At 36.8% G+C, this 115,484-nt stretch overlaps 7 protein-coding genes, 1 long non-coding RNA gene and 1 pseudogene across 13 annotated transcripts; 5 read left to right on the top strand and 4 right to left on the bottom strand.

Annotated features, from left to right (window-relative positions):
- Positions 1-16,613: 16,613 nt before the first annotated feature.
- Positions 16,614-18,761, bottom strand: LOC127873596 (uncharacterized). The gene is made up of 4 exons (XM_052417467.1): positions 18,613-18,761; positions 18,027-18,166; positions 17,375-17,635; positions 16,614-17,204 (listed from the first exon to the last, which is right to left on the bottom strand). The coding sequence occupies exons 1-4, from the start codon at positions 18,666-18,668 to the stop codon at positions 16,759-16,761; spliced, it is 903 nt and encodes a 300-aa protein (XP_052273427.1). The 5' UTR covers positions 18,669-18,761; the 3' UTR covers positions 16,614-16,758.
- A 1,679-nt stretch (positions 18,762-20,440) lies between these two features.
- Positions 20,441-29,158, top strand: LOC127875228 (acylphosphatase-1-like). Of its 2 annotated transcripts, none has more exons than XM_052420096.1 (4): positions 20,441-20,587; positions 22,169-22,185; positions 22,415-22,524; positions 28,728-29,158. In XM_052420096.1, exons 1-4 carry the CDS (start codon positions 20,530-20,532, stop codon positions 28,846-28,848), a joined length of 306 nt encoding a protein of 101 aa, XP_052276056.1. In that variant the 5' UTR covers positions 20,441-20,529; the 3' UTR covers positions 28,849-29,158. The 2 variants fall into 2 exon arrangements, with proteins under 2 accessions (XP_052276056.1, XP_052276057.1); XM_052420097.1 differs by having other exon boundaries at positions 20,496-20,587; positions 22,169-22,211.
- Positions 29,159-29,976: 818 nt separating this feature from the next.
- LOC127875227 (tyrosine-protein phosphatase non-receptor type 21-like) lies at positions 29,977-57,208 on the bottom strand. Of its 2 annotated transcripts, XM_052420095.1 has the most exons (21): positions 56,919-57,208; positions 55,976-56,083; positions 54,578-54,758; positions 52,536-52,729; positions 51,508-51,605; positions 50,075-50,145; positions 49,149-49,307; positions 47,825-47,913; positions 47,448-47,529; positions 47,046-47,128; positions 46,586-46,627; positions 46,035-46,089; positions 44,157-44,196; positions 42,028-42,206; positions 39,502-41,124; positions 38,605-38,823; positions 36,750-36,878; positions 35,759-35,833; positions 34,995-35,154; positions 33,806-33,957; positions 29,977-33,281 (listed from the first exon to the last, which is right to left on the bottom strand). In XM_052420095.1, exons 3-21 carry the CDS (start codon positions 54,749-54,751, stop codon positions 33,153-33,155), a joined length of 3,753 nt encoding a protein of 1,250 aa, XP_052276055.1. In that variant the 5' UTR covers positions 54,752-54,758; positions 55,976-56,083; positions 56,919-57,208; the 3' UTR covers positions 29,977-33,152. The 2 variants fall into 2 exon arrangements, with proteins under 2 accessions (XP_052276055.1, XP_052276054.1); XM_052420094.1 differs by lacking the exon at positions 55,976-56,083.
- Positions 45,040-45,403, bottom strand: LOC127875229 (uncharacterized). Its single transcript, XR_008047331.1, has 2 exons — positions 45,315-45,403; positions 45,040-45,168 (listed from the first exon to the last, which is right to left on the bottom strand). It is a non-coding gene; the product is annotated as an uncharacterized LOC127875229 (long non-coding RNA).
- A 198-nt stretch (positions 57,209-57,406) lies between the features above and the next one.
- On the top strand, positions 57,407-74,815 carry LOC127875226 (uncharacterized). 2 transcript variants are annotated; one of them, XM_052420092.1, is made up of 14 exons: positions 57,407-57,437; positions 59,897-60,140; positions 60,825-61,005; positions 61,558-61,675; positions 62,294-62,470; positions 63,019-63,209; positions 63,677-63,850; positions 64,435-64,685; positions 64,946-65,082; positions 68,221-68,412; positions 68,927-69,055; positions 69,916-70,436; positions 71,250-71,328; positions 73,261-74,815. In XM_052420092.1, exons 2-14 carry the CDS (start codon positions 59,993-59,995, stop codon positions 73,531-73,533), a joined length of 2,571 nt encoding a protein of 856 aa, XP_052276052.1. In that variant the 5' UTR covers positions 57,407-57,437; positions 59,897-59,992; the 3' UTR covers positions 73,534-74,815. The 2 variants fall into 2 exon arrangements, with proteins under 2 accessions (XP_052276052.1, XP_052276053.1); XM_052420093.1 differs by having other exon boundaries at positions 57,412-57,469.
- Positions 74,816-78,574: 3,759 nt separating this feature from the next.
- LOC127875225 (26S proteasome regulatory subunit 6B) lies at positions 78,575-91,372 on the top strand. The gene is made up of 9 exons (XM_052420090.1): positions 78,575-78,666; positions 82,737-82,835; positions 84,105-84,291; positions 84,927-85,073; positions 86,180-86,383; positions 87,556-87,723; positions 88,391-88,467; positions 90,069-90,293; positions 90,895-91,372. Exons 1-9 carry the CDS (start codon positions 78,634-78,636, stop codon positions 91,006-91,008), a joined length of 1,254 nt encoding a protein of 417 aa, XP_052276050.1. The 5' UTR covers positions 78,575-78,633; the 3' UTR covers positions 91,009-91,372.
- A 2,889-nt stretch (positions 91,373-94,261) lies between these two features.
- On the top strand, positions 94,262-97,214 carry LOC127875223 (palmitoyltransferase ZDHHC6-like). The gene is made up of 2 exons (XM_052420086.1): positions 94,262-94,488; positions 95,997-97,214. The coding sequence occupies exon 2, from the start codon at positions 95,997-95,999 to the stop codon at positions 97,101-97,103; it is 1,107 nt and encodes a 368-aa protein (XP_052276046.1). The 5' UTR covers positions 94,262-94,488; the 3' UTR covers positions 97,104-97,214.
- A 256-nt stretch (positions 97,215-97,470) lies between these two features.
- LOC127875224 (uncharacterized) lies at positions 97,471-102,592 on the bottom strand. Of its 3 annotated transcripts, none has more exons than XM_052420087.1 (7): positions 102,373-102,592; positions 101,747-101,844; positions 100,295-100,484; positions 99,732-99,885; positions 99,359-99,544; positions 98,622-98,819; positions 97,471-98,285 (listed from the first exon to the last, which is right to left on the bottom strand). In XM_052420087.1, exons 1-7 carry the CDS (start codon positions 102,391-102,393, stop codon positions 98,110-98,112), a joined length of 1,023 nt encoding a protein of 340 aa, XP_052276047.1. In that variant the 5' UTR covers positions 102,394-102,592; the 3' UTR covers positions 97,471-98,109. The 3 variants fall into 3 exon arrangements, with proteins under 3 accessions (XP_052276047.1, XP_052276049.1, XP_052276048.1); XM_052420089.1 differs by having other exon boundaries at positions 101,747-101,811; XM_052420088.1 differs by having other exon boundaries at positions 102,526-102,563.
- A 2,336-nt stretch (positions 102,593-104,928) lies between these two features.
- Positions 104,929-105,125, top strand: LOC127875502 (small nucleolar RNA snR44; annotated as a pseudogene).
- Positions 105,126-115,484: the final 10,359 nt, after the last annotated feature.

The raw sequence follows: 115,484 nt of genomic DNA, 5'->3' as shown, positions 1-115,484 counted from the left end.
AAATTTATGGTGCTCTAGTAGTCACTTTATTCTAATATATAATTCGTGTTTGGAATTGATGCTTTTGTAATTCAATTTATTTATTTTTAAACTGACTACGAATTATCCATAAAAAAGACGTGTTTTCAAAAATGTTTTTTATTCGAGTATTTTCGTTATATATGTCAATATTGCCGCGAACTGAAAGCTGGTTTATGCACATATTAATTTGCAAGTTTTCTAATCTAAGTTCGGATGTATCTGTAAATTGATTAAATTATGTATTTCATCTTACCGTGAATACGTGAATTGATATTGTATCAGCTGACAAGATCTCAACAAATGCGTACGTTGGTCGGATACGCCGCACCAAAAATACTTACATGAAATTTAAAAAGTATTGCGCGCGCATTTGTCTATTTAGCCCCGCATCAGACTATATTTTAATGACTTGTTTTCAATTCTATGAAGTCTTTAGTTGAAGACAAATACTTTTTTCGTATTTTAACAATCCCAAATAAAAATCAAGAAACAAATTAGACCATGTTATACTACTGACAATATAGAAAGCCTTAAATGCGTTTTTTTACAGATATGTAGAATACATTTAGACCAGGTATTGTTGTCACGTACGCTTTGCTTTGGCCTTTGATTATAGCGACACTAAAACACACACAAAATATTTCTCTCTCTCGCTCTCTCAAATTGTTCTGAGCCAAACTCCGTCGAACAAATGATAAATTTGTTGTTGCCCTCTGAAAACAAATAATAACATGTACCTGTAAGTGCAATGAATTGCATTATCATAATAGTAATATGAAAAAGCATCGATTAATTTAAACTTTTGATATGTACTAGTTCAAAAGCTGTAGATTGTTTCTATTGGTTTATAATAATACGTGGATACCCTGTGTAGGGTGGAATTATGCACACCCTGTATTAGTTTGAATCATGGAGGAACCCTGGTTTAAAATTGTTGATAATTAGTAAACAATTCTTCAAAATGTTAAGTTTTCTTTGGATAATTATCGAGATTTATGAAAACTCGAAATCGGATTCGATTTGTTGTTGCGTATTTGTAATGGGTATTCTTTTTATATTTTGAAATTATAATGTTGTCCTTTGCAAAATTATAAATAGATATTACAATATTGACCACAGGTAGACTTCTGTATTTCTTGTTGTAGTCGACATTAAATGATAAAGTCAATTTTAAAGACTTTTGCCACTATGTATGTATAATATAATATAATACCATACATATTTCAGTATGTATAATGATTGGAGGAAAATAACTTTTAAAAAACAGCAAATCCATGCGAAGTCAGTTGTGTGTACATCGAGCTTCATCATATAGTTTGAAAGTTAATGTCCAAGTCACAACATATTTATTTAAAAAAGAAAAGAAAAACGAGAACTTTGAAATCGGTAAATTAATACTGATTTGATTATCTGTTAAAATTTTAAATTCTGTATGAGCGAAATCTTGTGATGCCAGTGAAGGTGATCAGCATGTACATATATATATATAGTGCACATACTTTGTTCACACAAAGTATTTATAGTATATATTTCATTCGCTGATTATTTTTTTAGCGCATTAACATACTCGAATGCATTGCTAGCAAACAAACTCGTTAAAGCGACATAAGTGTAAATTTATTCCATTTTAACCAATTAAAGCCCCTTTAAAATGCATTGGATTTGTTTCGACGTTGTTTTGACTCGAGTTTCAACACGCTGGAAATGCGGATACTTCGATAACAGATGACACTTCGATAACAGAGAACAACAAAAGCCACGCGCGAGAGGTAATTTCCTCTTTTTTTGTCCTAAAGATTAGTTTTTGACTAAACGGCACATGGTCGAGTTAATAAATGATGTATCCCTTTGTATTGGGAAGAAAAAAAAACCGGTAAAATGGTAGATTGTTGTCCCAAAAATATATAATTCGGTCGGAAAACAGCATGTAGTGGGTGAACAATAAACATTTCAACAAAATAAAACTACTTAGAAATATTGCAAGAAATTGTTTGCTATTCCAGCATGTAAAGTAATCACTGTGCTTCAATTACTGAAAATTTGATATTATTCAATGAAATATTAACGAAGATAGAGCATGTTTTAATGGGTGGTATTCATGAAGTTGCGGATACTTTGATTCCCGATATAGGGCACTTCGGATAACAGAGACTTTCAACAAATTGGGCACTCTGATAACCGATTTTGATCTTCTATCTGAAGTGCATTTATGTGTATTATGGCTATTCTCATCAAACATTTTGAAGTGCAAATCAATGTTCATTGTCAAGCGCGACACATTGGGAATCTACGCATAACGTAATTACATACACATATGAAATATAACCAATGGCGTTATTCGTTTTCAAAAATTACATTACTATTTTGTTTATACAATTAATATTAAAATTGCAATTTTTAAATAAGATTCAAATGCTTATTTCTGAAGTAATATTTTTCTAGTGACGACCGAATAAAATGGTCTACATAATGAGCTTGTTTTTTAGTGGTAGCTTGATTTTCAGAGAGACGAAAATACTACGGATCATGTGGATCAACACGATAATTGTACTAATAGCAGGCCTCTCGAAAACAGGAGCGAAGGGGTCTTAAAGCGGTTAAACACCTTTGTTCTTCATTAAATTTTATGCCGTTGATGCTCATTAGAATCGCATCATCAAGACGATACTAATGCGTAGCCAAAAAAGGGAAGCACGTCCCTTTACGCAACGATAACGTTAGCTCGAAGTTCGATTAACCTGACCCTAAATCACTTTATTGGTTGAGTTAAGCGAATGTCGGACCTGCATCGCTGCTGATATTTATCTCTAAGTAGCAGTTTTAGCAGAGTGATGTTCCATGAAATGCTATCTAATATATAAGTAAATGGCCATAGTACCTTTATTGGTACATATTTTACATGTTTTATATCAACGCTACAAAGAGCGTTAGTTAAACTTGTTTAAGCTCGTGTACCGGCGGTTGGGTGACTCGAAAACTAGAAAAATATATGTAGAGACTGTACTAATCAGACATATCGACTTAGTTCCAAATTTATCTTTCACATTTATACAAAATCATAATCATATTTCAAAAGGATAGGAGCATGTTTGGGTAATTCGTTTTTAATTTACTTCAGTACATAAGTTTTTATGCATTGCCTGCTTACTATAACAGTATTCCACATCGAATTATGCATTTCTGATTCAATAAAAAGAGTGAATTCAATCTGGTAAAAAGTGTCGACTTATCGGGAATATAAGTGCTATGTTATCGAGATGATCGGTTAAAGAAGTGTCCATGAAAATTTGGCATCCGACTCTTTAAACATTGGAATTTTCTCAAGTACGTTAATTTAGTAAACTAAAATGTAACATGTTGTAACATTAATAGACATATTGATCTTTTATTTCGAAAAGTAAGCACGTTCTTTGGTTATTTCCAAGTATTTTTATTTTGTTGAAATATGTACTGATCATCAACTTTATGCTGATTATCGATGGATTTTTATCGTTTTTTTTATATATAATCCACCGTGTTTCTGCGAGTTTTTCTTTCTTGGAAATGCGAAGTGCTATACCACTTATCGATCAAACAATGTCCCGTGTCTGATAACCAAATGAACAGATCATAAATGCAAAAAAAACACTGAAGAACTCTTCACTCGCGCGTGGCTTTTGTTGTTCTCTGTTATCGAAGTGCCATCTGTTATCAAAGTATCCGCATACCCGGCGTGTTCATATAAATTTGTCTTTTTATATGGCGTACCATTTGGGTCGAAAGTCAATAAGACCTACTAGGTAAAAAGAGAAATGTACGTCGACGTACAATATGTACGTCGACGTACAAAAATTGTACTTCGACGTACAATTATGAAATACACTTCGACGTATATATTTGTACGTCGAAGTACAATTTGTACGTCAACGTACATTTTTGTACGTCGACGTACAACAGCCAATCAAAACACTCGTCTGTTGAACTGCTTTTCCTTCAGATTTTTTCATAATAAATGTTTAAAATCTATTTTTTAATTGAGGACAAAATGAATAAAAATATCAAAATTGCAAAAAAAAAAAGAATTAAAAATAAGTATCTACTTGACAGTATTTATTCTAAAATCGGTTTAAGTAATAAATAGTATACACTTTATTAGACAGCCGGCCGATGTCTGATCTATATGTCATAACTTGACGCTCAAAGGGATAGGGATCACCACAGCAGGTTGCTAATACACAGTGTACACTTCCGCTGTTTTATTGTGGTATCACGATTGTTTAGAAAGCATAGGCCAAATAATATGGAATCAAATTTTGAAATAAAAATCGTATAAAGAGTCTGGAAATAGCGCAGTGAATGTTTAACATGCGATCAAAGCAACAGATAGGGGTCTTCTGATTGGCTAACACTCAAGGGTCGGTAAAAATTGTACGTCGACGTACAATTTTGTACGTCGAAGTACAAAATAATGTACGTCGACGTACAAATTGTACGTCGACGTACATTTCTCTTTTTACCTAGAAGGTCTTGTTGACTTTTGACCCAAATGGTACGTCTTATTTTTAGGAAGGATGCTAATGTTTGCAGGTTTGCCTGTTTCATTGATGCTTTTTTTTTCATGTAAAGGCAGAGAATTAAATTGTATGTCGACATGCTTTAGTTTGAACAATGTTGTTTCTATTTGAAGGAAATTTATTTAGATCTTTTGAATAAAACTTTAAATAAAACATGTTTCTGTTGTCTGATACTGATAACATTTATCAGTTAATATGGCTATATGATTGACTTCATTTGTTCTTTTCGAGCAAATAGTTTCTTTTACAGTATTGTTGCATTTATTATGTGAACCAACAGCTATCTTGGGAAATTTTCTATGGTGTCAATCAGTGTTTGCGTTTCACCAAAATGCCACTGAGTTCCTGCGTCTCATTTCCTTCAAAAGTGTTGAGTCTCGCACAGTTTTGGTTGAGAATCATTATTGGGATCTAATTATAGATATCTATGGTCAATTTTTGTGTTTCAGTAATTTAAACAACTCCCTAGTCAATTAACATACTTGTAATCATCAAGTAAATGTCAGGAGTACTTCTGACAATAAAATACCACGCTTTCCTAATATTAAAGACGATTATTTTGTTAAACAAACTTAAATAAATTGACTATTTAAACTAGGGATGGCAAAATTATTCGAATAATCGAATATTCGATTGAATGGTCAGCATTCGAATAATAAAAATGATATTCGCATTTTTTTCCAAACGGTATTTCACCAATATTTAATGAACTGCGAACCGCTTACTAAAAAGCAACCGAAATCATTTGAGAGTAACATGTTTGACGTGACGTTCTTCGTGTCAAACTGATAACGCGGCCCGTATCAGTGTTGATTGCGCAATGCAATATACACGCTCTAAGAAAGGCCCCGACTGATGTTTGCCAATGGGGTGCCAATTAACGGTTTCAATTCACTGGCGAATAATAAGTTTTGTGATCACAGTATGTACAGCCATTAAAATGTGTGAATTACTCAAATCACGCAATGCAATATACTAACTATAAGGAAGGGCCCGAACTGTTGTTTGTCAATTAGGTACCAATTAAGGGCTTCAATTTACTTGCGAATAATAATTTAGTTTTTGTGATCACAGTTTGAACAGACATTTTAATATGTGAATTACTCAAAAGTAACAGATGATATAAATTAAACAATCATCAAGGAATCATATTTCAAATCTGAAAATGCCACCAGCCCATTCTTCAGTATGGAATACTTTACAAGGTATGTGGTTTACATATGCACGGTCTGCTACAAATCTGTGGAATCATAAAAAAAAATTCTATGACACGATGTTTTTCATTCTAGTTGTGCCCGATCACAGTATTGGTCATAGTATTAGTCGACAATTATTCGATAGCAACGTTAATAAACAGCCTCGTTTTTAGCAAACGGATATAACTTTCAAACCAATGGAAATTAATACATAACAAGGTAAAATCAATCCAGCCGTTTTATGCGAATATTCGAATAGTCGATTGAATGAATTTGCGAACATTCGAATACCGATATTGGTATTCGATGCCATCCCTAATTTAAACTACAGAATGACTTTAAGATATCATAGTGACATGATACATGAAATAACTGAGATACGTACAAGTCTATTTTACTTTTACCAGATGGAAAGTCTTTCTATTTGAAGTACAGTAATGTGTTTATTGAAATTGTATATGTGTCCCATGGACGCAACAGGCGATGTTTGTTTGCGTCCCTTACAAACATCATTGCGTAATTACACACGTTTTCGCCGCAAACAATTGAGTCTTTGCTTAAAGGATTGGACTTGCCATCATTTCTTAAAACGGTTAAATCCATCCACAACATTGATAGAAGAGTTCTTTTGCAAATATGAGGCTGTCAACATTTATAGATTTTATAGCCCTCTTTCCGTCACTATCGATGTGATGTAATTCCGCCAATTCCATTCAAGTTCACTTAATCCTTAGACTTTTCCCGGAAAAATACATAAATGGATTAACCAATACATTATGGAATGTTGTTGAGTTAGAGGAATATTTAAAAAAATCTCTATGTTAAGGTCACTATTATGATGTTAAGTGTTATATTAGTATTGGAAATTGTATGAACAAATCGCCATTAATCAGGGATAAACACAAGTGTAGAAATGTATACAACAACGATATTTAGTTAATGAGAATGCCAAGATCAATAGTATACATCTTTGGAATGTTTTATGCATTAAAAAATAAACATTTTAAATATAAAAAATGCAAACAAAGATTAAGAATGAAGACAGAAACATAATAAAGACATACATTAGCAACCCATAATCAATGCATCAGCACTGTTTATTTATCTGAATAGACGTACACTTGTATACTACTTTGCAACAAACTTAGCTCTTAAAAATTACTGGTACTAATCCAAAAATCAAAGCGCTGTAGGCACGGAAGGCCTGTGGCTAGATTTAGTGTGCTTGGGAAGAAGTAATGTCCGAATTTCTCCCTTTGTCCGAATTTATCAATCTCCACGCAGAGTTGTCGTTCCTTGCTCTCACATACAACTCTGCGAAAGGCTCAGCACACCATTTTGTCTATAAAATAGCTAAAACCGAACAAACGCATTCAATGTATATTTGATTGGATATTTAAGATCGCATGCATTAAATTAAGAAATATGACTTTTAAATCTACGATAAATCGTGCAAATACTTGCGAGTTTTAATGCAACTCTTTGGAACTATTTTATTGCCCATTTACGCAGATGGAATCATTCCACGCACGTTACATATGTAAATAATTGAACATAATGTTTATTGAGTGACGTTAGGAATTGCTTCGACGTGTGTATTTATGTTGGTTTCTTAACAACAACAAAACATATCAATTTTATAATAATGAATTAAGACTGATATAAGATATCATGGTATGAGATGGTTTTCTTTAATGCAGTAAATGCAATGTAACCGTCGTGCTAGAGATTGTTTAGTATACTGTAACCTCAAGGATTAACGCTTGGTATGATCATGACATGAATGAGACGCTTTCATAACAATAGTCCGTTCGGTGGCAGGGGATATATCAGTGAATGGGGGGTCCATGAAAATTACATATCTTTAGGGTAGGTGTTACCTATGGTCTTTAAAAATCAATTAGGTATTTATAAGATGTATTTCTTGTGTTAGGTTGTAGAAAGAATGTCTCAAAATTTTGGAAAAAAACATTACAACTAGCCACAGCTCCCTAGCAAGGAAATTTTGAATCTTCAAAAAGGAGGTTTTCACTTTTGTTGGAAGTCAATATTTCACGCTGCAGAAACAGAACAAAATTTTGAAGGTAAATTGTGAAAAATCTAAACGTATGGGAGACACTTTTCTAGGCAAATAAACAAAGCACAGGGATGAAATTAGTGAGTAATGTAGCCAAAACTAGGATTGCATTCTGTTTGAATGTTCTGTGCATGCCATGAAATGGGTCAAATTTCTCAATTTTTCATTAAAAATGAGGTGGTCGGGGGGAAAGATCAAGGGCCATAGTTTCACAAGTGAAGAAGCCAGCCTTGTCTTTGGTTGTATTTTCAATGTATATTGCCTATGCTATAACACTGACACAAAAAGGCTTTCTTGTGTCACTTTCTGCTTTGATGCAATGGATTTGACTGTTTGCGGCCTTTCGGAACTCGAAATTTGGTCAAAAATATATCCCCTGCCCCCTTAATCTGAGCCCAACACAGAGGTGAATGTAATGTAACCGTCGTGCAAGAGATTGCGAATTTATACGGTTTGACCCTAGCGGTTGAGTGCAGAAGCTCAGAGACTGTAAGAAAAGAATATATTTGTGTATATACTACAGTGTACATAGACGGTGGAGGACTACACGATACTGGTGGTGGGAACGATAACCTTTTGTTCAACTCTACAGATCTGGTAAAGGTTCGTCTACATAGGCGGTGAAGATATACAACAACAACAACATGGCCGCAAAAAGCTGTTATTGTTGGCGTCAAATAAATCACTTTCAATAGCCTAAATTAAGCTTTTTATAACATAGTTAACAGATCAGGAAAACACTCATACTTCCTTTGTAATGTGTATACAAAAGAAAATCCACTTAAGTAAAAATAGCGGCATCTAGTAGCAGCAATTACAGCAGCAACAGTAGCAGCAGCAGCAGCAGCATCAGCAGTAGCAGCAGTAGCAGCCGTAGCAGCAGCTGCAGCAGTAGTAGCAGTTGCAGCAGTAGCAGCAGTAGCAGTAGTAACAGTAATAGTAGTTGTTGTAGTAGTAATAGTAGCTGCAGTAGAAGCAGTAGCAGCAGCATCAGTAGCAGCAGAAGCAGCAGCAGCAGTAGCTGCAACAGCAGTAGCAGCAGTAGTAGCAGTAGCAGCAGTAGCAGAAGTAACAGCAGAAGCAGCAGTAGAAGGAACAGCAGCAGTAGCAGTAGTAGCAGAAGTAGCTGCAGTAGTAGAAGTAGTAGTAGTAGCAGTAGTAGTAGTAGCAGCAGTAGTAGTAGTAGTAGTAGTAGTAGTAGTAGTAGTAGTAGTAGTAGTTGTTGTAGTAGTATGAGTAGTAGTAGTAGTAGTAGTAGTAGTAGTAGTAGTAATGTAGTAGTAGTAGTAGCGGTAGTGGTAGTGAGACTGGTAGTAGTGGTAGTGAGACTGGTGGTAGTGGTAGTAGTAGTTGTAGTAGTAACAGAATCAGGAGTAGTAATAGTAGCAGTAAAGTAGCAGTACCAGCACCACCAGCAGTAGCAGTAGTAGTAGTTGTTGTAGTAGTAGAATTAGCTGCAGTAGAAGCAGCAGCAGCAGCAGTAGCGACAGTAGCAGCAGCAGCAGCAGTAGCAGTATTATTATTATTATTATTATTAGTAGTAGTAGTAGTAGTAGTAGAAGTAGTAGTAGTAGTAGTTGTAGTAGAAGTAGAAGTAGAAGTAGTAGTAGCAGCAGCAGCAGCAGCAGTAGCAGCAGTAGTAGTAGCAGTAACAGCAGTAGCAGGAGTAACAGCAGTAGCGGCAGTAGCAGTAGTAGCAGTAGTAGCAGAAGTAGCAGCAGTAGTAGTAGTAGTAGTAGCAGTAGTAGTAGTAGCAGTAGTAGTAGTAGTAGTTGTAGTAGTAGTAGTAGTAGTAGTAGTAGTAGTAGTAGTAGTAGTAGTAGTAGTAGTAGTAGTAGTAGTAGTAGAAGTAGTAGTAGTAGTAGTAGTAGCGGTAGTGTTAGTGATACTGGTAGTAGTGGTAGTGGGACTGGTGGTAGTGGTAGTAGTAGTTGTATTAGTAGCAGAATCAGGAGTAGTAATAGTAGCAGAAGCAGTGTAGTAGCAGTTGCAGCACCACTAACAGTAGCAGTAGTAGTAGTTGTTGTAGTAGTAGTAGTAGCTGCAGTAGAAGCAGTAGCAGCAGCAGCAGCAGTAGCGGTATCAGCAGAAGCGGCAGAAGCAGCAGCAGTAGCAGTATTAGTAGTTGTTGTAGTAGTAGTAGTAGGTGCAGTAGAAGCAGTAGCAGCAGCATCAGTAGCAGCAGCATCAGTAGCAGCAGCAGCAGTAGCAGTAGTAGTAGTTGTTGTAGTAGTAGTAGTAGTAGCTGCAGTAGAAGCAGTAGCAGCAGCATCAGTATCAGCAGCAGGAGTAACAGCAGCAGTAGCAGCAGCAGCAGCATTAGCAGCAGTAGAAGCAGTAGCAGGAGTAACAGTATTAACAGTATTAGTAGTTGTTGTAGTAGTAGTAGTAGTAGCTGCAGTAGAAGCAGTAGAAGCAGCATCAGTAGCAACAGTAGCAGCAGCAGTAGCAGCAGCAGCAACAGTAGCAGCAGCAGCAGTAGCAGCAGTAGCAGCAGTAGTAGCAGTAGCAGCTGTAGCAGGAGTAACAGCAGTAGCAGGAGAAGCAGTAGTAGCAGTAATAGCAGAAGTAGCAGCAGTAGTAGTAGTAGTAGCAGTACTAGTAGTAGCAGTAGTAGTAGTAGTAGTAGTAGTAGTAGTAGTAGAAGTAGTAGTAGTAGTAGTAGTAGTAGTAGTAGTAGTAGTAGTAGTAGTAGTAGTATCTTGCCAGTGGTATGGACCCTTTGGTATGGACCTTTAACCCCGCTCACTATCCAGCGTTTAAACTTCCGGGTTTACATTTAAATCGACTATTAATAGCTTATTAATATCTTAGTTAGAAAGTGATTTCAAGCGGTTCCGTAGTGTAGTGGTTACACGCTCGCTTCACATGTGAGAGGCCCAAGGTTCGAGCCCCAGTAGAATCAAATTATTTTATTTGTGTTCTATGTTGACTTTTTGCTTGATGTAGACATTTTAGTTTAAATAAATATGCTGTTATATTGTAACCATTTTTTGTTTTGTCCATGAAATATATGTGTGAGAGGGTGGGGGTGGGTGGGGGGGGGGGGGGGGTTCGTAAACACATTAAAACTTTTACAGTGTTTTCATATCAATGAGTACTCAACCCCTATCGTAAATGAGCAACGTAAGAATAAGTTCAGAATCATCTCCCCTTGAAGTTGAGAAAAATATGAAATTACGCTTACAAGATGAAGCAGATTTTTTAAAACCTACACAGTTCTGTTCCATTAATGAAAACTGCACACGGATACCAGTAAAAAAAGGAAACCAATGTAAATAAAATGAACTATAAAATATTTGGGGGTTACAACACAAAATCATAGATAATGGTTATTTTGGGATTATAACACAACATCATAGATAATGGTTATTTGGGGGTTATAACACAAAATCATAGATAATGGTTATACCAGTATCTTTTTCTATTTTGTTTAAAATAATCGGCCAATATATTAAGATTTTCAGTAGAAAAAAAATCGTTCCATGTAACTTCATTGAGTACCTTTTACACTGAAATTCCCGACGCCCTTTGGTGCTTTGCATCAATACTTATCTTGTGTTATATAGTGATGTTCTGTATTTACAAGGCGGGTTATTGAGATCTGCGAAGAACTTCTTTTAGTGCGCATGAATTAAGTGGTAAATCGGAGTTTTGGGAATTTGGTTTTTGGCAGCCAGCCAATTCGGATAGTCTCAGAAATTGGTATCATTACTATGGCCTTGGGGCTACGTCTCAGGCCAACAAGTGTTACTGCTACTAAATCTACCAACTAGACTGCTTATGCATTAACAATTACAAGTAATGTTAATGCTACGAAAAGTACTCATACTGCTAATACTACAGATACTTCTTTGACTACTGGAACTTTTACAACGAATACCTGCTCTACGACTTCTGGTATTGCTTCTACAGCTAATGATGCTGTTACAATTACTACTGATACTGCTACTACGACTAATGGCGTTGCAGCTGCGACTTCTGGTATTATTAATATGCCGACTAGTACTGCTACTACGACTAAAGGTTTACTACAAATGCCGAAACTGCTGCGACGGCTTCTGATACTGCCAATATGAGTATTGGTAATTATGTTACTAAATTTCTACTGCGACTACAGATATTGTTACTATGACTACTCGCACTGCTACTTCGAATACTGCTACCTCTTCTTGTGGTACTGTTGCAGCGACTACTAGATCTGCTATAACAAGCATCAAAACTGCTACTTTGATTACTGGTACAGTAAGTATCACAACTGGAACCGCTACTATGACAACTGGAACCGCTAATATCACTATTGGTACTACTACAACTACTACTTTGACTACTGGATCTGCTACTACGATCAATGAAACTGCTATAACGATTACTGGTACGGCAAGTAGGATAATTTATACTATACCCATTACTACTGATACTGCTACTACGACTTCTGATACAGATACTATAACTCATTTAACTGCTCCTGTGACTATTGTTAATGTTATTACGACGACTAATTTTGCTACTGTAACTCATGTTACTGTTACTATACCTACCGGTACTGTAACTATGACTACGTGTGCTGCTAATAAGAATACTGGTACTACCAATATAGCTACTAGTACTGCTTTTACGACTGCTGTTACTTCTATTACGAGAACTGGTTTGCTGTTACCACTTCTGGATCGATGCCACGACTAATTATACTGCTACTACGAGCAATTATTTGCTAATTTGGCAAAAGATACTGTTACAACAGCAACCGACACTGCTACAACAACAATTAATACTGCTTCACTTCAACAGGTACTTCTATTTTACGACTAGTACTGCTCCTCAGACTACAGGTACTCCTGATCCGAATTTTGGTACTACTATGACAACTAATACTGCTGCTACGAGTATTGACACTAAGACTACATGAACTGCTTCTTTGACTTCTGATAATGATAATCCTATCATTTGTTCGCTACTATGGCTATAAGTTCCGCCGAAGATGGTAGTCCCGAGTCCGCCTTAAAACGGACAAGGGTTGGGCGTAGGGACAGATACGCTACCCTTGGAGAATCCGCTAGCTGCAGAAACGCCAAAAAGCATAACAACATACATCGTGGAACTGGGAGAAGATGGGCCTTCAGCTAGAGGGGTATAACGCCGGGCGGTTAAAGCCAGAGTCATCTGTAAGCCGTCAGGCCGACGACCATCGTCTCCACCAGGACAATGTCCGAACCATGTACGATACCGGGAAGACAGCGTAAGTGGCCACGGAGATAAGAAGGTCAACCTAAACATCATATGAATTAGCGAATAAAGATGGACTAGTTCTGGGAACTTGGGACTGACTTCCGGCGAGTTCATGCTGTTCCCGGGGAATGAGCAGGGGATGCAGCAGACACCCATCATGACAGCTTCTTTCCACACAAAGGAGAAGAGGATCAACATTGACATAATCCAGTCCTATGTCGCGACGAATAACAGTGAAGAGAACAAGAAGGAAAACTTTTGCAACAGACTGCCAAACATCATACAAGACAGAGCAAAGAGGAACATCATCATTTTATCAGAGACGTCACACCAAGATCGGCAGTGAAAACCGAGGACATGAGGAGATCATGAGCCGACCTGTGCGCCCACAAGAAAGTTTCCACAGAAGGATACACAAGGCAACTTGGGTGCCATCATCCCTGTCAACTAACTGAGAACCAGATCGATCACATGTGCGTCATTCGTCGCTCTTTTCATGATGTACGCGTCAAGCAAGGAACAACTGTTGCAGCGGACTATCACCCCCCTCCTTGTCACCCAAACGAAACTGAAGATGAAGAATAGTTGGACATGGGAGGAGGTCAGCCAACATCAGCTTTAAGATCAATTTCTCTAACAAGTTCAAGGTCCTATTAAACTGTTTAAAGAAAAGACGATAGAGCAGAAGTGGCAGAAAGTAAAAGTAGCGGTGAACTTAACATGCCAAGAAGGAAGAAATAGGAGAAAATGAGGCTATTGTCAACGAAAGCAGAACAAGAGCAGGAAACGCAAGAAACATGATTAGTGTACACAGAAGTAAATAGGACCGTCAAGAGAAGTATAAGAGCAGACAAGTGGAAGTACCTAAAAACGCTAGCAACGGAAGCAGAAAAGGCAGCACACCAGATCAGAACTAAAAACCTGTACAATATAATCAAGAGAAAATGGGAGGAAAGTATGTAAAACCAGAGAAGTTAATAAGGGACAAGATCGGAGGAGTTAATTATAGGAGATGACAAAGGGCAGAAGATGTGGATAGAGCACTTCCAGGAGCTACTTAATAGGTCAGCTGATGCGAACCTACCGGACATACCGCCAGCTACAAGCGATCTGCCAATCAATTGCTGCGCACCCACGAAGGAAGAGATCCGCAACGCCGTGAAGCAATTGAAAAACGGAGAGTCTGATGTACCTGACAGCATAGCGACACAAGCGCTGAAGGCTGACGTCGAGACCAGTGTGGAGCTACTCTACCCGCTCTTCAGCAAGAATTGGGAAGAAGAAGCAATACCAACAGAGAGGAAAGAGGGTTAACCCATCAACTCCTCAAGAAAGGCGACATCGGTTTTTCATCCACCTACCGAGGGATAACGCTGTTGTCCATAACAGGAAAGGTGTTTAATCGGATCCTGCTGAACCGAATGAAAGACGCTGTAGACGCATCTCCGTGACCAACAAGCCTGCTCCCGAAAGGAGAGATCGGGAACGGATCAAATCGTAACCCTGCACATCATTCTGGAGCAATCCGTGGAGCGGAACTCACTCCTCTGCGTCAACTTCATCCACTATGAGAAGGCGTTAGACAGCGTTGACCGGAAGTCCCTCTTGAGACAACTAAGACACTACGGAGTGCCAGAAAAGATCACCAACATCATCAGTTAATCTTATGAAGGGATGATCAGCAGAATTAACGGCAGACAGCCCACATACGCTTTTGAAATAGAACTGGAGTGAGGCAAGGCTGCTGTCACCTTTCCTTTTCGTGCTGGCCATTGACTGGGTCCTGAAAATCTCGACGAACACAATCGAAACGTAATCCAGTGGACACTTTGGAAGCAGTTTGACGACCGCGACTTTCCAACGATGTGGCTCTTCTCTAACACACCCAACAACATATGCAGAAAAAGACCAACTTCGTTGTGGTCAACTCGGCTAGACAGGGCCTCGTCATCAACAGAGGGTAGAGCAACATGTTCAAGACCAACGCACCCAACGACACAGTCCAAGGCGAGGCGATGGATGAGGTGGAGAGCTACCCTATCTCAGCAGCATCCTGGACAACCATGGAGGAATATTCTAGTATGCAGATATCAGAACCCGAATGTGCAGCCTTTCATCAGCTGAAAAACATCTGGGGATACAGCGCGATAGGCATCAACACCAAGAGTAGGCTCTTAATTACAATCGTGAAGCTAATACTACTCTGTGGAACAGAGACCTGGAGAACCACCGTCACTTACATGGAGAAATTCAAGGTCTTCATCACCTACCGCCGCAGAAAGATCATTAAGATCCGCTGGCCAGGCAAGATCACCAACGAAGACTTATCGAGAAGAACAAACCAGCAGTCCGTTGAAGAGATGGGACGATGACTATGGCTTCTGGTACGGCTACTATGACTATTAGTATTGTTGTAATTACTTCAAGTCTTACTTATTATAATTATTATAATTATGATTATTATTATGATAATGATGATGATTATGAATATTATTACTATTATAACTACTACTTCTACTACTACTACTACTACTACTACTACTACTACTACTACTACTACTACTACTACTACTACTACTACTACTACTACTACTACTACTACTACTACTACTACTACTACTGCTGCTGCTGCTACTGCTACAACTACAAAATATTTATCAATACACTTGAAGACTTTTCTTACGCATCACTTTTCAAACTTGAATATCTCAGTAATGAGTTACGATTTTGATTTAAGATTGCACATGTGATCATTTGACTATATTCTGTGCAAGATAACGATAAAATCATTCATCCGTGACGATCGGGCGCTTCTGCAAGTGGGGTAGGTGTGGTTTCATATTTTTGCACGTTAAAATGGTAAAACGCGATTTGATTCTTATTTTATTTCAATTTCTTCATTTAAGGTGGTTTGATACACCAGGAAAACAAAAATAATAATTTAAAAATCAATATGTCTATATCATATAGACTTATATAATATGTACAATATGTCATATGTATATAAAATTTCAGGAGCGCAACTGCGCAATCGGCATGTTGCAGGCTACCTTCCCCACTTGCTGAAGCATCCGAACGTCACAGATGAATGATTTTATCGTTTGCTCGCACAAACTGTAGTCAAATGATCAATTTTCAAAATATTATCTCATAACTGAGATATTAAAGTTTGAAAAATGCTGCGAAAAATCACCAAGTGTAGTACAACGCTATTGTAATTCCAATTAAATTTCAATTTCATGATTCTCGGTGGGTTTTTACACCAGGAAAACATAACATTAATTAGAAAAATGATATGACTCGTATAATTTTCGTGAGCGCAATGTTGCAAACCGGTCGGTCATTAAGACGTGTAAGTAAATGCGCTTTACTTTCCACATTATCATTTTACCACGTACGATTCTGAGATTTTCACGATTTCAGTGTTTTTTTTTTTAATTTGTTGTGTTTGATATTTTAATGCTGATCAATTTCAATTAAATATACATGAAGTGTTGGATGTTGAATTAGTCCGAGTCCAAATTTCAACAAAATCCGTTCTAAAATAAGGGAGCTATATTGATTTAAATAGTGTATATAAAACGTAACAACTCGGTAAAAAAAATAACAATAAAATAATCGTAAAAGTACAAAAAAAAGCATGAATATAAACACACAAATAAAAACAGACAACGCCAAACGTCTAATAATAGTCTCTGAAGATCATTCGGATAGATTTCGTCCCATACTGAATCCACCTCTGGAAGCACCGAAACTGACAGCAGTTGGAGACGCACGTGTCGGTGACTTTAAGCAGACGATACTGCAGGAACTTATTGTATAGAGGCACGCTGACACGCTTTCTTCTGCGTCTTGGAATCTCCAAGACTTCCAGTGCCTTGTATGACGGCCTGCATGGGCAGCTGGAGTGACAGGGGTTCCCCTGATACTGGATGTCGATCTCCCTGTCAGTCTTGTCAGCACAAAAGCTATCGTTAAATTTTTCAGACTCGATGTCGCTGCTTCCGCACCTACTCGACGACCGACTCCGACGGCGCTTTTTTGGACTTTCTGCATCTGATACCGGGAAATCATGAATACGCTTTACCGGAAGCAACCTGCACAAGGCTTGAAGCTCCTTCGACTCAGCTGTAATCATTGTCAAATAAGGTTAGTATCGTATAGAAAAGATAACACAAATATTGAATTTCTGACTAGAATTTGGTTAATTTTAAAACATTCTGACAACTTATGAAATAAACACTACCGCTATATGACTGTTTCCGATATATTACGCAAATGAAGAGTTTAAACCATACCTTGTCGAGGTCGTTTATATTCTCTCCGTCCCGTGCGCTCAGACAAGCCAGCCTCCTTCCTCTTCCGCTTGTACACCCCGGTGTCGCCCTCGCCTAGCTCCAGTGACCGTGCACGTCGGGTGTTCGTCGGCTTAACGGCGACTGGTCGGCATTCATTGTCGGCGACAGGTGCCAGTACAGAAGCCAAAGTATCGCCGATAGAAACCGACGAGTATGCTGCCAGTGATAGGGTATTAACATTTGTGCTTGACTTCAAGGATTCTGAGGTAAAAAAATAGACGAGTAAGATTACAAAGCAGTACATTAATTAATATTAATATGTATTCAGGTATTTCAGAACACAACTTATTTTCAGTATGGATGAAATACCAAAGAGCTTTCTTGTGACGTAGAGGAACTCGAATTATTTGTGTCCACAAAATCAAGAAATGTGATAGTTAAGACATCAAAACCAGTGTTAAATATAGAATACGTCCATCTAATTAGACGGAAACCTAATTCCTACAGCTTTAATCTAAGCACATACCACAAGTTTTGTCCTTGTAGTATTCGTACACATGTAGCGGAAAAGTAAATAAAGATTAATACAAGAAATGTTTATTAAAACAAAAGAATTAAATTGAAGTAGTGGCAAACGCAAAAAATAAAGTACCTAAGAGCTCTACTTGCTGGATGCAAGTTCTTGCAAGAAGGCCAAGAGCAGAATCGAGGTCATTCTCAGAGGAAGAAACTGGCACAAGGTCAGAAGAAGTGACCTTTGAAAGTTCAGAAGTGATAGGAGCAGTACTGAAGCTGGATGAAGAAACAAGAAATTTAGGCAACAGAAAGACAGGAAATCGTGTTTTGTTAAAAAAAAAATACAAAAAAAACACGTTTTCGTCAACTGTGACCAATTACCAGCACAAACATTACCTGGGTAATAATTCAATCAAGTTGATGACATGAAGGACTGATGTTTAATTTCGTTGCCGTTTGGATTTGTTATGTCTACTTTCATTTAAAAGTAATTTATATATACACAAGCCGTGTCTAAATTAAAGTTGTTTTATAACATCAGTTAAGATTCAAACAATCCTATTTTATCTGTATTTTATTTATGTTTTTAAAATGCATAATCCGAACGTTTTACCCCACCCAGTTATGTTTACTATTTTCAAAATAGAAAATATACTTTTTAAGAAGAAATGATACTAATTTTTGCCTTAAAACGTTATGATAAATTTCACTGTAGCCAATACCATTGCTGGGACAACTCTTGGTACGCCGCGTCTATTAATATCTGCAAATCTTCCATTTTTCAATGAGCGCTGTAAAAGACGTCTTTCTCTATTGCCAAACAATGGCTGAATGTTGATGTTGTTAAGGACGTCACAACAATAACGACACAATCGCGACGTCGAGTTCCATCCGGTACGGTTAAAAATCTTACAACGTTTTTGACGTGAAGATCTCGCGAACATGATTGTGATAATGGTCGTTTTCTCGGCTTTTGTGCATAATAAACGTTTGCCGACGACTTGAATCGCATGGTATGGGATATATATATATATATATATCTAAACTTACACAAACGGAAACAGTTCTGTCAATTTACAATATTTCATATTTAATATCTGTTTGTGGTTATCAAGGAACAGATCTGTAAAAAAAGAAGGAAAACAAAAAGAAATTAATAGCCGATGCTTATAATGAAGTTATTCAACAGGTTGATGTATTGATTAACCGGTATATATACTACTGATCTATATTTCAAAAGGACCGTCACTGAATATAGAAAAAATCGCGAAACTATACGTCACTCGATATTGAAAAACGACAATTGGCCAGACCAACAAAATTTGATTTTGGTGAAATATTTATTGCAATAACGACAAAGTGACAATGAAATGTACAACTGTCGCGTATGGTTGGCAATTGTCAACCTCAAAGGCAGACACGTACATGCAACATTAAATAAACATGGTCTAATCGGATTCCGTAAGCTATTTTTTTTATAAGCGATGCATTTGTTTAAAAAAATGTCATCTGTAATATTAGCTCTCACAAAATCTATTTTCCGTCGGGCGTGTATGTGCTTAGCGAGACTTTATTTGAATATTACAAAAATCTTTTATTTCTTTATTGTCAAGATTGATATACTTTCTATACTGTCTCATAAATTAAAATTCTTTGTTAGAAGAATTAAACACACAATATATATTTTTCAATATTTTAATAAATATCCGAAAACTGAGGTCACAGCGGCGTAGACGTACGCGCATTTAAGCAGAAGTAGTTTATCGACCATGTATGAACATGTATACCTTTTAACGATAATTAATCAAAAAGTAACGATCGAGAATCCCGAACTCCAATTATAGTAAAAACATTAACGTATAAATTTTGTAATGTGTTCTATAAGGTAACATGTTTGTTTGTATGTGGTTGCATTCAGTTGTCTTTTTGATACACCATCAAACCAAAAACCGCACTTACCGGTAGGTCTCTACAATATTGATAAGATGGCGAGTATTGATTGAGCTGCACGTGCTAATATGGAGCCTATGCCCGGTGTCTGTATGGGCTACATTATTCTGTTCGCTAATGAGATCACGAAACGTTTAAAGTGAATTTATACATAGACTTTGTCCCTTGTTATAGGGGACAAGAAATCTCCTGACCAGACTGCGCGAATTCGGCTATAATATTACTCGTATGTTGTGAAATTATTTGTATCACGTTGCTAGGAACGTCTTGCAGCAATTCCAATGAGTTAAATGTCACGCCATGCTTTTCATATGGACATCGAAGGACATGATTCAATTGATACAACAGTAAAAGTTGATAAAGAGCTAGTTTGTATGTGAATATGTGCTGGAGTTTCTTTGATCTAATGTAAATCCATTAACCAGGAATATTCTTGCATATTCTTGCATGAGTGTTTATAGTTTTTTGTGTACCAATTATAGCCGAGGCATGTGCCTCATCGTGCTTAAACCTAAGCATGTCTATGACGCTGGGTCTACTTGGTATAATAAGGATAATGCAAAATTATGAGACATGGACCCTCATTGCAGGCGAACTGGACTAAACCAGATAAAACGAGTATTGAATTCACTTCGGTTGCTCCCCTTGGTATTGAATTCAACATTTCCTTATTTGCAAACAAGTCAAACATGGACTCCAGCAAAAAGCTTATTTCAGTTGAATTCGAGATATTTGGACTAGTGCAAGGTATGCATCAAAAATAAGGTTCTGCTTCAATTGAAATCCATGTAATTATGTATAAATGTTCTTTGTGGTCATGCAGTATTCGCGTACTGTAATGAATAGGTAAATTATTATAAATAATTCATTCATCCAACGCATTTAACATATGAGCCTTGTTCTGGGAATACTGGGCCTAACGCATGTGCACACAGGCTAATCAGGGACAACACTTTCCGCCTTAACTGGATTTTTGCTAAGAAGATACTTTCTTTAAACAGGAAATATCATAAAAGCGGAAAGTGTTTTGCCTGATTAGCCTGTGCGGACTGTAGTCCAAATAATTAGACGTAAGCTACCCCGCTTAAATGTAAATCAATGTAAATCGACCTCATATTTATAGGAGTAGTGCGGACTGCACAGGCTAATCTGGTACGACACTTTACACACATGCGTTTTGCCCAGTTTTCTTAGAATGAGGCTCATATAATCATCAAGGATGGGATCTGCTACAGGACCGGTTAGCGCAGTGGTGGTTACACGCGCTTCTCTCCATGGCAGTCCGTGTTAAATCTCCAGTCCCGGTGCATGTGCGTTTGGTGGACGGTTCGGTTTCCGCCAGGTACTCTGGCCCCTCAAAACAATGCGTCACCAAAGTGGTATTTCCATGTATTTGAAACTAAATGGCTGGACATTGCAGCTATACTAAAAAATGTGTGTAAAATTTCGTGAGTCTAGTAAGTTAACTAGGTTGGAGTTGTGGGACACATTCTGGGAATGCAGCCTTGGGCGCAGAAGGACCTCATAAACTTCTAAAGAAGCAGTCTTCTATAATTATAGGATGGGGTACTAAAAGACAAGCATGGAATCACATACAGGACAGATGGGTGGAACACTGATACATGTATATGATGAAAGAACTAGAGAAAAGATCACAGCAAACGAAATGCGGGTGCTATGGTACTCCAGAGACAAGAATAGTAAACCTTTCTTATTTCACATTATTGCTGCTTTTCCGCCTTCGAGACAAGAATAGTTCACCTTTCTGATGTCAAGTTACTGCTGTTCCTCCAACTTAAGACAAGAATAGTTCACCTTTCCACTATCAAGTTACATCTCATTTTCCAAACTCGAAAATAGTTTGGTACAAAGTAGTTGCAAGCAGTAGATCAAGAATAAGCTGTCACTAGCTTAATTCATTACCATTAAATATTTTGTTTAACATATTTCTTTGGGAACAACTAAATCTCTAACAAGTGTGTATTTCGACATTTATGAGGTCCTTCCTCACTTGAAGCTCCATAATGTGAGAACCCAGAATGTTTAGAGGCACTCCTGCCAAATTAACCTGCTAGGCTCATGAAAGTTGATACTTATTTTGTATTATAGCTGCAAACTATTTCCAGCTACATTGTATAAAAAAATTATATATTTACTGAAAGGCATTCAATTTTGATGTTTTCTTGTGCCGTTGGGGAAATTTGGAGTACCGAAGGAAACCCCACCTGTGCATTATGGTTACCCTTATCCGAAATCACATTTGGTGGAAGTGGGGTATTAACCATAATTTATTGTGTAATAATTTAAGTTTTTTTTTTCTTTTTTCAGATGTGTTCTTCCGAAAGGTATGCATAATAGTACTTATGAACAGGTAAACATCTAGTGAGACTTTGTATACATGTAGATGGTAAAACATTTTTCTGGTAAAATAATGTTAATGGGTCTCCTGAACATAATGTAGCTTTGGCCTTATAGTGCACAGAAGTGCTTAATTGAGCCAATATTTCTATATTTATTTTCATGGTTTTTATCTTTGCCATAATCAACCAGTTTGTCTGTGTTTGTATTGAACAGTACACAAAAAAGACGGCTAAGCGGCTGGGGCTAGTTGGCTGGGTGATCAATGCGGAGTCTGGCACGGTACAGGGACTGGTGGAGGGGCCTGAGGATAAGGTCGCAGAAATGTGAGAGCAGGGACCAGGGTTTTAATGAGCCTTGTTCTAGAAAAACTGGATTTAATGCATGCGCGTGGTGTCGTTCCAGATTAGCCTGTTCAGTCTGCCCAGGCTAAACATGGATGACACTTTCCACTTCTAGGGTATTTTTTGTTTCAAGGCCGTCTGTTCTGAATATAATTCTGTGCATGACACTTTACACATGAATTAATCCCTGTTTTAACAGAGCAAGGCTCAATTAACAAATACAGTAGTCATTACATGTCAATTCTTTTTTGTTATTGAAACATGAACATGGGCACAGTACTGGGGCTGGTCACCAGGTGGGTCGCCAGAGTTATCAATTAGGTCACAATAAATATGAAGCCAGGGGCCATGGTTCAAATAAAAAAAGAATGTCAAAACATGTACAATTAAAATCATGGTATTAAAGCACAAACTTGGACACAGTACAGGGAATGGCTGAAAAGGATTAGATTGCAGAAATGATAAAGCAGGGGTCATGTTTCATTTAAAAATCCAGCTCAGGTTTAATTAATAATATTATAAATGTCACTGTATTATCATGTCTGACACAGTTTAGGGAATTGATGAATGTCAGTAGCATATTATATCGGGAATGTAAAGGCAGTGACCATCGTGTCAGAAATTCTATGGTTGAGTTCTCAGATATGTGAAAGGAATCTTGCATGGAAGGTCCCTTTTGATTTTTTAGCTCCACTGGTCAGAGGCCAGTGGGGCTTATGTCATGGTCCTGTGTCCGTCATGCGTGCGTGCGTCCGTGCGTGCATTAACTTTTTCTTTTAACATCTTCGTCTCCTAAAGTACTGGTCCAATTCTGATGAAATTTCTCAGGAATGTTTCTTGGGTGAACCTCTTTCAAATTTGTACAAATTATGCCCCTGGGGTCAAATTTGACCCCGCTCCGGGGTTACAAAATTGAAAATTTGCTTATATAAGGCCTATTTTGTGAAAACTTTCAAAATCTTATCATCCATAACCATTTGGCCTAGGTCTATCAAATTTGGTATGTAGAGACATCTAATAGTCCTCTACCAAATTTTCTTCAAATTATGCCCCTAGGGTCAAATTTACCCTGCCTCGGGGGTCACAAAATTGAACATATGCTTATATACGACCTATTTTGTGAAAACTTTCAAAATCTTCTTGTCCATAACCATTGGGCCTAGGGCTATCAAATTTGGTATGTAGAGACATCTAATAGTCCTCTTCCAAATTTCTTCAAATTATGCCCCTGGGGTCAAATTTGACCCTGCCCCAGGGGTCACAAAATTGAACATATGCTTATATAAGGCCTATTTTGTGAAAACTTTCAAAATCTTCTCGTCCACAACCAAGGGCCTAGGTCTATCAAATTTAGTATGTAGAGACATCTTATAGTCCTACCAAATTTCTTCAAATTATGCCCCTGGGGTCAAATTTGACCCTGCCCGATTGTGTCACAAAATTGAATATATGCTTATATAAGGCCTATTTTGTGAACATTTTCAAAATTTTCTCATCCATAACTATTGGGCCTAGGGCTATCAAATTTAGTATGTAGAGACATCTAATAGTCCTCAACCAAATTTCTTCAAATTATGCCCCTGGGGTCAAATTTGACCCTGCCCCGGGGGTCACAAAATTGAACATACGCTTATATAAGATCTTCTCGTCCATAACCATTGGGCCTAGGTCTATCAAACGTGGTATGTAGAGACATCTAAAAGTCCTCTAACAAATTACTCAAATTATGCCCCTGGGGTCAAATTTGACCCTGCCCCGGGGTCACAAAATTGAACATATGCTTATATAAGGCCTATTTTGTGAAAACTTTCAAAATCTTCTCGTCCATAACCATTGGGCCTAGGGCTATCAAATTTGGTATGTAGAGAAATCTAATAGTCCTCTACCAAATTTCTTCAAATTATGCCCCTGGGGTCAAAGTTGACCCTGCCCCACTTATTTTGTGAAAACTTTAAAATCTTCTTGTCCATAACCATTGGGTCTAGGGCTACCAAATTTGGTATGTAGTGACATCTTTTAGTCCTCTACCAAGTTTTTTTAAATTATGCCCCTGGGGTAAATTTGACCCTGCCCTGAGGTCACAAAATTGAACATACGCTTATATAAGGCCTATTTTGTGAAAACTTTAAAAACCTTTTTGTCCATAAACATTGGGCCTAGGGCTACCAAATTTGGTATGTAGTGAAATCTTATAGTTCTCTACCAAGTTTGTTCAAATTTTGCCCCTGGGGTCAAATTTGACCCTGCCCCGGGCGATCACAAAATTGAACATATGCTTATATAAGGCCTATTTTGTGAAAACTTCAAAAATCTTCTTGTCCATAACCATCCAGCCTAGGGCTATCAAATTTGGTATGTAGTGACATCTTATAGTCCTCTACCAAATTTGTTCAAATTTTATCCCTGGGGTTAAATTTGAACCTGCCCCGGGGGTCACAAAATTGAACATATGCTTATATAATGCCTATTTTGTAAAAACTTTAAAAAAAAATCTTGTCCATAATCATTAGGCCTAGGGCTACACAATTTGGCATGTAGTGACATTGTATAGTCCTCCACTTAGTTTAATTATACCCCAGGAGTCTAATTTGACCCTGCCCTGGGGGCCACAAAATCGATTATATGCTTATATAGTGCCTATTTTGTGAAAACTTTAAAAATCCTTCTGTCCTTTACCATAAGGCATAGGGCTACCAAATTTGGTATGTAGTGACATCTAATAGTTCTCTACCAAGTTTGTTCAAATTATGCCCCTTGGGTCAAATTTGACCCTGCCTGGGGGGTCACAAAACTGAACATACGCTTATATGGGGCCTATTTTGTGAAAACTTTAAAAATCTTCTTGTCTATTACCATTGGGCCTAGGGCTACCAAATTTGGTATGTAGTGACATCTAATGAACCTCTACCAACTTTGTTCAAATAATGCCTCTGGGGTCAACTTTGACCCTGCCCTGGGGGGGTCACAAAATTGAATAAACGCTTATAAAGCGCCTATTTTGTGAAATCTTTAAAAATCTTCTTGTCGAAAACCATTCAGACTATGGCTACCAAATTTGGTATGCATTAACATCTTATAGTCCTCTACCAAGTTTGTACAAATAATGCCCTTTGGGTCAAATTTGAGCCTGACCAGCAGGTCACAAAATTGAAGATTATATACGCTTATATCTAGCTTATTTTGTAAATTTTTAAAAAATATTCTTGTCCTTAAATCTAGGACCTAGGGCTACCATATTTTGTATGTACATGTAGTGAGATATAGTAGTCCTCTACAAAGTTTGCTCAAATTATTCCCCTGGGGTTAAATTTGACCAAGCCCAGGGGGTCACAAAAGTGTACATGTGCTTAAATAGGGCCTATATTTAAGTATTTGCACATGCAGAGAATATTTGTTTCAGCCTTTTTTCAGCAGTGGAGCGATACAGGGCCATCATGGCCCTCTTGTTATTACAATTTCGAAGTATTCAGTATTGCATGTTGGTTTGTAACTTTAAAGAACCAAAACATGTACATTTTGCCTATCAATACTAGTCTAGATTACTGGTATACAAGTTGTAAACATTTTTCAGACTACTTCTGTGAAATGTGCTACAGCAGGGATTTAAAAAAAAATGGGCCGGGTGGACATTTCTAAAAAGGGCAATTAAAACCAAGCTATTATAGTAAATCTTTGTAATAAATAAATATGAATATTTGTGATATATTTACGTTTAAATTGTTTCAAGCCATTAAGTTTATGATGGTCAACGCAAAATAAGCTGCATTTCTTAAGTTTGTCTCAGAGGCTAGCAAAAGCTCAGGCTTATCAGGGAAGACACTGTCCGCTTTACATAAGGGTTTGTTTAAATGAAATCTCTTCTAAACGAAGATCTACTCTAAGTGGACTGCACAGGTTTTCCCAGAATGCAGCTAATTTAAGCATTTGGATGACCATGATTTGGTAATTAAGGCAAAGCCTTCACATAAGAATAAGGGTAGTGCAATATAAAGGGCAGCAGGGGGCATCTATCTTGGAAAAAGGTGCTGCACCCTGATATGTACACATGTATCGCTAGCTGGAGTACTGGTGTATGGATGAACATGTTTTGTTGGCTCCTTTTTTTGCGTTGTTTTTCAAAACTTGCACTTAAGAAATTGTAAGGCAGCATCATTAACTGGTTAACATGAATTAAATGACTCATGTCTATTTTAATTTGCATCGGTGCGCTGTAAGGTCAAGTCGAAACCTGTAAAAATATAACAAGAAATATCTTTAAAAAAGATATACGGCGTTGATTGTGGTCGATGTTTATGAACGATCAAAAGTTATCTCTATGAGATAAAAAGTAGCGGATGCTTTTTTTTCTGCGCAGTTCTTAGCTCCATCACAAGCAAATCAATTACGGGGTGTTGCGCCAGATTTCGTGGCTTATTTTGCTTTATGTGATATTATTACTCAGATATCTATATTTACAGAATAGAAAATCACAAGAATCATGAAAATAAACGAGTGTATATTGGTCAGCCGGCAATACTCGAATCTTATTTAATTGCATAATTATAGTATAGTGAATTATTGTGCTCATTCTTAATAAACTGGTCTTAATGGATAAATATTTCTAATTAATTTTATCAAAATTGGTCCTTATCATGCAAATGTTGAAAACATATTAAAAATCGATGATTGACATACCACAATAATATCGCCGAATATCTTTATTTAGTATCTTTCTGATCAAAACAGACTTCAAGTGCACAAAGTTGACGAGACGGCGTTTATATAAAGATTTCTGCAACTGACGGCAAACTGACCTTGATACCTTGCGGATTGGAATGCGATGCATTAAAGTTAGGTAACAATTCTGCTGCTGAAACGACGGCTTGTTTACGCCAACTGTACACGACCAAGGCAACAGCTGTGCCTAAAATATTGATATATCGACAAAGCGACTAAACGAACTATTTACTCCATCAGACAAAAATAGCATAGATTCCAATTTTTTCCTTCAATGAAAAGATCGCAACCCCTTCTGCGAACTCCGGTGATGAACTGTATATAAACTCTGACTTTCACACACTGGCCGCGAATTGACCCGAAACCTCGCGGGTTGAAATTGAAATGCAATGCAAGTAAGTACTAAATATGAGAATATAGCCTTTAGTATAAACGCTTTTGCGCTGGTAATTCTCTGAAAATAAAAGGTGAACGCACAAACTGTATTTATGTCGAAAATTGATTGTAAAACTGTTCTATCTATTGAGCCTTTTCATTAGAGATAAAATTGTTTCATGCAGTAAAACAGTGTTACAAAGACGCGGATATGTTTCCAATGTTCTGGTGTTAAACTCAAATCAGCCAATGGAATAAATGAAGTGTATTCATTCGTACCTAGCCGCGGGAAATTTTATTTGAATATTATTGGACACTTACAAAGGTCAAGTCAGGGTGAAAAGCTGGCTTAATACAGCTTACGCCGAAAAAAATGTGATGTGTGCCAATAGTGTATTTAATATAACAGATGCCATATATTGTGTCTTCATGATAAGTTCTCTGAAGTGAAAGCGACACGAAACACACTTTTGTGTGGGACCACGGAGCGTATATTCTAGAGTCCGTTGTGGGACAGAACTGGCAAGAGATGTGTCAGATTATCTGAGGTTCCTTAAAGGGGCCTTTTCACGCTTAGCTTAATTGACAAAATAGAAAAAAATTGTTTCACATTCGCAAATTTTCCTTGAAGTTATGATATTTGTGAGGAAACAGTAATACTGAACATTTACCATGCTCTAAAATATCCATTATGTGCATCTTTTGACGATTTAAAAACCTGAAAATTATAAAGCGTTGCAACGCGAAAACGATTGAATAATTTGGAAAATTCTGTTGTTGTCGTTGTATTTTTTGATACTACGAGGATTGCATATATAATGTAAAAAATTTGACGATGATGGTATAAGGGTCTAGTGGAAAGAGCAGTAGACTTTTGCGCCATGGCTCCAGGGGTCAGTGGTTCGAGCCCTGTTGAGTGTAACTTTTTTTAATTCTTTAATTGTTTTCTTGTTTTTTAACTGGAGATTTTTAGACCCAATGTTAACATTTATCAATATAAAGCATTTAATGACAAACTTAAAAAAATGCCAAAATCTGTGAAAAGGCCCCTTTAAATATCACAGAGGTTTACAATTATGTTGTGTTTTTTTCAGCAAAAACTGGCTGGAAAATGAAGGCAGCCCAGAGTCGAGGGTTGACAAGGCTGTGTTTACCAATGAAAAAGAAATAGATAAATTATCATTTGAATCATTCACTGTAAATGACTATGACTAAAGCACCAGTTTGCACCATCTACTTAGTGTTGTTAGCAGCTGTGAATGACATCTCCGGTATAATGCATTAGAGAATCATTAAGTCACGAAACTGTGCCATATGATTTAGGAATGTACATGTATTACAGATTGGAAAGTGGTCAGCAATTAACTAATGAAACACGTTTAATACTAGTAGTTAACATGTTCCCTTCATTGCCATAAACTGCACAATTATTTTAACTATTGACAGTGGTGCAATATTTCCATATATAAGTGCATGTATTCATCCTCCTGTTTCCTGAAGATTATAAATAAAAGATTTATTGGAATTGTTCTGTTATCTGTTATCATCCACTTTTATAACATCATTCTTATTTATGGATTTTTTAATTGACACTGCAATGTATGTAACATGCATTCTTGTCTTGATACAAGAAATATTGCACCAGAGTTTTTGAAAATATTAATGGAGAATATAATGATCCTTATGTCAAAACCAACTTTAAAATGATGATTGATGTAAAGAGATGTATTTAATTCCAAGTTAGCCTCAACATGCACATTTATATGGGTCATTAGAGCTTTAAGAATATTCTTTATTCTTAGCCTCAGTCAGTGAATAGGAAATGGACATTTTAAAAGGCTGTTCTCACAGGTATGAACAAATTAACGTATTGTTCTAAGGCTCCGTTGGTGAAAGAGGACCCATTTTTGACCTTGAAGGATGACCTTGACCTTTCACCACTCAAAATGTGCAGCTCCATGAGATATACATGTATGCCAAATATGAAGTTGCTATCTTCAATATTGCAAAAGTTATGGCAAATGTTAAAGTTTGACGCAAACAAACCAACAGACAGGGCAAAAACAATAGTCTATACTGGGGGAAGTAAAAATAAATGCACTGAGTCAGTAATGTTAATTCCAGTAAACCTAACTAATATGTGATTGCATCACACCTATGGAGGTTTAAAGCGCTGTTCAGAACCACTATGTAATTGGTCCTTCTGTGATTTTGTTGAATGTGTAGCTAGTAATTTTTTTATGTAAAATTCTTTCGTGTACATTCATTTTGAAGTGTTTTCATTTCAAATTGAATGTATGGTGCTCCATATTTTGTGCTATCAGTAAGAACAAACACATAAAATATTTTTTACGTTTTATTATTATTTAAAATAAATCATTTAGTTTAGCATATGTATTTAAACATTTGATTCAACATTGTATTAATAAAATCAACAATTAAACATTTGAAAAATATATACAACACTTAAAAGTTTCATTCACATTGAAGCATGCTATTTTTATAATTATAAGGTATGAGATTTTTTGAGGAGACAAAAGTAAACTGAACTGGCAAGGTATAAATATATCACCAAAAACTAGAATACGAAGTAAAACACAATTTTTAAACTCAGAAACTAATACAATACTCTTGATTATCAAGATACAGAAAAGCTATGCAGCACTATTTTTATTCAATATAGTTGTAGTCCTATTGCGTCATTATAACTCGTCAAACTGCATGAACAGTTTCATACATGCTATTCCAACAGGATACAAACTGCTTTAAGGACACAGGTACATAAAAAATATATCAAGTATAGCTGTATACTGAAAAACAATAAGATGTTTACAATATTTTAACGTTCTAGTTTCTGCCATAAAAAATGATTTTTTAACAACCTACTTACAAAAACGGGCATACAGCATGCTACGTATCAAATACATTTTTTACATAAGATACACTATTAAATTGGTAAGGTTTTTATACAATGTAAGTCTACTCCTGGTAAAATAAAATGTTTAATTATATTTTAAAACATCTTTTCATAGCAATGGCAAACAAGAGGGTTAAATAAAAAGTAAATCAATTTTGAGCATTTAATTTTATTTTTAGAGGCATTAACAAATTAATTTTTTTATTAATCTTTAAATGAGCTCAAGAAGGCGGTTTACTTCTAACCCTAAACAAATCATTTCAGCAAATGGTTTAAAGAGAACTAATTTAAATGCACTTAATACTTAATTATTAAAAGTGATAACTGAAAAAAGACAAACAATATTGCACAAGAATACATAATGCAGGACAGTTCATTTGTGAGTTATAAAATGGTCAAAAAGGACTACAAATAACAACATTCAAACGCTTTGCACAACCCAATGTATAACTTATGACTGTTATTAGATTGGAAGAAAAATATAAGTGAAAAGTTAAAATGACCCATTAAAGATGATAATTGAGATTCAAAGTTGATAATGAAATTAACTCACAATTCATATGTACACTGATTCCAAACATTTTATTTCAGGATGTGTTAAAAATATTCAATTTAATTACAATGTTTTCACTCCAATTCCATAATAAAATCACAAAACAATCTCCTATCACCACGAAAAGAAACAAAAACATCAAGATATCAAAGTTATAGGTTAGAGTTGATCTTAATATTCATAATTGATTCAGTCCCTGAAGAAGAATTGTGATACTTGGAGTTGTCACAAACACGACGCACTGCTTTATCACCTAGCAACAATGAAAGTTATTAAGGAATTTGTAGTAGATTTTTTATCTAGGCATAATACTTTTGTCTTAATTTGTTAATTTGGTGATGACATCATTTAAATTTAAACACTGGAGAAGAAATGTGGTAGTAGTTTGCCCCCAAAACTAAACATTTAATACAGACTGATTGATAAAGTGACTGGCAAAGTAACACCAATATACCCCCACTCAAGCTTGGTGGGGGTATCATAGCTACAAAAATAGGAGCCACGTTCTGCAGAAACTGGCCCAATGCATGTGCATGGTGTCATCCCAGATTAGCCTGTGCACTCTGCACAGGCTTATCAATGATGATGCTTTCCGCTTTTATGGAATTTTTCATTGAAAGGAATTCATTTCTAAATGTAAATCCGGACTAGGTGGAAAGCTTGTCCTTGCTCAAACTGTTCAGACTGTCAAGTCCAATCTGGGATGACCCTTAGCACTCATATTTAGCCCACTTTTCCCAGAATGAGGTCCAAAGTATGAACACAACCATGGATGTGGCAAAACAGATACATGTACTGGTTGCCATGATTGCAAACAAGTTCTGAATATCCACCAGTTTTGGCAAATTATGAGATTGTGTCACATTTTGCAAAACTTTTATCAAAACAACCAATTTATCACAGAAAAATAGGCAATCAGCAATATGAAATATACATATGATCTCTTATCTTGGATGGTTATGACCAGAAATGTACACTGCAAACAATGTTTAACTTCACATGCACATGTAATAACATCATATTATCTTCATTCAATCAAGAATATTTAGATTTTAGCAATGATATAAAACCGTCAGCAAATATTTCATTAAAAATATGCTGATACTATACCAAGCAAACGGATTGCATAGTTCATCGATTATCACACACAGATTAAAGCAATTAAGTTAAGTATGTGTAATTATACACACAACATGTTGCACAATACCTAAAAAATGGCATCTATAATGATACGTATTGTCACATGCAATAGAGGCATTATCGATATCAAGCAGCACTATACCAAAACAAAACAACGACATACAATACTGCATGAAATGTGTGGATGTAATTCAACTCGTATATTTAATAAAAAGATGAACAGAAAAAGAGTTTACACAACAACAATATGTAGTTTTGTACAGTTCATAATAAAATATGATCTCGATATACTGATCTGCACAACATTTGACAATGTGATATTTTGGGAATGCATTTGTCTGTCCACTTTACAAAATGTAATGCAATGAAGGAAAGCACTGTAAACATGGGTTTCAGTGGGCCAATATTTACAAGCTCCTTATATAGCACTTTCGAAACTCTTAAATCATACTATGTCTTAACTAAAGGCAATTTTGTATTAAGGTCTTTTCATATAAAAATGCCATACAAAAGTAGTTCTTTTTCAATGATAACTTTTGCATAATTTTGTAAGCATAAAACATATAAACATTGATCTAATATGAGAAGCGTTCTGAGAAAACTGGGCATAATGCATGTGCGTAAAGTGTTGTCCCAGATTAGCCTGTGCAGTTGGCACAGGCTTATCAGGGACGACACATTCTGCCTAAACTTGATTTTCGGTAAGGAGGGACTTCCTTGAAACTAAAAATACCATAAAAAGCGGAAAGTGTCGCCCCTGATTCTGGGATGACACTTATGCAAACGCATTAAGCTCGTTTTTTTCAGAACGCGACTCATATAAACATTGATCTTAAATATTCATTCAAGTACAAGTTAAGATTTCTGTAAGATTTTTATAATACTGGCCCTGCAGATGTATTTAAGGTCTCAGATGAGCCTCGTGTTCTTGAGGTACTGGATGAGGGTCTTGTGTACAAAGTCGTACTGTCCAAGGGTCTGCACCATGTACATCCTCTGCTGTCTGATCAGAGACAGGGCCTTTGGAATGTCGATCTCCTGAAATATCAGACCCGTTATGGGAACACTGGACTAAATGCAATTGTGTAAAGTGTCATCCCAAATTTGCCTGTGCAGTTTGCACAGGCTTATCAGGAAAGACACCGCATTGATGGTTATCAATTTTAAATGCAAGGTCACCGTGGTGTAGTGGATATGGTGTCCACCTAGCGACCAGGAGGTTACAGATTCGATCACCACTGTGGGAACATTCTTTAGTTCCTCCCTATAGACACCAAGTACTGGTTCTAGTCCCAGAAAACGGACTCCAGAGTGTTTCAAATAAGCTTTAGACTTTCCATGCAATCGAGCTAAAACAAATAGGTTTAAACTTTACTAAACTAAAAAGCAATACCTTTTTGTATAATAAAATAGCTGCCAGTTGCCAAGTTAACCATTCCCTATCCCTGTACCTGATTGGAGTCAAGTCTTAATAAATTAAAATTGCTTAATAGAACTGACTTCTTACATGCAACAACTTGCTATATTACAGCTGTTTATTGCCATGGTAAACATTCCTGTACCTGATTGGAGTCAAGACACCATTTCATGATCTGGGTCAGGATGACTACCCCTGTGCGCCCCACGCCTGCGCTGCAGTGTATCACCAGGGGAGACTTCTTGCCACTGCCCTCTTCGGCAAGACGCTGGACTGACTCTATCTCATCCAGGAAACCTAGAATGAACAGTTTTGAATTGAGTCTTCCTCTTGAAAAACAGGGTTTATTGCATCTGCTTAAAGTGTGGTCTCAGATTGGCCTATGGAGTCCATGCAGGCTACAAGGATAATCAGGGACGACATATCTGCCTACAGTTGATTTTTGTTTAGATGAGACATCCTTTGAACGAAAAAAAACAATAAAAGTGGATAGTGTCATTTATGATTAGACAGCAGACTGCATAGGCTAATCTGGGACGACATTTTACACACCTAAATTAAACCATGTTTCCCCAGAGCTCGGCTTAATTAGTTAAATCCTGATTTTTTATTACCTATTTAGAATGTCCAACCTAATTGTCATAGACCACTTTCAGTCCGATGTAACATACATGTAGGCAACTTCCAGTGTGGAGGAAAGCATCAGTAGGTTTCACATTTCCACAGTCAAAACTAAATGTATGTGCATTAAGTGTCCTCCCAGATTAGTCTGTGGAGTCTGCTTTTATTGTATGATCTGGGCTTATCACAGGCTTTTCTGGGACAACACTATGCACATATATTAAGACCCATTTTCCCCTACACAGCTCAAATTGCAAAGCTATGAATGTATACATTAAGACCCATTTTCCCCTACACAGCTCAAATTGCAAAGCTATAATGTATACATTAAGACCCATTTTCCCATACACAGCTCAAATTGCAAAGCTTTAATGTATACATTAAGACCCATTTTCCCCTACACAGCTCAAATTGCAAAGCTATAATGTATACATTAAGACCCATTTTCCCCTACACAGCTCAAATTGCAAAGCTATAATGTAAACATTAAGACCCATTTTCCCCTACACAGCTCAAATTGCAAAGCTATAATGTATACATTCAGACCCATTTTCCCATACACAGCTCAAATTGCAAAGCTATAATGTATACATTAAGACCCATTTTCCCATACACAGCTCAAATTGCAAAGCTATGATGTATACATTAAGACCAATTTTTCCATACACAGCTAAAATTGAAAAGCTAGGATCTGGGCACCAAATATCACTTACCTAAGAACCCGTACATATCGTCTGGACAGCCATGGTCGGGCCAGTCCGTGTACTGTAGATGCCACACATGGCGCTCTTTCTTTGAGGGAATGTGGCGCAGTGTGATCAGGTTTGTCACATAGCAAACTGAGTCGTTGGAGAACATCAGCTGAACTTGGTACTGGAAATGTGTTCCACGTTTAAAGGTGAAACATATGAGTCGCGTTCTGAGAAAACTGGGCATAATGCATGTGCGTAAAGTGTCGTCTCAGATTAGCCTGTGCAGTTTGCACAGGCTAATCAGGGACGACACTTTCCGCATAAACTTGATTTTAAGTAAGGAGGGACTTCCTTGAAACTAAAAATACCTTAAAAGCGGAAAGTGTCATCCCTGATAAGCCTGTGCAAACTGCACAGGCTAATCTGGGACGACACTTTACGCACATGCATTTTGCCCAATTTTCACAGAACAAGACAAATATTATTACATTTCAGCCTTGCTTCTGGAAAACATGGCTTATTTCATGTATGGAAAGTGTTGTCCCAGATTCAGTCCGCACAGGATAATCGGGGACAACACTTACCAATTAAACTGTTTTTCGCTGAAGAAAGATTTCCATTAAACAAAAAATTACCTTAATGCAAAAAAGTTGTACTTTTGTTTGCACATGTAATCTGGGACATAACTCATGCATTAACCCCAGTTTTCCCACAGCCAGGCCAATGATCATCATGGCCATTTTAAACGTTATTCATATTGCAATAATGTTCTGATAAAAACTTACATCTCCAAAGACCAATTTATCATCTGGGCCGGGGTCTTGAGGCCAGTATGGATAACATTTGGGCCGACCAAGTTCCTGAAACATAGAATAGCAACATGTAACATTTGGGCCGACCAATTTGCTGAAACAAACAATAGGCACAACAATAATAAGGCTGCAATTCCAAGAAAATCAGCAAATGAAATAAAATGCTTCATTTGGAAATTTGCTTACTCTAAAACTGTGAATCTGTTCATACCTATCAACCCAGAGCAAGAATCATTTTATGATAACATTACATAACAAGAGATGTATTTGTCAGAAACACAATGACCCTTATCCGCCGCTTTGAAGCCATATATTTGACCTTTGACCTTGAAGGATGACCTTGACCTTTTATCACTCAAAATGTGCAGCTCCATGAGATACACATGCATGCCAAACATCAAGTTGCTATCTGAAGCGACATAGAAGTTATGAGCATTTTTCGAAACCTAAATGTGAAACCTATAATCTTTGAAAATAGCTTTAAAATTGAATCATTTATAACAAATATATATCATTTTTCATTTTTTAAGAAGGAAAATGATGTGACCTTTCTTTCCTAATAAAGATATGTTCAAATATTAGATAAATACATTGCTGTTCAAATATTAGATAAATACATTGCTGTTTCTAACTAGCATAAGATAAATCTGAATATTAAAACAGCCTCTCAGATAAAAGGTTAAACAACACAAGAACAATTAAATTATTTGCTCAAATAAGAACTAATGAGCCTCGGGATAACCTGGGTTAAGGAATCTGCTTAAAGTGTTGTTCCTGATTAGCCTGTGCAGTCCAAACAGGCTAATAAGGGAAGACACATTCTGCATTTTTATTAATTTTTCGTTAGAAGGAAGTTTAAAGGGAGTTCCTTCTAGGCAAAACTCATTTTAGGCGAGGATTGCTGTCCCTTATTAGTTGTGCAGACTCCCAGAACAAGGCTCAAATCTGCTCCAGCATTGCCTACCATGAGAGCAGTGAGCATAGCGATGACCTCTACTTCCTGTTCCCAGACCATCTGCCAGAAGTCGACGGGCGTGCAGTCCATGGGAGCCTGCGTGGCGATGTACCACCACAGCTTTTGGCCTACCGTCAGCTGGGAATGGGAACAAACATAAATGTGGTAGGAGTTTCCAAAGTAAACACATCTTTTTGCCCAATTATCTGCAGAATGTACGAGTCTTGTTCTGAGAAAACTGAGCATAATGCATGTGCAGTACAGACAGGATAAATTAAGACGACGCTTTCAACTTCAATTGAATTTTCGTTTCATGGAGATCTTTCTAAACAAAAAATCCAGAGAAAGTGAAAAGTGTTTAGCCTGGACTGCACAGGTGAATCTGGGATAACAATTTATGTACACGCGTTGTCCCAGAAGGAGGCTCATATGTGTCTTGTTCTGAGAAAACTGGGCTTAATTCATGTGCGTAAAGTGTCGTCCCAGATTAGCCTGTGCAGTCCGCACAGGCTAATCAGGGACGACACTTTCCGCTTTAATCGTATTTTTAGTTTCAAGGAAGTCCCTCCTTATCGAAAATCAAGATTAGGCGGAAAGTGTCGTCCCTGATTCGCCTGTGCGGACTTCACAGGCTAATCTGGGACGACACTTTACGCACATGAATTAATCTCAGTTTTCTCAGAACAAGACACATATAATCTAGGATTCAGCTAATTGCCATAAGATTTTTTTTTCACAACCTTTGTTTTGAGAAACTAAGCAAAAATAAAAACAAGCATTTTGTATCTTGTTAAATTTATATTACCAGACCACATCTAGCGTTAAAATTTTGGCTATTGGTATAAGACATACTGATTTTGTATGGGTTAACTTTATTTTACAAAATATTTTGTGAAATATTCATAAAAACATTATACAATTTTAATAGAAATATTATAGTACTTTTCTTTCAAGTGTTTGAAGGATTTGACCCGATTCTCAACAGATGAATGACACACTTAAAGTTTTGACAAGTTGCTTTGTGCTCAAATATAACACTGATGCTAAACCCTACATTGACCTTTCAGCTTGAGATCCAAGTCTCACATGTAATAAGCCCGCTCCAAAATGGTGAATGGTAAAGATGCAACATGTCAAGTTTGGAAGAATATGCTCAACCTTTTGAAAACTTTAGGTTTTGCAAGACGGCTCAACAAAAAATGGCTTATTAACTTGCTATGTGAGAAATTGGTGTAACAATTACCTTGATATGTGAGGTATTGATGAAACCAGAGTTTAATTACCTTGATGTGTGAGGCGTTGATGTAACCAGAAGTTAATTACCTTGATATGTGAGGTATTGATGTACCTAGAGGTTAATTACCGTGATATGTGAGGCATTGATGTATGTTATTATTGTAACCAGAATTAATTACCTTGGTATGTGAGGCGTTGATGTATGTTATTATTGTAACCAGAGTTAAGTACCTTGGTATGTGAGGCATTAATGTAACCAGAGGTTAATTACCTTGATATGTGAGGTATTGATGTAACCCGAGGTTTATTACCTTGATAAGTGAGGTATTGATGTAACCAGAGGTTAATAACCTTGATATGTGAGGTATTGATGTAACCAGAGGTTTATTACCTTGATATGAGGTATTGATTTAACCCGAGGTTTATTACCTTGATATGTGAGGTATTGATGTAACTAATTACCTTGATATTTGAGGCATCGATGATACTAATTACCTTTATATGCTGGACAATGATGCAACTAATTACCTTGATATTTGAGGTGTTGATGAAACTAATTACCTTGATATTTGAGGCATCAATATTACTAATTACCTTTATATGCTTGACACTGATTAAAAAAAATTACCTTGATATGTGAGGCATTGATGTAACCAGAGGAGTTGTCTTTCCTGGGATTCAGTTTCACTCTCGTGCAATCATAGGGGACAACATCGCGGAATCTGTTGCGAAGAGAATTCTCTGGTAGTTTTGCCACACTGCATTCAAAGTCAGAGATCTTCTTTGGTGTCTCTTCAAACTCTTTGAAAATGGTGTTCTCTGACAGCTTTTTTTCCAACACTCTTCTCTGAAGTAATGAACAAATCTTTAGTTGAATGCATACTTTAGCTACAACTAGAATCTGTCATGTTGACAGTATGATAAACATGTATGTAAAAATATTAAATTATTTATACAATTTACAAAAAATCTTTAAAATTTAATCTCTTGAATATTTGTTCAGTTTTTCAATGTCAGTTCTTTAGAAATGAAATATCAACACATGCAATATTGATATGGTGAAATAGGTTAGCCATGTACATACGTAATTTAAGGAATGTAAATTATAGAGCGAAAGTAATTGATCTATGAAAGATTGTTTGCCTTGTTAAACTTAGGGAATTCTCTTTTCTATTGTAAATTAATATAGTAGGTTTACACTTATAATTTAATGTTCTGTCTATAGGACAATTAGTAAGAAGTGTGTAAGAGGCTAATATAAACACAGTCTACTAAATAAAGGATGAAATATGATAACATTGAAACAGGAAGAGTATTGGCTGATTACTTCTGTTATTATATGAGTCTCTTTCTGAGATAACTGGGCTGCATGCACATGCCAAACATTTCATCCCAAATTAGCCTAAGTGTCATCCCAGATTAGTCTGAGCAGTCCATACAGGCTAATCAGGGATGACACTTTACGTACATGCATTTAGCCCTGTTTTCCAAAAGCAAGGCTCACATATAAAGAAAGACAACAAACCCGTTCATCCTTGGGCGCTCTAGTCTCATCATTCATCAGCGCAAGCACCATTGGCCGTGACATCGTCAGGCCATTCATGGCTGCAAGTTTCAGTGGCCCAATGGGCGACTGCGGGACTTCTGAGTCCGAATCAGAATCGTCGTAATCTACAAGCCGTTCTCGTGAACCCATGGACTGATCCTGCTCCCTGATTGTTTCCACATCAGACTCATTGTGTTTCAGTTTGTTGAGTAGCTGCTGCCGTTCCTGACTGCTGTCTACTGACACTGACTTCTCGTGAACGACCTTGACTTTATTCTGGGCCTTGTTGGTATCACTTTGGCTCCTCATTATTTCCTTCGATTGAGATTTAACAGCTGCACTGTCTACATTGCTTTCCGCATTTTGCGCCACCTTGTTAAGAACGTTTTTCACATTCTCTCGGACTGGATCCTTCACCACTTCACCGCTTTGTGAACCGCGACTTGTCTCTAGGATATGCTCCTCAATGCTGTTTTTTGTTTTCGATCTTAGAGATCGATTATTGTGCATGATCCTTTTCGAGTTCTCGTTTAGAACTCCCGGAGTGAATGAACCAGATCTCGCAATCATCATCCTTCGGAAACTTTCTCGTTTTGTAGCCACCTCCTTGATCATGGACTGTGGAGCTGCCTTGTTGGGAGGAATGCGTCTCACGGTGACCTTGGACTGGCTGCTCTGTCGCTGCGGAATTGATCGTACAAAAGTCTCTTCAGTCTCACTGTCTGTCTCTTTAACATGGAAAGTGGAATTGGAGTGATCACTGGAAGCATCATCAGTCTCAATCTGTGCAGGAAGATTAGAATTGTCATTCGCAGGATCGTTAACATTCACAACCTCTGGGATGGAGTCCGTGAGATTCTCCACAATCTCTTGGATGTTAGTTGAACTACTGAAAGCAGAATGTACAAGATGCTTTCTAGAGATCAGATCTGGACTGTTCATGGAACCATGACTGCCTGTTTGAGCAGCAAGATCGGGCGTAGAGTTACTTGCCCTTGGGTAAGGTGGCGGAGGTTTATAGTGATAAAGGTAGGCCTGATCCATGTTGAACATTGCATCTCCTGCATAATCTTGAGGCAAGCCTTGGGTAGTGAGCTCTGGAGAACTGTAGGTGGGCTGCACTGAGAGGTTTGTCTGCCGGTCATAACGATAATTCATATCATAACCACCATGGCCTTGGTACATGTCAGGATACATGGATACCGAATGACTCGGATAATTGCGCGCTGGGGAGCCTTGAATCTGCCTATAACCTTCTGCAGAAGTAAAGTTCATTGGTTGATCAGTTATATTTGGCTGACTATATGCTGTGTGAGCACTGATGTTGGGCTGACTGTATGCTAACACTTCCTTCTGTGCGTAAATGTTTGTGTTGGTGATATTCTGGTTTATATCCGGTTGAACATGGAGCGCCTGATTGCTGAGATGCACATGCTGCAAGTGGGCTTGATTCATCTGGGCCATCTTCTGTTCCATCACCCTGGCGTAGCTTGGCGCTGGACGGTATGCCGGAAGGGCTGCCAGTCTACTGGAGTAGTGGGGGGCCAGCGAGGGGTCTGCAGTGAAGGCCTCCGCAGACGGGGCATAATGAGGGTGCTGTGACTGCAAACAGAGCAATCAGGGGGCTTTTATTGAGCAGCTCTATGAAAACTGGGCTTAATGTATGAGCATACAAAGCCGTCCCACATTAGCCTGTGCAGTCTACTTTCTGCCTATTCTGGATTTTTGTTAAGAAGTTACTTGTTTTTAATAAAAAATTCCATAAAATGGGAAAGTGTTGTCCCTGATTAGCCTGTGCAGACTGCACAAGCTTATATTGGGTGATGTTTTAAGAACAAGCATTAAGCCCAGTTTTCCAAGAATGTGGTTCAATTAGTGGTTCAATTCAGCACATGGTATTGTTACATTGAAATCAAAATATTTTAAAAAGTAGTCTAAGTTGAATGGCTGTTTAAAGATGTTAAATTAATTAAAATACAGACTACTCAAACAACAGTATTGTTTTACAAATGTATAAGTAAGACAGTTAACAAAATTGTAGGATGCAATCAATATATTTTGAATATAATAACAATCACAATGATGTGACCTTAGTACTTTTACCACCATTAACATTATACAGTATGTAAATTCTTATATTAAATTAAGTTTAATTTTGAAAATCCATTACTGGCAAGGTCCTGAATTCTTAAAGTAAATATCAAATTGTGAACCATTATAATTGTGTTACTTGTTTATTCAATTTCAAAACTGGATGCACATATCTAATATTTTGTCACCAACCCTGACCGACGACAACACACAAATCAAAATTAAATTATTTAAAAAGCACATCTCAGTGGCATAGTGGATATAGTGTCCGCCTAGCAACCAAAAGTTCTTGGGTTTTGATCCCAACATACTGGTTCTATCCAAGAAACAGACAAGAGAGTGTTGCAATAAGCCTTAGGCTTTCAACGCAATCGCGCTAAAATAGTTTTAAAGTAATTCAATGTATTTTTCAACCTGGTGTTGCTGCTCATAGTGCTGCTGTTGCTGCTGCAGCTGCTGCTGATACTTGGCCATGGACGCTGAGGAGGCTCGCCGGTACGGTTGTCCTGACAACGAGGTCAGATCAGGTGAGGACACATTCAGACTTGTTTGCGACTGGTTATAGTACTCATCTGTGTTCTCAGATCTTGAATCTTAGAAAGTTTGACAATCATGAAAGTTAAGTATACCACTTCATAGATAGAAGCAAATACTCTAGAATTACACATGCATAGATTCAATTTTGTGTGCTATGAGCCGTGCTGTGGGAAAAATATGAATTAATGCATGCGTGTAGTCTCATCCCAGATAAGCCTGTTTATAAGAAACTTCCTTTAAATGAAATACTCCATAAAAGCACAGTGTCATTCCTGATTAGCCTCTGCAGACTGCACAGACTAATCTGGGAGAACACATTACGCACATGCATTAAGCCCCATTTTCCTAGAGTGCCACTAATATATGCATCAAAATTAAACATAGACTGAAAACAATAGTAACGAGGAATAGTAACGTAATCTAAACCATATTAACAATTATCCATATTTTCGTTTGTGGAATTCAAAGCTGATAAGTTTGAGAAATTAACACAAACATTAACAAGAGTTCTGCGGTCGAAGACAAATGCCAACCTAAACAGGGCTTTGAACTACTGACCCCTATTTCAATAGGGGTCATCTACTGTCCAAGGCCAATGCACATGGAAAGTATCGAGCCAATCGGTGAATCAGTTGACGAGTTATTGACCGGAATCGATTTCACACTTAATGTGGCAGTGACTTGACCTTTGATCTAGAGACCCTAATTCAATAGAGGCCATCTACTGCCCAACGCCGATGCAAATGGGAAGTATCAAGCCAATTGGTCCCTCCGTTGACAAGTTATTGATCTGAATCATTTTTCACTCTTTGTGTGACAGTGACTATGATCTTTGACCTAGTGACCCCCATTTTGGTAGGGGTCATTTACTAGCAAAGACCAATGCACATGGAAAGTATAAAGCCGATTGGTCAATATGTTCACAAGTTATTGATCGGAAACAATGTTCACTCTACGTGTGACAGTAACCTTGAGCTTTGACCTAGTGACCCTAATAGGGATCATCTACTGGAAAAGGCACATGGGAAGTGTCAAGCCAATTGGTCAATCGCTTCACAAGTTATTGATCGGAAACGAACTGGTCTACTGACAGACCAACGAACCAACAGACCCCCGACCGACTGACAAAACTACTGACCAACCGACTGACATCCAGCAAAACAAAAAACAATATACCCCCTCTTCTTTGAAGGGGGGGGGGGGGGGCATAATTAAGGCTGGCACTTAGGTAACAGTTTTGAACATTTACACATATTGGAAGTTCTGATGCTTTTATGCTCATAATTTTGGAAGTATTGTGATAACAAGAGGCCCATAAGGGCCTGAATCGCTCTACTGCTATAAACACTGTGCAAGTTTGGAAAGAATAAGATGGAAACTGTGTACTTAATTGCGCAAACAAGGAGAATTTTCTCAAATTCAAGGGGAGATTATTGTGTACTTATTTCTCCGATATTGCTCATATTCAATATGGATCAAGTCCTCATTGATATAAAAATACTGTGCAAATTTGGAAATAATTGGATGAAAACTGTGGAATTAATTGCGTAAACAAGCGGGATTTCAACATTTTCTCATATTCAAGGGGAGATCATTCTTGACTTTTTACTCTGATGTAACCCATTTTCAATAGGGTTCGAGTCCTCATTAATATAAAGACACTGAACAAGTTTGAAAAGAATCGGATGAAAACTGTGGACTTTATCGCGTAAACAAGAAAAAGTCTAACGCATGCACGGACGGACGATGGAAACCACGCCATGACATAAGCTCTTCCGGCCTTCGGCCAGTAGAGCTAAAAACTGGAAATGGCTTCCAGTAATAAAAGCCTTGATTATACCCATTTTAACCTTCAATCTCTGACATTAGTCATGCAAGACCAGCTTAGAACATGAAATTTCTCCACAATGCAAACATCTTCTACATGTATATCTGTAAAAGTTGCATCATGGAGAATGAAGTTATCAGATCTAAGCATACACATTTAACTATAGACGCAGGCTTACCTGTTTGTTCAGTGTACTGCAAAGATGACTGTGACTCTGCCTAAAATCAGGAATACAAAACAATTAAAGCTGATTTCTGAGAAAAGCGGGTTTAATGCATGTGTGTTAAGTGTCATCCAAGATAAGCCTGTGCTATCAGGCACAATATCTGTTTTATGGAATTTTTTGTTTAAAGGAGGTACCCTCTAAAAAAAATCCAAAGAAGGCTAAACGTGTTGTGACTGTTGTCCCTTATAATCCTGCGCAAACTGTACACACTAATCTGGGAATTTACTTTATTCACATCATAAAGCCAAGTTTTCCTAGCATTAGCCTCATTTTAATAATAAACTTTAATGTCAATGTGATCCAATTCCTACTAGAACTCCTTGTGGTCACAACTCAGACATGAGCTAATTGGTTTTAGATTGTTGTTATAAAAACAAAAGACCCTTCTAAAAAGAAACTAAATAAAAAGTGTATTATTAAATTTGTTTTGTGCAACAAAGAATGAATACCTCAACAAACTAATCAAGATTGTTAATAAATGAAATAAGCATTGACAAAATTACAACTTCACACACATACATTATCATTTATGTGAACAAATAATGGGGAAAATCATAAAACCATAAGAAAATATATCTCCAGTTCTTAATCACATAGTACATTTTTCAGAGTTGTGACCTTGTCATTGTCAAGCAATTTTCTAATAAACCAAAGATATTTGGCAAGGGTATTTTGAAGGCATCTATGTGTTATAACCAGTCACAGACCTGAACAAGAGCACCGCATAACGGGTGCCACGCTCGGCTGCGACAGCTTGTCAGAATTTATTTATTAATGCTTTTATTTTTTTTAGAGGTCACAGTGACCTTGACCTTTGACCTAGTGACCCAAAATGGGTGTGGCGTGTAGAACTCATCAAGGTGCATCTACATATGAAGTTTCAAAGTTGTAGGTGGAAGCACTATGATGTTAGAGGCAAAGTTAAAGTTTTATATTAGAGGTCACAGTGACCTTGACCTTTGACCTAGTGACCCAAAAATGAGTTTGGCGTGTAGAACTCATCAAGGTGCATGTACATATTAAGTTTCAAAGTTGTAGGTGGAAGCACTATGATGTAAGAGGCAAAGTTAAAGTTTTATATTAGAGGTCACAGTGACCTTGACCTTTGACCTAGTGACCCAAAAATGGGAGTGGCGTGTAGAACTCATCAAGGTGCATGTACATATGAAGTTTCAAAGTTGTAGGTGGAAGCACTATGATGTTAGAGGCAAAGTTAAAGGTTTATATTAGAGGTCACAGTGACCTTGACCTTTGACCTAGTAACTAAAAAATGGGTGTGGCATGCAGAACTCATCAAGGTGCATGTACATATGAAGTTTCAAAGTTGTAGGTGGAAGCACATTAATTTTAGAGCCAATGTAAAGGTTTTAGCACGACGGCCGGACGGGGGACGACGAAGAGGCTATGACAATACCTCGGAGTTTTCTCTGAAAACAACCGAGCTAAAAATGAACCTATTTCTTAATGATTTGAAATTATAATGACAACCATAGTTTGTACTTCATTTAAGGAAAACAAATGCAATACATGATCTCTTTATTCCTGAAAAACAATTTTTTTTTTACACTTGGCGCTGATTTTAAATCCTTCCTGCTAAGATGCGCATTTTGGAATGTTTGCAATCACTAAGAAAATCAAATTAAATCATAGACCTTCCTTAATAGATTAAAGTTTAAAAAGCTTAGTTTCCAACCATAAAATACTGATAAGCAGAAAACAGCATTAAACCTGAACAGCCTGCTAGCTACTGGCAGCTGTTCTGGTTTTATGCTTGTTGCATATAGCCATTTTCACATTGCTTCTGAAGGGGAAAAGGGTTAAGAGACCTACCAGTACGTCTACACTCCTCTCATTGCTGTGAGACAGGGTGCTCTGTTGCAGGTCTCTGCAATAATAAAATGTGTCGTGTTCTGTGAAAATTGGGCAAAATGCATGTGCGTAAAGTGTCGTCCCAGATTAGCCTGTGCAGTTCGCACAGGCTAATCAGGGACGACACTTTCCGCTTAAACTGGATTTTCGGTAAAAAGGGACTTCTTTTAAACGAAAAATACCATTAAAGCGGAAAGTGTCGTCCCTGATTAGTCTGTGTTGACTGCACAGGCTTATCCGGGACGACTCTTGCCACACATGCATTAACCACAGTTTTCCCAGAACACGACTCATATAAAAATAAAAAGTGAAACTCAGTTGCACCAGACCAACATTACAAGGTCGTTTATCTAACATTCGTACTAAAAATCAATACATATAGCAACCAATAACATTTTACAAATGTTATTCACAAATCTGTTCTATATTTAAAGATCCGTGTCCAATAAATATCATTCAGGTGCAATACAGATTTTAAAGTCCAGGTGCCTAAGATTACTTATCCCACTTACGATAGGCTTTCTGCATTGTCCATGTACTCTTCTAAGGTGGCACTAAAAAACAAGTGTGAGAAATACAGTTTTTAATCGTTTACCTGTTATAAATCTTTACAAAATACTGGCTTCATAAATCAGAGAAATATCTCTCAACAATTTTTTTTTCCACATAATGCTAATTACTGTTTAACTTATCCCTTTAAAACCATTCTAGCTTGGCTACTATTTTGCATTTATAATGTAGTTATTACACAGCATATAATATATAGGACATTCATTACTTATTCTATTGTGAGAATAATCTACTCCAAATGGACATATATTCATAAAAATTGTATGAATGCATAAAAGCTTTGTGAATACAAGCCTATAGATATGAGCCCACAACTATGATCCCGGAGATACAATCTCATAAATATAAGCCCAGAAATCATGCTTATGTTTTTATAACACCTCCAAATAACAGCCGGTGTACCTGGGTGTTGCCATAGCAGACTTGTAGAACTTCTGCTGCAGCAGACACATCCTCTTCAGGTACTTGGCTGTGTCAGAATCTTCCTGGAGAGCAATCAAAACTTTCTCAGACTCATAAATATAGTTTTATTTAGATTCATATTGAATTATAAGGTAAATGCAATGTCAAATACAAATCCAGAACAGGCAAAATGTGACATCTGGTAGGCAGATTGATTTAATTGATTTAAATTGTGCAATCTTAAAATATATGCTCAAACAGTAGTGTGTTTTCTAGAATCACAATATTTTCGTAGCTTTGAAATCACAAGAATCGGGTCATCCACCTAAAATAAATCTATTAAATTTGTTATATTTTTACTTCCCATTGCAAAATGTTATTTTGATGAAAATGAAAACGAACCATTTGGTAATGCAAGCAACGATTGGCAGAGCCGATTTCAAAGTTCTTCTTGCTCTGTTGGAGTTTATTAACATCTGCCCACCTGAAACATAATATAATTCCATATCATATACCACATTTAGAGGATGTACTGGTATGTTTACATTCAGTTTTATAGATGGGTTTTACTATGAATAAATAAAATGAAACTGACAGAAAGTTTCTTGATTTTCAAAATTTATCCATATATGTTAGTGTGTGGATATGTGTTAGATGTGTGGATTTCTATTGTACAAACATAACAAAACACAATTGCATAATTAATTCATTGAAACATTGAGAATTGCAAATTGTATAAGTCTCAGTTTTTAATTCATACAAAACTCTAATGAGCTCACTTGAAGAATACAGGGGGTTGATTATCTAAGTATCGAGCAAATATCCCAGAGTAGGAGGTCCCCAGATACAATTCCTTGCCACGTTCATCCTGCAATAGAAAACGAGTCACAAATACACCAAAAGTACATCAATTTTCTTGCTTCCGAAACTTAAATGCAGTGAAAGGTATGCAGCCAGGGCTTTGTTTCATATTATGACACTCAAATACTAATATTTCATTATTGGTCCTTTTTAATAATTGCTGAAAATATTCCTGAAATTTCAAACACCACTTCCATATATACAGTGGCATACATGAAGATAGTTAATGAAACTGTTTATGATTTATTTGAGACCATAGCTTGCTAATCATGGCAAAGAGTTTAAGTAGGAGAACCAGTAATTATCTTTACCTTGTAGATATGGTAACAAATATTGTTACATAATACATTAAGCTTAACATTTAAGTTTTGGCTATGAGGTTAAATGTGGCAGCTACCATTTATCAATAAATTGCAAACAGTAAACAAAGTAGCTTAAAATTAAGAGTGTCTTTAAGTTGCGACCAAAACTTCTGATGTGGCCGCAATTGATTATGTTGTTACCAGAATTTAATTTGTCTCATAATGGTGTGATCACAAGTTGTGTCTTGGCCAAAATTTATAACGTCATCATACAACCACAAGTCATTATGCCTTGGCAACAATTTATTATGCCAACTTGTTATAAACTCTCGACCACATGTTATGCCATAACGTGAGACAAAACAAGCAAATTTGTTGAATTGATATACCCCGACAATATGCTTCTGGACACAAAAGTGTTACATTTGACACTCAAAAAAGCATTTTTTCATGATACAAAAGGACATAACTCCGTTATTAACAGACGGTGTACAATGCCATTTGGCGTGCATCATCCTGTTATTGATATACATACCAATACCAAGTTTCAATGAAATCCGCCTTAGCATTTCCAAGATATGGCTCCGGACACACAAAAAAAGCATTTTTTCAATATACAAAGGGCCATTACTCCTTTATTAACAGATGGTTTACAATGCCATTTGGCGTGCATCATTCTCTTATCCATATATATACTCATACCAAGTTTCAATGAAATCCGCTACAGCACTTCCAAGATATGGCTCTGGACGGACGGACGGACAGAAGGACGAAAAGACAACGCCAAAACAATATACCTATAATATATAATAATTAATCTATATCTCAACCACAAGTTATTTTGTTGTGATCACAATTAATTATGACCTAGCAACAATTCTGTATGTCCTGACCTGACATTAACTTATCTTGTCTACACCAATATATCAATGCATGCTACCTTAGCAACATAATACTCCATGCCATATCCATCCAACATCTGTATGTCCTTCATGTAGAGTATCTCTGCTCTCACTGGGGCTATTCCCTGTAGCTGGCCGTACACCTGTAGCACCTCCCCCATCAGCTCCTGGACTATCTGCTGGTCACGTGTCAGGTTCTAACACGGGAAATATGAGCTTAATTCATGTGCGTATACTGTCATCTCAGTATAAGCCAGTGAAGTCAGCACAGGCTAATCAGGGATGACACTTTATGTCTAAATTGGATTAGTTTACAAGAGACTTCCTTTAAGCCAAAATATGATAAAAGCTGATGAGCCTACACACTATCGTGGATCAGAGACATTTGAACATGGTTGGTTACTTTAGCATGGGGGCATGCATATACAGGAGCTTACCAGGTTTAAGTGAGGTTGGTCAGAACTGACTTCCAAGATGGCTTCATTTTGTGTTTTTCTTAATGGAGTAGCGAATATTTTCTACCGGTAAGCAACTTTGTATTTTTATTTACTTTTAATGAATACGCTCTGTTGGCACTACTGTGTTTGTGCTTCCCTCTGTTTTTTGTTTCAAGATCATAGACATCAGGATGAAGAAGTTATTAAAGGAAAACCATCCACAAATCTGTTGTTTACTTACGTGATGTTCAAGATATTGGTTATACAAATATCATGTTCTCTTAAAATACACAGTATTGACGCAAATATTCAGTTAAATATACCTAAAATCAAGATTATTTTATTTTCTTGAAGACATTTCATATCTGCTTTATAATTTATTGCCAAAAAATGGTTTAACCCCATTAGAATCTGAATTTATAAAATGTTCAAAATACTGCTGCCATACCACAACAAAGTTACACATATACGTGTGTGTGTTACTCATGGCATGAATGTAGAACATTTCAGACCAAGATTGTGCATACCTTTGGGAAGACAGGATTGTCTGCAAAGTAGTCCGCAGGATTGCGCTCAGTGTTGTAGTTGTCAAAGTCCACTGTGAAGACAGAAGTGCCATTTTGGTGATGCATATCATGACCACATGTACCATGAAATTTACACTAATTTTTTGTTTCAAAATCAGAATAATTCCAACACAATCTGAGTTAAATTTACACAATCTGGTTTCAAAATGTGAAACAACAACAGCACTAATTAACAATGCTTTTTCACAATTTCAGGAATGTGGCAAAGGCCCTTTTGAAATGGAAAGCATTTTATTTTTACAGAAAATGAGAATTTTAGTGGTGTTTTTGTTCATTATAAACACTCACAAATTGAAAATAAAAGTGTTTGTATTAATAATATTTGTTAAGGTTTAACTAAAAGAGGTGCATAAGAAGATATAATGATTGTTTAAAAAAAAAGAAAGAAAAAGATCCAGATATTGGTTCAAACTGGCTAAATCTTGTTACTCTTAACCAAAACAAATGTTCAAAACAGGGGGGAGGGGGACTGAACTGCGTATTTTACATTTTATTATCTACTGATGCTGATATGCCTATAGTATAACCATTTGGCATGTTTAACTGTTTCTATGTCTATTGATTAAAAGTAAACCCAAAATGACATATTTTTTTATTACATCAATTAAACTTTATTACATTGATCTTATAACTTATATCATTATAGGGATGTTATCTATCAACACTAACAAAAAACAAACATGAATCTTGCAGCATTTTCATCTTTGCATTGACTGACCTTTTTACTTGGAACAAATCAATAAATCAGAAAGACAAAATTCTTGATAAACTTAAAACACAAAAACTCAAAAATCTAACATTAATAATGCTTACAACAAAATGTTGATACTTGTATTGATTTCATCCACAAACAATACATCACCTGACCACATTTTCATCTTGACGTTACCTACTTTTGGACTTATTCAGAAGTTCAAAATTCTTGGTTAACCAAAAATGACATATTTTGCATAACATCAACAACGCTTTCAACAAAGCTTTGATACTTGCATGGATGATTTCTTTGAACAATTTTACCACACCCTCATCAATTTACCTAATTTTATCTTTGACATTAACCTAATTTTGGATCAAGACTCATTAAAACGGGCCAATTATTCAATAATGACATGGCATCCAAGAGGGGACATCAGCATTTATTAAACACAGAATCTTGTTTCATTGTAAAGTTGTATACAAGAACTTCTCTCATACTGGTTAAATAACCATACAACTTTATTGACTAATCGTCATGTTACTCCAGCAATTTCATGATTTACACATCATCATCCAGTTCCTTTTCACTCATTGATTATAATTAAATAATGTTAGAATATATATAAAATAATTCAGCAGTCCAAAATGCCAAAAGTTTCCCATGACCTTGCACTGACCTTGCAGACTGTATGCTGCCAGTCGGATGACCTGGTCCACTGTCAGGGGTAGACGGCCATCCACAATGTCAGTCTTCAGCTGCAGGTAGTACTGGTACCTGATATACAGTAAAGGAATGTTTGCAGGTATCTTTTTCATCTGACCAAAAAATGAAAAAAAATGTATATTCATCAAAAGGCCATGAATTTGCATGCAATGTTATTGTTATATCAACACAGCTTAAAACACTGTATTATGTGAATTTGGAATAAGACATCAAACTGGGAATGGACATCATGTTGGTGATTTTCTCAAACAACACTATTCATTTCATGATCTGAATTCATTTTTGTAATATTTTATCTAAACTACAAGCTTAATAAGCAATTTTCCATGCTTTTTTCGTTAACAGTGATTGTATTTTCATCATTTTTATTGTATTTTTAAACTGTGTCCATGCTCTGCATCACAGTGATGAATACAGGGCTGATTCTTTTATTGGAAAATTTGAAGAGGGAGCTATTTGTTGCTTTAATATTGGCTTAATTGAACACCATATGCAAATATTGAAAGGCCATGATGCAGTGTTCTCCATAAAAATGTTAGTTACCAGTTAGATTTTCGAAGTAGCCAGTAACTAAGCACTAAAATAAGCGTGTTTTGTGCTGTTTTGAATTAATATTTTGGGGAAGAGTAGCCAGCGCCTAGATTGTTAGTAACAGGTGAAATAGCATGCCGCCAGTGCTTCTGGAGAACACTGCCATGTTTATTTGACTCTTTGTCAGAAATTTTCGAAAACTATGAAGCATTTATGTCATTTACAGTGTTTCAAAACTTACGTTAAGCACACATTCTGAGCATCAAAATCCAGAGTTTTGGATCAAATTAACATAAAAATTGTTTTAAATACTCCAGTTTCTTGGAATGGGGTAGGTTGGGCATTGATATAAATATCACATGTGAATCTAGTTAAGAAATTGGATTTGGAACATAAAATCATACTCACAAATGTATATATAAAAAATAAATTGTGGAACAGTATGCATACCTTGCCACATCGTCCAGTATCTTATGGGCATTGGCAATGTAGAATATGACACCAAAGTAGAGTCGCGGTGATTTGTTGGCGTGAGATGTGGAAGGCTGGGCATACTTTTCCAGCTGCTTTTTAAGGGGCTTGTCTAGCTCAACCCATCTGAACTGCAGCTTCTTTGTTACATACCTGAGGCCAAAGTAATGAAGCTGAAACGTCCAAGATATAGCTATTATTTATAAACAATTTATTTATAACACAAGGGCTGTTTGTAAAACATGCATGCCCCCCATATGGGCTGTCAGTTGTAGTGGCAGCCATTGTGTGAATACGTTTTTGTCACTGTGACCTTGACCTTTGACCTAGTGACCTGAAAATCAATAAGGGTCATCTGTCAGTCATGATCAATGTACCTATGAAGTTTCATGATCCTAGGCCTAATTATTCTTGAGTTATCAGGAAACCATTATACTGTTTCGAGTCACTGTGACCTTGACCTTTGACCTAGTGACCTGAAAATTATTAGGGTTCATCTGCCAGTCATGATCAATGAACCTATGAAGATTCATGATCCTAGGCCTAAGCATTCTTGAGTTATCATCTGGAAACCATTTTACTATTTCGAGTCACTGTGACCTTGACCTTTAACCTAGTGACCTGAAAATCAATAGGGGTCATCTGCCAATCATGATCAATGTACCTATGAAGTTTCATGATCCTAGGCCTAAGCATTCTTGAGTTATCATTCGGAAACCATTTTACTGTTTCCAGTCACTGTGACTTGACCTTTGACCTAGTGACCTGAAAATCAATAGGGGTCATCTGCCAGTCATGATCAATGTTCCTATGAAGTTTCATGATCCTAGGCCTTAGCATTCTTGAGTTATCATCCGAAAACCATTTTACTATTTAGAGTCACTGTGACCTTGACCTTTGACCTAGTGACCTGAAAATCAATAGGGGTCATCTGCCAGTCATGATCAATGTACCTATGAATTTTCATGATCCTAGGCCTAAGCGTTCTTGAGTTATCATCCGGAAACCATCTGGTGGACGGACCGACAGACGGACCGACATGTACAAAACAATATACCCCCTCTTCTTCGAAGGAGGGCATAAATATGGCAAGAGTACTATTTAGGATTTTTTTTATGTATGCTTTAAAAATCAATTGAAAAATTGTCTTCGTTATTTATGTGACTGTTACAGCTACAAGTACACACATTTTTAACAAGAGCTGTCAGAGGACAGCGCGCTCGACTAATCGAGTGCTTGACAGTATAACGTAAGCCATCATGGAGGGGGGGGGGGGGGTTATAATGTGGGTGTGTGGTCATTTAATAGATGATCTTTCAAAAATAAGGGAAAACACAAATGTTTTTTTTTTGGGGGGGGGGGATTCTGGGGTGGGGCATGGGGGATGGTTTGGGTGGAGTGCATTGTGGTATGTCAGGTAAGTGTTGTTTTGTCAAAGTATGAATCAAATGTGATCATAAATAAAGAAGTTACGGCAATTTAAGCAAAATGTTCAATTATCTAAGTATAAAAGGGGCCATAATTCTGTCAAAATGCTTGATACAGTTGTCTGCTCTTGTTTATAGATTCGGGTCATGTTGGTAAAGAAGTATGCAAAATATAAAAGCAATATGTCAAAGGACATAGGAAATATTTGGGGCAGTACGCAAACTTTAACATAGATTTATCAATAATATGCATATTCCAAGTATAAAAGGGGCAATAATTCTGTCAAAATGCTTGATACAGTTGTCTGCTCTTCTTTATAGGTAGTTCGCAAACTTCAACATTTGCACGCTAACGCTAACGGGAAAGCTAACGCCGACGCCAGGGTGAGTAGGATAGCTCCACTATATATATTTCATGTATAATAGTCGAGCTTAAAATGTATTATACAAGTTTACTAAAGTGCTATAAGTTTTAATAGGTTTTCTCAGATTTTTAATTCTATTTATCAACAAGGAGTTGTTTGTGGTTTCGATTTTGAATAGACAGAAAACAATTTTAGTATCCAGTGTGGAAAATATGCGAAGAATGTATACCTCCTGCAGTTCAATTTTCTGTGCAATGCCATCCAAACACTCATGCCCTGTACTGTCCGGTGTTAGAGTACAGGCAAGAAGAGAACTGTCCAGCATTTGAACTTCAACTCTGTAGTCATTCTTTGAAGAGATGTCATATCGACGGGTCTTTTTGAATCTAAGTCGAAATGGCATCTTGATGCTGAAAATTTGTGATGTGACGCAGTTAAGATAAATATTATACATTTTAATAACTTGCTCGCATAAAACAGTATTTTTAATTTTCAACTTAAACTAATGAACTCATCAAACTGCCATAATTGTTCTGGGCTAATTATGCCATTGGCCAAAGAAATAAATGACGACAAATGGATCAATTTGGCTTAAGATAATTCTATGTTGATTAAACTTTTTTTTCATTAATACCTAAGAAAAATAACCAGGAAGATAATAATGTTGTCATTGGCAATATGCAAGGCAAATTTGGCATAAGACAATTTTAAGCCAAGGGATGTCATGAACATTTTTTATTAGTCAAATGGCTGATTACAAGGACTTTTGCACAGTCTTTTTGTCCCCTATATATATACATGACACTCAAACAAGCAGCATAATACTTTTGAGTAGGAGACAGGGCTTAACACTAACATTTTTTCAACTAGCCCATCCGGGCTAGTAAATGCAGAACCTACTAGCCCTGACCAATCTTTCATGTGCCCTGACCCAAGTATTATCAAAACCTTTATATTTATCATTCAACTTGTATTTTCTTGTTCGTGGAGATGCGCAATTATAATTCAATCATTCTTATTAGCTTGCCTTACTAATGCTAATGAATTCAATATTCATCTACTTAAGACATCTATTTGTAATCTTCACGCCATTTCGGGAGAAATTTCCTTGTTGTTTTTTTCCTCATACTTTCTCTTACTTTCCCCCCTTCCCTTTTCTTTTCTTATCCGAGGAACCCCCATCCCCACCCGTAAAGTCAAACTTAAACAACGACATGAAACGTTAAAACATTTTTACATAGATTGCCGCGGTTGCCGTCTGACAACAAATGGTAAGTGAATCTTAGGTGTCGCAAAATAACGCATTACGGTAGTCTTAACAATTGTACAGGGTTAACTCTCTACTATAAGCCGGGATTGACCATTAATATTAGTTTTGCTAATTGAATTGCGTAACAAAGATTGTCAAAACACTTCTAATCGATCAAACAAATTAAAACTAATAATTTTATAGTTACTTTGTGTTAATGTCGAGTTTTATACCTTCATCGATCCTGGACGATCCTGGGCGATCCCGGCTTTTTGTTTAAAACGTATTTTTATCGAGAAAACATGTCACTTCGAGGAAACCAATAAAAAAACGTATCTAGCGGAATTCCGTTTAAAAATAAGTACTGATGTGTTTTACCAGGAAAACCGCCGGGGATTTTCTGAATTGTCGGCCTCTTTTTGATTGCAATCAGGGGGTTCCAAATCTATTTCGAGTTACGATCCGTTTGTTGTCTCCGACTTCACTCTGGGATTTAATTGTCATCTGATCATTGTGTATTAAGATTTTTGCATCTTTGAAAAGCTTATTTAAAATGCATTTTATTGATATAGAACACATAATCCTGCCCAAAATACACACGACTGGTCGGGCATGTTCCTGGGACATTGGCTAGCCCGGACCTAGGTACAGGCAGTGAATGTCGTTCGGACGTGCCTTAGTGTTAAGCCCTGGGAGATGTTTTTTTTTTTTTAATTGATTAATATCTTTTGAAATCAGAAAAAAGTACATAACAAAACAAAGTACATTCTTTCCATCAATAATTAAGCAAAAACTTACATTCCCAAAGCATTTTAACTACTATTCAAATTAAAAACATTGCTTGGTGTTGTGGTTGCATTTAAGCTTTTGTTTATATATGTTCCACATTTGAACTACACAGAAGGAATGTTGTTTTTTTATACAATCTTTTCAGTGTAATAATGATTTTTTTTCTCTAAATATTCCAAATTCTTAGGAAATCGCTTAAATTATATTTTTAAACAATATGAAAATCAGCAAGTCAATTTAAAGCATATTTGGGAAGACCATCCCAGATTAAAAGAGATGGAATACCAACATTGTCTTCAGGGAAACACTGTTCCTAAAGAAAATTTCTGTTTATTGTTGAGATTAACTCATTAAGCGGTGAACAAACAGGTAATATGAAAAGACTAGACAGGTAAAACCATGATAAAAACTTACTGATGGAAATAAAATTACTGTTTAACAACCCCTAACAGATTCACATAAATCACTACTTAAACTAGCTATCCCTGTTGTTTTTAACGAACCATTGCTTAAAAAGACGTATTGTACTTACAGATGAATCAATAATCTATTTCAATCCCAATGTAAAGTCATAATCCTTATGATAAAAGTTCAAAGGAAATTCTTCCGTGTCTTAGAAGTCGTCTCTTCAGCAATTCTTGGCTGAAGTTAACAAAGATGAACGAGTTCACGGATTCTCTGACTTAATTACAATTAAACTACAATCGGCGATGACTCAGCGTTTCAAATTTAAGGTGCATCAAATGTATTTGCATTGTTTTGTCGGTGTTGAGAAATAGTTTGTTTTGGTAAAAAAATCAATCAATTTTGCAAGTATCGTAAAACGGCAATTAGTAATAATGTCGTAAAAATGATCGTAATAACAACAACAACAGATTTAAATATACTTTAGAATTCAACAATCAAATAAAAACAATTTGATTATTGTTTTTTGCTTAAGTAAGACACAGTGTTGAGGACGCTATCTTTAGATTAACAAATTACTTCAAAGCCATGTCGTAAATTGCCATACGCTCATGTTTTGACTACAACAACAGCTGTAACTAGTGGAGTACGGGTTCTCTGTTTTTGTTATTTAAACAAGTTAGTTTGTTAATTCTATTCATGAAGTAGTAAAAAATATAATATTTCTTGGCATATCATTTTTCAAAAATAGATGTCATTATATATATTTTTTTATTTTTTCTTTAAAGTTCGTAATAAATATGCACTGATTGACTGAAAATGGCAACAATCAACTAAATTATTATTAAAATTAAAAAAGTTTGGTATTCGTTTATACTACTGTGAATACTATACTCCACAAACATCATTTATATTTCGTGGTAATTAATTATGCCATCAAATAACTACTGTTGTACAGGGTTCTCAATAAGAGCCGGCCGCCGGCCAAATCGGCCGTTTGAAATCGGATTTTGGCCATTTTAAAATCGCTCAGATTCGGAATATCGACAAGTCGATTTTCGAAATTTGCGTGTCTTTTAGGTAATTTTGCTCCTTTTTGCTATTAAGCAAAGACGTCGCTTGATTATCTCCCTTAACACATTACAACAACAATGAAATGGCGCAAATTGGAATCGGTCAAAAACCAGTCAAATATTTTAACGTTCTTTTCATCACATGGTGAACTTTTGTTCCTGATTGCTTGCGTTCTTTGTGTTAATGCAAATTTTTTGTTGTTGTGAAAGTTTGTTTTAATTCAATTCAGTTACGTTACTACGTTTCAAACTAGAAGTGTCATGCAAAATGTGCATGGTAGAAGGACGATCAGGCCTTTTCCCCATTCCTGTAGGGCCGAATTAAGGCCCCATTCCCAATCCAAAATCAAAGATTTTTCCTTATCAGAATAAAATGTCCACATTGGAAACTTGTGCTAAAAAACTCCCATCAAAATCGTAAAAATTGACCCTAAAAATCGAGTGCAATTACGTATCCGAAAGTCGTATTTATCTGAATTATGATACACTTTATTTGTGAAAAATCTCATTTTATATGAGTTAAAATTTTACAAAAGTGATAAAGAGCTTTTTTCATTTATCTGTTGTTAGTTAAAAAAGCTAAAATTCATAAAATGCACAAAAAATGCTCAAATCTTAATGTAAGTGCCATGTTGACCATAAAAATAGCCATAAATTGGCCCAAAATGCAGGAAATCAAGTGCTCAATTTTAAAATTTTCAGGGGGAGCATGCCCCCCAGACCACCCTTGAAGGCCTGTTGGTTTCACATTTTGGCCTGTTGGCTCATAAGTTATTGAGAACCCTGTTGTAGGAAGCATGTAGCGATTGGCATGGCCGATGGACTGTCCACCTGTGCATAAAAGGTTAAACCCAAAATTAAGAAGTTCCTTATAACATTAAAAATGCTTCCTCAAAGCTTTAAAACTATCAGCACACCCACATAACTCTTATTTTAGTCTCACCTCAATATTGACAAACTTTTGCAGAACATGTGTGTCTAAATTAGTAGCCGTTATTCAGTCATATTTCCAATGGAAATTGCCAAAATGCATCTTTTTTTCCCAAACTCCAGTCCTGAAATTCCCAATTGATAGTCAGACTTTCAAATGTTTGGAAACAGAGCTGTTTAGTGTAGAAAGAGTTTTTGCCTTGTAATTTCCATTTTAGTGACAAATTTATCATTACAATTTTCTGTTTTATTTAAGTTTGTCAATAATTAGTCAAATGTTACAAATCAAGCAATAATTCATTTTCCCAATAAAAAGTAAATTCACTGTAAAATTCATACCTTGATGGGTATAGGTTATATTCCCAAAACGGCGAGACAATCCCTATTTTGGACTGAGACCAATTTAAAAGGTCCAAATTCTTTGTTTACCCAAAAGAATGCGTGTTGTCTGTCACTACAGCTTGCAACAAAGCTTTGATACATGAATAGATGGTGTCTTTGAACATTATCAACACATTTTCATTTCTCTTTAACACAAAATGACGCATTTTATCTAACATCAGTACCGCTTACTGCAAAGCTTTGATACTTACATAAATGATGTCTTTGAACACTTTCACCACAAATCAAGACCTCATTTAAATCTTGATACATGTATTGGATTTATTTTGGACTTATGGGCCAAGAAATCATTAAAGACAAAAATTTCAATTGGGGGGCTTTTGTTTTAATTAAACACATCATCTTGTTTTCATTATTTGTTTTCAATTAAATCGGATGCCTAGGATAGTCACTATGGGAAAAATATTACAATAAAAAGTTATTCAGTATACCCAATCATTATATGAGATTTATTTTTTTCGTAATACATATATGAACTTGATTATATATGTTCACTCCCACCATAATTATTGTTTGGAACAGTCTGTGGCATGATTGTATAAAATATATTATCATTTCAAATTATTACAGCACTAGCAGTTAAAGGGGTATATCAAAGGCTAATACGGTATTATCTTGTCAAAAAAATTTGTACAATTTTTAATCAGTTTTATAAATTCGTTGCTTAACATTTATGTCTCTTTTTAATATAAATTTTTAGCAGAAAAACCCACATCATTATGAATGAAATGATCATGGAGTATGTATAAATGTAAAAAAAACACATGATCTGAATGAAATAATCTGAATCAACAAAATGTCTGAAAAACTGCGGTTGAATCCTGACCACGTGATAGAACTGTGGACTCAGAATGGCATGTACAGGATCGAGCTTCTATATGGAGACATCACCACCCTGCCCAGAGACCAGAAAGTGGACTTCATCATGGTGTCTGCATTTCCAGGTAAGTGTATTTAGTGGAAATTGCCAAAAATTTGCAATTAATATTTACGCTTGACAATTCAAAAAAAAGCAAGCAATACTATTTGGATTTTTATTTGGTGTTGGCCCCCGGTCATGGTTGATTTGTTGTTGGTTAACTAGTTTCTCAGTCCTGAATGTTAAATCTTAAATGGTAATAATATACTCATTTTGCAATGGGAAATGTATGTGAATTATGGGTCTTTGTCTAGATTTCTACACTCTTAATTGAAAATTAATCTTACATACACACATGTAGATACTCAAAAGCTTCTATTTAGAAATGAGAAAATTAACCAAAAAAATCTGTTTAATTGATGTTTTATACAAACAGTTTATTAAAGAAGATTGCCACTAACTAATATTTGTAAGATAAGTCTGAGGGCTGAACTCAAACAAGTAATGAAAATTGCTACCAGCATGTTATATTCCGGTTGTCCCCATGGCATAGTTGATATGGTGTCCACCTAGCGACTGGAAGGTCATTGGTTCGATTTCCACTGTGGAAGCATTCTTTGATCTCCCAAAAGTACTGGTTCACCCAGAAAATGGATTCTAAATTGTTTAAATAAGGGTTATGATGAAAACTAAAATAAATAGGGTTAAACTTAACAAACAAATTCATGTAATTTTTTTTTTTTAAATGTAACTGTTTTTGTATTTCCAGGTGATTACTCCTGCACAAGCTCATCAAAAACAGTGATTGGTGCATTAAAGCATAGACTGGGCGTTGACATATCGAAACTCTCATATGAGAAGGAGCTTGATCTGAGACACCACTTTTCTTGCTGGCTTTCAAAACAAGTCGACAGCAGCCTCTCGTTTGATAGAGTCCTCTGCTTTGAAAAGTAAGCCCAGAGGTTTCTAACCTATTACCACTGAGCTTAGCACTTTGATGTGTCTGTAGTCCCTTAGATACGGATGGACAGCAAACAGCATACATTCTGAAGAGACAGCTTGTTACTCGCAGGCTGTTCTGGTTTTATGCTGGTTGCATATAGCCATTTTCATTTTGCTTCTGAGTGGGAAAAGTTCATCACAAATAATCAATTTGATCATTTATGAGTAAAATTTAATTAAAGACAAGATGCGTCTGTAACAATCTTTAGAATGTTTTTCCATTTTTAGTGCTCTTTGTAAGCTATCATGTACCGCTTTTGTCAGACTTCCCAAACCATCAGACACATTTTCATTAAACTTCTCATGAATGATTCTTGTGTTACCCTCTACAAAAGTGATCTACTCGTAAATATTTAAGGTCTGTTGCATATGAAGGTCACTGGAGAAAAAAAAAGTTTTGAAAAATTATAAAAATTGTGTAAATGGTAAGGTTCTGTTACATAATTAAGTCACAGGAGCTGAAAACTAAGAGGGACATCTCTTCATAAACTACTTTTCAGGCGAAGAAGTGAAATGGGTGTCCCAGCTCAGATTGGAGAGATGTTCCGTGTGTTCACACCAGTCTTCAACAATAAGGACCACTCAGTTATCACACCGCTACTGGCGACTGGCAATCAGGTAAGTATTCTTAAATGAAGTGTTAAATGTAGAATTGGGCAGTTTTACTTTAAGGTTTGACATAGCACAGAATGTCAAAGAGTGGCAGATATTGGTTAAATAGAGTAGTGGATTGTATTTTGTATTATGCATAAAAGAACACTTTAAAAAATGCAGATTAGTGAAAAACTGGGCAGATCTGATGTTGGTTGGTATGGTTAATTATGTGGTTAATTATTTGCATGAGTTTCCTTTCAGAACACACACATAAAGTGAAGTTGGAATAAGACATTTAGACATCAAACTTGGAATAATCCGCCTTCTTTTGCCCTTTACTGATTAAAATAATTATTTATTGTCAATATCATCAGTGTTATTGTTCTTATTAGCATAAATAATATCACTTTAACCGTCATAGCAATTATTGCTATTCAAATTATGATTTGGTCTATTTTTAACAATCAAATGTTATTCTCTGATTCAGTTAATGCCTCCTTTAAACTCGGGTGACTTTTAACTTAAATATTTTTTATGGCCAGGAAATGACCTCATAAATTCAAAGTACACACTAGAGAGATTACAGCAATATGACCCCAGAAATCCTCAAAAGCATTTTTAAGATTTTTTAATCTTCCATAGGGGCAGTCAAAAGCTGCAGTTCTGGAAGCCATGATTGAGGCAGCAGCTTCCTGGATCTATGCTGGTCTCCCGTTGAGGGTACTCAAGATTGTTGTGTACGGCACTTTCAGTAGTCAAATACACGAAACCTTTGATAGGCTGAAGAAGAAACATCTCATAAAAAATCAGCAAATGAAGGTTTGTTTGATACTTAATATATTTATTTTTTGTTCCTTTTTCATTCTTGTTTGTGTGATAAATTAATATTTCATTTCATTAGAATCGCTGGCTGATTGGCTCTGTAAATCTGCTTTAAAAAGTTTCTCTTTTGTGTTGCACCAATACTTTTTATCTACCGGTACTGCTTCTTGATTCTTGCACAGTTTTGCAAATAACCATTTCCAATCCACCCATAGGACCCATTGACCTCACTTTGAAGCAAAGTGAAAATGGCTATGTGCAAACAGCATAAAACCAGAACAGCCTGCAAGTAACTGGTAGTCTGTTCAGGTTTTATGCTGTTTAATGCTCATCAGTATCTAAGGGTTGGAAGTGAAGCTTTTAAAACTTGAATCCAGTAAGAAGGGTCTTTAATTAAATGTAACTTTCTAAGGGACTAAAAATGTGTAAAAATACGTATCTAAGTGGTAAAGGGTTTAGTATGTGCGCAATGTTTTATGTGACTACTCATGAAATGAAAATACGACCTTACTTTGGAATCAATACTGTTCATATTCTCTTTCTAGGACCACATCTTCAACAAGAAGTATGACATCTATTTACTGTATGAACCCTCTAACTTTGAACTTGGCAAGGCAGTGGAGAAAGCATTCTTGGCATCCCGTTCTGATATACACATCTACGTGCAGAAGAAGGAGTTTCAGAAGGAGGTGGTGTGGCAGAAGGAGATATTTAAGACGCTAGTGTCATGTAAACGGTAAAACAAAATTTATGAAACACTCAATGTGACCAGTCTAATGAAAAACATACAAATGATAACCAGTTGGATGAAATATGTATGACTGATAACCAGTCTGATAAAATACATATTAATGATAGTCCGTCCCCTCGACTTCAGGCCATTGTATCTGGCACATAATAGATTAATATTAAATATACTTAATATTGGCAATATAACATTAACTCATCTTTAAAATGAAAAGTGCATCACAATAGATCACTTTGAAAATTTTCTGAAATCCTTTAGTATTTTTATTGTTGATAATTCTATGTATAGAAGCTGCTGCTCTGACATGTCTTATCCTATTTTTGGTTTACTCGATATTAAAAGATTACTTTCAACATTGACTTGACATTACAAACTACTGTTCTTTTTAACATCTTAAAAAGCTTTATTATTTTATTTTTTGTAATTGTTTGATTACAATACATACTTTGTTACAGTGTTGTAGCACTGCTGACACCCCAGTTCATGTCAAGTCCCCAGTGTTTGGACCAATACAATATGGCCATGTGCTGCAATAGGCTGTTCAGTACAGAGGTTCTCGCCCCCTTGTACATGGAAACCATAGAAAATCTCCCCTCATACATGGGTCTGGTGCAGTGGATTGACTGCAGGTAATGTACTTATGACTTATTCAGCTCTATAAGTGTTATAGTACATGGAAACTACTGACAATCTTTCTTCCTACCCAAGTCTGGTGGGTGTATTCTCGATAAGACCCTTGACTAATAGGTAAAGGGCATACTAAGATGTCACAGGTGGACAATTTATTGTTGCTTGTGCGCACTTTAACTTGTGTATTGATTAAGGGGGTCTACGCAAATGTTTGCAAAAGTGGGACTGCTTGTTATGTATAAAAACCATGACTGTGGATCAAAAGTCAAGGTCGTAATTTAGGTCGAAAAGGAAAACAAATTGGTAAGCATTTATAACTCACATAGGTTAATTGTAGGCCTCAACAAGAATTCATTAGTGTGATCAATCATATCCTTAGGTTCAAGAAAGACAAAAGTAGATGTTGGAGGTCCATATGCAATTGTAACTACCAATGTTGTTGTTTTAAAAGATCATTTAGTTCAGGAGGTCCATCACATCAAGGGTCAGTCACACATTCTAATAATCAAGGTCACTACTTAAAAGTGACAATGTCTCTTCGGAGGATATAGCTGTCTTTTGACTGCCTTGTTTCTACTTAAAGGGTTCGAAAGGAAGGTGACACAATGAAGAATAAAAATGCTGCTGCCTGCTCTGCCGTCCTTGCTTCCCTGTCTAACCAGTCTGATGATAATAAGCCCATCTTGCAGATTAATCCGGCAGACAAGTTTGACTATGACGTCTTCATCTCCTATTCGCACAAAAATCCTGAACATGCTGAAAAAATGTTAAAGACAATCTCAAACATTGATCCTGGCTTGAGAGTGTTTTATGATAGAAGTGAATTGAAAACAGGTATGTTTGAGGTTTGAATGTCAAAACCCATTAAAATCTGATAATATAGATGTCAGATATATAAAGCATAGTCAATCATATTAATCAAATCTTGGAACTGCATGAAAGCCCTATTTGTATTATCCATAGATACTTAAATCCCAGGGTGTCAACTGTCAGTGCATGTTGAATCAGCATTTTGTAGAAATATGATAAATGATTGAGCATGTGTACGGTAATAATCATGGTGCATTGTTGTGACCTGATATTTTTACTTCCAGGTATCAACTGGCAGAACATGCTGTACCAGTGTGTTGGAGAGTGTCGCTGTATGATAGCACTTGTCTCCCAGACCTACATCAGCTCCACAGTCTGCACTGAGGAGTTTAACTTGGCACTGGCCAGGCACCTGTGTAAGGTAAGAACAGGTGTATGGCAGGAACAGGTGTATGGCATGAACAGGTGTAACGTAGACACCTCCATATGATAGGCTTCTGTGTAAGTAGGCACTTGGTTAGGTAGGCACATGTGTACGGTAGGAAGATGTGTAAGGTAGTCATCTGTGTAAGATAGGCACATGTGTAAGGTAAGCACCTAAGTAAGGTAGGCACCTGTATAAGGTGGGCACCTGTGAAAAGTAGACACTTGTGTAAGTTAGGAACTTGTGTAAGGTAGGCACCTAAGTAAGATAGGCACATGTGTAAGGTAGGCACATTTGTAACATGTGTAAGGTAGGGACATGTGTAAAGTAGACTCATGTGTAAGGTAGACACATGTGTAAGGCAGACACATGTGTAAGGTAGGCACATGTGTAAAGTAGGCACATGTGTAAGGTAGACACATGTGTAAGGTAGGCACATGTGTAAAGTATGCACATGTTTAAGGTAGGCACATGTGTAAGGTAGGCATCTATGTCAGGTAAGCACATGTGTAATGTGGGCACTCAAGTAACATAGGCGCTTGTGTAAGGTAGGCACATGTGTTAGTAGGCACATGTGTAAGGTGGGCACATTGCTAAGGTAGACATGTGTGTAAGGTAGGCATATTAGTAAGGTAGGCACCTGTGTAAGGTAGGCACCTGTGTAAGGTAGGCGCCTGTGTAAGGTAGGCACATGTGTAAGGTAGGCACATGTGTAAAGTAGGCACATGTGTAAGGTAGGGACATGTGTAAGGTAGGCACATGTGTAAAGTAGGCACATGTGTAAGGTAGGGACATGTGTAAGGTAGGCACATGTGTAAGGTAGGCACATGTGTAAGGTAGGCACATGTGTAAGGTAGGCACATGTGTAAAGTAGGCACCTGTGTAAGATAGGCACATGTGTAAAGTAGGCACATGTGTAAGGTAGGGACATGTGTAAAGTAGGCACATGTGTAAGGTAGGCACATTAGTAAGGTAGGCACCTGTGTAAGGTAGGCACCTGTGTAAGATAGGCACCTGTGTAAGGTAGGCACATTAGTAAGGTAGGCACCTGTGTAAGGTAGGCAACTGTGTAAGGTAGGCACCTGTGTAAGGTAGGCATCTGTGTAAGGTAGGCACCTGTGTAAGGTAGGCACCTGTGTAAGGTAGGCACATGTGTAAGGTAGGCACATGTGTAAAGTAGGCACATGTGTAAGGTAGGCACATGTGTAAGGTAGGCACATGTGTAAGGTAGGCACATGTGTAAGGTAGGCACATGTGTAAGGTAGACACATGTGTAAGGTAGGCACATGTGTAAGGTAGGCACATGTGTAAGGTAGGCACATGTGTAAAGTAGGCACATGTGTAAAGTAGGCACATGTGTAAGAGAGGCACATGTGTAAGGTAGGCACATGTGTAAGGTAGGCACCTGTGTAAGGTAGGCACATGTGTTAGGTAGGTTCATGTGTAAGGTAGGGACATGTGTAAGGTAGGCACATGTGTAAAGTAGGGACATGTGTAAGGTAGGCTTATGTGTAAGGTAGGCACATGTGTAAGGAAGGCACATGTGTAAGGTAGGGACATGTGTAAAGTAGGCACATGTGTAAGGTAGGCACATGTGTAAGGTAGGCACATGTGTAAAGTAGGCACATGTGTAAGGTAGGCACATGTGTAAAGTAGGCACCTGTGTAAAGTAGGCACATGTGTAAGGTAGGCACATGAGTAAGGTAGGGACATGTGTAAGGTAGGGACTTGTGTAAAGTAGGCACATGTGTAAGGTAGGCACTTGTGTAAGGTAGGCACATAAGTAAGGTAGGGAGGGACATGTGTAAGGTAGGCACCTATGTAAGGTAGGAAGATGTGTAAGGTAGAAACCTAAGTAAGGTAGGAACCTAAGTAAGGTAGGCACATGTGAATGGTAGGCACCTGTGTATGGTAGGGGCATGTGCAAGGTTGGCACATGTTTAATATGAGCATGTATGTTATGTTGATACTTGTTAAAAAGCAGACAACTGTCAATAGTTGAAACCCAAGGATAGTAGGCATCTGTGTAAGGAAGGCAGGTAGAGTAGGCACTTAAGTAAGTTATGCAGCTTCCTAGACAGCTGGGATAAGGTATGCGTCAGAGTTAGGTACCGGTAGGTGTCTGTGTAAGTTAGATACCTGTGTAAGGTAAGCAGGTAGGCACAGGTGGAAGGTATGCACCAGTGAAAGATAGGCACCTGTGTTTAATTGGCATCTCTGTAAAGAAGACTCTTATGTAAGATTTGCATGCATGAAAGATAGCCAACTCTTTAAATAAGACACTACTGTATGGTAGACATCTAAGATGCCTGTGTAAGATGAACACCTGTGTAAGACAGGAATATTTGTTACAAAGTCACCTGTGCTAGGTAAGAACCTGTGAAACATAGCATTTGACGATGGCAAACTTCTCAGTTATGTGGATGTGAGTGTAATGAAACCATTTTTATGGATTCAGAAATAAAACTATAACAGCTGAAGTGTGTGCATGCACTTTTTTGCATGTTAAAACCACTTCTCTAGTTTGATGATTGACAGTACTATTTCTTCCAATCTGACCAAAGAAAGGCACCATACCATCAGTGGTTGAAACTGGCAAGATCCCATAATAAGCCTTGGAGTGATAAAATGAGTCGCGTTCTGAGAAATCTGGGCATAATGCATGTGCATAAAATGTCGTCCCAAATTAGCCTGTGCAGTCCGCACAGGCTAATCAGGGAGGACACTTTCCGCCTTAACTGGATTTTCGTGTAGAAGAGACTTCCTTTAAATGAATAATACCATAAAAGCGGAAAGTGGCGTCCCTGATTAGCCTGTGCAGACTGCACAGGCTAATCTGGGACGACACTTTACACACATGCATTATGCCCAGTTTTCTCAGAACACAAATCAAATTAGAACTTTGTGTGCTCAAAATCGTTGATAGTGACATCAGGTTGGATTTATAATGACAGCTGGTTGGTTTAATAGTGACAGCAGGTTGGGTTGATAGTGACAGACTAGTTACATGTTTTTGAAGCCTTTAAAGGATTTGAGCTCAAGCTATGCCAATTATTTGAGCTCAAGCTATGCCAATTATTTAAGCTCAAACTATGCCAATTATTTGATGCTTGACTGTTTCTTCCATTCTGACAGGACAAGGGTTTGAGATTAATAGTGGTGCTGATCGAATCTCTGGACGTTGTTCCTGGTTACATGACAGAAGGTATTGAAGTGGTACAAGGGCATAAAAACTTTGAGACCACAGTGTCGTCCATAGCAAATGATGTTGTTCAATGGTTGACAATACACGACTCTACAGAAGCTGATATTAACCCTGATGATATGGTAATTTACTTCATCATATTTGGAAAAATTTTAAAAACAAGTTGTTTCTATAAACATCTATAAAAAAAGGTAGGATTTACAGCTAAACTTGTTATTATTTTATTTTTGTGTATGATACAGGAGTTATTTTCCACTATGATGTTCAATGACTGAAACCTTCCAAATCTCTAGTTATTAAAGTTAACATTTTGTCTCCAGTAAATTATAGTCAATTAAATGTTAATTTAGTCAGTATCATCAAATGCAGCAAAATTGCTAAAAAAATGTATATTGAATACCATAATTACCTTTTTGGTTGATATTTGTAGTGGATGCAAACAACTTTTTGTTATGCCTAAACACGGCATTTTGGACACATGAGCTGTTAAGAGTATTTTACAATTCTTGATATCTATGACAAATTGCTCATTTACATAAGTTTGATTCTGGTATAGAGCTTGTCTCAATGTCCATGACATCTAACTTAAAGTATAGAATTTAGAAAAAGGTATTTGTGAAAGTGTTTATATTTCAGACAATCATTGATATCTATGAAAAGATCGCTCATCTAAGATGCACAGAGGTTCATCAGCGTTATCAGATGACCAAGAATTTTCAGAGATTGGTACCTCTTGAGCTTCCAAATCTGAAAAACAAATCCCAGGTGAGAAAATTTAAAAACAAACAAAAAATATTTATATATGCTCTACCTGTTTTTAAAAATCCAGCTTTAACTTGTAAAGAAAATTTTATGTTAAGCAGTATGATCAATGATTTCTAGGTATCAGGGTGTTTTTATGCCCCCGAAGGAGGGCATATAGTGATCACACTGTCTGTCTGTCTGTCCTTCCGTCACACTTTTGCGTTTACGTTACGAAAAATGCTCATAACTTCTATGTCGCTTCAGATGTAACCTTCATATTTAGTATGCATGTATATGTGGACAAGGCCTTTCCATATGCACAGAAAGTTTGACCCCTTTGAACTTGACCTTGAAATTAGGGTCTGCGTTTAGGTTTTGAAATCTGCATTTAGGTTTCGTAAAAGCGTTTTTTCGGGGGCATATGTCTTCCGATGGGGACAGCTCTTGTTTTAAAGAGATTTTATAAAAGAGAAATAATTTTCATAGCATTTCATAACCTTGGAGAATATTTACTACAAAATTTCCTCAAAAAAATCCCAGGGTGTCATGACATTGAGTTTATTGTTTTGTGGCTTTGACATGCATTCCGAGTCAGGTGCAGCATTTGCACATAATGAATCATGAGAATTAGTAGAATTGTACTAAAAAAATATTTCTTTCGTTTTTTAAATATTCACCTGGTGCTTGTGCTCCATAAAATTGTATGTCACAAGTTGTTGGAGTATTGAGATTTAAATGAGCCTGCGTCAGTGATTAAAAGGTTAAAAGTGAATAAGGGCACAGGCATAAAAAGGGACATCTATGTTTCTGACGCATCAGATTCTGTCTCAATGATTTGCTAAAAAAAGACTGTCATTTTCAATTACTTTGTATTACTTCAGGATAACTTGCAAGTTCACTTGGCGCTTATCTATGCAAACGATGCAATCCACCTTGCGGGGACTTTCTGTGCTCTAGTAGATGGGCTCTGCCCCAACCTGAACATAAGTGTCCACACCTCCGCAGATCAACAGCGCATGACAGCACTAGAAACTGCCAAGACTGTAGTCATATTTATCACCCAGCAGTTTATTCAGAGTGAAGGTCATATGGCTGAACTTCATATGGTCATGAACAGACAGAGGTCGGAAAGCACCGATATTCTCTACCTCATTAAGGCGGGGCCACTTCACGGAAGACCGTTTTTCCCCAGGATTTTAAAGTACGACCTTGTTTCTTCCGATGATGTTTGGACGGAGTTGGAAGCGGCACAAGGCAAAGATAAGAAGGGCGTAGAAAAGAAGACGGTATCCAACAAGATTAGCAGAATAGGGAATGCTAGCACATTTTTCATCCGTTATTCTGAGTACTTTGCCATGGTGAAAGCATCTGATGATGTTCTTGATTTCCTTTTCAACAAGAGGTTATAATTATTGTAAAACTATTGCTAATTCACATAGTTGTGTTTTTTTATTCTGATTTCCTTTTCAACAAGAGGTAATAATTATTGTAAAACTATTGCTAATTCATTTAGTTGTGTTTTTTTATTCTGGTCATACTTTATTCTGCGAACATTTACCTTTATTTATCATAGATATTATCATAGTAATTACTTGTTAAATGCAAGTGTTGTTTGTACATCTGTATGCCCCTATCATATGTTGGTAATCTTAGCATTCATTTAAATATTGGGTGGATTTAAATCCACTTTTTTCTGGTGAACAATCTTAACCTTATGATGATGGCAATCCTCGCAGGCTAATGAGGGACGACACTTTTTGCTTTAACTGGATTGTTTGGCTTTGCTTGGATTGTATTATTATTTTGTATTATTTTTGTTTGTTTTTTTATGATATGGATAAAACATTAATCAAATATCAATCTATAAAGACTGAACATTTGCAATAATTACAATAACAGCCTTGATTCAAGGTTCAATTATTTATATGAATATTCTACAAAAATAAAATTAGAAGTTAAATAGTTTATGACAAAATTAAACCTCTAGAATTGCATCTAATATAAACAAATATGAATTTGCTTGTTTAGTCAATCTATCAATAATAAAATCAGGCCATGTTCTATCAACGTATAAACAGAATTTGTGCAGATCCAGAATATCCAACATATTTCATTTGGTTCTTTATAAATTTGAGAATTTGTGATAATTTGATGGTGATGTATAACTTGATATTTAAACAAATTGTAGCATTTTATTTTATGATTTTATGTTAAGATCCAGTCCTGAAAAGCATGGCCCCTTGCTGGTGAACCTGAGAAATCCAAGGCCGATACAGGACACTGGTAACATTGTGGTAAGCTTCATCTTGGTGCTCAAACAGGTACCCCTTAAAAAGCTTTAAAGTTGAAATGGCAGTTAGAGCCAGCACTAAACATTATTTTGGCATCTCACCTCAAAGTAAGAGGTTTATGTTTGCTTCATGAGTTTTTTTTGCATACCTTTTCTAGCTATTCAAAATTAATGATGTTTTTATAAAAACATTCTTCATATACAATACTAACATTTGCTGATTCCGTTTAACAACATTGTGTATATCTTATAAAAAGTTATATGCTGTTCAGTAGTTCAAGCATAATTAAATAAATCAAATTAATAGAAATAATAACATTCTATATAATCTTACTTGAAACAAAAGTGAATATTTATTGTGCTCAAGCTTGTTATGAAAATTGATGTAGTAATATTTTAATTAACTTTTTAAATACTGACCCTACCCAAATTTTTTCGAGTATCTTAATTTTGACCCGAAAACCTGACCCGGTAAATAATATTGACTCGTTTTAGCCCTACTTCATCAGCAAGTATGGTTTGGAGTGAATAGTTGAAATCCCAAACAGTGCTTTATTGATTGAGTCAAATTATTTGTAGACAGAAATCTATTTCCATGCCTTTGGTTTGTCTATAGATGGGCAGTATATCTATTGGATTATGCAATTTTGTGTTTTGTTTTTGTATGCCAACCCTTTGCTAATAGACCAGTATCTTCAAGTCAACTATAATTCAGAGGCAAAAATCATTATGCAATCACAGATGAAATGTGAACTGAAGCAAATTGTAATTTTTAATGAAAAAACTTGTCATTCCATATTTACTGTATCATGTTATATCACCTTCAATCAAGATCTAATGAACAAAATAAATGGCCTATTTCCACCTCCCCCCCCCCAAAAAAAAACACACGCACCAATCAGGTCCATTGTTTTGATTTCAATTGGTAATGCAACATAATTACCGGTATATAATTGTAATCACAATTGATGCAAGTAAGTTAGATACAGATGAAGTTTATTAAACAAGGCCTACAAACAGAAGAGTTTGAGACTCTGCCCTTTCGTACTATATAACAGGGAAATGAGACACATTCTATGAAAATGGGGCTTTATACAGGTTCGGAAAGTTTTGTCCCAGATTTGCCAATGCAGTGGGCTGAGGCAAATTAGGGGTCACACTTTCTGCCTTTATGGTATTTTTCATTTAAAGGGGCCGTCCAACAGATTTTGGCATGTATTGAAGCATGTCATTAAATGCTTTATATTTATAAATTTAAACATTTGACCTAAAAATTTCTAGTAAAAAAACAAGAATACAATTTAAAAAAAGGAAAAAAGGAAAAAAAAGTAACCCTCAACAGGGCTCGAACCACTGACCCCTGGAGTCCTAGAGTAAAAAGTCTCCCGCCTAGACCACTCGACCATCCATGCTCATGCTTAGTGCGGATGTTTTTTTTACTTATATAAGCAATCCTCGTAGTTTCCCAAAATTTAGTTCAACAACAGAACTTTCCAAATTATTAAATCGTTTCGCGTTGCACGACGCTTTATAATTTTCAGGTTTTCAAATCGTCAAAAGATGCATATAATGGATATTTAAGAGCATGGTAAATGGTCAGTATTACTATTTCCTAAAAAATATCATAACAAAAACGAAAATTTGTGTATCTGAAACAACTTTTTTTAATTTTGGCAATTTACCAATCTGTTGGATGGTCCCTTTAAAGGAAGTCTCTTCTTAGCCAAATCCAATTGAAAAAGATACCATGGAAACCATGGGAACTGAATAGCATTACTGACATAAGCTTTGAAGCTACCCAATTATCGTTATTCAAATATTCTTTATAATGTATTTATTTGTTTTACTATATCAGTTAGATATGGTTCTATGTTCAAATCAGAAATTTATTTTTTAACAGAATTATCCATTATTCTTAATTCTTTATTATTTTAAGCCTGTGGTTCCCCGTCCTGTGGAAAGTCACACCATTCAAGGACCCAGTGTAGAACAAAGCAGAGAACCAAATAAACAAGACAGTTTAGAGGAGGATGTAAGAAGAATGAATGAAGAAAAGTTTTATGTTGATGAGACATTGATAAAACAAGACAGTTTAGAGGAGGATGTAAGAAGAATGAATGAAGAAAAGTTTTATGTTGATGAGACATTGATAGCAGGGGGACCAAAGCAGAAGAAAAATGAGAAGTCAAGCTCTTGTATTATTCTTTAAATTATTGTTACCAATTCATCGCGTAAAGAACCATGGCTTAAATAAATAGAAGTTATGTACCTGTGTTTTAATTTAAATCCAGATGCCTAATAGTTGATCTCTAAATCTAAATAGCCAGAATGTCACTGGTTCATAATTGCAATTCACAAATGTTTCATGTTGTTTTGTCTTCTTAAAGCGCTCTGTAGGTAATTTAGTTGCCTAGCTTATTTTTAAGTGACATGTGGATTATATTATTTACAAAGTAACAGGGGGTAAACAGGCACCACTATGGACATCTGTCTTTCTGTCTCTCCATCTGTTCTAAACTGTTCAATGTTCAACGGTCAAACAAGCAGGCAGTATTTTTTACCATATGAAGTTGAGCTGTGTGTAAAGCGTTCATACCATTCTTGAGACCACTGTTTACATCCAATCTTGATGAAATTATCTTGGCCAAAAGGTTTATCTTGACAATATCTACACCAAATTTGAGTAATATTCGTCCAAAATCTAGGTAACCATATCAAATGTAAAAAAACACACAACAAAAAACAACACTTGATACCTCTCTAGGAGCCATATTTATGACTCAATCTTAATGAAATTTTGTAAAAATATTTATCTTAAAAAATCAGGGCCATAGTCGAAATGGGTAAAATTAAGGTAAAAACTCAGTCATCAGGTCAAGTTTTGGAAAATTGGACCTTGAACTGAGGTGAGGGCTTAAAGGCTTGCTAAGATAATGTGTTATAAATGACATGCATTTGATATGAGCCCCGTTATGGAAAAATTGGGCTTAATGCATGTGCGTTAAGTGCCTTACAGATAAGCCTGCGCAGCCCTGTGTTTCCCAGATAGAGGCTCATATGATTCAAACATAGCCTTATTAATAATCATTGATATAGTACTCTTAATTATTTTATTATCATCAGTCCCTCTATTTTCATTCTCATAAATGCATGAGTTTATTTATAAGACATTTGTTATATTCTTTTTGTCTGTGATATTTCTGGTCTGTTTGTTTTATATGATTGGTTTTTACATTTTTGTAGTTTTACAAGTTACTGTTTATGCACTTACATTATTATATGTCTCATGTCCAGCAGAATTTACTTGACCAATATACGTTTATGAGTTCTCTCACCATTTTGTAGTGAACATTGTTTCAAAAGCTATTTGATAATATTACATTTATATATCTATTTTTATATATTGTTCTTGTTAACTATTTCAACCATATTTTCTTTCTTTTTATGATAGTGCTGATTATTGTTTTAATAAATTACTTTCAAATAATGTTCTTTTTGTGTTTGTTTTTCATTATTTTGCAGATCCGTATGTTAGGCAACAATCATTTTCCCTCTATTTTCTCAAAAAGTCTAAATCTGTTCTTGCTTTAAAGTAAATGTTTTTAAATGTTGCAGACACATACATGTATATATAATCATAGATAAATGCCAATATATCATTTGCTCATAGAATCAAACATTTAATATGTAAATCAAAATGACTGTTTTCTCTATTGATAATGTTGTTCAGTGTAAAAAACATAATATATAATATAAATTGCATATATTAATTGAATATATCCAGCTGTAAAATGTATTTATATGAATATTATAATTAATCAAAATATGAGTTTGAGCTTAAATGATGTTGGCCACTAACAATGTGGACCAAATTATTTTATCAAAGGAAACCAATGTCTATTTCTTGTATGTTTTTCAAACAATTGTGTCATCCTTAAACTTTTGAATATAACATTGGTGTAACTGTCTTTACAAATTAAATTTACTGGTGCGAGTTAAACTGAATGTGCTTAAACACCTAATTCTGTGCATTAACATTAGTAACTTTATAATTTATTCTGTACATGTGAAGGTTTGAGAAAATGACTTTTATGTCAGATACTGTATAATTACGTTCAGAAGAAAGAACTCTCATATTTAGCATTTAATAAAATGTAAAAAGCCAAATACTTAAAAAAATGACAACAGAAATATCTCTTATAGGTTTTAGTATATAGTTATTATAAGTTTCATAGAGTTCATCCCAACATGTATCTTAAAAATGTCAGTGGAAAGAAAGGCATTGTGGATGTAATTATGCATTTCAGTGGGGAAGTACCGCTCTATTCATTAGATGGTTGCAGGAAAGAATACTTGAGACATTTTCCGGATAATATAATGCATGAAATAAAAGATAAAATTTGTCCTTCATTGTAACAGAATACACTGTATCATAAGATGCATGTCCGACATTGTAGTGGAGAGAAAGATATAAGAGAACGATTGTCCGACATTGTAGAAATAGCAAGGAATTGTAGCCGAGTACAAGATATATTAAGGCGCTTGTCCGACATTGTAGCGGAGTAGGAGATATTATAAGATTATTGTCCGACATTGAAGCTGAGTATGAGATATCTTAAGACGCTTGTCCGACATTGTAGCAGAGTACAAAATATAATAGGACGCGTGTCCGACATTCTAACAGAGTACGAGATATTATAAGACGCGTGTCCAACATTGATGCAGAGTACAATATTAGACGTTTGTCCAAAATTGTGGCAGAGTACGAGATACCATAAGACGCTTGTTCGACATTTTAGCAGTGTAAGAGATACCACACAACGCTTGTCCGACACTGTAGAAGAGTATGAGATATCATAAGACGCTTGTCCAACATTGAAGCATAGTATGAAATATCATAAGACATTTTTGTCGATCTTATGAGCGCTTGTCCAACATGGTAGAGCAGTGTAATAGATAACAAGACATTTTAGAGGAGTGCAAAATATTGCAAGACGCTTGTCCGACAATGTATAGCAAAGAGCACGATACAACTGGACGCCTGTCTGATATTGTTGCGGAGTGCAAGTGATTATTTAATGATTGTCCGAAAGCCTTTAGACGATCGTGTAACATTTAAGCAGAGTGTATCTACGCCCGTCCGTTTATTGAGTTTGCAAAAATGTGGGTTTTATTAATTATTAATGGTCTTCACGTTAAAAGTCACTAAGAAGTTTTTCTAAGCAATATTCTGTTACCGGTATTTGTGATATTGAACGTTGAACAAAGAAAACAGGTGTATGTGTACCAAGCAATGACATTTGTAGAAAGTAATTTTGAAATAAGCGGAACATGATGAAGTTCCAGTTTAGCGAAGATGTATCTTCCCGATATTTGATAGTTGATTTATAAGCGTAATTTTGACCATTGAACGCGTGACACGTGTTGCAAGCGTCAAGCCGTCTCTACACGTTGATCACTTGTCGCATTTCGGTTTAAGTATTAATTTGCCGAGTAAATTACGAAGTCATAGTTCGAACAAGTGATGATATGGCTGTATTATTTTGGCATTATAACCGTTAATGTAACATTGAGCTCTTGTGCCAGTTGTTTATACGGGGCCATGGAGAATACTCATGTAGTGCCAGTTAGATTGTGACTTACTGTTATGTGATTTTCTCTCACAGTAAATATTTGTTTATTGTGTTTTTGTGTGACTTTATTACATAAATTTATATGGGAGGCTAAACAATGATTTTTTTATAATTACATGTTAACGAAATCCGTTGATAAATTATCCTGAATTTATTTTTTTTGTTTTACGTTATTATTACAATTTAGTTTATAGTACAGCATCACATATTTACGCTGAGCAAAACCGATTCAAAATGTTCATTCTCTTCGAAAAATTCCTGTTTGCATTCAGTAACTACTTGCAGAAATTCAACATTACAGAATTGTTTCCATAGGTATCGCTTCTCAACTGACGTGGTGTGGTGTACTGACGTCAATGCCTGTAAACCTTGCTGATGGAGGTTTCGTGCCACTACAGTTTTGTGCCAGTTATATTTGTGTAGGGAGAGAGTTGAGTTCCCCCCCCCCCAATTATATATAGGTTAGTACTATACATGAAATGATTATTATATAGTCCCCTACCGGTTTCACCGGAGGGGACTTATGGTTTGCGCTCTGTCTGTCTGTCAGTCTGTCTGTCAGTCTGTCTGTCAGTCTGTCTGTCTGTCAGTCTGTCCGTCACACATTTCTGGATCCTGCGATAACTTTTAAAGTTCTTAATATTTTTTTATGAAACTTGAAACATGGATAGATGGCAATATGGACATTATGCACGTCATTTCATTTTGTTCCTACGTCAAAAATTCTGGTTGCTATGGCAACAAATAGACTAGAAATACTGCTGAAAATGGTGGTTTTCCGGATCCTGCGATAACTTTTAAAGTTCTTAAGATTTTTTCATGAAACTTGAAACCTGGATAGATGGCAATATGGACATTATGCACGTCATTTCATTTTGTTCCTACGTCAAAAATTCTGGTTGCTATGGCAACAAATATAAAAAATCTGGAATTTCTGACAATGGTGCAGAGCCGGTAGGGGACTTATATTGCTTGGCAATAGTCTTGTTTAAAATCATAGTGCACCTTATACAACCGTGATACAGCGGAAAGATTCTTTACCAAGAGGAGGTGCACATAATTCTAGAAAATTCCGCTTCAATTATTTATCCTCCTCCGGTTCCGCCGTATATAGTTGCCTCAAGGGTTTCACTCCCTTCCTCATGTCTGTCCGTCCGTCCGCAAAACTGTTTTCTACACTCAGTAAGCATACTTCAACAATTTTTATAGAACTAACAACGTAATCTTAATACGCACACTGGTAGTATAATATTAGTTAATTTTCAATCATTAAAGGTCCATACTACATTTCAGTAATACTTATCGTTGTTCTCTTTGGATTGTTTTCTGTAACACAACATCAAACATATAAATAAATAAAAATATATCATTTAACATAGGTATATTTTCATAATGTATCGAAATTTTCTGACTTTTGTTACTATTGTTAGTATTGTTGTGTTACTACATGTATTTTTAATTGTCCTTAAACTTTCGTAATTACGGTGGGCGTACGTGTAATTCAATGTTATTTTAATGATGGGTTTGATTAATAATAAACATAAAACAATAATGTGGAGATAATTAAACCGTAAGCATTAAATACCCGTTTTCTAACTGTTTAAATGGTATATTTTAACCCTAAATGTGTGATTTTTACATCACAAATTATTTCTTAACATCAAACCGGCATCATCATGGAAGAAATCGGATTAACACTTCCAGAAAAAGTAACTAATTCGTATTTTGCAAATGAATATTATCTGCGTCATTTGTATATTTCGGGATCTTATCGTTCTTACAACAACTTATTACCCAAATGACAAAAAAAAACACTCCAGGACAAAGTAGTCTCAATTCGTCCGTGTTTTGTTTGTGTGGGTGGGGTAAAATCACGACCATAAAATGAGCTTTAATAACTGCATGGTGTATCTTTCTTTCCTATTGTTTCACATTTCCCATATTTAATTATATATATATCATAGATCTTGTCGTTTTGTTAATAACCTTTACAATTTTACTAACTTGTGAAAAGCTTAACATGTCTGGTTATGTGTTATGACTAGGGCTGTCACGATACGCCGTGAGCGTACCGCGGTATATCGTGGTACGGCAACACTGTATCGCGGTACGTACCGCGATATTTTACAGAATATGTATCTGTGAAGAAAACAGCAGAATAACAAGTTTCACAAACTTTATTAAGCTCAATAATCAGAAAACACTGGTATCATAGTATGACTAGAAACTGTAAAAGAAACTGTAATAAACTTGATAGAAGTAGTCATTGTTATTGTTATTGTTATTCGCGTCTTTTTCTAAAATGTCCGCCATGTTGTTTACAATAGCTGTGACTGTGGTCTGTGTAAATCGAACGCTTCAAGGGCATGTTTAAAATGCGGAGTCAGCAGGCCCAGTATTGAAAATCCGTAGCGTTCTGACTCTTCCTCGACTTATTCAGAATCTTAAGATAACATGATTCGGAAGTGCCATGCTTTGAACGATCGATATACTAAAGAAAGAAAATAAGAAATAGAATAAACATTTTTTGGATAATTATGAACTTATTTGCAAAAGGAAATCCCAAATCTGTCCCTAATTCCAAAAAAGGTACGGACCCATACATCGCCGTATTTTAAACGTGAAAGTTAAACATCTACCAGTGGAAGCGCTTGCTTGACCTGGATATTAACGAATTATTTTTTTAGCCCTTTTGAATCGCTTCTACAGTTTTCAAAACGATATCTATATCAAAATAATTATGTAATGTATTTATATCTGTGCTAATATAATAATATTAAAAAAAACCGGTGCGGCAACGCCGTACCGCGGTGCGATTTTTTTCACGACATGCACCGCGATATACCGGTATACCGGTGAATCGTGACAGCCCTAGTTATGACCAATTTTTTTTTAAATATTCACTTTTTAACGATATTTCATTGTAAATTAATTTATTAGAGGATTGTTTTCTATATTATTTCACAAAAATAGTGTTTTCTTATGAATATGATGACTAAACAGATTGAAAGGAAAGTCCGAAAGATATTTACAAATCAGGGTTGCTATGGTGCCTTGCTAGAATGTGCCTGTCAGGGTTTCCGTATGGTTTAAAATTAAAAACAGCATGGCGAACGTTGTTTTCTTCTGTTAAGTGCCTTCCAAGATCAGAGATTAATCTAGGTTAGCGTTTAAATGTTAAAAAATGCATCATTACTGCATTATCAGACAGGGTTTTTTTTTAGAAAAAGGGGAAGACGCTGGACGCTCGGTAAAAGGGGAAATCAAGCGCGAAAGAGACATATTTGGGGAAAAAATAAAGACTGTTCATTTCAATGTCTATAACTCGCCTACAGACTTCAGGTTTTTTTTTTAGAAAAAGAGGCATGTCTCTGACCTTTTTGTTCTTAAACACATGAACAAGTATGATATTAAAGTCAAAGTCCTAAATAAAGTTGCAGGTGTAGATCTAATAATGGGAAATGTTTTCAACTGGGGCTGGGGAACGATGTCAATATTGTGATTTCAATTTCATGATGAATGGGTTGACGATCTAGATCTGCTACAGTATTGGAAGGGAAAGGTGCGGCAGCTGACGATTGTCTACTTTCACTTTCACAATAATCCGACAGTATTATTCGATGTTGATTACATGTACCTCCGAATCCTGCTGGGTTTCAACGGTTTTTGATGATTCATTCTTAAAAATGCGTCAACGCAATTAATATTTTCCGAGTCCGAACATTTTATTTTGTTCATGTATGAATGCCAATATTGAGACTTTTTCTGTTTTAACGTTTATATCTTGGCTTTCACATAACCCGGATGAAAATTCGACTGGTTTCTGGTAATTAATTGACGAAACACCCTTCTCGCGCAAGACCGGAATCCAGTTAAATAGTCACATGATTAATACGATAAGTTGCCCGGTTACCATGACGTAATTTAAGAGCTATATATAGAATCACTGGGATTCCCAGATTTGAGTGTTCGTCGGGAGAGAGAGAGAGGGAGATCGTTGTACATGGTACAAATTGGATAAGTGTCGACTTCCCAAAAGAAAAAAAACATTTCTTTGAGGGTAAAATATTATATTTCGGTAAAAAATTATATTTTTGGAGGGGAAATGGTAGTTTTAGGGGAAAAATTCTGGTAGGGGAAGACGCCGAATATCGGCGTCACTTTCTTAGTAAAAAAAAAACCTGTCAGATGAATTCGTAAAACAGTTTTTTTTCACAATTTTATTCTGCTATATTCCCGATAAAAAAAAGTATAATTTTTTTCCCAAAATGTGGTGAAAATTGTCCAATCAGAAAAAAAAAACGCTTTTGACATTGGCTGTTTCACTTTTAAACAAAGGTTAGTCTGATCCCAGTGTGTTTTTTTTCTGCATTTTGGGAATGTGGCTGCAGGGTCCCTTTGGATTGGGAAAATTCTCGGCGTTTGACTACGATTGGGAAATAAGTGATGTTGTTGTTTTGCTAAAAAATGCTTCAAAATTGAGAATACAAGTGCTTTCAGTATTATATTTACTAAGGTTGAACTTATATGGATGGTAGATGAACAAAATATTGAGAAAAAAAAATAAAATAAAAAAAAAAAATTATGGGGGGGGGGAAACCTTGGACTGGTAATTTTTAGCTTCCATTTTGGAAAATATATACTCTTTTTCAATTGGAAATCGGGCCCATAGCCAGACCCGATTTTGAATGAAAAAAACAACACTGGATCCGTTCTGGTATGGGTTTTAGACAATACCTCGAATTTTGATACCAAAGGTATTATTAATTATTCTCCGTGTTGTACAGGGACCTATTATATTTGCTATGAAATTCATGCGTTATTTGATTAAGCTGAATGGAAAATAAATATCTAGCACAAATACAAATATTACTTAAAAATGATCCCTATGCAAACACCTGGCAAAAAGAAAACAGTTGAATTTTGTAAGCAAGTTTCACTACACAAACAAATATCGTCTACAAGTACAAGTCCTCCTATTGAGAGTCATCCCATTGTTAATGATAGTCAATCAATTTCAAGTGACTATTGCGTTGTAATCATTCAAGCCCAAAAGCAAATGGCTTACTGATGTTCAACATGTTGTAACCAGGAGTTCTTCCTCCAAAGAAGATGAAGTGCCTCAATCTAATAAAATGGTGCCACTGCCTGATGGTAGACTGTTTTACATGCCAAAATATGAGGCCAGGTCAACAAGTATATATGTATCTTTGTATATGCTTACAACTCTAGACTTATAACAGGTGGTCCCAAATTCTAGACCAAAATGGGTTTCAGTTTCTAAAATTTGGCTACAGAAAATTATATTTGGCTAAGATGTTGGCTACAGAAATTTTAGAGACGAGTGGAGCCCTGCCTGTTGCTTTGAAAATATCTACTATGTAATTTTTGTTATCCGCCGCCATAGGCGGCGGGATATTGTTTTGGCGTTGTCCGTCCTTCCGTCCGTCTGTCCGTCCGGCACTTTTGTGTCCGGAGCCATATCTTGGAAGTGCTTTGGCGGATTTCAATGAAACTTGGTATGAGTATATATATGGATAAGAGGATGATGCACACCAAATGGCATTGTACACCATTGGATAATAAAAGAGTTATTGCCCTTTGTATCTTGAAAAAATGCTTTTTTGAGTGTCAAATATAACACTTCGGTGTCCAGAAGCATATTGGCTGGGGATATCAATTCAACGAATTTGCTTGTTGCCTTTATTTTGTTCATTGAATGGTCAATTTATAGTGATGGATTATATGGATAAGTATTAAGTATATTTATTATTTTCAGGAGGACTCTGGGCTTACAGAATCAAGACCAGGGACTGCTCCCACCACACACGTGGATCCACTTGGAGTGGACATTGAGGACCTGTATGTGAAGTACAAGGTTTGTTGGCAATACATGTTTGTATGCTTTGCCCCATTTGATGCATGCAGGAATTTTTGTCCTTACATTTGGAAGTGAAAAACAGAACTTTGCTGATCTGGTCACAAAACGTGTGATTTGTCTCTGTTGGGAACTATATTTACAACTTTCTTCCCTACCTCCGATACAATTAGGCCTGTGGTCAGTTACTTGCATAAAACAGGTATGAGGATATTCACTTGAAAGCTGCTTTCACTTCAGCTTCTTTCCCAATTCACATCTGCTTAGATAAAAAAAATGGTGGACATGTTATCTGACCTTCATGATACAAATGAAATAACAATGGCAAAATAACCCTGTCCCACCCAGAAGCAAAGTGAAAATGGATTGTCTATGTGCAAACAGCATAAAAACAGAACAGCCTGCGAATAACTTGCAGCCTCTTCAGGTTTTATGCTGTTTGCTGCTCATCAGTGTGTTATGGTTGAAAATGGAGCCTTGAAAACTTGAATCTAGTAAGAAAGCTCTTTAATTACATGTAAATTAAATTTGTTAAGGGACTACAAATGTGTCAAAATATGTTACTATGTATCTCAGTGGTAAAGGGTTAAAACACCTAAACAATATTGTGGTGTACCATGGTTTTATCCTGAACCAAAATTGTGTGTGTATCTTGAAGCAGCTTTTTGTTCTTGCACTATAATGCTTTAGCTACAGGTCAAAATTCTGACTTTTTTCCCCAGGCATCTTGATGCACATAGTGATTGTTTTTGTCTGTCCATCCATGACAGAATGCTTAAAATGTACCGTTTCGTCTCCCACCAACACTTCTTGCTGGACGTCTGTGATAATTCCACAGTGGTTGCCTATGGGCAATCCAAATCCACCCATATTAACTTACTTCTCTAACCGTTACCTCCTCATGACTTATAATGATTCAAAAGAGCTGTTTATTGGTATAGTCAGTTTGAATATTACGTCTTAGTACATTGTAGAACCAACACCATTTGCTTGTGGTAATAGTACAGAGTTGTTGCATATGACCATTTACTTTCCAACAAATTGCCATGTTACCCACCTCATTTTGTCCATTTGGACTTTAATTTTTAAATGGCTAATACAGGCTTGTTCCTGGTAAATAGATTTTCTCTTGTTTCTCTAGCAGCTTCATCTACCAGGGACATTATTGCCTGAGTAGTTTTAAACTTGACATCAGTTCCAGGCAAGCAATTTTTTCATGGGACCATGTATCACATATTTTAAAGATTGAACAAGCTTTTTTCCTTCCAGAAACTTCAGCGACAGCTCGAGTTCCTGGAGGTGCAAGAGGAGTACATCAAGGATGAACAAAAGAACCTGAAGAAGGAGTACCTGCATGCACAGGAGGAGGTGAAGAGGATCCAGAGTGTGCCCCTCGTCATCGGCCAGTTCCTGGAAGCGGTGGACCAGAACACTGGCATCGTGGGCTCCACTACAGGTGCAGTTGTAGCAGAATTCAATAGAACATGCCTGCTGTATTTCAGGGCCCGTATTCACCAAACAATAAGTTGACTGAAGTCTTAGATGAAAGAACATTCTTTAAAATTGAATATTCAAGAATGGCTTTATTTTTGCGTCAAACTTGGCGTTAATCACCTCTTTGTACATCATTGCTCATGTAGAACATGTCCTCACTGACATAATTACCATCTGTAGTCTGTATATATTCTTATGCCGGCCATAATTTTCTTGGTTCTAAGTCTATTCTTTATTCTTAAGTCTAAGAATGGGTTGGTGAATATTTGCTCGGAACAGTACATTAAGGGACAACAAAATATATGCCTGCAATATCAAAAATACAATACATCGATAGTCAATATGCATGGAGGATTGATAAAGAGGAGTTCAAGTGTTTGTTTTAATGGCCATGTCTGTAGTGTTGTGCATGTTTGCATCTATCAGAGTTACGAATTATGGTGACCATTCCCAATAAGCCATGTTTTTAATTTCTTGTGAATAAATACCTTTGTGAATGTTTTGTTCTCCTTATACATGGCAAGCACCTAAATTTCTTTTAAAAATGCTAATTCCATGTTAATAATATAATTATTTGTAAATTTATAATTCGTTCAGGTTCCAACTACTATGTGCGTATCCTGTCCACAATCGACCGAGAGCTGCTGAAACCGTCAGCCAGCGTGGCTCTTCACAAACACAGTAACGCCCTGGTGGACGTGCTGCCCCCAGAGGCTGATAGCAGCATCACCATGCTTGGTGCAGGTAATGGCTGGGTTACACATCACCATGCTCAATGCAATAAATGGCTGGGTTACACATCACCATGCTCGGTGCAGGTAATGGCTGGGTTACACATCACCATGCTCTGTGAAGGTAATGGCTGGATTACCCATCACCATGCTCTGTGCAGGTAATGGCTGGGTTACATATCACCATGCTCTGTGCAGGTAATGGCTGGGTTACACATCACCATGCTCTGTGCAGGTAATGGCTGGGTTACACATCACCATGCTCGGTGCAGGTAATGGCTGGGTTACACATCACCATGCTCGGTGCAGGTAATGACTGGGTTACACATCACCACTCCGTGCAGGTAATCATGGCTGGGTTACACATCACCATGCTCTGTGCAGGTAACGGCTGGGTTACACATCACCATGCTCTGGGCAGGTAATAGCTGGGTTACACATCACCATGCTCGGTGCAGGTAATGGCTGGGTAACACTTTCATCAATGGCTTACGTTTAATTGTAGAAATTAATGGTCAGGTTTCTGAGTAACTTAAGCACATTTAACAGCATCAACATGATAGAAGAAGGTAACTGCTTGACATGGAAGGCGATTTCAGCTTTATAGCGGATATCCTGTTTTTCAAATAAAAAACTTCTGCAATTAATAGCAATCAATTTAACTGGATCTGTTTAAAATTGATCAGTTTTTATCAACAATGTGGAGTGGAAGGGTACTTTCCTCCCATTATTTTTTCCAAATCACACCCTATATGATTTATTGTCCATAATACTGCCTCTGAGCACGAATGAAACTCAGCAAGTGTTTAGTTGTATTCATTTAATGGCTTATTGCATTCTGACAAAACACTGTTGTCTGTACAATGTATCTGAGAGAATATGTTTGAAAAAAGTTGTGTTCAACCTGTCCACATTCAGTGTCTATTAAGTTTGAACATTTGACATTGATTGTAGATATACATTATTTTCTAATGGATAGGCACTTTCTGTCCAATTGCATCAATAATATGTTATAATATTTAAATACGAAAATATATAATTTCAAATTAACAAATTTATCATATATTAATGACCAATTATATTATACCTAATCAAACACACTGGTTTCGTTACTTTCAGACGAGAAGCCAGATGTGGCGTATGTAGACATTGGAGGCATGGACATCCAGAAACAGGAAGTGAGAGAGGCCGTGGAGCTACCCCTCACGCATTTTGACCTCTACAAGCAGATCGGTATTGACCCTCCGCGTGGCGTCCTCATGTACGGCCCTCCTGGCTGTGGGAAGACCATGCTAGCCAAAGCTGTAGCCCACCATACAACCGGTCAGTCATATCAACTACTGATCAGTGTTTGTTCGGGTCCGGTAGGGGGACCCATTCCCAAATGGGACCTTAAAATTGCTAGTTGAATATATATTTTTTTAATAAGTCTAAACATGTCATTAATCTTCAAATTCAGCTCTGTAACTTGAATCTTATAAAATATGATATTGAAATCACTTTTGTTATCAATTTTTAAGTATTTGTTTGCATAAAATCAACAACATTTCCCTATTTTAGTCAAAAGGGACCTGGCCCCGTTCCCAAAATGGTGAAAAAACCCACTGCTGATTCTTTTTACTGTGTTCAGGAAAAACTAGGCTTAATTAATGTGCATCAAGTGTCATTTAAGATTAGCCTGTGTAGTTACCACAGGCTAATCAGGGACGACATTTTCAGCAAAATTCCAAGAACTGGACAGAGATTTCCTTAAAACGAAGAATACCATAAGAGCGAAAAGTGTTTTCCCTGATATGTGTGGGATGACACTTAGCACATGCATGAAGCCCAGTTTTTCCAGAACAAGGCTCAATTGTTTAGTTGATCAACCAGAGGAGGCAAACATGAATGTCCAGCCATTCTGTTAAGTATTTGTCCAAATATTTAAAAAGGAATTCTCATGTTGAGTGAGTGACATGGAAGTCTTTTAGCAAATATCAGCACCCAAATTTGATTAATTGGATCATGTCAAATTGTTTGTTTTTGAAGCATGAAGCCCAGTTTTTCCAGAACAAGGCTCAATTGTTTAGTTGATCAACCAGAGGAGGCAAACATGAATGTCCAGCCATTCTGTTTAGTATTTGTCCAAATATTTAAAAAGGAATTCTCATGTTGAGTGAGTAACATGGAAGTCTTTTAGCAAATATCAGCACCCAAATTTGATTAATTGGATCATGTCAAATTGTTTGTTTATGAAGCCTTGTTTTTTTTGTTTTAGCTGCCTTTATTTGTGTGAAGGCTAATTAATTGTCTGCTATTGAAGTAAAGAGTGAAATGCAGTTCATTGCATCATCAAACCTAAAACGTGATTCTCAACTGCAGATGTTACTATTTCTTCGAATAAATTACTCAAATAAAAAAGTTAAATATGTTACCATACTAATGTGTTCATATATAAGGCACCCTTTTAGAAAGCATAATACTTGCCTGGTTCACAATGAATTTTTTTTTTGCAGCTGCTTTCATTCGTGTGGTGGGTTCTGAGTTCGTACAAAAGTACCTTGGTGAGGGACCTCGCATGGTGCGTGATGTGTTCAGATTGGCAAAAGAAAACGCTCCGGCCATCATATTTATAGATGAAATTGATGCCATAGCAACAAAGCGATTTGATGCTCAAACTGGAGGTGAGTTCTTTTACAAATATTTTGTTGCATGTCATCCTTAAATTATAATGGTCTGTTATGTGTTTGCCCTGTTAAAATCCTTAAAACATTCGGATCAATAATAAAAAAAAAATGTTTTTTATTGATCTGTAGTTTAAGAGATGTACGTTTTTCTTTGCATACAACCAGACTTTATATCAACAGTGTAAATGGTATATTTTACTTTATAAAATCAAGACCGGTGTGTCAGAACATTTATATACTGTACATGAAATACACATGTGAGTATTCACACAATTCTTTGCTCAGATTAGCTAACTGATAGCTTCAACATAAATTATCCCCAGTTATATGAGTCGCGTTCTGAGAAAACTGGGCTTAATACATGTGCGTTCAGTGTCATCCCAGATTAGCCTGTGCAGTCCGCACAGGCTAATCAGGAACAACACTTTTTTCCTAAACTGGATTTCGTGTAGAAGAGACTTCCTATAAACGAAAAATGTCATAAAAGCGGAAAGTGTCATCCCTGATTAGCCTGTGCGTACTGCACAGGCTTATCTGGGACGACACTTTACGCACATGCATTATGCCCAGTTTTCTCAGAACACGACTCATATGATGAATGGTTAATTAACCTTATGGAAATATTTTGCGCTGATACTTAAGGCTACATATTTAATCCATTTAGCTGACAGAGAAGTGCAGAGAATTCTCCTGGAGCTTCTGAACCAGATGGATGGCTTCGATCAAACTGTTAATGTAAAGGTATGCAGTCAATAGTAGAGTTAAGTAGAGTTAAGGTCGCTGTGGCGTAGTGGATATGGTGTCTGCCTAGCAATCGGTCACGGGTTCGATCCCCACTGTGGGAGCGTTCTTTAGATCTCCCCCATAGACACCAAGGAAACGGACTCGAGAGCGTTTCACATAAGCTTTAGGCTTGTTATGCAATCGAGCTTAAATAAATAGGATAAAAAGTGTAGAGTTCTTATTAATCTTTTTTAAGGCACCAAAAGGTCTTTTTCTTTATGCATAAGTCTATGTAAATAATTTAAAATTAAAGGAGATATTGGTCAAAATACAGCCTATAAGACTGAAAAGTTTTGATTTGAGCAGAACCTTTCAAAATAAATTGGTTAATAATATTGTCAAGATGTAGAGTACTTATGTATTCAAATTATGTAGAAATAAATGTTGGTAAATCTCTTTCTGTTTGATTGTTTGTAGGTTATTAGTGCACAGGTGTGAAATGTGCTTGTCTTAATTATATTAATACTTAAAATGAGGAGAAAACAGGAGGAAAAGTTAGTAGAGAATTTGTTGTATAACACATCTTATTTGTTAATGAGCAATACAGTTCAGCTACTTAAATCTGCAATACACTTATTGAATATTTGAATAGTTAGCTGTATGGTTACAAAACATGTATCAATAAAGCAAAATGTTATAACAAATTTTGACTAATAATTCTACATTTTCTGCTTTGCCTTAATGTCCATAGTTTTTGATGGGACACGAGCTAAATCACCACTCAAGATGGCATTCCTCTGTATTTTAAAATCACGAAATGTTTTTTCCATGATATTTTTGGTTTCTATCAGATTTGTAAGTTTTATCATACCTATTCATTGATATGAACCTTATTCGTGCCTATTATTTAAAAAAGTACCAGGTTAGTGGGCATTGATATCAGTCTATGTTTTGAGGTAAGACATATTATTTGAGATCATTGATGAAGTCTTCATTTTCAGGCAAACAATTTGATAACAAGTTATTGTACATTTATACAAAAAAAGCAATAAAAATAGCTTAAACGAAGTTGACAAATATTTTGATTAATGCTCATTAAGTAGGACGTAAAACGTCATAAAACATAAATTCCTGTCAAAATTTCGGTGTCATAGTGATTATTTGATTAATTCCATAAAATGATGAATGATAAACAGAAAACAGGAATGAATAAGGTGTTGTTGTTTTTCTAATTCTCACCTAATATATTACTCAATAATAGGGCAATAACCTTTTATTTTTTCATATATCAAAACTCATCTGCATTTGAAAATAATAAGTTGAGCAACAAAAAAAACATGACGTTATGTGATCATGGCAACTAATCGCTGGGACACTTGCCCGGCAATGAGCCAACCAGCCTGTGCATTAAGTGTCTTCCCTGATTAGCACACTGCACAGGCTAATCAGGGACAACACTTTCAGCTTTTATTGTATTTTGTTTAAATGAAGTCTCTAAGCAAAAATCCAGTTTAGGTGCAAAGTGTCCACCTTTATTAGCATATGGGGACTGCACAACTAATCAATGACAAAACTTTATGCACATACCTTTAGCAACTTTTTCTCTCACCCCCCACCAGGTGATCATGGCCACTAACCGGCATGACACACTGGACCCTGCCCTGCTCCGGCCCGGCCGCTTGGACCGCAAGATTGAGTTCCCTCTGCCAGACAGGCGTCAGAAGCGTCTCATATTCTCCACTATCACAGGCAAGATGAACCTCAGTGAAGAAGTCGATCTCGAGGATTATGTCGCCCGTCCGGATAAGATCAGTGGGGCGGACATAAACGCCATCTGTCAGGAGGTACGTGCGAAAATAATTTGATCTTCCCCAAAGACACCAAGTACTGGCTCTACTCAGGAAACAGGCTCATGAGGGTTTCAATAAGCCTGCGGCTTTCAATGCAATAGACCTTTAATAAATAGGTTTAAATTTTTAGTAAATTTGTGGTGCTAGTCATCAATGCTATGCCTGCCCCATATCAGAGATGGTGGGGTATTATTATTGTTCCATTTATATCAGGATTTTCATTAAATTTAAATGAGGTCATTTATTTACAAAAGCCGGAGGGAAATTTCAGTTTAGTTGGTTAGCAAGTAGCCCCAGATGTTGTTTGATATTTTGGTAAAAATAGCAGGGTATTTTCACCCACTTTCCAGATCTGCCTAGGTATTACTAGTAATTTTATGCAAAGAAGGAGATTCATTTTCTTTCACTGATTTCTTCTGTTTTAGTTTTAGAACTTTTAACTTTCATGACCCTTTAAAAGTGGAAAGTGGCGTTGGCATAGGCTAATCTGGGACAACACTTAAAATAAATGCATTAAGCCCAGTTTCACTGCAACGCGGCTCAAATAGTGTTTACTTTGATTTGGTAGGGTGTCAGTTTGTTCCGTCTGTTTCAGGCTGGCATGCAGGCAGTAAGAGAAAACCGGTATGTGGTGCTGGCCAAGGACTTTGAGAAGGGCTACAAGAATAACATCAAGAAGGATGAAACAGAGCACGAGTTCTACAAGTAGCCACTGATCCCACTCCAGGGACCAGAAATCTGTGAAAGCGACTGTGGTTCATTGACATTTCAATGTATATTAATTGTATTATATATATGTGCTAGGCTGAGTTGTGGATCCTAATAAACTTAAATTTCCATAATAAACTTAAATTTCCATGAAAAACTTAGTTACCCAGATGGTTTTCTTTAGCAAGAATATTCATATATTTTCTGGTACACTTAAGTTGTCATATAATATATTAAAATGGAAAGATGAAACAATTTTTTTTTCATTTTATGGTTTAAAAAACAGTTTCAGAATTGCATTTCAACATTTACATAATGTAATTTGTATGTTCCTATGTTTCAGAGAATACATTTAATTCTCATAACATGTGTGTTAATTATGCTTATCTCCTGAATAACTTCTTGATAAAGAGAATGTAAGAACCCCACCCCCACCACACCACACAATTGTTAATTGGGCAGTGAGTATACTGGAAGCAGTAAGCCTTTGGAGTTGGGTGCAGAACAATTTTCATAACTCGCAAGGCAGACCAGCCTATAGTATATCCAAGATGCCACTGCCTCCACCGTCGCTTTCAGTACAGCCGCCTTCGACTCGCCCTTATGATTGTAAAGGAACGTCATTGGTTGTGAGGACTTGTAAAATACTATCTCGCATATTGCTACAGATTGTTTATATGTTAATGCAACATTATCTTTCTATCAGATTTTTCTTGGCTCACCTGAGCACAATCATGGTCAGCTTTTGTCATCTCCTTTTGTCTTTGGTGCATTGTGCCTCGTGTGGGGTCAACATTTGCCTTGTTAACACTCTAGGGGCCACACTTATTGTCCGATCAGCATGAAACTTAGTCAGAAGATTTGTCCAAACAATATCTTGGACAAGTTTGAAAAATGGTTCCGGTTGCTTGAAAAACATGGCCGCCAAGGGTAGGGACATTTTTCCTTATATGGCTTTAGTAAAACCTTGTTAACACTCTAGAGGCCACATTTATTGTCTTATCGTCATGAATCTTGGTAAAAAACTTTGTCCCAATGGACGAGTTTGAAAATGGTTCCCGCTGGATGAAAAACATGGCCACAAGGGGACGGGGCATTTTTCCTTATATGGCTATAGTTAAAAGTTTAAAACTTGTTAACACTCTAAAAGTCACATTTATAGTCCAATCTTCATGAAACTTGGTGGTCAGAACATTTGTTGTAATGATATCTTGGATGAGTTCGAAAATGGTTCTGGTCTGTTAAAAAACATGGCCGCCAGAGGGCGGGACTTAATCCTTATATGGCATTAGTAAAACCTTGTTAGCACTCTAAAAGTTACATTTAAAGTTCACTCTTCATGAAACTTGGTCAGAACATTTGTTCTAATTATATCTTGGGCTGCACAGAACAGTTCCTTTGTATCTCAGGTGAGCTACTTTGGGTCATTCAGGCCCTTTTGTTTACTGATGTCATCTCCTTTTATCCTTTCGGCTGATTCCTCCCTTTCCGTGTCAAACTTCTTGTACACACTATTATTAACTTTGCTGGATGTGTGTACTAACGAAGAACATCCCCCCCCCTAATGTGGTTCTTACATCACACCCCCCGATACCATCAAGACTGAACTTGTTTGCTTGTCTGATCATGGCGTATTTAGCTCTCCGGGTAAAGTTATAATATCGTACCTGGAATCCAGTAGCCAGTGATGGAGTAATAACTGGATGATCATAAAAGTCTATTCGAATTGAACTTTAAATTTTGACGCGCCATTAATTGTGGTAAGATATTTAAGTCATTTATGCCTAATGAACTCTCCCATCCTTCTAAATTGGATCAATTTATTTCCAAAATTAGGGATGTCTAGTATATTTATTTCTATATTTAGAATATTTCTTACAGAAATTTCTTTAAGCAAACAGCGCAGACCCTGATGAGACGCCGCATCGTGCATCATTGTTTGCCAATGACCTTTTTCTATTCGCTAGGCATAAATGGGTTAATAAAACCGGATCTAGGTTAAAGATGAAGCAGAACCACGTGTCGCCTTATTAATGATCATTCTTCATCGATACTAAGATAAAATCATTTCCAATTCCATTTAAAATATATTAAAAATAGTTAAGATTGTCAAAAATCAAGATTGTGACGCAGAAGTGTAAAATGTAAGGAATCGCTCGTTTTCTAAACGAATGCTCAATTGGTTTGCTAAAAATCAAGAACAAGAATAGAATTTGGTTGGGAGTATTAAGCCGCATTAGAATCTTGTGTTTAAAATAAAGGCTGAAACAATAAAGCCTAACTACGATCCTTAAGTTTGAACATTCGTGGTCAAATATTCAATCAAACAAAAAAAGTTGTTCAATAGCATAAGGACACATTTCAAGTTATATTTGAATAGAACATAATTCTAACGACCATGCAAGATTTAAAAAAACAAAAAAACATAATGAAAGCTTGACTGCAAAAAACTACCCACACGGAACGACTACTCAAAATATCGTGGTAGTGGCCGTGGCGCCTGCGGCTTCGACGCTCTCGACACCAATATATAAGCCGCGCGCTGTGACAAAACGGGGTTTAATGCATGTGCGTAAAGTGCCGGTCATATTCGCCTGTGCAGTCCCCACATGCTAATCAGGGACGACACTTTCCGCTTGTATGGAATTTTTCATTTAAAGGAACTTTATTTTTAGGGAAAATCCAGTTAAAGCGGAAAGTTTAATTATGAAGTGGTCGACATTTTGCAAAGTTAATTCGGTATTTTATTCAATCTAGTCTGACTTGTTTTATTTACACCAATACGGGGGAGAGTCAACAAAAGTGCACCAACAATAATGAACTGGACATAACGTAAGCCACTTCAGGAGCCACATCGGGAGAATCCCATGCATTCGACTAAAAGAGTGTTAAGAGTATTTGGTTTCGACTCCACCAGTTTTAAATATACATTACGAACATAATATTTCTCTCGAGCTATTCACGCAATATTCGAGTGTGCGTGATATTATTAATGTGTCTTCGCAGACCGTTTGTACAAATATTGCTCTTGCGTTATTATTTTTAATTAATTCTCGATCATATGTTAAATAACTGCCTTAAATGTTGTTAGAATTTACCGACAAGCAAAGAGAATGAAGTGCAATAAACTTCCTTTTACTCTACGCATCTGTTTGTCAAGCAAGGTCTGTTATGTATTCATACGCTGCGACAGAAATCAATAGAATGATTGTGTCTATTGAAGATCTATGCACTAACACGGTATTGACCAAACATACCCGATTGACTCGCGCTGACATGTTTTCACGTGTTTATAGCGACGACTGTCTGTACACGTTTTAAGTCGCTTTACGGGTATTAAACGACCCAACAAATGAATGAGTATCATACTTTGTATTCGATAAGTTAAGGAAGTCTTGTTTTCGTTTCACACTGGATATATTTTTAATATTTTAAGCACATTCCACCTTCAAACTAAGAGGATATCTCTAACGTTCGGAAGGTAAGCTTTTTCGATGACACTGTTTGATTGCTGGTATCATGCTTGTTTGTTTTAAATGTAAAAATCAATGTTCCACGTCCAACTTAAGTTAGAAATATCATATTATTGATGTGCAGCGGATACCTTAAACTATGAGTAAATGGACTTCTTATTTATTTCATCAATATTATATGAATACTGTTAAACGACAGCGTTCAGTGCTTTTTGTTTTTTTAAATAAATCTGTTTAAAAAGTTGAGTGGTCGAAATGAACTGTTCAAACAAATGATAACATGCATTGGTATAGCCAAGCTAATAAATAAGTTAAACGGTCATTTTAAATACTCGATGCTCTCTAATCAGGCTGGACAATGTTCTGGAACTTGGTACAAATATGATATTATACATCTAAGCTGTCTTAAAGCGTCGTCCCAGAGTAGCCTCTGCAGCCCGCACAGGCTAATCAAGGACCAAAATTTCCGCTTTTATGTCTTTTTTTCGTTTAAAAGATGTTTCTCCTAAGTTCAATTTAGTCGGAAAGTATCGTCGATGATTAGCCTGTGCGAACGTTACGCATGTGCATTAAACCCCGTTTACCCAGAGCGAGGCTCATTTTAATCGTTATACGAATTATCAAGGGGTTTGGTATACCGACTTTTTATAAATACGTATTTAATAAAATGGCCATGGACCGATGGTCATAAAGCTTCGAAAGAAAATCTTAAATTAAGAGGCACACATGTTAATTTTTCAGATCAAATAATAAAAAATGTGAAATTCACATATTACGGTTTTTCCTCCATTGAACTCGCTCAAACTTTCACAGTAGAGTAACCTGTATGTCTATATGATTTTAATGGAAGGATAATTCGGCTTCAACGAGTTTTGGCAAAATTAAGTCCCTTTGTTTTCTTTTCCAATATAAAATATAAAAAGTTGGGGTGCTACGAGTTTTAGCAAACATATGGCGATTTGCCTGTACATGTATTTTTAGACTATAAAATATTCCCAAATTAGTCATTTTTACTACCCTTTAACTATCCAGAAAATCTCTCTCTAACTTTTACAGTTTGCTGAACTCGATGTGTATATGGTCGCAAAGAACGCAATTTTGCGTTAATTTTGGCTAAATTATGACCCTTTATATGTGTCCTCTGTAGAACATACTGAGGATTTGTATATGTGCGAACATGCCATATGGGGCATTCGTGTCTCTTTGACACATTTCTAGTTATATCTTAATATGAACCGCGCTTTGTGAAACCGGGGCTTAATGTATGTGCGTAAAGTGACGTCCCAGATAATATTTGCAGTCGGCACAGGCTTATTAGGGACGATACTTTCCGCATTTTGGAATTTTTTATTTAAAGGAGGTCTCTTTTTCGCAAAAATCAAGTGTCATCCCTGATTGGCATGTGCGGACTACTCAGGCTTATCTGTAACGCCACTTTACGCACATGCATTACGCACAGCTTTCCCAGAGCGAGGCTCATATATACAGTAAATAAAGTTATTGACTATAACTTCAGATGACGGGCCAGCTAACTATTCTTCATCACGGATGGTCCTGGTTCAAGCGGAAGTTCATGTCCATAGTGAACACCCTCCAGTTTCTCGGATGGACCGCCCAGTTCGTGATCCTCGTTGGACTCGCCATATTGGCCACCTGCGTAATCTCGTTCCAAATCCCATACATGCACGACAACGAGACGGTGGTTCACTGGATACGCGCGCTGCTGAGTTTTATAGTGTTCGAAGTTTATCTACAGTGGCTGTGCTTGAAACTCGTCACAAACACGTATCGCCCTTTCAAGCACGGCGCGATCCCAGAGGGCGTCAGTCTGGGACAGAAACTGGGCGTGTCAGAGAGTGACCACGAACCGCAGCACGTGAGTAACGGTATCAGCAACGGCAAGAGCAACGTCAGTGACGTTAACGAGAACGGCGATTTGATACGCGTTCGAAACACCGCTAACGACCCAGCCAAGAAGAACGTTATGTACGTAGCTACCGAGTTTCCAATGGATAGCAGCGACGAAATCAAGCGAACGGCGTTTCCCTACTTCTCGTGGGCGCCGTGCATAATGTGCAACCGGCCACGACCGCCTCGCTGCCATCATTGCTCCGTGTGTAACGTGTGTGTTCTCAAGCGTGACCATCACTGCTTCGTCACGGGCGTCTGCGTAGGCTATCGGAACCTCCGCTACTTTGTCACGTTCCTTTTCTGGGCAGTCGTAGCGACGTCGTTTGGTCTTTATTACTGGATTCCATATTATTACTACGAAACGCTCAAGTATACAAGTATAGTGGACTTGTTTTTTCCGATCGCCATATTACGAGCCGCTTTAGGCTACATCCGGTGGCAACATCCGGCGCTTATAGCACTTTTATGGTTGTTGACGCTGTTTTTCATTTGGTCCCTTGGTTTTTTCGTGTTGACTATAAAAAATATCAAAGTCGGCAAAACGACGAAGGAAGTTGACTTCAATATAGATTTGAAAGATATTCGGACATTGTCTGAGAAAATAGAATCTGTGTTCGGGAAGTATTGGATACTAAATTTTCTTGTACCAATGCATTTTGTGTTCGAGCCTAAAGACGACCCCGTAAAATGGCCATTTATAAAAACGTATTAATTACTGAAATTAACGTTGCCATAAGTTAATAATATTTTGAATTTATAAGTAAACATGATGTTATTTTATTTATATTTTGTTTTATTTTATCAATAAACTTATTAAAATATCTCTCTGATTCGTGTAAGTGTGTTTGAGTGTGTGTTGTTTGCGGGGTGCTTTCTTTTGTCAATTTAATTATGAACTTTGTATCAGACAGATCGTTATAGAAGAAACTCTAATAATATAATGCCATCGTCATGTGTAAAATGGCATGGCTGTATATCAATTCTTAGTACGAATTCGTATGGGGCTTTAAAATTACATAAATATTTTGTTACAAATGTGCGCTTTAAAGGGGTTAAGCCACAATATTTGAATACAATGGCACGTTTTGTATATAATTTATTTCGACTTTGTCCTCCAGACTAATGGAAACACATAATGGGTTCACGTTCATGTAAAATTAATTATCAAATATCCTACTATTACACATTTACATACACGAATAAATCACAAATCTACCAAACTCTAAATCAAATAACTTTTGTAAAAAGTATATGATATTTACATCATACATGCGCAATAATCGGTTGTAGTTAAGTTGAGCATCTCTACAAACAAGTTTGAAATCGAGTTTCAACTCTCGAGGAGGTCATTTTGAAGTATATTATAATATAGATCTACCACATTTTTATTTGACCTGTCAATATACCATACCTCAGCAGCTTTTGAAACTGTTTACCAGTTCCATGTCAGTTGAGTATACAACTATTTATATGAGCTCCACTTTGTCTTATGCCTGAACTCTAGGTAAAGGCTGAGTACGAACGGAATCACGAAACCCCGAGTGAAACGCGAAATACTAATTCTACAAAAATGTGTAGACCTTCAAATCTTCAAATTACTTCTTTCTACTTTGTACTCAATTACTTTATATACGTTACGTGTATGGGCAAGCTTACACAAGAATACTACACATTCTACATCATGCTAGGCGTAACGTATCATCTTCGTTGATGGCGTGTCACCAGATACATGTCGACGCCCCAGCAGCAAGATATCCGCGGTCGCTGTTATACACGTGGTTTAACACCTTGTACAGTTTGGCATCCTTTTGCTTGATATAGTTCCGCTGGTCATATCCGGTTTCGCAGAGATTCGAACCAGCCACCCCTGGGTTCGACGAACAGGCGACTCCGCCTAAAAGAAACAGCGGAAAAATAATCTAGAAATAAAAATCAATCAGTGCTCTAAATGCCTTGAAAACAATCGATGCTCTAAATGTGAAATATCTTTCTGTGTAGCACAATCTAAAACATGGTCTTACTAAGATTTTTAGTCGTTCGCTTTCTGTCATTAATAGAAAATGAACAAGAAAAGGAATGCGCAGAGAACCTAAACATAACGGGTTGTCAATAACATCAATTATGTTTTACTAAAATTGTTTTGATGCAATTTTCATAATACGTGTCTGAGTTTTCTGAAGACCATGAGCACACGTATTACAAAAATGCATCCTTCAATATTCAGCCTTACCTAAATCATTCCTTATCACGCCATTAAACCAAGCCAATGTTCCTTTTGCAAAGTAGTCGTACACGTTCTTCAAGTCCTTGTATCTTTCTTGCGCCACAGAATCTTGGTACGCAAGGTCAAGGTTGGACATGATGTCGTCATCCAGGGCGCGTGTCACGATGTTCAGACCAAACTCCCGAATGAGGTAGTTTTCAGTCCCTGAAAGGAAATATGAGTCTCGTTTTGAGAAAAATGGTTTTCATTCATGTGCGTAAAGTGTTGTCCCAGATTAGCCTGTGCCCAATCGCTGTAATTTTGTTTATAAGAGGCGTCTGTTTTACGAAAATGCAATACAAGCGGTACTCTGTTTCAAAATGCACATGCATAAAACCCAGCTTCTCCAGAACTAGGCTAATATAGTGAGTTCGGCTGACACATGAACTTAAACTTCATCTCGATCGACGTACTCTTACAGGTTGCTTATAAGCAACTGAAATCGTTAATTGCATCGTTATCTACATCTTTATGTTATTCAGATTTACGGCCAATCTACGTACAAAACATGTATAACTTAAGTATTGTTTTGTTCCAATGAAATTCTAACTTCTAGCTGATATTTTGCAATTCGGGAAAACGAACTGCGCTTCTTACGATTCTCATCGGCTCAATCCAACTGTTTATATTACACCGCCATCAATCGATGCACGTTGAGTACTACGGACCGTTGTTTCTGACACATTTAATTTACAAACACATACCTCCTGACGGATTGAATCCCTGGCAGACGACATTAGTTTCCACAACGAATGCCCGGGACATGTTACCGTACGCCCACAAGTAGTTGATAGGGTACGAGGGGCTATTGTAGGGATACTCGGGGCTCGTACACCACCCCGAACAGTCGTACGTGGAACCGTTCGAGAATGTTATCACACGGCAGTTGGCTGCAAAGAAATCAGAAAGTGACGTCTTTGGATGATATTTGACAACGAAACAGATAAAAATACATATTACTAGCAAGTAAACTAATCAAACATCTACGTACATGTTAATAAGATTTATTTACTAGATTTAGAAAATTATATTTTTATCATGAGGTTACTATCAGTCATATGCTATCCAAGAGCTCACCTGCGCACTCTAGAGGCATGTTTAGTTTGAACTCGTTGAACACATTGGCCGGTAACGCCTGAACTGAAAAAAGCCCTACAGCGCTTTGATTGGCGAGACGCAGAAATACTGACCGAGACATGAAGCGGACCATTAAATGGACCAACTTTGCTGCCTGAAATTAAAGCAAAGTTCCGCGCTTAAAGCATTTTGTCAACTCATTTTTACACATTTATTTAGATTAACTTAAGTTGTATAGTTTAACAAATAAGCTACATATAATTACATGTTGATTTCGTATGTTTGAAGCACACGCAAGTAAACGTAACTTGAACAAGTCTGCCAGTCAACTATTCCTTGTTAAACAACACCATAAGAAACATTACTTGTGTTTTGTGTGTTTTTGTTTGCAAAAAGTTAAGAAACGCTTTTTCCAATAATAGCAAATAATCGTTTAACCAATTAAAGAATCTAGATAAACGACGATGCATGTGCCTAAACGCACCTGATACCTTTGCAGAACCGCTGTTATAGAACTTCTTGGAAAATAATAACAGTTTTGTAGCTACAACTCTATTAATCACCTTCAATGTGGCGTCCGGGTACTGCAGTCCGACACCAAGCACCTCAATGCTAGGTCCTTCCGGTTTCGCCTTGATCTCGTAGCCGCACTGGGTCGCGTAAAACCTGTCCGTGTATCCGGTCGTCTGTCTCTTGGTACGGTCCAACGCAGCCTCCTCGGCGACTTCCGGCATATTTACCTCTCGGATATACCTATGAATAAAAGCTAGATAATGATTTTAAGTTTCTCTATTGAATTTATAGCAGTCATGGTGGTGTATTATACTATTGAGGATGAATTTCACTTTTAATTTATCATTATTTGTACGTGTTATACTGCATTACGCATTTGCTTTAAAAAAAGGTATTATAATAATAGGTAGAATATATTTAAATTTATTCAGCATATTAAAACCACCAACCAATCAGAACTCCCAGGACTGTCATCATCATCATCATCATCATCATCATCATCATCATCATCATCATCATCATCATCATCATCATCACCATCATCATCATCATCATCATCATCATCATCATCATCATCATCATCATCATCATCATCATCATCATCATCATCATCATCACCACCACCACCACCATCACCATCATCATCATCATCATCATTATCATCATCATCATCGACATCGTCGACGACACAGCAGCAACATCATCATCATCATTATCATCATCATCATCATCATCATGATCATCATCATCAGCATCAACAACAACAACAACATCATCAACAACAACAACAATTACACTTTCACGGAAATCATCTTTAAGATCATCATCGTCGTTATTTGGGTCTATTGAAAACTTGTTTTCATGCCTATTTACAGGAACATGAACACTCAATAAAGCAAACAATATTCTATTATGAGAATTCGCAATTTCATAAAAGGCAACTGAGTTATTACATTTAATTTGCATTTTAAAACGAATGCATGTACAATTTAATAACAAATGTCTTTTAAAGTATCAGTAGACCATGGCAGCGAACATTCTCAGACTCTATGTTTATTTTCACAAGTATCAAAGCTGAGATCGAATACTTTCGTTTTACTATGTTTACGTTGGGCAAAACTAATATTAAACTTTAGAAATATTTATTGGACAATACTAAAATCACAAATCATGCAAACTAATCGCAACAATGAAATATATCAGACTCGCTCTGAGAAAACCGGGCTTAACGCATGTGCGTAAAGTATAGTGCCAGATTAGGCTGTGCAGGTCGCACAGGCTTACAAGGACGACACTTTCCGCTAGACTTTCGTATTAAGCGTTTTTTATATAGAAAACTACCATCGAAGCGGAAAGTGTCGTCTCTAATTAGTCTGTGCGGACTGCAGAGGCTAATCTGTGACGACACGTTACGCACATGAATTAAGCCCCGTTTTGTAGATCGCGGCTCATATATAGAGTTAAATTGGTTAGTTAAATATATGGCATATGGTAATGATTACCTCTCACGCTGTAGAGCGGCGCTCTGCAAGTGAACGTAAGAAGCCACAGTTGCTATAATGACGAGCTGAAAAACCATCAGCCATGGGACGTGCAGCATCTGACGTACAATTAAAATTGACGTAACGTTCAATATTCATTATACATGTATATCATTACGTGCCGTATGTCCAACTGAATGAACTGACATAAAAATTACGCATAATTTGCATACGGCGTGAAACGAAACATACGTCGAGTGAGCTGTTTAACAAATAAGAATGCAGCGTTTATGTGTTAATGCCAAATTTTATACAAAAAAATGTAGCTCCTAATTTTAGGAAGTACACACACGCACGCGCGCAAGCACGATTTTGTGATCTGACGGTGAGCAATTCAAACATTACAAATTACAACGAATACAACAAAATACAATACAAATAATATAACATAATTACTTGTAAACAATTTATTTATAATTAAGATATTTACAATAGGTAACGGTGTTATATCTTGGAAAGAAATGTATCGATTGACAGATTTCTATAATTCGATGCACGTGATTTGACATTGACAATTTATCGAATACAGTGCACGGACAAAGTATGGGTGATTTTATAATACAAATGATCTGTAACAAAATGTTTACCTTAATTCTTAATCCGTTCATCTAGTATTAGTTTATCCACCTGCACACTTTCAACTGAACTAATGGCATATGGCGCACGTTTCAATTCGAAAGACTTTTCAATTTTTAAGACTATGAGGAGAATTAAAACATTACTGTGCTTATTGTAAATACCGTTGAAACACCAAATCAAGATTCACTCCTACGCCCCGATGATCCGACATACCCGTTTAATAAAACATGTTTGCACTCGATAATCGACAAATACTTCCAATTAATGGAAATGGAGCGTAGCACTAGAAATACAAACCAGCGGGCGTACAATTGTGTGGATACATGGTTAAAATGAAAATTATCCGCATTTTATATATAGTTGATTATATTTGATCTTCAAGGTTAAACGGAGTCTTTTTCATTCTATTTAATTATGTTAGTTATATAAATGCTTGAACCGTCTTCAAGTGATTATTAAAAAACGTTAAAAAAGTCAAATGTGTAGGACACCAATATAGACATTTTTTAAACATGTTCAAATAATGTCCAGCACGTTTCTTTTACGCAAACCCCAGGGTATGTCGAAGAGTCTTCTGAAAAAGATTTATACTTTTTTCGTAGTTTATGTCGAAAACTAATATATTTTCTTTTTTAAAATCATCGCTTATATATATAGACTATGCATTGCTATGCCCATGTACATGGTCGCAATGCCTATCATAAATTGACATGGTCTACTGAGTATTGACCATTTGGTGGATTAGGTACATACTGGAAATCGCATTATAAGTCAGGTCACATCAACAAAAGACGCCAGAGTGGCGATATTGAAAAATCAATCAAGCATGCTACTGGTGTCTGAAAAGCGAACAGGACCATTGTTGACCATATGCTGTTGCATTATGTTTTTACAATATACGGTGTAAACAAAAGTGTTATAAATGCATACGTCATTTTGTATTGTTATTGAAGGGTATGCCTTTTTTTCATCGTCGTGTAAGGCGCAAGTCATTTTTAATTTTTAGGACATGTTTAATATTAATATGATAATTGTCATCGTCCTCCATCCTAGGTTCTTTTATTCGCCGTTTATGCGAATCAAGGGAGAACATTGCAAAGTTGTTTAGAGACAACTGACGGAGTTGTTATCCTTGCTTGTGTGCGACGAATATATGAGTCGCCTTCTGAGAAAACTGGACATAATGCATGTGCGTAAAGTGTCGTCCCAGATTAGCCTGTGCAGTCCGCACAGGCTAATCAGGGGCGACACTTTCCGCTTTTATGACATTTTTCGTTTAAATGAAGTCTCTCCTTAGCAAAAATCAAATTTAGGCGGAAAGTGTCGTCCCTGATTAGCCTGTGCGGACTGCACAGGCTAATCTGGGACGATACTTTACGCACATGCATTATGCCCAGTTTTCTCGGAACACGACTCATATCATAACATCTTATTATTTGACCGTAACCATTTTGTTAAAATCTCCAAAATCTATTCCGCCGTTAGATTTAAGTCTAAAGAAAAAAGGTATTACGAATGAAAAGAATTATAATTGAACTATTAAATAAAAAGATTAATGTTAAAACGTTTGGTATTTTTTTATTATGCATTTTCCGTGAAAACTTCATAGCTTCTGGACAATGAGCCATGGCTTGTTACGTTTCTCGATTACAGCAAAATGATCCGCGTCATGCGGCAATGTATGGTGTACGAACTGGTCCAAAACTATTCTAAACTGTCCGGGACGGTTTATAAACCGTCCGGGACGGTTTGTAAACTGTCCCGGACAGTTTACTAAACTGTCCCGGACAGTTTCTTACTTTTGAACCGCTCGTGCGTCTGTGAACTGTACCGGGCGATTTATTTTGTGGATTACAAACCGTCCGGGACAGTTTAGGAAACTGTCCGGGACGGTTTCCTGGAAACTGTCCGGGACGGTTTCCTAAACTGTCCCGGACGGTTTACAGGCATAAATTTTAGTACGGCATAGGTTCTTAAGAGGAGTCAATCAATCAATCAGAACACTCGTAACACTTCGCATTTGTGTGCCATTTCGAAAGTGAGAATTTCCTTTTTAAAAACGTTTACTCGAGTGATTGTTCGATAATTTATCATTGTTACGCGAATATGGACAGAGACCGGTTTTTAGAGACTTGTCGGGATGTGTTTAATTCCATTACAAGAATTTTAGAGACAAATAGGTCCCTTGAGGTGATTAATTCTTCACTGACAAGATTGGATGCTCTGGCTAGAAATGTGAACAGAATGACCACATCATATCCCGAGTTTACACCTTCTCGACATTTTCAGGGCAGCGACTGTAAAAGAAGAAGTTCGTTACCAATGTCAGAAATACTTTGTGGGCAAATACATTTATCTCGAGTACTTAAAATATTCATTTTTAACTCTGGCGTTTTTGGCAGCAATTATTGATTAAATATTTTTAAAATCATGTTTTGTCCGAGAAAAATAGCGTCGCTCGAGATGACAACGATATTACATTACGACTTCTAAAGAAAAGCATTATTGTAAGGAGTGTTCTGATTGGCTGATATAAATAATACCGTATCGGACAGTTTAAACCGTCCCGGACAGTTTACTAAACTGTCCCGGACAGTTTAAACCGTCCCGGACGGTTTATGCGCACGAACTGTCCAAAACTTTCCTAAAACGTCCCGGACAGTTTGTAAACTGTCCGGGACAGTTTAGTAAACTGTCCGGGACAGTTTAGAAACCGTCCGGGACTGTATATAAACTGTCCCGGACAGTTTAGTGTAGTTTTGGACCAGTTCGTACACCATAGCAATGGGTCTTATGGAATATGCGGCGAGCGTAGCCCGAGACCTGCCTGAGCATTCAGTAACTCACATGTACGCTTATTAGATCACGAAAACTTGGTTTGACTTTATAAGCGGATAGAATAGCTACTGATCTGACTGCGTGGATGCGCAAGCTGGTCTGAAGTTTCGATGGCTTCGTATGGCATAAGACTCGTTTTCGCAAAAAAGTTCAATAAAAAGTCAATCAGTATCAAAATGGGTATGATTAATGTCATTTTTGTCAACGAATAAAATCTATATAAGAAATTGAGGCAATTTAATGAATTTTAGGCACTGATATTCACAAACAAATATTATCATTAAGTACAATTGGTTCATGTTGAGGCAGATAATTATTTCAATTTAATAACTTCAATTGATGCCAAAATTGCTCAGCAAAATGATTGGGAAAATCCGTATATTAAACAAAGCGTCGCACTGTACACTTCAATGCTATAATCATGGTGGACATCGGAACGTACATCGTCGGATACCCACGACTAATTCATTCCGTTACTCTCGATAAATGGAGAGTAGCGGAATGGGTCGAACGTGGGTATCCGACGATGCGGAACGTACCGAGCTAGAATCGGGTGTTTTACGGCAAGGTCTGGGTCTATTTTGGACCTAGACACACTTAGGGTGGTTGGCGTTTTCGGCTTTATTGGAATTCTCCTCTTTATGGCCGGAGTCGAGTTAAATCCGGGACCGTTTCAGCTGGTAAGAATCTTTGTTTACATTAGAATTTTCAAATTACGATATCCCGCGTATTATTTTTTTATATATAAAGAAGTTCAAGTCTTTTCTTTTTAATAGCCAATGTAGTTGATGATAGAACTGACAGAAAATTATGACGCAGTGCTAAAACAAAATTTGAATGACAATATGAATGACAAAATGAATTAATGTATGCATGCACGCAAAAAACAGACGTACGAAATAACCTTACGGGTCGAAAGTTTCATTGAATTTAAACCCCACCGAACAAAAAGTAACATTCTGGAGCCGGACTTGGTTTTTCATACACTGAATCTACTCTATTTGATGTAAGGAGTCTGCTCTGCAAACACGAATTGCCACGTTTGTCCTACACCAGAGATCGTGGTACCGGGTTCTCGAACACTTTACCTTAATGTGAAGGGACAACAAATATCACTTGACCGCAAATGCGAACGACCACTGATATTTTGACAGAAACATCGAGTACCCCGGTAAACTGGTATTTATCGATGCTTTCTACATCGAACTATTTTAACTTAAAAAAGGGACTTTTGTACCGTATGCACGGATATTTCCACTTTCTACCGGGATATTTCCGATTTTTATATTGTTTGTATCCCGAGGAACTATACTTTCTGAGATCATTCAAAGACGAATTTCCATTCGATGATGTACACGACCACAATTTTTGTTAAAATGTTGATGCTTTGTTAATCAAATTTCCATTTCCAATTGATTGATTACACGCATACCCGGTTTATTTCAATCGCGTTAAAATGTCGATTTTGAGATTAAAGGAGGTTTAAATTTGTGCAACGATTGCCAACAATTGCAAACTCGAACTTTTTAATACGCGAATGACCACACTCGAAAAGTTTTGCAAACGTTTAACAACAAATGTAGCAAAAGAATAAATTAAAACAATAACAGAAAACTTATTGTTTCAGATTGACCATTCCAATCCGGACAAAGCCACATTGTTCGTATGACGTTATTGTGACAATTGGGCTCAGGTAAATAAGTCACCGCGCCAGCATGAAATAAATTACACAGGGACAATGATGAGCTACACTTGCAGTCACAGCAGGGCGAGTCAATCTTGATACATCAGCAATCTCCGGAATCCCCCGTAAGATGTAAAAACCATTCACCTGATCCAGAGTGCAGCGCAAATCAAATAACGATAGGTAAAGGTACGCTAATTCTGAAACGGTTAAGTTTACAATTTTCGCAAAGAAAAAGAAATCGTGATTAATTCTGAATAATCTGTACCAAATACTATTAATAACTTACTGATTAAATAATTATTTGTGCTGTGATGCACATGGCTGAATAATCGATATTCTACTGAAATCTCGAAACTAATAATATAATTTTCGACGGTGATATAACTGTACACAAATTTATCTTAATAAATAGATATCCAAACAATATATAACCACTTTAAACACGTATTTATAAACGTTTACGACGTGTGTGAAGTACGTCTATTTAGCAAGTTTAGTACATAGGTTGAATCATGCATCCCCGCAAAAACCCGACGTTGAATAGACGTCGAATTTTGGTTGAATTTCGGTCGCGACGTCGGCAACCAAAATACAACGCTGATTCAACGTTAGAATGGCGACGTTTAAACAACGTCGGGAAAAGACGTCTATACGACGCTGTTTTTTGGTCATAAAATAACTATGTTGAAGAAATGTCTACCCAACTGGCACGTAACGTTCAAATAACGTTACGCTTAAGTTCTATTTAGGTTATGATCACACAGAACCTTCCCAGAACGTTTTCAGAACGTTGCAACAAAAATCAAAATATCAGTATTCGTAACTTGTGTTGTGAACGTTATCGGGAAACCAAATTTTAACGTTACGTACATTCCTAAAGTTCGCAGAATGTTATTAGCACGTGGAAAAATCACACAATATAAACATGTACATTAAATATGTTTTCATAAAGAATTTGACGGTGTTTTTTGTTGTTGTTTTTTTTTTTTACAAAATACGCTTATAAGTAGATTTGCACTTTGACCCATTTGTGTATTTTCGAATGTTTGCAAGCGCAATTCTCTTGTTATCTAAAATGAAACCAGCAGATCTCCCGCGTGCGCGCCACTCGTTTCCTTTGTTCACTGATCTACTGGCTAATTGGATTTTCAAAATGTGCTGTTATTGAATGTAAACATTTTTGTTCAATAATAAGAGAAGGTGGAACCTACAGTCGATGATAAACAAGATTTTGTGAGGTAGGTGTTTATTGTTATTTCAGTTTGTGATATTAAAATTGATATCATCATGCACTTGCTTTAAATTCAAATTCTGAACTATGGGGAAACTCGTACCATGGAGTCTTCGTACCACTTTTGAATATACCACTCAGTCATTTTTGGTAGTAATTTGTTGTTGAAAACATTCTTGAAAACACATGTTATTTCGTGAAAAATAAATATGTACACTTAAACACCTTTTATTTTGAACACCGATAATCCGAATTCAACGTTAATTGAAAAATAAATACAATTCAAAATGTTATCTTAAACTCAATTATTAATTTTATTAAAATCTAAAATTGAAATATATAATTATGTAAAATGTAGTTTATATAAAACGTTTGTTGGGCATGACATGATTAAAATATTGATTTTGTAGGTAAATTTCAAATTTAGTTATGAATTGATACAGTCATGAAATACATTATTAAATTTCAAGATGTTGTATCGATTATTTTACCATGTATGCTAGTCAATATAAATTGCCGCCATAGAGTCTTTTGATGATTTTTGCTTTGGCAGACTCTTGGCAGACTCAGATTTATTCTGAACGCGAATTATTTCAACTACCATGTATGCTAGAAAATTCGGTTTCATATATGTGTATGTTCAAGATGGCGCATATATGTGTGTTTTCTAGGTGTTATTCATGCGGTACATGTATGTCTTGTCATTTTTTCTCCGTTTTATTTAAAAAAAAGAACAGTCGGTCATTCTGATATTTTTTGTACTTCCAGGACAACTGGGAAGACACCCGAATAGATCCGGATTCAAGACAAAAAAGAATTACAATGCGATGATATGTATTTGTATAAATTACATTTATGCAATAAACTTGTGTAGAATAAAGATGTGTTGGTTTTCAACCTCAATATGAAAATTAGATTTAGGTTCGTTTTAGGTTAAATTATAACGTTATTCCGCAACGTTTCGGGAACGTTAAGCGAACCATACATTTTAACGTTGCAAAGTGGTTGTAGAATGGCTGGATTTTGGTCGAAAAATGGTTGAATTTTGGTTGTAACATGACGTTGAATGAACGTCATAAAATGACGTCTAAAAAAACTTTCATTTACAACCAAAATTCAACGGTCATTCAACGTCATGGTACAACGTCTTTTCAACGTCTATTTAACGTCATATGTTTGCTGGGATCCTAATTAGTCTTTTTAGCACCCTTTTTAGCCTATTTAGCCTATTTAACACGTCCAGTACATAGGTTGGAAAATACATGATACTTAGCCGATTTAGTATATTCTTTTCAGCCTATTTGGGAAGTTTTGTACATATTTTGAAAAAATAAATCCTAAAAGCATATGTTCCAGTATTTTTCGCCTATTAAGCGAACTTAGCAAGTTTAGTACATGTCTGTTATTAAATACATCCTATTTAGCATATCAAGCATATTAAGAAGCCTTTCAACAAGTGTATTAAATAGGTTAAAACAAACATCCTATTTAGTCTTTTTAGCACCATTTTAGCCTATTTAACACGTTCAGTACATAGGTTGAAAAAAAAAGATACTTAGCCTATTTAGTATATTCTTTTCATCCTATTTGGGAGGTTTGATACATATTTTGAAAAAATAAATCCTACAAGCATATGTACCAGTATTTTTCGCCTATTAAGCGAAGTTAGCAAGTTTAGTACATGTCTGTTATAAAATACATCCTATTTAGCATATCAAGCATATTAATTAAGAAGCCTTTCAACAAGTGTATTAAATAGGTTGAAACAAACATCCTATTTAGGCTATTTAGAAACCTATTCAGCCTATGCAGTCTATTTAGCTTTTTAGCAATCTTATTGAATAGGTTGAACCATTCATCATATAATTAGATTTAAGCATTTTAGCAAGCCATTTGCATTATTTACACAACCAGTTTGTATGAACCGTTCAGTGCCCCTTTTAAACAAACAAGAGTTATCCCAAGGAAGTGACATAGCGCACGCTGATCTACCTTCGGCTGACCTAGTTTCGGCCCACGGTTTTTGTTAGGGTTGTCGTCAGGAGGACGTTCATCAAGCCTATTAAGCGTAGTATACGCGATATCTACGGCAAGTCGATATGCAACTTTAAGGGCCCCTTTCGGAAAAACAAGAGGACGCGACCTAGTGCACGCTGATCTCCCGGCGGCTGCCTGTCATGATTGCCTACTTTCGGCTCGGAGTTTTAATTATGGTCGGCATCAGAGGGACGTTCATGAAGCCTATTTAGCGTATTATGCGATATATCGACGACGAGTTGGCATGCACCTTTAAGGGCCCTCTTTGAACAAACAAGAGTTATCCCCCGGCAGCGACCTATCGCAAGCATATTTCCCGTCGGCTGCGTGTCGGGCTGACCTACTTTCGGCGCGGGGTTTTAATTAGGGTCGGCGTCAGGGACACGTTGATACAGCCTATTAAGCGTAGTATGCGATATATCCACGACGAGTTTGTATGTACCTTTAAGGGCCCCTTTCGGACAAACAATAGTTATCCTCCGGAATCGACCTAGTTCGCGCTGATCTCCCGTCGGTTGCCTGTCGGACTGACTTACTTTCGGCTCGGAGGTTTAATTAGGGTCAGCGTCAGAGGGACGTTCATGTAGCCTATTTATTGTATTATGCGCTTTATACAAAGCGAGTTGGTATGCACTTTTAAGGGCCCCTTCGAAAACACACGAGAGTTATCCCCCGGTAGCGACCTATTTCAAGCATATCTCCCGTCGGCGCGTGTCGGGCTGACCTAGTTTCGGCTCGGGTTTTTAATAAGGGTCGTCGTCAGGTGGACGTACATACAGCCTATTTAGCGTATTATGCGATATATCGACGACGAGTGGGTATGCATCTTTAAGTGTCTTTTTCGGACAAACAAGAGTTTTCCCCCGGAATCGACCTAGTGAAGGCAGATCTCCGGTCAGCTGCCTATCGGGCTGACCTTATTTCGGCCCGTGTTTTAATTAGGGCTGGTGTCAGGGGGGCGTATTAACAGCCTATTTAGCATATTGTGCGCTATATCTAGGGCGCCTTTCGGACACACAAGAGTTATCACCGGAAGTGACCTAGTGCACGCTGATCTCCAGTTGACTGCCTGTCGGGCTGACCTAGTTTCGACCCAGGGTTTTATTTAGGGTGAGCTTCAGGGGGACGTACATACAGACTATTAAGCGTAGTATGCGCTATATATACGGCGAGAGGATATGCACCTTTAAGGGCCCGTTTCGGACAAATAAGAGTTATCCCCTGGAAGCGACTTGTGCACGCTGATCTCCTGTCGGCTGCTTGTCGGGCTGACATAGTTTCTTCCCTGGATTTAAATGAGGGTCGGCGTCAGGGGGGGGGGGGGAGGGACGTTCGTACAGCCTAATTAGCATATTGTGCGCTATATCCACGGCGAGTGGGTATGACTTTAAGGAACCCTTTCGGATAATCAAAAGTTATCCCCCGGAAGCGACCTTGTGGAGACTGATCTCCCGCGTTGATCATTACAAACACCATCATCACCACCACAACATTCACCTTCACAACCACCTTCACCACCAGCATCATCACCAACACCAGCAACATCATTATTTCCACAACCACTACCACCATCGTCACCACCATCAACATCATTATAACCCCGACCACCACCATCAGCATCACCATCACAACCACCGTCACCAAACCACCACCATCAACACCACCATCACCTCCAATATCACCACCACCATCAACACGACCATCATCACCACCATCAACACCACCAGCACCACCACCAGCGGCTAAATTGAAGAATCTTCATGGCATCTGAAAACGTTGCGCCATCCTTCTCCAGCAGTGGAACCGGATCGTGAAAGAGTCTCATCTGACACGAACTAGTAACTGAAATAAAAATAAATTAAACACTACTTTATTGAAAATATACACTTTAGTATCATTTTAACCAACGATAAGGGCCGATAAAAGATAAATAAAATAAACACGTATTAGCATTTATACCGGTAGGTAAATTAGAATACGTCCTTTTGCAAGAAAATGTCAGAGTTTACGTTAAACAGCTGCACTGAAAAAAGGGATAAGATTATGTAAGACCTTAGTTACTGCCTTTAGTTAACCGTAATGCTGTTGGAAAACAGAACGAAAACGCTATCGAGTAGACTTGCTTTTTAGAGCTAATTATTAAGGCGTTTTAACAATGCTTATGCTGACTCGGACGACTCGGACTCGCTGTACCAGCACCGTCGACCCGCGTCAGTGTTTACGCTAGCGGGCAAAAAAGTGTGTCCCTCGCAGTAAAAACTGAGGAGCCTTGCCAGAGTTTTAGCAGACAGACACAGACAAAGCGTCAACAACATTAAAACGTCCTAGCTCTACAAATCAAGTCGAATGGAAAGTGTTGTCTTTCTGCCTACCAACAGCAGTACTGCCTACCATAGGAACTCAACGACAATCGCACATCACAATTGTCTCTTAAATCACACCTGGCTAACGTCAATTTCAAAAAGATATATTATAACTTATCTTTGTATTTACAGCAGTGGCAGAGATGACATTTCAACGACCCATACTTCGGTCTTTTTACTGTGACCTCCAGCAGTTGGTCATGGTGTATCCGATCCCATAGCGAGTTACTGTCTGTATCCAAATAAACGGACAGCTGTTCGAAAAAGATGTTAGAGATGACACCCGTTTACGTATATTAAATACAGACAAAGGACATGTCGACAATATGTTCTAAATTACAATGTGATTTAATTTTTCCAAATTAGTTGCAGCGCGACAACCTTTTATTTACGATAAAAACTGTCAGTTTTGAAAGTTCAAAATGAGTGGATTCCGTAAAAGTATTCATACACTTTTGGGCGCACAAGTGCATTGTTAAATGGCTATCGCTTTCATGTGGAAAACAACAAACATATAAATGTGTGTTTATGTTCTGCTTAAATTCGTTAATATACTCGTTGTTTTCAATACTTTTAGCGGTGTTTTAGTCAACAAAATATTTGTTCGATCTTTTTCGTTTTACGTGATACACGTGTATTTTTTTTCATTTTCCTCAACCAAACTTTTTAACACTAATCACACTTACAAGCACTGTCACAATTGCAAAGCATACGCAAATAAGTAATAAGTACATGTAATAAACATTTATATTTACCTAATCAGGCGAACTGCACATCCATTCATTTCAATATCCAAACAACCATTGATCAACCCGATCAAGTTTCACACCTTGATAAACCACCTGATCACATCTCAGGAAGGCGTAACGTCCCACTAGCTCAAATAAAAAAATAAAGTAGTGGTGCTAAAATGGGCACTGTCAATTGTATTTAATACAGCAATTATCAGCTTATTCACACAACTGAAGCATTGTGTCGAACTGTTAATGTATGATTAAAAAAAGAATACTTTACATATTTTGTGATTTTAAATCTGCATTAACTGTTGTCCTATGATCTAACCCTAGGCTTGAAAGCGTATATAACGTATAATAATTATATAAAAAGAATCGCTGAATGATATTTGGATGGCACCAGTCGAAGTTTAACGAATCCTTTAAACTTTTACACACACCTAGTGATATATATTTTTTAGTTTGGCCGCACACCGTCAGATCGTCGATGGTATTTTTTTTTTACTTGATCGGACGTAGGTTATATACTGTTAAAACATCGCCCAATTTCGAATAAGATCGGGGCGACAAATTATGCAACGAAAGACACTGAGCAATGTTCAATAGACTGATGAAAAGCAAGAGTTAAGAAAACCCCACTACTTACCCCGGTACAAACAACGCTGGTCCATTATATCAACCAATTAAACAAAGATAGCTTACTTTAAATAATAACGATTCATACGGTGTGTGACTTAGAAAGGATTATAAATGGGTCAGCTTTATTTGTACCTGCAGATTAGTTTGTTTTTCCAAAAAGCTTTTTTTTCCGGGATACATATATTATCGTAAAGGTATAGGACGGCCACCAGTACAGTCATCCAAAGGCCCTTCTTTTACAGGCGGCGGCCTAAACTCGATTCTTCTTTTAGTGAATTTCCTTCGCAATAATCATGCATGCGCGACGACCCTCACATTCACATCGGTACATTTATACTTTTATTAAGATTGAAATGCATGCCCCATTGGTAGTTCATTACATGTATACATGTAAGCGTAAAATATATATAAATATTATACAGTGCTCCAGCTAGGATTTAAAAAGGCCAGGGGGGCTTTTTTGTCAAAAGGGCACTCTCGACGCGCCTGTATTTTGTCAAAAGGGCACTTTCGAGCGCGCGGGCGTTTCTGTTTCTGGAATGCTTCCTGTTGCATGTTAATTTATATGTTAATTGTTAGAATATATATTTCCCATTATTATTAAACCATTCAAACATAATGTGTACATTTAGGTATTAATTAATTACAATGTAATAAGAGATTTATTAAGGATCATATGTAAAAAAAAAATAAGGGCAGGGGGGGGGGGGGCAGGGCGGAGGTTCGGGAGGGCAGGGCGGGGCGCCCTTCAATTTAGGCCTAGCTGGAGGCTGGAGCACTGTTTAATTATAAACGTGACATTGACCTACCGGTCGCGATCCGTTTCGTCACAAACCACTTATCAGACCCGCAGACTAGACGCACGCAAGAACGCAGGGCAAATACATACATTTGATGAAACTTTGTGAAGTCAGCTCGGACACCGTTAGGCTGACGCAAGGGTACATCACTTTTGACGTATGTTTATTAATTTAAATAACGACAGAAGTGGATCTGCTAATGATGCGGTTAACATGCTGCACCGTACGTCAGTCGGTTGTTGTGAACTATGTAGTTTACTGTAAACAACCCCGAAAATACTACCAGAAAAGAAAACAAAAAATATTTAAAAAAAATATATTTGGCGTTTATCCTGACTTTGAAATAAAGGTAGAAAATTGACGTTTAAAAACAAAGGTTTTAGTATTGATGTGCTCTTTTTTCACTGAATAGTCGCATATCCACCGCATGAAATGTTTGTTATTAAGTGCACGAATATTAAACCACACAACAGTGTTCGTAGATATAAACAAATTTTACTACATGAGATCACATCACATGGTTTATTATGAATTTATTTCTTCGTCATCGAACCATGTGGTATGTTGATATTAAATTAAGACGCAGTTTTCTTTGCACACATTCAAATAACACGGTTACACCCGCGTCATGCGAAAATGGATTTTATGGCATTTGCGGAAAGCGTAGCTTAAGCCCAGCCTGCACACTTACGCAGTCTGGTCAGGGGCTACGCTTTCCGCTATAAAAAGCACACGATGTATCGTGGTATCTCCAGAGAAGCCTATTCAGTATGCATGTCCTGACAAGACTG

This window comes from Dreissena polymorpha, chromosome 3, assembly GCF_020536995.1.
Source record: "Dreissena polymorpha isolate Duluth1 chromosome 3, UMN_Dpol_1.0, whole genome shotgun sequence".
NCBI classification, from domain to species: domain Eukaryota; kingdom Metazoa; phylum Mollusca; class Bivalvia; order Myida; family Dreissenidae; genus Dreissena; species Dreissena polymorpha.
Note: the sequence above shows the minus strand (reverse complement) of the source record. Positions and strands in the feature narration are given on the sequence as shown.

Bases quoted from the DNA above. Each gene is read 5' to 3' on its own strand.
- LOC127875228 (XM_052420096.1), top strand. From the start codon at position 20,530: ATGGACTCCAGCAAAAAGCTTATTTCAGTTGAATTCGAGATATTTGGA. The intron at 22,525-28,727 runs GTGAGAGCAGGG...TGTTTTTTTCAG, and splicing joins GAGGATAAGGTCGCAGAAAT to CAAAAACTGGCTGGAAAATG.
- LOC127875224 (XM_052420087.1), bottom strand. From the start codon at position 102,393: ATGAACGGATTAAGAATTAAG. The intron at 99,886-100,294 runs GTGATTAATAGA...CTTTAATTTCAG, and splicing joins ACCCGGACGCCACATTGAAG to GCAGCAAAGTTGGTCCATTT. The intron at 98,286-98,621 runs GTAAGGCTGAAT...TGTTTCTTTTAG, and splicing joins CGTGATAAGGAATGATTTAG to GCGGAGTCGCCTGTTCGTCG.
- LOC127875223 (XM_052420086.1), top strand. From the start codon at position 95,997: ATGACGGGCCAGCTAACTATTCTTCATCACGGATGGTCCTGGTTCAAG.
- LOC127873596 (XM_052417467.1), bottom strand. From the start codon at position 18,668: ATGGAAGATTTGCAGATATTAATAGACGCGGCGTACCAAGAGTTGTCC. The intron at 18,167-18,612 runs GTATTGGCTACA...TTCTTCATCCAG, and splicing joins CAAGAGTTGTCCCAGCAATG to CTTCAGTACTGCTCCTATCA. The intron at 17,636-18,026 runs GTACTTTATTTT...TTTTTACCTCAG, and splicing joins CCAGCAAGTAGAGCTCTTAG to AATCCTTGAAGTCAAGCACA.
- LOC127875227 (XM_052420095.1), bottom strand. From the start codon at position 54,751: ATGCCATTTCGACTTAGATTCAAAAAGACCCGTCGATATGACATCTCT. The intron at 49,308-50,074 runs GTATGCACAATC...TTCCCGTGTTAG, and splicing joins ACAATCCTGTCTTCCCAAAG to AACCTGACACGTGACCAGCA. The intron at 36,879-38,604 runs GTAATTTTTTTT...TCCCATTCCCAG, and splicing joins TCAATGCCTCACATATCAAG to CTGACGGTAGGCCAAAAGCT.
- LOC127875225 (XM_052420090.1), top strand. From the start codon at position 78,634: ATGGAAGAAATCGGATTAACACTTCCAGAAAAA. The intron at 85,074-86,179 runs GTAATGGCTGGG...CGTTACTTTCAG, and splicing joins CATCACCATGCTTGGTGCAG to ACGAGAAGCCAGATGTGGCG. The intron at 86,384-87,555 runs GTCAGTCATATC...TTTTTTTTGCAG, and splicing joins TGTAGCCCACCATACAACCG to CTGCTTTCATTCGTGTGGTG.
- LOC127875226 (XM_052420092.1), top strand. From the start codon at position 59,993: ATGTCTGAAAAACTGCGGTTGAATCCTGACCACGTGATAGAACTGTGG. The intron at 68,413-68,926 runs GTAATTTACTTC...TTTATATTTCAG, and splicing joins ATATTAACCCTGATGATATG to ACAATCATTGATATCTATGA. The intron at 71,329-73,260 runs GTAAGCTTCATC...TATTATTTTAAG, and splicing joins AGGACACTGGTAACATTGTG to CCTGTGGTTCCCCGTCCTGT.